This window comes from Cetorhinus maximus, chromosome 20, assembly GCF_964194155.1.
Source record: "Cetorhinus maximus chromosome 20, sCetMax3.hap1.1, whole genome shotgun sequence".
NCBI lineage: Eukaryota > Metazoa > Chordata > Chondrichthyes > Lamniformes > Cetorhinidae > Cetorhinus > Cetorhinus maximus.
Genome location: NC_135898.1, coordinates 24,055,300 through 24,199,478, shown reverse-complemented (window position 1 = coordinate 24,199,478; position 144,179 = coordinate 24,055,300). Strand labels below are relative to the sequence as shown.

General features: G+C 46.4%; 1 protein-coding gene across 1 annotated transcript; it reads left to right on the top strand.

Moving 5' to 3' along the window:
• The first annotated feature begins 38,326 nt into the window (after nucleotides 1-38,326).
• Nucleotides 38,327-120,139, top strand: LOC144694966 (PH and SEC7 domain-containing protein 4-like). The gene is made up of 16 exons (XM_078565786.1): nucleotides 38,327-38,751; nucleotides 42,143-43,248; nucleotides 74,384-74,495; nucleotides 74,600-75,008; nucleotides 84,303-84,476; nucleotides 88,154-88,234; nucleotides 88,368-88,480; nucleotides 89,315-89,373; nucleotides 91,514-91,603; nucleotides 93,463-93,506; nucleotides 99,196-99,371; nucleotides 101,185-101,255; nucleotides 106,548-106,693; nucleotides 113,205-113,349; nucleotides 116,485-116,628; nucleotides 118,618-120,139. Exons 2-16 carry the CDS (start codon nucleotides 42,244-42,246, stop codon nucleotides 118,861-118,863), a joined length of 3,015 nt encoding a protein of 1,004 aa, XP_078421912.1. The 5' UTR covers nucleotides 38,327-38,751; nucleotides 42,143-42,243; the 3' UTR covers nucleotides 118,864-120,139.
• Nucleotides 120,140-144,179: the final 24,040 nt, after the last annotated feature.

The following is a 144,179-nucleotide window of genomic DNA, read 5'->3' as shown; positions in this document are numbered from 1 at the left end:
TGTGGAGGTGGTGATTTTCCGATTGTGCTGGGGGTGAATTCCAGATTGTGGAGGGGGTAAATTTTAGATTGCGGAGGGGGTGAATTTTAGATTGTGGAGGGGGTGAATATCAGATTGTGGAGGGGGAGAATTTCAGATTGTGGACGATGTGAAATCGAGATTGAGAAGAGGGTGCATTTCAGCTTGGGGAGGTAGTGAGTTTCATATTTTGGATGGAGTGAATTTCACATTGTGGAGGGTGTAAAGTTCAGATTGTGGAGGGAGTGAATTTCAGATTGTGGCCGGAGTGAAGTTCAGATCGTGGAGGGAGTGAAGTTCGGATAGTGGAGGGAGTGAAGTTCAGATTGTGGAGGGAGTGAAGTTCAGATTGTGGAGGGAGTGAAGTTCAGATTGTGGAGGGAGTGAAGTTCAGATTGTGGAGGGAGTGAAGTTCAGATTGTGGAGGGAGCGAAGTTCAGATTGTGGAGGGAGCGAAGTTCAAATTGTGGAGGGAGTGAAGTTCAGATTGAGGAGAGGGTGAAGTTCAGATTGAGGAGAGGGTGATGTTCTGATTGAGGAGAGGGTGATTTTAAAATTGTGGAGGGAGTGAAGTTCAGATTGTGGAGAGAATGAAGTTCAGATTGTGGAGGGAGCGAAGTTCAGATTGTGGAGGGAGCGAAGTTCAGATTGTGGAGGGAGCGAAGTTCAGATTGTGGAGGGAGCAAAGTTCAGATTGTGGAGGGAGTGAAGTTCAGATTGTGGAGGGAGTGAAGTTCAGATTGTAGAGGGAGTGAAGTTCAGATTGTGGAGGAAGTGAAGTTCAGATTGTGGAGGGAGTGAAGTTCAGATTGAGGAGAGGGTGAAGTTCAGATTGAGGAGAGGGTGAAGTTCTGATTGAGGAGAGGGTGATTTTAAAATTGTGGAGGGAGTGAAGTTCAGATTGTGGAGAGAATGAAGTTCAGATTGTGGAGGGAATGAAGTTCAGATTGTGGAGGGAATGAAGTTCGGATTGTGGAGGGAGTGAAGTTCAGGTTGTGGAGGGAGTGAAGTTCAGGTAGTGGAGGGAGTGAAGTTCAGATTGTGGAGAGGGAGAAGTTCTGATTGAGGAGAGGGTGAAGTTCAGATTGTGGAGGGAGTGAAGTTCAGATTGTGGATGGAGTGAAGTTCAGATTGTGGAGGGTGTGACGTTCAATTTGTGGAGGGAGTGAAGTTCAGATTGTGGAGGGAGTGAAGTTCAGATTGTGGAGGGAGTGAAGTTCAGATTGTGGAGGGTGTGAAGTTCAGATTGTGGAGGGAGTGAAGTTCAGGTTGTGGATAGGGTGAAGTTCTGATTGAGGAGAGGTAGAAGTTCAGATTGTGGAGGGAGTGAAGTTCAGATTGTGGAGGGTGTGAAGTTATGATTGTGGAGTGTTTTAAGTTCAAATTGTGGAGGGAGTGAAGTTCAGGTTGTGGAGAGGGAGAAGTTCTGATTGAGGAGAGGGTGAAGTTCAGATTGAGGAGAGGGTGAAGTTCAGACTGTGCAGGGAGTGAAGTTCAGGTTTTGGAGCGAGTGATGTTCAAATTGTGGAGGGAGTGAAGTTCAGATTGTGGAGGGAGTGAAGTTCAGGTTCTGGAGGGAGTGAAATTCAAATTGTGGAGCGAGTGAAGTTCAGATTGTGGAGGGAGTGAAGTTATGATTGTGGAGGGTGTAAAGTTCAAATTGTGAAGAGGGTGAATTTCAGATTGTGGAGGGATTGAAATTTAGATTAAGGTGAGGGTGAAGTTCAGATTGTGGAGGGAGTGAAGTTCAAATTGTGGAGGGTGTGTATTTAAGATTATGGAGGGAGTGAAGTTCAAATTGTGGAGGGAGTGAAGTTCAAATTGTGGAGGGAGAGAAGTTCAGATTGTGGAGGGAGCGAAATTCAGATTGTGGAGGGAGCGAAGTTCAGATTGTGGAGGGAGCGAAGTTCAGATTGTGGAGGGAGCGAAGTTCAGATTGTGGAGGGAGCGAAGTTCAGATTGTGGAGGGAGCGAAGTTCAGATTGTGGAGGGAGTGAAGTTCAGATTGTGGAGGGAGTGAAGTTCAGATTGTGGAGGGAGTGAAGTTCAGATTGTGGAGGAAGTGAAGTTCAGATTGTGGAGGGAGTGAAGTTCAGATTGAGGAGAGGGTGAAGTTCAGATTGAGGAGAGGGTGAAGTTCTGATTGAGGAGAGGGTTATTTTAAAATTGTGGAGGGAGTGAAGTTCAGATTGTAGAGAGAATGAAGTTCAGATTGTGGAGGGAATGAAGTTCGGATTGTGGAGGGAGTGAAGTTCAGGTTGTGGAGGGAGTGAAGTTCAGGTAGTGGAGGGAGTGAAGTTCAGATTGTGGAGAGGGAGAAATTCTGATTGAGGAGAGGGTGAAGTTCAGATTGAGGAGGGAGTGAAGTTCAGATTGTGGAGGGAGTGAAGTTCAGATTGTGGAGGGTGTGACGTTCAATTTGTGGAGGGAGTAAAGTTCAGATTGTGGAGGGAGTGAAGTTCAGATTGTGGAGGGAGTGAAGTTCAGATTGTGGAGGGTGTGAAGTTCAGATTGTGGAGGGAGTGAAGTTCAGGTTGTGGATAGGGTGAAGTTCTGATTGAGGAGAGGGAGAAGTTCAGATTGTGGAGGGAGTGAAGTTCAGATTGTGGAGGGTGTGAAGTTATGATTGTGGAGGGTGTAAAGTTCAAATTGTGGAGGGAGTGAAGTTCAAATTGTGGAGGGAGTGAAGTTCAGGTTGTGGAGAGGGTGAAGTTCTGATTGAGGAGAGGGTGAAGTTCAGATTGAGGAGAGGGTGAAGTTCAGACTGTGGAGGGAGTGAAGTTCAGGTTTTGGAGCGAGTGATGTTCAAATTGTGGAGGGAGTGAAGTTCAGATTGTGGAGGGAGTGAAGTTCAGGGTCTGGAGGGAGTGAAATTCAAATTGTGGAGCGAGTGAAGTTCAGATTGTGGAGGGAGTGAAGGTCAGATTGTGGAGGGAGTGAGGTTCAGATTGTGGAGGGAGTGAAGTTCAGATTGTGGAGGGTGTGAAGTCATGATTGTGGAGGGTGTAAAGTTCAAATTGTGAAGAGGGTGAATTTCAGATTGTGGAGGGATTGAAATTTAGATTAAGGTGAGGGTGAAGTTCAGATTGTGGAGGGAGTGTAGTTCAAATTGTGGAGGGAGTGAAGATCAGATTGTGGAGGGATTGACGTTCCGATTGTGCAGGGAGTGAAGTTCAGATTGTGGCGGAGCGAAGTTCAGATTGTGGAGGGAGTGAAGTTCAGATTGTGGAGGGTGTGGAGTTATGATTGTGGAGGGTGTGAAGTTATGATTGTGGAGGGTGTAAAGTTCACATTGTGGAGGGTGCAAAGTTCAGAATGAGAAGAGGGTGAATTTCAGATTGTGGAGGGATTGAAATTTAGATTGAGGTGAGGGTGAAGTTCAGATTGTGCAGGGAGTGAAGTTCAAATTGTGGAGGGATTGAAGTTCAAATTGTGGAGGGTATGTATTTAAGATTATGGAGGGAGTGAAGTTCAGATTGTGGAGGGAGTGAAGTTCAGATTGTGGAGAAGGTGAAGTTCAGATTATGGTGGGGGAGGAATTTCAGATTGTGGAGGAGTTGATGTTCAGATTGTGGATGGGGTGAAGTTCAGATTGTGGAGGGAGTGAATTTCAGATTGTGGAGCGAGTGAAGTTCAGATTGTGGAGGGAGTGAAGTTCAGATTGTGGAGGGAGTGATGTTCAGATTGTGGAGGGAGTGAAGTTCAGATTGTGGAGGGAGTGAAGTTCAGATTGTGGAGGGTGTGAATTTCAGATTGTGGAGGGAGTGAAGTTCAGATTGTGGAGGGAGTGAAGTTCAGATTGTGGAGGGTGTGAATTTCAGATTGTGGAGGGAGTGAAGTTCAGATTGTGGAGGGAGTGAAGTTCAGAGTTTGGAGGGCGTGAATTGCAGATTGTGGAGGGGGTCAATTTCAGATTGTGGAGGGGGTCAATTTCAGATTGTGGAGCGGGTAAATTTTAGAATGTGGAGGTGGTGATTTTCCGATTGTGCTGGGGGTGAATTCCAGATTGTGGAGGGGGTAAATTTTAGATTGCGGAGGGGGTGAATTTTAGATTGTGGAGGGGGTGAATATCAGATTGTGGAGGGGGAGAATTTCAGATTGTGGACGATGTGAAATCGAGATTGAGAAGAGGGTGAATTTCAGCTTGTGGAGGTAGTGAGTTTCATATTTTGGATGGAGTGAAGTTCAGATCGTGGAGGGAGTGAAGTTCGGATAGTGGAGGGAGTGAAGTTCAGATTGTGGAGGGAGTGAAGTTCAGATTGTGGAGGGAGTGAAGTTCAGATTGTGGAGGGAGCGAAGTTCAGATTGTGGAGGGAGCGAAGTTCAAATTGTGGAGGGAGTGAAGTTCAGATTGTGGAGGAAGTGAAGTTCAGATTGTGGAGGGAGTGAAGTTCAGATTGAGGAGAGGGTGAAGTTCAGATTGAGGAGAGGGTGAAGTTCTGATTGAGGAGAGGGTGATTTTAAAATTGTGGAGGGAGTGAAGTTCAGATTGTGGAGGGAGCGAAGTTCAGATTGTGGAGGGAGCGAAGTTCAGATTGTGGAGGGAGCAAAGTTCAGATTGTGGAGGGAGTGAAGTTCAGATTGTGGAGGTTGTGAAGTTATGATTGCGGAGGGTGTAAAGTTCAAATTGTGGAGGGAGTGAAGTTCAGGTTGTGGAGAGGGAGAAGTTCTGATTGAGGAGAGGGTGAAGTTCAGATTGAGGAGAGGGTGAAGTTCAGACTGTGGAGGGAGTGAAGTTCAGGTTTTGGAGCGAGTGATGTTCAAATTGTGGAGGGAGTGAAGTTCAGATTGTGGAGGGAGTGAAGTTCAGGTTCTGGAGGGAGTGAAATTCAAATTGTGGAGCGAGTGAAGTTCAGATTGTGGAGGGAGTGAAGTTCTGATTGTGGAGGGAGTGAGGTTCAGATTGTGGAGGGAGTGAAGTTCAGATTGTGGAGGGTGTGAAGTTATGATTGTGGAGGGTGTAAAGTTCAAATTGTGAAGAGGGTGAATTTCAGATTGTGGAGGGATTGAAATTTAGATTAAGGTGAGGGTGAAGTTCAGATTGTGGAGGGAGTGTAGTTCAAATTGTGGAGGGAGTGAAGTTCAGATTGTGGAGAGTGTGTATTTAAGATTATGGAGGGAGTGATGTTCAGATTGTGGAGGGTGCGAAATTGAGATTGTGGAGAGAGTGGAGTTCAGATTGTGGAGGGAGTGAAGTTCAAATTGTGGAGGGTGTGTATTTAAGATTATGGAGGGAGTGAAGTTCAAATTGTGGAGGGAGTGAAGTTCAAATTGTGGAGGGAGTGAAGTTCAAATTGTGGAGGGAGCCAAGTTCAGATTGAGGAGAGGGTGAAGTTCAGATTGTGGAGGGTGTGAAGTTCAGATTGTGGAGGGAGAGTAGTTCAAATTGTGGAGGGAGTGAAGTTCAGATTGTGGAGGGTGTGTATTTAAGATTACGGAGGGAGTGAAGTTCAGATTGTGGAGGGTGCGAAGTTGAGATTGTGGAGAGAGTGGAGTTCAGATTGTGGAGGGAGTGAAGTTCAAATTGTGGAGTGTGTGTATTTAAGATTATGGAGGGAGTGAAGTTCAAATTGTGGAGGGAGTGAAGTTCAAATTGTGGAGAAGGTGAAGTTCAGATTATGGTGGGGGAGGAATTTCAAATTGTGGAGGGGTTGATGTTCAGATTGTGGATGGGGTTAAATTCAGATTGTGCAGGGAGTCAAGTTCAGGTTGTCGAGTGCGTTATGCTCAGTTTCAGGAGGGAGTGATCTTCAGATTTTGGAGGGAGTGAAGTTCAGATTGTGGAGGGAGTGAATTTCAGGTTGTGGAGGGAGTGAAGTTCTGATTGTGGAGAGGGTGAAGTTCTGATTGAGGAGAGGGTGAAGTTCTGATTGTGGAGGGTGTGAAGTTCAGATTGTGGAGGGAGTGACGTTCAGGTTGTGGAGGGATTGAAGTTCAGTTTGTGGAGGGAGTGAAGTTCAAATTGTGGAGGGAGTCAAGTTCAGATTGAGGAGAGGGTGAAGTTCAGATTGTGGAGGGTGTGAAGTTCAGATTGTGGAGGGAGTGACGTTCAGGTTGTGGAGGGAGTGACGTTCAGGTTGTGGAGGGTGTGAAGTTCAGGTTGTGAAGGGATTGAAGTTCAAATTGTGGAGGGAGAGAAGTTCAGATTGTGGAGGGAGCGAAGTTCAGATTGTGGAGGGAGCGAAATTCAGATTGTGGAGGGAGCGAAGTTCAGATTGTGGAGGGAGCGAAGTTCAGATTGTGGAGGGAGCGAAGTTCAGATTGTGGAGGGAGCGAAGTTCAGATTGTGGAGGGAGTGAAGTTCAGATTGTGGAGGGAGTGAAGTTCAGATTGTGGAGGGAGTGAAGTTCAGATTGTGGAGGAAGTGAAGTTCAGATTGTGGAGGGAGTGAAGTTCAGATTGAGGAGAGGGTGAAGTTCAGATTGAGGAGAGGGTGAAGTTCTGATTGAGGAGAGGGTGATTTTAAAATTGTGGAGGGAGTGAAGTTCAGATTGTGGAGAGAATGAAGTTCAGATTGTGGAGGGAATGAAGTTCAGATTGTGGAGGGAATGAAGTTCGGATTGTGGAGGGAGTGAAGTTCAGGTTGTGGAGGGAGTGAAGTTCAGGTAGTGGAGGGAGTGAAGTTCAGATTGTGGAGAGGGAGAAATTCTGATTGAGGAGAGGGTGAAGTTCAGATTGAGGAGGGAGTGAAGTTCAGATTGTGGAGGGAGTGAAGTTCAGATTGTGGAGGGTGTGACGTTCAATTTGTGGAGGGAGTAAAGTTCAGATTGTGGAGGGAGTGAAGTTCAGGTTTTGGAGCGAGTGATGTTCAAATTGTGGAGGGAGTGAAGTTCAGATTGTGGAGGGAGTGAAGTTCAGGTTCTGGAGGGAGTGAAATTCAAATTGTGGAGCGAGTGAAGTTCAGATTGTGGAGGGAGTGAAGTTATGATTGTGGAGGGTGTAAAGTTCAAATTGTGAAGAGGGTGAATTTCAGATTGTGGAGGGATTGAAATTTAGATTAAGGTGAGGGTGAAGTTCAGATTGTGGAGGGAGTGAAGTTCAAATTGTGGAGGGTGTGTATTTAAGATTATGGAGGGAGTGAAGTTCAAATTGTGGAGGGAGTGAAGTTCAAATTGTGGAGGGAGAGAAGTTCAGATTGTGGAGGGAGCGAAATTCAGATTGTGGAGGGAGCGAAGTTCAGATTGTGGAGGGAGCGAAGTTCAGATTGTGGAGGGAGCGAAGTTCAGATTGTGGAGGGAGCGAAGTTCAGATTGTGGAGGGAGCGAAGTTCAGATTGTGGAGGGAGTGAAGTTCAGATTGTGGAGGGAGTGAAGTTCAGATTGTGGAGGGAGTGAAGTTCAGATTGTGGAGGAAGTGAAGTTCAGATTGTGGAGGGAGTGAAGTTCAGATTGAGGAGAGGGTGAAGTTCAGATTGAGGAGAGGGTGAAGTTCTGATTGAGGAGAGGGTTATTTTAAAATTGTGGAGGGAGTGAAGTTCAGATTGTAGAGAGAATGAAGTTCAGATTGTGGAGGGAATGAAGTTCGGATTGTGGAGGGAGTGAAGTTCAGGTTGTGGAGGGAGTGAAGTTCAGGTAGTGGAGGGAGTGAAGTTCAGATTGTGGAGAGGGAGAAATTCTGATTGAGGAGAGGGTGAAGTTCAGATTGAGGAGGGAGTGAAGTTCAGATTGTGGAGGGAGTGAAGTTCAGATTGTGGAGGGTGTGACGTTCAATTTGTGGAGGGAGTAAAGTTCAGATTGTGGAGGGAGTGAAGTTCAGATTGTGGAGGGAGTGAAGTTCAGATTGTGAAGGGTGTGAAGTTCAGATTGTGGAGGGAGTGAAGTTCAGGTTGTGGATAGGGTGAAGTTCTGATTGAGGAGAGGGAGAAGTTCAGATTGTGGAGGGAGTGAAGTTCAGATTGTGGAGGGTGTGAAGTTATGATTGTGGAGGGTGTAAAGTTCAAATTGTGGAGGGAGTGAAGTTCAAATTGTGGAGGGAGTGAAGTTCAGGTTGTGGAGAGGGTGAAGTTCTGATTGAGGAGAGGGTGAAGTTCAGATTGAGGAGAGGGTGAAGTTCAGACTGTGGAGGGAGTGAAGTTCAGGTTTTGGAGCGAGTGATGTTCAAATTGTGGAGGGAGTGAAGTTCAGATTGTGGAGGGAGTGAAGTTCAGGGTCTGGAGGGAGTGAAATTCAAATTGTGGAGCGAGTGAAGTTCAGATTGTGGAGGGAGTGAAGGTCAGATTGTGGAGGGAGTGAGGTTCAGATTGTGGAGGGAGTGAAGTTCAGATTGTGGAGGGTGTGAAGTCATGATTGTGGAGGGTGTAAAGTTCAAATTGTGAAGAGGGTGAATTTCAGATTGTGGAGGGATTGAAATTTAGATTAAGGTGAGGGTGAAGTTCAGATTGTGGAGGGAGTGTAGTTCAAATTGTGGAGGGAGTGAAGATCAGATTGTGGAGGGATTGACGTTCCGATTGTGCAGGGAGTGAAGTTCAGATTGTGGCGGAGCGAAGTTCAGATTGTGGAGGGAGTGAAGTTCAGATTGTGGAGGGTGTGGAGTTATGATTGTGGAGGGTGTGAAGTTATGATTGTGGAGGGTGTAAAGTTCACATTGTGGAGGGTGCAAAGTTCAGAATGAGAAGAGGGTGAATTTCAGATTGTGGAGGGATTGAAATTTAGATTGAGGTGAGGGTGAAGTTCAGATTGTGCAGGGAGTGAAGTTCAAATTGTGGAGGGATTGAAGTTCAAATTGTGGAGGGTATGTATTTAAGATTATGGAGGGAGTGAAGTTCAGATTGTGGAGGGAGTGAAGTTCAGATTGTGGAGAAGGTGAAGTTCAGATTATGGTGGGGGAGGAATTTCAGATTGTGGAGGAGTTGATGTTCAGATTGTGGATGGGGTGAAGTTCAGATTGTGGAGGGAGTGAATTTCAGATTGTGGAGCGAGTGAAGTTCAGATTGTGGAGGGAGTGAAGTTCAGATTGTGGAGGGAGTGATGTTCAGATTGTGGAGGGAGTGAAGTTCAGATTGTGGAGGGAGTGAAGTTCAGATTGTGGAGGGTGTGAATTTCAGATTGTGGAGGGAGTGAAGTTCAGATTGTGGAGGGAGTGAAGTTCAGATTGTGGAGGGTGTGAATTTCAGATTGTGGAGGGAGTGAAGTTCAGATTGTGGAGGGAGTGAAGTTAAGAGTTTGGAGGGCGTGAATTGCAGATTGTGGAGGGGGTCAATTTCAGATTGTGGAGGGGGTCAATTTCAGATTGTGGAGCGGGTAAATTTTAGAATGTGGAGGTGGTGATTTTCCGATTGTGCTGGGGGTGAATTCCAGATTGTGGAGGGGGTAAATTTTAGATTGCGGAGGGGGTGAATTTTAGATTGTGGAGGGGGTGAATATCAGATTGTGGAGGGGGAGAATTTCAGATTGTGGACGATGTGAAATCGAGATTGAGAAGAGGGTGAATTTCAGCTTGTGGAGGTAGTGAGTTTCATATTTTGGATGGAGTGAAGTTCAGATCGTGGAGGGAGTGAAGTTCGGATAGTGGAGGGAGTGAAGTTCAGATTGTGGAGGGAGTGAAGTTCAGATTGTGGAGGGAGTGAAGTTCAGATTGTGGAGGGAGCGAAGTTCAGATTGTGGAGGGAGCGAAGTTCAAATTGTGGATGGAGTGAAGTTCAGATTGTGGAGGAAGTGAAGTTCAGATTGTGGAGGGAGTGAAGTTCAGATTGAGGAGAGGGTGAAGTTCAGATTGAGGAGAGGGTGAAGTTCTGATTGAGGAGAGGGTGATTTTAAAATTGTGGAGGGAGTGAAGTTCAGATTGTGGAGGGAGCGAAGTTCAGATTGTGGAGGGAGCGAAGTTCAGATTGTGGAGGGAGCAAAGTTCAGATTGTGGAGGGAGTGAAGTTCAGATTGCGGAGGTTGTGAAGTTATGATTGTGGAGGGTGTAAAGTTCAAATTGTGGAGGGAGTGAAGTTCAGGTTGTGGAGAGGGAGAAGTTCTGATTGAGGAGAGGGTGAAGTTCAGATTGAGGAGAGGGTGAAGTTCAGACTGTGGAGGGAGTGAAGTTCAGGTTTTGGAGCGAGTGATGTTCAAATTGTGGAGGGAGTGAAGTTCAGATTGTGGAGGGAGTGAAGTTCAGGTTCTGGAGGGAGTGAAATTCAAATTGTGGAGCGATTGAAGTTCAGATTGTGGAGGGAGTGAAGTTCTGATTGTGGAGGGAGTGAGGTTCAGATTGTGGAGGGAGTGAAGTTCAGATTGTGGAGGGTGTGAAGTTATGATTGTGGAGGGTGTAAAGTTCAAATTGTGAAGAGGGTGAATTTCAGATTGTGGAGGGATTGAAATTTAGATTAAGGTGAGGGTGAAGTTCAGATTGTGGAGGGAGTGTAGTTCAAATTGTGGAGGGAGTGAAGTTCAGATTGTGGAGAGTGTGTATTTAAGATTATAGAGGGAGTGATGTTCAGAATGTGGTGGGTGCGAAATTGAGATTGTGGAGAGAGTGGAGTTCAGATTGTGGAGGGAGTGAAGTTCAAATTGTGGAGGGTGTGTATTTAAGATTATGGAGGGAGTGAAGTTCAAATTGTGGATGGAGTGAAGTTCAAATTGTGGAGGGAGTGAAGTTCAAATTGTGGAGGGAGCCAAGTTCAGATTGAGGAGAGGGTGAAGTTCAGATTGTGGAGGGTGTGAAGTTCAGATTGTGGAGGGAGTGTAGTTCAAATTGTGGAGGGAGTGAAGTTCAGATTGTGGAGGGTGTGTATTTAAGATTATGGAGGGAGTGAAGTTCAGATTGTGGAGGGTGCGAAGTTGAGATTGTGGAGAGAGTGGAGTTCAGATTGTGGAGGGAGTGAAGTTCAAATTGTGGAGTGTGTGTATTTAAGATTATGGAGGGAGTGAAGTTCAAATTGTGGAGGGAGTGAAGTTCAAATTGTGGAGAAGGTGAAGTTCAGATTATGGTGGGGGAGGAATTTCAGATTGTGGAGGGGTTGATGTTCAGATTGTGGATGGGGTTAAATTCAGATTGTGCAGGGAGTCAAGTTCAGGTTGTCGAGTGCGTTATGCTCAGTTTCAGGAGGGAGTGATCTTCAGATTTTGGAGGGAGTGAAGTTCAGATTGTGGAATGAGTGAATTTCAGGTTGTGGAGGGAGTGACGTTCTGATTGTGGAGAGGGTGAAGTTCTGATTGAGGAGAGGGTGAAGTTCTGATTGTGGAGGGTGTGAAGTTCAGATTGAGGAGGGAGTGACGTTCAGGTTGTGGAGGGAGTGAAGTTCAGTTTGTGGAGGGAGTGAAGTTCAGGTTGTGAAGGGATTGAAGTTCAAATTGTGGAGGGAGAGAAGTTCAGAATGTGGAGGGAGCGAAGTTCAGATTGTGGAGGGAGCGAAGTTCAGATTGTGGAGGGAGCGAAGTTCAGATTGTGGAGGGAGCGAAGTTCAGATTGTGGAGGGAGCGAAGTTCAGATTGTGGAGGGAGCGAAGTTCAGATTGTGGAGGGAGTGAAGTTCAGATTGTGGAGGGAGTGAAGTTCAGATTGTGGAGGGAGTGAAGTTCAGATTGTGGAGGAAGTGAAGTTCAGATTGTGGAGGGAGTGAAGTTCAGATTGAGGAGAGGGTGAAGTTCAGATTGAGGAGAGGGTGAAGTTCTGATTGAGGAGAGGGTGATTTTAAAATTGTGGAGGGAGTGAAGTTCAGATTGTGGAGAGAATGAAGTTCAGATTGTGGAGGGAATGAAGTTCAGATTGTGGAGGGAATGAAGTTCGGATTGTGGAGGGAGTGAAGTTCAGGTTGTGGAGGGAGTGAAGTTCAGGTAGTGGAGGGAGTGAAGTTCAGATTGTGGAGAGGGAGAAATTCTGATTGAGGAGAGGGTGAAGTTCAGATTGAGGAGGGAGTGAAGTTCAGATTGTGGAGGGAGTTAAGTTCAGATTGTGGAGGGTGTGACGTTCAATTTGTGGAGGGAGTAAAGTTCAGATTGTGGAGGGAGTGAAGTTCAGATTGTGGAGGGAGTGAAGTTCAGATTGTGGAGGGTGTGAAGTTCAGATTGTGGAGGGAGTGAAGTTCAGGTTGTGGATAGGGTGAAGTTCTGATTGAGGAGAGGGAGAAGTTCAGATTGTGGAGGGAGTGAAGTTCAGATTGTGGAGGGTGTGAAGTTATGATTGTGGAGGGTGTAAAGTTCAAATTGTGGAGGGAGTGAAGTTCAGGTTGTGGAGAGGGTGAAGTTCTGATTGAGGAGAGGGTGAAGTTCAGATTGAGGAGAGGGTGAAGTTCAGACTGTGGAGGGAGTGAAGTTCAGGTTTTGGAGCGAGTGATGTTCAAATTGTGGAGGGAGTGAAGTTCAGATTGTGGAGGGAGTGAATTTCAGGTTCTGGAGGGAGTGAAATTCAAATTGTGAAGAGGGTGAATTTCAGATTGTGGAGGGATTGAAATTTAGATTAAGGTGAGGGTGAAGTTCAGATTGTGGAGGGAGTGTAGTTCAAATTGTGGAGGGAGTGAAGATCAGATTGTGGAGGGATTGACGTTCCGATTGTGCAGGGAGTGAAGTTCAGATTGTGGCGGAGCGAAGTTCAGATTGTGGAAGGAGTGAAGTTCAGATTGTGGAGGGTGTGGAGTTATGATTGTGGAGGGTGTGAAGTTATGATTGTGGAGGGTGTAAAGTTCACATTGTGGAGGGTGCAAAGTTCAGATTGTGAAGAGGGTGAATTTCAGATTGTGGAGGGATTGAAATTTAGATTGAGGTGAGGGTGAAGTTCAGATTGTGCAGGGAGTGAAGTTCAAATTGTGGAGGGATTGAAGTTCAAATTGTGGAGGGTATGTATTTAAGATTATGGAGGGAGTGAAGTTCAGATTGTGGAGGGAGTGAAGTTCAGATTGTGGAGAAGGTGAAGTTCAGATTATGGTGGGGGAGGAATTTCAGATTGTGGAGGAGTTGATGTTCAGATTGTGGATGGGGTGAAGTTCAGATTGTGGAGGGAGTGAATTTCAGATTGTGGCCGGAGTGAAGTTCAGATCGTGGAGGGAGTGAAGTTCGGATAGTGGAGGGAGTGAAGTTCAGATTGTGGAGCGAGTGAAGTTCAGATTGTGGAGGGAGTGAAGTTCAGATTGTGGAGGGAGTGATGTTCAGATTGTGGAGGGAGTGAAGTTCAGATTGTGGAGGGAGTGAAGTTCAGATTGTGGAGGGTGTGAATTTCAGATTGTGGAGGGAGTGAAGTTCAGATTGTGGAGGGAGTGAAGTTCAGATTGTGGAGGGCGTGAATTGCAGATTGTGGAGGGGGTCAATTTCAGATTGTGGAGGGGGTCAATTTCAGATTGTGGAGCGGGTAAATTTTAGAATGTGGAGGTGGTGATTTTCCGATTGTGCTGGGGGTGAATTCCAGATTGTGGAGGGGGTAAATTTTAGATTGCGGAGGGGGTGAATTTTACATTGTGGAGGGGGTGAATATCAGATTGTGGAGGGGGAGAATATCAGATTGTGGAGGGGGAGAATTTCAGATTGTGGACGATGTGAAATCGAGATTGAGAAGAGGGTGAATTTCAGCTTGTGGAGGTAGTGAGTTTCATATTTTGGATGGAGTGAAGTTCAGATCGTGGAGGGAGTGAAGTTCGGATAGTGGAGGGAGTGAAGTTCAGATTGTGGAGGGAGTGAAGTTCAGATTGTGGAGGGAGTGAAGTTCAGATTGTGGAGGGAGCGAAGTTCAGATTGTGGAGGGAGCGAAGTTCAGATTGTGGAGGGAGCGAAGTTCAAATTGTGGAGGGAGTGAAGTTCAGATTGTGGAGGAAGTGAAGTTCAGATTGTGGAGGGAGTGAAGTTCAGATTGAGGAGAGGGTGAAGTTCAGATTGAGGAGAGGGTGAAGTTCTGATTGAGGAGAGGGTGATTTTAAAATTGTGGAGGGAGTGAAGTTCAGATTGTGGAGGGAGCGAAGTTCAGATTGTGGAGGGAGCGAAGTTCAGATTGTGGAGGGAGCAAAGTTCAAATTGTGGAGGGAGTGAAGTTCAGGTTGTGGAGAGGGAGAAGTTCTGATTGAGGAGAGGGTGAAGTTCAGATTGAGGAGAGGGTGAAGTTCAGACTGTGGAGGGAGTGAAGTTCAGGTTTTGGAGCGAGTGATGTTCAAATTGTGGAGGGAGTGAAGTTCAGATTGTGGAGGGAGTGAATTTCAGGTTCTGGAGGGAGTGAAATTCAAATTGTGGAGCGAGTGAAGTTCAGATTGTGGAGGGAGTGAAGTTCTGATTGTGGAGGGAGTGAGGTTCAGATTGTGGAGGGAGTGAAGTTCAGATTGTGGAGGGTGTGAAGTTATGATTGTGGAGGGTGTAAAGTTCAAATTGTGAAGAGGGTGAATTTCAGATTGTGGAGGGATTGAAATTTAGATTAAGGTGAGGGTGAAGTTCAGATTGTGGAGGGAGTGTAGTTCAAATTGTGGAGGGAGTGAAGTTCAGATTGTGGAGAGTGTGTATTTAAGATTATGGAGGGAGTGATGTTCAGATTGTGGAGGGTGCGAAATTGAGATTGTGGAGAGAGTGGAGTTCAGGTTGTGGAGGGAGTGAAGTTCAAATTGTGGAGGGTGTGTATTTAAGATTATGGAGGGAGTGAAGTTCAAATTGTGGAGGGAGTGAAGTTCAAATTGTGGAGGGAGTGAAGTTCAAATTGTGGAGGGAGCCAAGTTCAGATTGAGGAGAGGGTGAAGTTCAGATTGTGGAGGGTGTGAAGTTCAGATTGTGGAGGGAGTGTAGTTCAAATTGTGGAGGGAGTGAAGTTCAGATTGTGGAGGGTGTGTATTTAAGATTATGGAGGGAGTGAAGTTCAGATTGTGGAGGGTGCGAAGTTGAGATTGTGGAGAGAGTGGAGTTCAGATTGTGGAGGGAGTGAAGTTCAAATTGTGGAGTGTGTGTATTTAAGATTATGGAGGGAGTGAAGTTCAAATTGTGGAGGGAGTGAAGTTCACATTGTGGAGAAGGTGAAGTTCAGATTATGGTGGGGGAGGAATTTCAGATTGTGGAGGGGTTGATGTTCAGATTGTGGATGGGGTTAAATTCAGATTGTGCAGGGAGTCAAGTTCAGGTTGTCGAGTGCGTTATGCTCAGTTTCAGGAGGGAGTGATCTTCAGATTTTGGAGGGAGTGAAGTTCAGATTGTGGAGGGAGTGAAGTTCAGGTTGTGGAGGGAGTGAAGTTCTGATTGTGGAGAGGGTGAAGTTCTGATTGAGGAGAGGGTGAAGTTCTGATTGTGGAGGGTGTGAAGTTCAGATTGTGGAGGGAGTGACGTTCAGGTTGTGGAGGGATTGAAGTTCAGTTTGTGGAGGGAGTGAAGTTCAAATTGTGGAGGGAGTCAAGTTCAGATTGAGGAGAGGGTGAAGTTCAGATTGTGGAGGGTGTGAAGTTCAGATTGTGGAGGGAGTGACGTTCAGGTTGTGGAGGGAGTGACGTTCAGGTTGTGGAGGGAGTGAAGTTCAGGTTGTGAAGGGATTGAAGTTCAAATTGTGGAGGGAGAGAAGTTCAGATTGTGGAGGGAGCGAAATTCAGATTGTGGAGGGAGCGAAGTTCAGATTGTGGAGGGAGCGAAGTTCAGATTGTGGAGGGAGCGAAGTTCAGATTGTGGAGGGAGCGAAGTTCAGATTGTGGAGGGAGTGAAGTTCAGATTGTGGAGGGAGTGAAGTTCAGATTGTGGAGGGAGTGAAGTTCAGATTGTGGAGGAAGTGAAGTTCAGATTGTGGAGGGAGTGAAGTTCAGATTGAGGAGAGGGTGAAGTTCAGATTGAGGAGAGGGTGAAGTTCTGATTGAGGAGAGGGTGATTTTAAAATTGTGGAGGGAGTGAAGTTCAGATTGTGGAGGGAGTGAAGTTCAGATTGTGGAGGGTGTGACGTTCAATGTGTGGAGGGAGTAAAGTTCAGATTGTGGAGGGAGTGAAGTTCAGATTGTGGAGGGAGTGAAGTTCAGATTGTGGAGGGTGTGAAGTTCAGATTGTGGAGGTTGTGAAGTTATGATTGTGGAGGGTGTAAAGTTCAAATTGTGAAGAGGGTGAATTTCAGTTTGTGGAGGGATTGAAATTTAGATTAAGGTGAGGGTGAAGTTCAGATTGTGGAGGGAGTGTAGTTCAAATTGTGGAGGGAGTGAAGTTCAGATTGTGGAGGGATTGACGTTCCGATTGTGCAGGGAGTGAAGTTCAGATTGTGGAGGGAGCGAAATTCAGATTGTGGAGGGAGCGAAGTTCAGATTGTGGAGGGAGCGAAGTTCAGATTGTGGAGGGAGCGAAGTTCAGATTGTGGAGGGAGCGAAGTTCAGATTGTGGAGGGAGTGAAGTTCAGATTGTGGAGGGAGTGAAGTTCAGATTGTGGAGGGAGTGAAGTTCAGATTGTGGAGGAAGTGAAGTTCAGATTGTGGAGGGAGTGAAGTTCAGATTGAGGAGAGGGTGAAGTTCAGATTGAGGAGAGGGTGAAGTTCTGATTGAGGAGAGGGTGATTTTAAAATTGTGGAGGGAGTGAAGTTCAGATTGTGGAGGGAGTGAAGTTCAGATTGTGGAGGGTGTGACGTTCAATTTGTGGAGGGAGTAAAGTTCAGATTGTGGAGGGAGTGAAGTTCAGATTGTGGAGGGAGTGAAGTTCAGATTGTGGAGGGTGTGAAGTTCAGATTGTGGAGGGAGTGAAGTTCAGGTTGTGGATAGGGTGAAGTTCTGATTGAGGAGAGGGAGAAGTTCAGATTGTGGAGGGAGTGAAGTTCAGATTGTGGAGGGTGTGAAGTTATGATTGTGGAGGGTGTAAAGTTCAAATTGTGGAGGGAGTGAAGTTCAGGTTGTGGAGAGGGTGAAGTTCTGATTGAGGAGAGGGTGAAGTTCAGATTGAGGAGAGGGTGAAGTTCAGATTGAGGAGAGGGTGAAGTTCAGACTGTGGAGGGAGTGAAGTTCAGGTTTTGGAGCGAGTGATGTTCAAATTGTGGAGGGAGCGAAGTTCAGATTGTGGAGGGAGTGAAGTTCAGGTTCTGGAGGGAGTGAAATTCAAATTGTGGAGCGAGTGAAGTTCAGATTGTGGAGGGAGTGAAGTTCTGATTGTGGAGGGAGTGAGGTTCAGATTGTGGAGGGAGTGAAGTTCAGATTGTGGAGGGTGTGAAGTTATGATTGTGGAGGGTGTAAAGTTCAAATTGTGAAGAGGGTGAATTTCAGATTGTGGAGGGATTGAAATTTAGATTAAGGTGAGGGTGAAGTTCAGATTGTGGAGGGAGTGTAGTTCAAATTGTGGAGGGAGTGAAGTTCAGATTGTGGAGAGTGTGTATTTAAGATTATGGAGGGAGTGATGTTCAGATTGTGGAGGGTGCGAAATTGAGATTGTGGAGAGAGTGGAGTTCAGATTGTGGAGGGAGTGAAGTTCAAATTGTGGAGGGTGTGTATTTAAGATTATGGAGGGAGTGAAGTTCAAATTGTGGAGGGAGTGAAGTTCAAATTGTGGAGGGAGCCAAGTTCAGATTGAGGAGAGGGTGAAGTTCAGATTGTGGAGGGTGTGAAGTTCAGATTGTGGAGGGAGAGTAGTTCAAATTGTGGAGGGAGTGAAGTTCAGATTGTGGAGGGTGTGTATTTAAGATTATGGAGGGAGTGAAGTTCAGATTGTGGAGGGTGCGAAGTTGAGATTGTGGAGAGAGTGGAGTTCAGATTGTGGAGGGAGTGAAGTTCAAATTGTGGAGTGTGTGTATTTAAGATTATGGAGGGAGTGAAGTTCAAATTGTGGAGGGAGTGAAGTTCAAATTGTGGAGAAGGTGAAGTTCAGATTATGGTGGGGGAGGAATTTCAGATTGTGGAGGGGTTGATGTTCAGATTGTGGATGGGGTTAAATTCAGATTGTGCAGGGAGTCAAGTTCAGGTTGTCGAGTGCGTTATGCTCAGTTTCAGGAGGGAGTGATCTTCAGATTTTGGAGGGAGTGAAGTTCAGATTGTGGAGGGAGTGAAGTTCAGGTTGTGGAGGGAGTGAAGTTCTGATTGTGGAGAGGGTGAAGTTCTGATTGAGGAGAGGGTGAAGTTCTGATTGTGGAGGGTGTGAAGTTCAGATTGTGGAGGGAGTGACGTTCAGGTTGTGGAGGGAGTGAAGTTCACTTTGTGGAGGGAGTGAAGTTCAAATTGTGGAGGGAGTCAAGTTCAGATTGAGGAGAGGGTGAAGTTCAGATTGTGGAGGGTGTGAAGTTCAGATTGTGGAGGGAGTGACGTTCAGGTTGTGGAGGGAGTGACGTTCAGGTTGTGGAGGGATTGAAGTTCAGGTTGTGAAGGGATTGAAGTTCAAATTGTGGAGGGAGAGAAGTTCAGATTGTGGAGGGAGCGAAATTCAGATTGTGGAGGGAGCGAAGTTCAGATTGTGGAGGGAGCGAAGTTCAGATTGTGGAGGGAGCGAAGTTCAGATTGTGGAGGGAGCGAAGTTCAGATTGTGGAGGGAGTGAAGTTCAGATTGTGGAGGGAGTGAAGTTCAGATTGTGGAGGGAGTGAAGTTCAGATTGTGGAGGAAGTGAAGTTCAGATTGTGGAGGGAGTGAAGTTCAGATTGAGGAGAGGGTGAAGTTCAGATTGAGGAGAGGGTGAAGTTCTGATTGAGGAGAGGGTGATTTTAAAATTGTGGAGGGAGTGAAGTTCAGATTGTAGAGAGAATGAAGTTCAGATTGTGGAGGGAATGAAGTTCAGATTGTGGAGGGAATGAAGTTCAGATTGTGGAGGGAGTGAAGTTCAGGTTGTGGAGGGAGTGAAGTTCAGGTAGTGGAGGGAGTGAAGTTCAGATTGTGGAGAGGGAGAAATTCTGATTGAGGAGAGGGTGAAGTTCAGATTGAGGAGGGAGTGAAGTTCAGATTGTGGAGGGAGTGCAGTTCAGATTGTGGAGGGTGTGACGTTCAATTTGTGGAGGGAGTAAAGTTCAGATTGTGGAGGGAGTGAAGTTCAGATTGTGGAGGGAGTGAAGTTCAGATTGTGGAGGGTGTGAAGTTCAGATTGTGGAGGGAGTGAAGTTCAGGTTGTGGATAGGGTGAAGTTCTGATTGAGGAGAGGGAGAAGTTCAGATTGTGGAGGGAGTGAAGTTCAGATTGTGGAGGGTGTGAAGTTATGATTGTGGAGGGTGTAAAGTTCAAATTGTGGAGGGAGTGAAGTTCAGGTTGTGGAGAGGGTGAAGTTCTGATTGAGGAGAGGGTGAAGTTCAGATTGAGGAGAGGGTGAAGTTCAGACTGTGGAGGGAGTGAAGTTCAGGTTTTGGAGCGAGTGATGTTCAAATTGTGGAGGGAGTGAAGTTCAGATTGTGGAGGGAGTGAAGTTCACGTTCTGGAGGGAGTGAAATTCAAATTGCGGAGCGAGTGAAGTTCAGATTGTGGAGGGAGTGAAGTTCAGATTGTGGAGGGAGTGAGGTTCAGATTGTGGAGGGAGTGAAGTTCAGATTGTGGAGGGTGTGAAGTCATGATTGTGGAGGGTGTAAAGTTCAAATTGTGAAGAGGGTGAATTTCAGATTGTGGAGGGATTGAAATTTAGATTAAGGTGAGGGTGAAGTTCAGATTGTGGAGGGAGTGTAGTTCAAATTGTGGAGGGAGTGAAGATCAGATTGTGGAGGGATTGACGTTCCGATTGTGCAGGGAGTGAAGTTCAGATTGTGGCGGAGCGAAGTTCAGATTGTGGAGGGAGTGAAGTTCAGATTGTGGAGGGTGTGGAGTTATGATTGTGGAGGGTGTGAAGTTATGATTGTGGAGGGTGTAAAGTTCACATTGTGGAGGGTGCAAAGTTCAGATTGTGAAGAGGGTGAATTTCAGATTGTGGAGGGATTGAAATTTAGATTGAGGTGAGGGTGAAGTTCAGATTGTGCAGGGAGTGAAGTTCAAATTGTGGAGGGATTGAAGTTCAAATTGTGGAGGGTATGTATTTAAGATTATGGAGGGAGTGTAGTTCAGATTGTGGAGGGGGTCAATTTCAGATTGTGGAGGGGGTCAATTTCAGATTGTGGAGCGGGTAAATTTTAGAATGTGGAGGTGGTGATTTTCCGACTGTGCTGGGGGTGAATTCCAGATGGTGGAGGGGGTAAATTTTAGATTGCGGAGGGGGTGAATTTTAGATTGTGGAGGGGGTGAATATCAGATTGTGGAGGGGGAGAATTTCAGATTGTGGACGATGTGAAATCGAGATTGAGAAGAGGGTGAATTTCAGCTTGTGGAGGTAGTGAGTTTCATATTTTGGATGGAGTGAAGTTCAGATCGTGGAGGGAGTGAAGTTCGGATAGTGGAGGGAGTGAAGTTCAGATTGTGGAGGGAGTGAAGTTCAGATTGTGGAGGGAGTGAAGTTCAGATTGTGGAGGGAGCGAAGTTCAGATTGTGGAGGGAGCGAAGTTCAAATTGTGGAGGGAGTGAAGTTCAGATTGTGGAGGAAGTGAAGTTCAGATTGTGGAGGGAGTGAAGTTCAGATTGAGGAGAGGGTGAAGTTCAGATTGAGGAGAGGGTGAAGTTCTGATTGAGGAGAGGGTGATTTTAAAATTGTGGAGGGAGTGAAGTTCAGATTGTGGAGGGAGCGAAGTTCAGATTGTGGAGGGAGCGAAGTTCAGATTGTGGAGGGAGCAAAGTTCAGATTGTGGAGGGAGTGAAGTTCAGATTGTGGAGGTTGTGAAGTTATGATTGTGGAGGGTGTAAAGTTCAAATTGTGGAGGGAGTGAAGTTCAGGTTGTGGAGAGGGAGAATTTCTGATTGAGGAGAGGGTGAAGTTCAAATTGAGGAGAGGGTGAAGTTCAGACTGTGGAGGGAGTGAAGTTCAGGTTTTGGAGCGAGTGATGTTCAAATTGTGGAGGGAGTGAAGTTCAGATTGTGGAGGGTGTGAAGTTCAGGTTCTGGAGGGAGTGAAATTCAAATTGTGGAGCGAGTGAAGTTCAGATTGTGGAGGGAGTGAAGTTCTGATTGTGGAGGGAGTGAGGTTCAGATTGTGGAGGGAGTGAAGTTCAGATTGTGGAGGGTGTGAAGTTATGATTGTGGAGGGTGTAAATTTCAAATTGTGAAGAGGGTGAATTTCAGATTGTGGAGGGATTGAAATTTAGATTAAGGTGAGGGTGAAGTTCAGATTGTGGAGGGAGTGTAGTTCAAATTGTGGAGGGAGTGAAGTTCAGATTGTGGAGAGTGTGTATTTAAGATTATGGAGGGAGTGATGTTCAGATTGTGGAGGGTGCGAAATTGAGATTGTGGAGAGAGTGGAGTTCAGATTGTGGAGGGAGTGAAGTTCAAATTGTGGAGGGTGTGTATTTAAGATTATGGAGGGAGTGAAGTTCAAATTGTGGAGGGAGTGAAGTTCAAATTGTGGAGGGAGTCAAGTTCAAATTGTGGAGGGAGTGAAGTTCAAATTGTGGAGAGGGTGAAGTTCAGATTGTGGAGGGTGTGAAGTTCAGATTGTGGAGGGAGTGTAGTTCAAATTGTGGAGGGAGTGAAGTTCAGATTGTGGAGGGTGTGTATTTAAGATTATGGAGGGAGTGAAGTTCAGATTGTGGAGGGTGCGAAGTTGAGATTGTGGAGAGAGTGGAGTTCAGATTGTGGAGGGAGTGAAGTTCAAATTGTGGAGTGTGTGTATTTAAGATTATGGAGGGAGTGAAGTTCAAATTGTGGAGGGAGTGAAGTTCAAATTGTGGAGAAGGTGAAGTTCAGATTATGGTGGGGGAGGAATTTCAGATTGTGGAGGGGTTGATGTTCAGATTGTGGATGGGGTTAAATTCAGATTGTGCAGGGAGTCAAGTTCAGGTTGTCGAGTGCGTTATGCTCAGTTTCAGGAGGGAGTGATCTTCAGATTTTGGAGGGAGTGAAGTTCAGATTGTGGAGGGAGTGAAGTTCAGGTTGTGGAGGGAGTGAAGTTCTGATTGTGGAGAGGGTGAAGTTCTGATTGAGGAGAGGGTGAAGTTCTGATTGTGGAGGGTGTGAAGTTCAGATTGAGGAGGGAGTGACGTTCAGGTTGTGGAGGGAGTGAAGTTCAGTTTGTGGAGGGAGTGAAGTTCAAATTGTGGAGGGAGTCAAGTTCAGATTGAGGAGAGGGTGAAGTTCAGATTGTGGAGGGTGTGAAGTTCAGATTGTGGAGGGAGTGATGTTCAGGTTGTGGAGGGAGTGACGTTCAGGTTGTGGAGGGAGTGACGTTCAGGTTGTGGAGGGAGTAAAGTTCAGGTTGTGAAGGGATTGAAGTTCAAATTGTGGAGGGAGAGAAGTTCAGATTGTGGAGGGAGTGACGTTCAGATTGTGGAGGGAGTGACGTTCAGATTGTGGAGGGAGTGAAGATCAGATTGTGGAGGGATTGAAGTTCCGATTGTGGAGGGAGTGAAGTTCAGATTGTGGCGGAGCGAAGTTCAGATTGTGGAGGGAGTGAAGTTCAGATTGTGGAGGGTGTGGAGTTATGATTGTGGAGGGTGTGAAGTTATGATTGTGGAGGGTGTGAAGTTCAAATTGTGGAGGGTGTAAAGTTCAGATTGTGAAGAGGGTGAATTTCAGATTGTGGAGGGATTGAAATTTAGATTGAGGTGAGGGTGAAGTTCAGATTGTGCAGGGAGTGAAGTTCAAATTGTGGAGGGATTGACGTTTAAATTGTGGAGGGTATGTATTTAAAATTATGGAGGGAGTGAAGTTCAGATTGTGGAGGGAGTGAAGTTCAGATTGTGGAGAAGGTGAAGTTCAGATTATGGTGGGGGAGGAATTTCAGATTGTGGAGGAGTTGATGTTCATATTGTGGATGGGGTGTAGTTCAGATTGTGGAGGGAGTGAATTTCAGATTGTGGCCGGAGTGAAGTTCAGATCGTGGAGGGAGTGAAGTTCAGATTGTGGAGGGAGTGAAGTTCAGATTGTGGAGGGAGTGAAGTTCAGATTGTGGAGGGAGTGAAGTTCAGATTGTGGAGGGAGTGAAGTTCAAATTGTGGAGGGTGTCAAGTTCAGATTGAGGAGAGGGTGAAGTTCAGATTGTGGACGGTTTGAAGTTCAGATTGTGGAGGGAGTGTAGTTCAAATTGTGGAGGGAGTGAAGTTCAGATTGTGGAGGGTGTGTATTTAAGATTATGGAGGGAGTGAAGTTCAGATTGTGGACGGTGCGAAGTTGAGATTGTGGAGAGAGTGAAGTTCAGATTGTGGAGGGTGTGAAGTTATGATTGTGGAGGGTGTAAATTTCAAATTGTGAAGGGTGAATTTCAGATTGTGGACGGATTGAAATTTAGATTGAGGTGAGGGTGAAGTTCAGATTGTGGAGGGAGTGAAGTTCAAATTGTGGAGGGAGTGAAGTTCAGATTGTGGAGGGAGTGTATTTAAGATTATGGAGGGAGTGAAGTTCAGATTGTGGAGGGTGCGAAGTTGAGATTGTGGAGAGAGTGGAGTTCAGATTGTGGAGGCACTGAAGTTCAAATTGTGGAGGGTGTGTATTTAAGATTATGGAGGGAGTGAAGTTCAAATTGTGGAGGGAGTGAAGTTCAAATTGTGGAGAAGTTGAAGTTCAGATTATGGTGGGGGAGGAATTTCAGATTGTGGAGGGGTTGATGTTCAGATTGTGGATGGGGTGAAGTTCAGGTTGTGCAGGGAGTCAAGTTCAGGTTGTCGAGTGCGTGATGCTCAGGTTCAGGGGGGAGTGATCTTCAGATTTTGGAGGGAGTGATCTTCATATTGTGGAGAGGGTGAAGTTCCGATTGTGGAAGGTGTGAATATCAGATTTTGGAGGGGGAGAAGTTCAGATTGTGGAGAATGTGAAATCCAGATTGAGAAGAGGGTGAATTTCAGGTTGTGGAGGGAGTGAGTTTCATATTTTGGATGGAGTGAATTTCACATTTTGGAGGGTTTGAAGTTCTGATTGTGGAGGGTTAGAAGTTCTGATTGTGGAGGGTTTGAAGTTCTGATTGTGGCGATTTTGAAGTTCTGATTGTGGAGGGTTTGAAGTTCTGATTGTGGAGGGGATGAAGTTCATATTGTGGAGTGAGTGAATTTCAGATTGTGGAGGGAGTTACATTCCGATTGTTCAGGCATCACAGGGATGGACTTTGGATGGTGGAGGGGGTGGAGTCCGGATGGTGGAGGGAGTGGAGTCCGGATGGTGGAGGGGGTGGAGTCCGGATGGTGGAGGGGGTGGAGTCCGGATGGTGGAGTGGGTGGAGTCCGGATGGTGGAGGGGGTGGAGTCCGGATGGTGGAGGGGGTGGAGTCCGGATGGTGGAGGGGGTGGAGTCCGGATGGTGGAGGGGGTGGAGTTTGGACGGTGGAGGGGGTGGAGTTTGGACGGTGGAGGGGGTGGAGTTTGGACGGTGGAGGGGGTGGAGTTTGGACGGTGGAGGGGGTGGAGTTTGGACGGTGGAGGGGGTGGAGTTTGGACGGTGGAGGGGGTGGAGTTTGGACGGTGGAGGGGGTGGAGTTTGGACGGTGGAGGGGGTGGAGTTTGGACGGTGGAGGGGGTGGAGTTTGGACGGTGGAGGGGGTGGAGTTTGGACGGTGGAGGGGGTGGAGTTTGGACGGTGGAGGGGGTGGAGTTTGGACGGTGGAGGGGGTGGAGTTTGGACGGTGGAGGGTGTGGAGTCCGGACGGTGGAGGGGGTGGAGTCTGGATGGTGGAGGGGGTGGAGTCTGGATGGTGGAGGGGGTGGAGTCTGGATGGTGGAGGGGGTGGAGTCTGGATGGTGGAGGGGGTGGAGTCTGGATGGTGGAGGGGGTGGAGTCTGGGTGGTGGAGGGGGTGGAGTCTGGTTGGTGGATGGGGTTGGAGTTTGAATGATGGAGTGGTTGTGTTTGGGTGGTGGAGGGAGTGGAGTCCGGACGGTGGAGGGGTGAATTCTGGATGGTGTTGGGGGTCGAATCTGAATGGTGGATGGGGTGGAGTTTGGATATTGGAGGGGGTGGAGTTTCGATGATGGAGGGGTCGAGTTTGAGTGGCGATGGGGTGGATTTTGGATGATGGAGTGGTTGAGTTTGGGTGATGGAGTGGGTGGTGTCTGGATGGTGGAGGGGGTGGAGTTTGGATGGTGGAGGGGTGGAGTCTGGATGGTGGAGGGGGTGGAGTCTGGATGGTGGAGGGGGTGGAGTCTGGGTGGTGGAGGGGGTGTAGTCTGGTTGGCGGATGGGGTTGGAGTTTGAATGATGGAGTGGTTGTGTTTGGGTGGTGGAGGGAGTGGAGTCTGGACGGTGGAGGGGTGAATTCTGGATGGTGTTGGGGGTTGAATCTGAATGGTGGATGGGGTGGAGTTTGGACATTGGAGGGGGTGGAGTTTCGATGATGGAGGGGTCGAGTTTGAGTGGCGATGGGGTGGATTTTGGATGATGGAGTGGTTGAGTTTGGGTGATGGAGTGCGTAGTGTCTGGATGGTGGAGGGGGTGGAGTTTGGATGGTGGAGGGGTGGAGTTTGGATGGTGGAGGGGTGGAGTTTGGATGGTGGAGGGAGTGGAGTTTGGATGGTGGAGGGGTGGAGTTTGGATGGTGGAGGGGGTGGAGTTTGGATGGTGGAGGGGGTGGAGTTTAGATGGTGGAGGGGGTGGAGTCTGGATGGTGGAGGGGTGGAGTCTGGATGGTGGAAGGGGTGGAGTCTGAATTGTGGAGTTTGGATGGTGGAGGGGGTGGAGTTTGGACGGTGGAGGGGGTGGAGTCTGGATGGTGGAGGGCTGGCGTTTGGATGGTGGAGGGGGTGGAGTCTGGATGTTGTAGGGCGTGGAATTTCGACAATGGAGGGGTGGATTTTGGATGATGGAGTGGTTGAGTTTGGGTGATGGAGTGGGTGGTGTCTGGATGGTGGAGGGGGTGGAGTTTGGATGGTGGAGGGGATGGAGTTTGGATGGTGGAGGGGGTGGAGTTTGGATGGTGGAGGGGGTGGAGTTTGGATGGTGGAGGGGGTGGAGATTGGATGGTGGAGGGGGTGGAGTTTGGATGGTGGAGGGGGTGGAGTTTGGATGGTGGAGGGGGTGGAGTTTGGATGGTGCAGGGGTGGAGTCTGGATGGTGGAGGGGGTGGAGTTTGGATGGTGGAGGGGGTGGAGTTTGGATGGTGGAGGGGGTGGAGTTTGGATGGTGGAGGGGGTGGAGTTTGGATGGTGGAGGGGGTGGAGTTTGGATGGTGGAGGGGGTGGAGTTTGGATGGTGGAGGGGGTGGAGTTTGGATGGTGGAGGGGGTGGAGTTTGGATGGTGGAGGGGGTGGAGTTTGGATGGTGGAGGGGGTGGAGTCTGGATGGTGGAGGGGGTGGAGTCTGGATGGTGGAGGGGGTGGAGTCTGGATGGTGGAGGGGGTGGAGTCTGGATGGTGGAGGGGGTGGAGTCTGGATGGTGGAGGGGGTGGAGTCTGGATGGTGGAGGGGGTGGAGTCTGGATGGTGGAGGGGTGGAGTCTGGATGGTGGAAGGGGTGGAGTCTGGATGGTGGAAGGGGTGAAGTCTGAATTGTGGAGTTTGGATGGTGGAGGGGGTGGAGTTTGGATGGTGGAGGGGTGGAGTCTGGATGGTGGAAGGGGTGAAGTCTGAATTGCGGAGTTTGGATGGTGGAGGGGGTGGAGTTTGGATGGTGGAGGGGTGGAGTCTGGATGGTGGAAGGGTTGAAGTCTGAATTGTGGAGTTTGGATGGTGGAGGGGGTGGAGTTTGGATGGTGGAGGGGGTGGAGTTTGGATGGTGGAGGGGGTGGAGTTTGGATGGTGGAGGGGTGGAGTCTGGATGGTGGAAGGGGTGGAGTCTGGATGGTGGAAGGGGTGAAGTCTGAATTGTGGAGTTTGGATGGTAGAGGGGGTGGAGTCTGGATGGTGGAGGGGTGGAGTCTGGATGGTGGAAGGGGTGAAGTCTGAATTGTGGAGTTTGGATGGTGGAGGGGGTGGAGTTTGGATGGTGGAGGGGTGGAGTCTGGATGGTGGAAGGGGTGAAGTCTGAATTGTGGAGTTTGGATGGTGGAGGGGGTTGAGTTTGGATGGTGGAGGGGGTGGAGTTTGGATGGTGGAGGGGGTGGAGTCTGGATGGTGGAGGGGTGGAGTCTGGATGGTGGAAGGGGTGGAGTCTGGATGGTGGAAGGGGTGGAGTCTGGATGGTGGAAGGGGTGAAGTCTGAATTGTGGAGTTTGGATGGTGGAGGGGGTGGAGTTTGGATGGTGGAGGGGAGGAGTCTGGATGGTGGAAGGGGTGAAGTCTGAATTGTGGAGTTTGGATGGTGGAGGGGGTGGAGTTTGGATGGTGGAGGGGGTGGAGTTTGGATGGTGGAGGGGGTGGAGTTTGGATGGTGGAGGGGGTGGAGTTTGGATGGTGGAGGGGGTGGAGTTTGGATGGTGGAGGGGGTGGAGTCTGGATGGTGGAGGGGTGGAGTCTGGATGGTGGAAGGGGTGGAGTCTGGATGGTGGAAGGGGTGGAGTCTGGATGGTGGAAGGGGTGAAGTCTGAATTGTGGAGTTTGGATGGGAGAGGGGGTGGAGTCTGGATGGTGGAGGGGTGGAGTCTGGATGGTGGAAGGGGTGAAGTCTGAATTGTGGAGTTTGGATGGTGGAGGGGGTGGAGTTTGGATGGTGGAGGGGTGGAGTCTGGATGGTGGAAGGGGTGAAGTCTGAATTGTGGAGTTTGGATGGTGGAGGGGGTGGAGTTTGGATGGTGGAGGGGGTGGAGTTTGGATGGTGGAGGGGGTGGAGTTTGGATGGTGGAGGGGTGGAGTCTGGATGGTGGAAGGGGTGAAGTCTGAATTGTGGAGTTTGGATGGTGGAGGGGGTGGATTTTGGATGGTGGAGGGGGTGGAGTTTGGATGGTGGAGGGGGTGGAGTTTGGATGGTGGAGGGGGTGGAGTTTGGATGGTGGAGGGGGTGGAGTCTGGATGGTGGAAGGGGTGGAGTCTGGATGGTGGAAGGGGTGGAGTCTGGATGGTGGAAGGGGTGGAGTCTGGATGGTGGAAGGGGTGAAGTCTGAATTGTGGAGTTTGGACGGTGGAGGGGGTGGAGTTTGGACGGTGGAGGGGGTGGAGTTTGGACGGTGGAGGGGGTGGAGTTTGGACGGTGGAGGGGGTGGAGCTTGGACGGTGGAGGGGGTGGAGTTTGGACGGTGGAGGGGGTGCAGTTTGGACGGTGGAGGGGGTGCAGTTTGGACGGCGGAGGGGGTGCAGTTTGGACGGTGGAGGGGGTGGAGTTTGGACGGCGGAGGGGGTGGAGTTTGGACGGCGGAGGGGGTGGAGTTTGGACGGCGGAGGGGGTGGAGTTTGGACGGCGGAGGGGGTGGAGTTTGGATGGCGGAGGGGGTGGAGTTTGGATGGCGGAGGGGGTGGAGTTTGGACGGCGGAGGGGGTGGAGTTTGGACGGCGGAGGGGGTGGAGTTTGGACGGCGGAGGGGGTGGAGTTTGGACGGTGGAGGGGGTGGAGTCTGGACGGTGGAGGGGGTGGAGTTTGGACGATGGAGGGGGTGGAGTTTGGACGGTGGAGGGGGTGGAGTCTGGACGGTGGAGGGGGTGGAGTCTGGACGGTGGAGGGGGTGGAGTTTGGACGGTGGAGGGGGTGGTGTTTGGACGGTGGAGGGAGTGGAGTTTGGACGGTGGAGGGGGTGGAGTTTGGACGGTGGAGGGGGTGGAGTTTGGACGGTGGGGGGGGTGGAGTTTGGACGGTGGAGGGGGTGGAGTTTGGACGGTGGAGGGGGTGGAGTTTGGACGGTGGAGGGGGTGGAGTTTGGACAGTGGAGGGGGTGGAGTTTGGACGGTGGAGGGGGTGGAGTTTGGACGGTGGAGGGGGTGGAGTTTGGACGGTGGAGGGGGTGGAGTTTGGACGGTGGAGGGGGTGGAGTTTGGACGGTGGAGGGGTTGGAGTTTGGACGGTGGAGGGGGTGGAGTTTGGATGGTGGAGGGGGTGGAGTTTGGATGGTGGAGGGGGTGGAGTTTGGGTGGTGGAGGGGGTGGAGTTTGGATGGTGGAGGGGTTGGAGTTTGGATGGTGGAGGGGGTGAAGTCTGAATTGTGGAGTTTGGATGGTGGAGGGGGTGGAGTTTGGATGGTGGAGGGGGTGAAGTCTTAATTGTGGAGTTTGGATGGTGGAGGGGGTGGAGTTTGGATGGTGGAGGGGGTGAAGTCTGAATTGTGGAGTTTGGATGGTGGAGGGGGTGGAGTTTGGATGGTGGAGGGGGTTGAGTCTGAATTGTGGAGTTTGGATGGTGGAGGGGGTGGTGTATGGATGGTGGAGGGGGTGGAGTCTGAATTGTGGAGTTTGGATAGTGGAGGGGGTGGAGTTTGGATGATGGAGGGGGTGGAGTTTGGATGATGGAGGGGGTGGAGTTTGGATGGTGGAGGGGGTGGAGTTTGGATGGTGGAGGGGGTGTAGTCTGAATTGTGGAGTTTGGATGGTGGAGGGCGTGGAGTTTGGATGATGGAGGGGGTGGAGTTTTGATGGTGGAGGAGGTGGAGTTTTGATGGTGGAGGGGGTGGAATTTTGATGGTGGAGGGGGTGAAGTTTGGATGGTGGAGGGGATGGAGTTTGGTTGGTGGAGAGGGTGGTGTCTGGATGGTGGAGGGGGTTGAGTTTGGATGGTGGAGGGGTTGAAGTTTGGATGGTGGAGGGGGTGGAATATGGGTGGTGGAAGGGGTGGAGTATGGATGGTGGAAGGGGTGGAGTTTGGGTGGTGGAGGGGGTGGAGTCTGCATGGTGGAGGGGGTAATATATCCCCAAGCCTGGGAAACCAGGATCACAGCCATTATTTGAACCCACCCAGTTTCTAAAATTGAAGGCAGTCAACTTTACTGAAATATATTTCCTGACCTGCATCTCGAGAGCTGGCTACTCACTCAACTCCAAATTTACCCTGGTTAAACTGGTGGGTTGGGATGGGGTTTTTTATTCAAACCCCAATCTGTTCCCTCCTGTCCTTGATTCGTTTATGTGGTACACAACATTGAATACTTCACCCATTACCTCTCCCATAATCTGTTAATTTCTGTCTATCTCTCAGCCATGTTTAATACAGGAACCCTGCTGCCTTAATCTTGTGCATCAGCTTTTAATCGCTAACTTTTATCAATAGTATTCATAAGGTTTCCTAAGGACCATTTGGGATGTCATGTCTTCGAGAATATGGAGGCCAAATCTGAAATTGTATTAATCCCTTTCTCTGTTAAACAATCCTCAGTTGTGCCTAATTTTCTGACTGAATCTTATACCATGCTTCCATTGCTGTCTGAGTAGCACCCCTCCAACATCGGACGTTCAATATAGAGAGTGCAATGCCGAATTCAATTCTTCCCAATGGTGGGTCCATCCCGGTTTCAGCATCAACCCAAGGTTTCTTCCAGCTGGTGAACAGGCATCGTTTTAAGCGTCTGCTGGAGGCAGCAGTGAAGAGATTCGAATATACTGCTCATTGCATCACCTTCTTCAGTCATGTGATCCTAGCAGCCCAGCACTTCCTCTTACAGTCCAATTTGATTGGCTCTGTCACAAAATATGACCGTAATGCATCAACCTACAGTACAAATGCAGATTGCCAGATGCCCATGTTGTTAGGGTTTGTTCAGTTGGGCTCACAAACAGGTTTAGAGGATTGTAAGGTTGAACAGTAGTCTTTACTGGTAATACATAACTACACAACTGTACAAAGTATAGCCTAAACTAGGAGCTAACTTCATGTTGATTTCTCCTTGACTCTCCATACATCTGTCTCTAGCCTGCTGTCATGTGTCTCTCTACATCATACTGTGGGCGGTACTGCTCTCCAGTCCCACATTAACCCTTGCTATGCCAAACACTCTTGTACTGCAGCCCACAAAGCGGGTGTAAACAGACATCACTGTGGTGAGCTCCAGTTAGTACTCTGAAAGCTATATCAAATGGAAATGAAATTCATGACAAAGGAACTACGATAACAGCATCCAATGCATTTGCCGCTATAGCCAGGTGTGGTGAATTGGGAATCCAGATGTAGCTACTTATAATTCTGATTAGTAAATAAAAAGTGAATCATAGGCACTGACACCAACGCTGGTATTTCCACAATGTGAACTTTGAACATTTTGTGCATTTGGCGGTAGTAAGAGGCAAAGAATATGCAAGTGTTTTTGGATCATTGTGAGGACTTTATGTGCTTGATTACTGAATGGCAGTAGCTGTATGTTAAACAAATAAAAAACTGGAGTCAGTGGGAATCAGGGGGAAAACTGTCCCCTGGTTGGAGTCATATCCAGCACAAAGGAAGATGGTTGTGGTTGTTGGAGGTCAGTCATCTCAGCTCCAGGACATCACTGCAGGAGTTCCTCAGGGTAGTGTCCTCGGCCCAACCATCTTCAACTGCTTCATCAATGATCTTCCTTCCATCATAAAGTCAGAAGTGGAGATGTTCGCTGATGATTGCACAATGTTCAGCACCATTCGTGGCTCCTCAGATACTGAAGCAGTCCATGTCCAAATGCAACAAGACCTGGACAATATCCAGGCTTGGGCTGACAAGTGGCAAGTAACATTCGCACCATAGAAGTGTCAGGCAATGACCATCTCCAACAGGAGAGAATGCAATCATTGCCCCTAATGTTCAATGGCATTACCATCACTGATTAAACCACTATCAACATCCTGGGAGTTACCCATGGACCAGAAACTGAACTGGACTAGCCATATAACTACTGTGGCTACAAGAGCAGGTCAGAGGCTAGGAATCGTGCAATGAGTAAATCACCTCCTGACTCCCCAAAGCCTGTCCACCATCTACAAGGCACAAGTCAGGAGTGTGATGGAATACTCCCCATTTGCCTGGATGAGTGCAGCTCCCACAACACCCAAGGAGCTTGACACCGTCCAGGACAAAGCAGTCTGCTTGATTGGCACCACATCCACAAACATTCACTCCCTCCACCACAGTAGCAGCAGTGTGTACCATCCACAAGAAACTCACCAAGGCTCCTTCAACAGCATCTTTCAAACCCACGACCACTACCATTTAGAAGGACAAGGGCAGCAGATAGATGGGAACACCACCACCTGCAAGTTCCCTTCCAAGCCACTCACCAGGCCGACTTGGAAATATATCACCGTTCCTTCACTGTCACTGGGTTAAAACCCTGGAACTCCGGCCCTAACAGCACTGTGAGTGTACCTACACCACATGGATTGCAGTGGTTCAAGAAGGCAGCTCACCACCACCTTCTCAAGGGGCAATTAGGGATGGGCAATAAATGCTGGCCCAGCCAGCGAGAAGCCCACATCCCGTGAATGAATAAAAAAGAAACAGATTTACCTGGATTGTATATGTAAGGTGTTTTCTACTAAAATCAGTGCACATGACAAAAATGGTGTTCCCAAAGCACAATATGTGCTGCCCAATGATTTATGTTAGACAGCATTGTGCTGAGGCAATAAATTAAACCTCAATGACACAACATCAAGCTGACCATGTATTTCTGGCATTTTCTATTTATATTTTACTAACAGGAGGAACGTGATAACCCCAAAAATCTGTGTGTGGATTGACACCTCATGGCTGCAGTGTCAAGACAGCTCCACTAATAATGTCAGCCGCTGACCCAAAGAGCTTTGGACCAGTCTTTACTGTTTTTCACAGTAATGTTTTGCATTTGTTACACACCCACGGCGCTAGATCCTTGGGTCCAGCAGGGGCAGGAATGGAGGTGCTCGGGAGTCAAAAATAGCAGGGCCGGCCGGTCTCTCTGTTTTCCAATGCCATTCCCATTGCTGCCCGTTTTTATCAGGGCAATGAGGGGATGGGCCATCCACCCTGATGCATAATGAAGGTAAATTAGGATGGTTAAAAGCTCATGAAAGGCTCATCAGGGGAGTTGTTGAGATTTCCATGGGGCACACAGTGTCAAACCTAGTTTAACAAGAGGGCGCATCGGACCTGGGCACGTTTGAAATGTTCAGGGAGCACGGAGTCTCCCCTTTGCACTCTAAAAATGTTAACATTTTTAACCGTATGGAGAGAGTTCCATGCTTGCAGAAGATGCGCGATCTGGGGAAGACAAGCTGAATGGAGGCAGGCACACAGTGGGGAGCCAATCATTACCAGAGCCCCAAAAATGAGTGAACAGCTCCAAGGGGCGGGGCCTCCACTACCGGGAGACAGCTAGGTGCCATCGGCGAGTGTAGGTGGCAGGGAGAGTAGGCAGTAAGCAGTCGGGCAGTGCTGGGGTCCCCACACCGCTGGCATCATAGGGCCATTAGAGGAGGGGGCAAGGCTGCCAAGCAGTGATTGGGGAGGGGTTGCATGTGAGCACCAGGAAGGCAGCCAGTCCTCTCCTCTCCTGAGACATCTTTCCGACAGCAGGCAGTGTGATGAGACGGCAGGCCACAGTAATTAAGAGGGTGCACCCTGCCCCCACCATGAAACCCGGGGCTGGTGACTGCTCGCCCTGGTTGTGAGGCTGTAGGTTTGTGGCTAGGATATGGTCCCGACTTCCGCCTCCCATCCCCACAGCAAAAATGCGGTCCGTCGTCACATTGCATCAGCGACCCATGTTAATCCGGGCACTGATTCCTTCAACCCATGGGCACACTCACACAGCAAAGTTAACATTACTGCTCAGTGCTTTCTGCTCAGCATGAGCACTAGACTTGCAGTCTAAATCCAAAGTCATCACTTCATCTAACTCTGCTGTGCAAAGTGGAGTAAGGGTCCCTGGCCGTGAGTCTCACACCCGTTCAGTTAATGCCCCATGAAGGGCAGTGTCAAACCTGGTTTAACAAGAGGCCGCATCGGACCTGGGCATGTTTGAAATGTTCAGAGAGCACAGAGTCTCCCCTCTGCACTCTGAAAATGTTAACATTTTTAACCGTATGGAGAGAGTTCCGTGCTTGCAGGTCTCCAGGGGGCACTGAGCAACATCCTCAAGAGGATAATTCCACCAGGAGAAAGCAAAGTGCCTTTAAGCTGTCTGGAACCTGAACTGCATAGCAGGACCACACACTGTGAAATAGTCGGAGGATTCCATTCCTGAAATTTGCCAAACACAGAACAAAAGTCACTCTATAAAATGGGAAGGGAATGATAATCCCAATCATGAGATTGAGGTTAAGAGGATCAGTCTTACTGTTGCATTGTACTCAACTCTGCCTTTTGGTGCTGGTATCACTCAGCGACACAGCCATTTACAACTGTTAGTGCAGACTTAATCTGATTCTTTCTGGGCTTTCTGATGTACCTTGATACCTGCAACAGTGGGCTAATAAGTCAGTCTGTACAAGGGTTTAATTTTTTGGGCTTCAGCATCAACAGATCTCCCATCACTCCTGTGCTCGTGATCCAACATTGGCTCCTGGTTGGCGTTGACTTGATTTTAAAACCCTCCTCTTTGTTTTCAAATCCTGCCAGAGCTTTTCCCCTCCCTATTTCTGTAACAGCTTCCAGCCCTCCAACCGTCCGAGATATCTGCGCTCCTCGAATTCTGGCCTCTTTCACATGGCGTACTTAGTCGCAACAGACAGTAAAGCGTGCAGGGGAGGGGTCATTACAGCTGCAGCAGACGCTGGGCGGAATCGCCCCAGATTTGCACTGAGCGCAGTTGTTGGTGAGGAAAATTGGCCGTTTTTCTCGCCGGCCACAATGGCAGCTCTTCACACCGTATTGTCCCAAACCTGCCGCATTAATTATGCATTCCCGGGAAACCGTTTCCATGGCGAGCGAGCTCCGATTCACCTGCCACGCCGTCACCTCGCCGCTTCATCACGCCAGGCACCACATTTAAAGTACAGTCGTGCTCAGTGCTTCCAGCCCAGGACGGCAGCAAAGAAGACATGGCCCCGAAAGGCAAGAAGACTGCAGCCCTCGAGCATCTTTTGGATGCCATGGAGGCCGCTGTGGCCTCCTCTACCCCCGCTCTGGCCACAGGAGGGGCAGCTACATTACCACACCGGCTTGTCGGTGGTGGCAGTGGTGGTCAGTGCCAATGCTGCGCAGAAGAGGCTGACCATCCAATGCAGATAGAGGACGAATGATCTCAACCAGAGTATGGCAACCTTCTCACCACTCTAAACTCACACACTCAAGCCCATCACACATTCACTGGCATCTTACTCACTGCCAGCTCAAGGGACATCACCAGGGTACATCACTCTTTCACACACGTACCTTCACATCCCCTCCTGGCCTCATCTCCTCTGGAGGCTGCCTCCTCAGCCCTCACCATCTTGAGGCCACTTGCACAGATCAACGTGTGCCCCCACACACACCCTGGGATACCCTCCTTCCCCAGTACAGCCCTCGCCCTGCAGCCTCTTCCCTTGCCTGAAGCCACTTCTCCCCCTTCCTCAAGCAAGACCTTGTCCTGCAGCCATTGAAAAGCCACCCACATATGGCTGATCTGGTAGGTAGAGACCAGACCGTGAGGCCCCCTAAAAGTGATGTGGTGCTGCCTGTGAAGCCTGGTGCTGACGACTGCGAGTGCTGACTGAAGCAAGGTAGGGAAACAAACCTTGAAGTCCTGAGTGAAGTGCAGCTCACCAGGTGCATGCCTTATTTCTGTTGTGAAACACGTCAGCATGTTTCCAGCTGACATGGGTGGACAATCCAGTGAGGGAGGATGAGTCCAGCGTGCTGGCCTGATGGTGATACGCAGATATATTACAATGAGGTTCCCAACGTCTGATAGCAGGAAACGCAGCCCTCCATGATCGCAAACTGGTTTCACACCGTCGTGGAACCATATCGTCTGCTCATGTCACTGAACACGCCCGACGCCAGCGGGCATGGAAAACCCTGGCCGCTATCTACACTCAAGCTCCAAATGCCTGGATCAGTGGCTGGCAAGGAAGAGTGAAAGCCCTGGCTGATATTTGTTCCTGAGGTCAATTGTTGCAGCTGTACCACTGAGCTGGCTGAGATCAACTGATGCATGCAAACATATGAATTAGGAGCAGGAGTAGGCCACTCAGCCCCTTGAGCCTGCACCCCCATTCAATAAGATCATGGCTGATCTGATTGTAACCTCAACCCCACATTCCCGCTGACTCCCGATAACCTTTCATCCCATTGCTTATCAAGAATCTATCTAGCTCTGCCTCAAAAATACTCAAAAGCACCACTTCCACTGACTTTTGGGGAAGAGAGTTCCAAAGACTCACAACCATCTGAGAGAAAAAATTTCTCCTCAGCGTTGTCTTAAATGGCAACCCCTTATTTTAAAACAGTGACCCCTAGTTCTAGGTTCACCCACAAGAGGAGAATCCACCCTGCTAAGACTCCTCAGGATCTTATATGTTTCAATCAAACTCTTCTAAACTCTAGCGGATACAAGCCTAGCTTATCCAACCTTTCCTCATAAGACGGCCCACCCATTCCAGGCATTGGTCCGATAAACCTTCTCTGAACTGCTTCCAACTCCTTAAATAAGGCGACCAGTACCGTACGCAGTATTTCAGATGTGGTCTCACCAATGCCCTGTATAACTGAAACATAACCTCCTTACTTTTGTATTCAATTGCCTTCACAATAAACGGTAACATTCTATTAGCTTTCCTAATTATCTGCTGTACCTGCATACTAACATTTTGCAATTCATGCACTAGGACACCCAGATCCCTCTGCATCTCAGAGCTCTGTAATCCCTCACCATTTAGATAATATGCTTCTTGTTTATTCTTCCTGCCAAAATGGACAATTTCACAATTTCCCACATTATACTCCATTTGCCAGATCTTTGCCCATTCAGTTAACCTATCTAAATCTCTCTGTAGCCTCCTTATGTCCTCTTCACAACTTACTTTCCTACCCGCTGGCGTGAACCTCAACGCAAACTGGAGGAACAGCACCTCATCTTCCGACTAGGCACTTTACAGCTTTCCGGACTGAATATTGAGTTCAACAATTTTAGATCATGAACTCTCTCCTCCATCCCCACCCCCTTTCCGATCTCCCTTTTTCCAATAATTTATATATATTTTTCTTTTCCCACCTATTTCCATTATTCTTAAATGTATTTCCATCCATTGTTTTATCTCTATCTTTTAGCCTATTTCGATCCCTTCCTCCCACCCCCACTAGGGCTATGTGTACCTTGCTCGTCCTGCTTTCTACCCTTAATGTCACCATTAGCACATTTCTTAGCTAATATCACCACCATCAACACCTCTTTGTTCTTTTGTCTATGACATCTTTTGGCTATCTCCACCTATCACTGGCCCTCTATCCAGCTTTACCTGTCTCCCCCCACCCCCCCCCACCCCCCCGCCGCCACCCTAAACCAGCTTATATTTCACTTCTTTTCTATTTTTCCTTAGTTCTGGTGAAGAGTCATACGGACTCGAAACATTAACTGTGTTCCTCTCCGCAGAAGCTGTCAGACCTGCTGAGTTTTTCCAGGTATTTTTGTTTTTGTTTCGGATTTCCAGCATCCGCAGTTTTTTGCTTTTACTTTCCTATCAACCTTTGTGTCATCAGCAAATTTAGCAACCATACCTTTCAACCAAGTCATTTAATATAAATTGTAAATTGCTCCAAACTGGAGCAAACATTCTTATTAGTAAAGCTTATTAGTTGGCTTAATGAAAATACTCATAGCTTCTAAGAACAAGGTGGTAATGTGTTTCACAATGCTAAGTTTGATGTGTGATGCCAAGTATTACACATCTGTTCCTGGCAAGTGCACAACAACCTGTTAACGGCCATACTCTTCCAGTTAGTGACGGACCTAAATGCTCTAACTGGTAGCACATGTGAAGAAAGCATGACAGGAGCATTACTCAGCAACACACCAATTGTAAGTGAGACTGAAGCGATTTGCAGCCCAGGTAAGAGCAGGGGAGTCAGTGGCAAAGGTCAGAATGTTCAACATTCGAGACATCCTTAAATAACAGGGGAAATGCCAGAAACAAACAATTTGCATTTGTATAACACCTTGAATGTAGTAACGTATCCAAAGACCCTGACACAGGAAGATAATCAGGAGCCAAGGAAGGGGGCATTTGGACAGTGACCAAATCCTTGGTAGGGTTTAAGGAATGAGAAGTGAAGAGCGGTGAGAGATTTATAGAGTCTACATCGCTGAAGGCAAGACTATTAATAGACTTTAAAAAGTATGGGGCAGCTTAATGCTTTAGGCAGAAACCAACAAAGAATCCATTCCTGGGATATGAGCTGTTCTTCTCTCTTCAAATTCCAGGAGACATGTCATTGCATTCCGAGCATTCTCACTTGTAACAATCACTTGACCAGAATTGGTGCCTGGGCTGCATGGTGAAATAACTGCTTCTTCCAGGTTTAAAGGGTTTTGAAAGCGTTGGCCTGATTTTGAACTGCTTGTACTCTGTTTGACAATAGTTTTGAAAGAGTTAAAAAGCTTCCTAAACATTCCAGCTCTGCCCAATGACATGGATTTGGATTTATTTAAGTAAATTCCTACTCATATTAGGTTGGAAGTATTGTGGTTCTCTACTGGTGTGAGGTGATCAGGAGTCCTTTATCTTTCTGTGTCTTGCACGGAGGATTTGATCATATCAAACCAAACGGAAGCTCCTTGGGTTGTCACTCATGGAAACAACCACTTTAAAACAGGGGTGTAGCAGGGTTCTTCTGGAGACTGTACATGTCCCAGGGCACAGACGAACGCGCAGCACAAAACACTGTTTAACAGCGGTGCATGGCTCCCCTCTGAATCTCCCCTCTGCTAACGCCCGCAAAAAGAAGCTGGCGGAGCAGCCCAGCATCTCTTGCTGCTTGCTGTGGATCCTCCCACTTCAGTCATTTTTCTGTCAAACGTTGGACTTGCGGAAGGAAGTGAGCATGTGTCAACTCGAACGGAGACTTTTGAAAAATTTAGAGAGCTGCTTGTCAGAAAATAGCAGAGATTAGAAAGCTGGTGAGCTTCACTGCTTGGGCCCCCCGTGGACAGCAGCAGCACCAAGCCAACTCCTCAAGGAGCTGGCTTCGCTCAGGGATGCAGTGATACACAGGCAGCCTGACGGGTAAGTCCACCAACTTTCCATCAAACACTAAACTAACCAGCGGGTTTGAGCGAAAAAAAAACAAGGCCTGTTTCCATCAGGTAGCTGTTTAAACGTTTGAGCAAGCTGTCTATACACTGTGCTGTCTTTATAAAAATAAATCTAAACAAATTTCATCCAATTACCCCTGGATTGAACACAGATGATGTTTGCTGTTAAAAAAAATAGGCATTTCATTCAGTTAAAATTGCCAGTTACAGTCACACAGGAGTTCCCCTGCCTCTCACCACATGTAACACTTATTCCCAGTCCTTCTTAGCTGTGGGTTTGATCTTTGAGACAGGTGATCTCTATGTACAGGTGCCATGTCAATAGGCTTCCTGTATCCAGCAGGCTGCATTAACTCCCTGTGTAACACAATCCCGATTGAAGCAGGAAGGCAAGACCTTGTAACTGAAATACCTCTTAAGCAACATAATACAATCACCAAGAGTTTTACTTACTGACAACAATCTTAGTTCTGCACAGGTGCCTCAGCTCACTGGCTTCATTGGAGGCTTCTTAGAGATAAATGCTTTCTGTGTTGCATAAAATTCCTGAAGACTACTGTTAGGCTGAAAGCAACATGTCACACAGACCTGAAATAGACTGGTATTTCAATAGGACATGCAGCTGAGTCAGAAAGGACCCTTCCCAGATAGCTTTACACTTGAGCCACTCTTGTGATGAATAAATAGCTATAAAAATCAACCTTACAAATTGTGGCTGGACTGAAATAAGCTAAAAGTAGCGGGTCTCAAAATCCCCACTCCCACTGCCAACTTGTGCTGCAGTAACTAACAACATAAGAACTGAGCAGAAATGGAGGTCAATTTCGGCAGGAAGAGATTATTAATACCACAGACTGCGTGCACAAATGCAGATCACTCTACAGACCCCTAAGTTGTTCTGAACCTGCAAGTTGCACAACAATATTCTTTAGAACATGTCCTGCTTTGTTTTGAATCTCAGGGGTGTAATCTCAGGAATACTGTTGTTTTTAGTATCTGGGAAAATAATTTTATTGATCACATTGCGGTTACTTTATGCGAGTACGTTGTTTCTCAAGTGGAAGGCACACTACCTGGACAACATAAACTGTTATTAGCCCGTGCTGTTAAAATAAACAAACTCACAAAACCAATCACATGAAGTGAATAAGCCTCATTATGTTAAAGCCTTTACAAGAACTGAAGAAAGTCTATGACCACACCATTTTACTGAAATTTCACAAAGTATGTCCAATACTAAAATTTTACATGTTGCAAGTTAGAACTTGTTTTCTCAAATTTACAATTACCGGTATGTTAAAGTCCAGTGAGATCAGTTAAGTTTAAACTGGTAGCTTTCATCCCAATGAATTGCAGCATTAGGAGTACAAGTATTGCTGTCAATATAAAAGTGAGACGGAAAGCATAAAATCTTGGGAGTTCTTACACTCAAGTGGAGAAGATTAAAGGGGGATTTAATAGAGGTCTTAAAAATTACGACAACTTATATAGTGCCTTTAATGTAATGAAACAACCCAAGGCACTTCACAGGGGCATTATAAAAAAAAAGACAATGAACCACATAGGGAGATATTTGGTCAGATGACCAAAATCTTTGTTGAGAAGGTAGGTTTTAAGGAGTGTCTTAAAGGAGGAAAGCGAGATGGAGAGGTGGGCAGGTGTAGGGAGGGAATTCCAGAGCTTGGGGCCCAGGCAACTGAAGGCGCGACCACCAATGGTGGAGTGATTATGATTGGGAATGCACTAGAGGCCAGAATTAGAGGAGGGCAGATATCTTGGGAGGCTGTGCAGTTGGAGAAGAATACAGAGGTAGGGAGGGGGTGGTGCCATGGATGGATTTGAAAACAAGGATGAGAATTTTAAAATCAAGACGTTGCTTGGCTGGCAGCCAATGTAGGTCATCGAGCACAGGGGTGACAGGGAGATGGGATTTGTTTGTGAGTTAAGACATGGGCAGCAGAGTTTTGGATAAGTTCACATTTACAGACAATGATGAAAAACCAGGAGGATCCACAGCAAAAAAGGCTGTTTCCGTAGGTTAATGAATGAGGATTCTGAGCTATCACTGGATTAACAAAAGGGGGAAAGTTTACAGAACATCTTCAGGAAAAACACATAGCATTTCACTGCAAGGCAGAAACTATAACACCATGTAAACAAAAACAGAATAAATACTCAAAAAGGAAGAATACAGGAGGACAATGAGAAAGGCCTGGGAAATGGGATAAGGTCAGGGAATTCTAGATGAAGATCAGGCATTCCTACATTTTTTTTATACTGTAATTTCCATTATTTTATCAGTTCAATCATGATATTCTTTTAAATAGTTGTAGAAATTTGAAGACATTCTGTCCTTGTTTTCAGCACTTCACGCTGTAATGGGGATTAAGTTCTGCTTCTGTAGTTGTTATAGTTACAAATATTCTGGAGTTTTGCATGGCCAAGCACTGAGAAGCCTCCTTTTATACTCACTAGAGTGTTGCAGTTTCATAATGGAAAATCAACCAACTTAACTAGGTCATAAAACAGCGCCACAATCTCAGAGGTTTAAATTAAATAATTAGATCCTGCCTTCTCCTGTCTGTGGTCTGTGCTGGAATTTCTTAGCTCAGCATTTAAAGATACCATTAATCTCTGTTCAGCAAAACCAATCATTGTTCAGTTAATAAATATAAAAGCTTAATTCTGCATTCTATAAATACCAGATTCTGACACTATAACAGTGAATAGACTTCAAAAGTACTCCATTGGCTGTATAACACTTTGGGAGAGCCTGAGGTGGTGCCAGGGGTTATATAAATGCAAGTCTCCTTTTATCCTGGAACTCGTTCTATTATCTGTAGTTGTTAGTCATTTACTATAAACTAAAAGACTTTTATTTCATCATCCTACATCTTTTGATTAAACAATATTTGAAACGAGGCCAATGTGTTCTGGCTGACGTGAAACGCTAAGCTCTGCGTAGGCCTACTTAACACTAGAATGCCAGTCACCTATGATGCTCGATGTTGAGTAAAAAGCAAAGGGAAATGAAATAGGTCACTGGCTTCCTGGAGGCATTTTCTTCAGATTAAATAGAGATATAAAAAGAGTTTACTGTCTTAAGTGGGGAATCAAATTACTACCAGTTAGGTCAGGAAGAACTTGAAGCTTGATCTATACTGAATAGGATGATCTATGCTCAAGTTGCACACATTTAGCTCTCACTTAGTGATCCTTGCAGGTCCGGCACTTGCCTCCTACCATTATTCTTCTGACAGACTTAATTCTGAAAGTCCTACAAAACCACAAAAAAAATGTGAATTTGCTGATATGTTTGCACAGGCAAAGGTTTCACAGTCACTCTAATTATTACTTGACAGGTCGCCATGGCTAAAAGCCCACCAACGCCTTCCAGAATCCACTGAAATCCTCCTGCATCTGGCCTTTTCAGCCTCGCTGGTGTTCCCTTTGAGGTTTGAAGATGGATTATTTTGATTTACTGAGTAGCATGGATCAGGCAGCCTCCTCAAAAGACTCGGACAGTACAGAAGGAGATGGCAACACCGAAGGAGGCAATGGCAGCAGACAACAAGGGGTGACCCCTTTCAGTGTTGATATCTCTGGGTTATTAGGATTTGCTGGGGCAGACACACAGGATGGCAATCCCCTCTTTGAACCAAGCCCTTTACAGGTCTCAGCCAATCCCTGTATTAACCAGATGGAGGTAGGTGGCTTTGCGCACACGGAGGATCCCAGTGGAGAACAGAGTGATTTCAATGTTACTGTCGAGAATCCAGTCTTGACTTTTCATTTAGGAAACACAAGTGCATTCCATCAGAGTGAGAGCTGTGATCCAGGCCCAACTGAAATGTGCACCAGCGAACTCACAAACAGCCAGTTTCTGGAGGACACTGAAAACAAATTAGAGCCTTCTACTCAATCGGGAAGCACAAGCTCACTGGAAAGCGATGGGTCCACTCCCTGGGTACAAGCAGTGTTACTGACGAAGAGGACCAACGAAACGAAAACCTGTGATGAGCAAAGTGTTGACAAGCCACTTAGTAATTCAGATGGAATGTTAACTGAGAGCTCAAGTGCCTCAGAGCCCTTAACACCCTCTTTCAGTGAAGAAACTGATGAAGAGCTCTTGAAGGAAAAGCCTGTATCCCAGCTTCCTGATGAAGTTATTATGGACCCCTCAGATGCTGCTTTCTTGCAAAATGATGTGTGGCACCAGAACTGGGCATTTGTCCCGATTCCCACCGCAGAAATTCCCGAAGTGCAGCGTGAGGACCAAGGAGATGAGGAGAACCTGGAACCCCTAGCAGTTCCCATGGACTGCGACCCATCAAACAGTGAAAGGGAAAACCATGGGATTGGAGAAGATGGACCAAGCAAATGTGATGCAGTATCTATACTGCCTTCATACATTGCTTCAGTGCACAAAGAGCTGGTGGTATGGAACAATGAACCAACAGAGACAGAGGTAATAGGATACTTTATAATCTAGAAAGAGAGGTTTGTGACCTTTGAGCTTCACTCATTCATCCCTTTTGGTGTGAAGCTTCGATTCCGCCTTTTATCTCTGGTGATGTCGACACTGCCGGTTCTGTACGTATAGCTAGCATTTGCAATTTTCCAGGTGCTTGCAAGTCGAGCTCCAGGTCAGAGAAGGAAAGCACAATGCTTTTGCTTACTTTTGGCACTTTGCAGTGCGAGGTCAGGAGTACGAGATACATTCTTAAAAGTTTAGCCAGAATTACGGTGATGGGGATGGGGATGGGGTTTGGCAGCATTACGGTGATGGGGATGGGGTTTGGCAGAATTACAGTCATGGGGGTGGGGATGGGGTTTGGCAGAATTACAATGATGGGGATGGGGCTTGGTAGAATTACAGTGATAGGGATGGGGTTTGGCAGAATTACAGTGATGGGGATGGGGTTTGGCAGAATTACAGTCATGGGGGTGGGGATGGGGTTTGGCAGAATTACAATGATGGGGATGGGGCTTGGTAGAATTACAGTGATAGGGATGGGGTTTGGCAGCATTATGGTGATGGGGATGGGGTTTGGCAGCATTACATTGATGGGGATGGGGTTTGGCAGGATTACGGTGATGGGGATGGGGTTTGGCAGGATTACAATGATGGGGATGGGGCTTGGTAGAATTACAGTGATAGGGATGGGGTTTGGCAGCATTACGGTGATGGGGATGGGGTTTGGCAGCATTACGGTGACGGGGATGGGGTTTGGCAGGATTACAATGATGGGGATGGGGCTTGGTAGAATTACAGTGATGGGGATGGGGTTTGGCAGCATTACGGTGATGGGGATAGGGTTTGGCAGCATTACGGTGATGGGGATGGGGATGGGGTTTGGTAGAATAACAGTGATGGGGTGGGGTTTGGCAGAAGTACGGTGATGGGGATGGGGTTTAGCAGAATTACGGTCATGGGGGTGGAGATGGGGTTTGGCAGAATTACAGTGATGGGAATGGAGTTAGGTAGAATTACAGTGATGGGGATGGGGTTTGGCAGGATTACAATGATGGGGATGGGGCTTGGTAGAATTACAGTGATGGGGATGGGGTTTGGCAGCATTGCGGTGATGGGAATGGGGTTTGGTAGAATTACGGTGATGGGGATGGGGTTTGGCAGCATTACGATGATGGGGATGGGGTTTGGTAGAATTACGGTGTTGGGGATGGGGATGGGGTTTGGTAGAATTACAGTGATGGGGTGGGGTTTGGCAGAAGTACGGTGATGGGGATGGGGTTTGGCAGAATTATGGTGATGGGGGTGGGGATGGCGTTTGGCAGAATGACAGTGATGTGAATGGAGTTTGGTAGAATTACAGTGATGGGAATGGGGTTTGGCAGGATTACAGTGATGGGGATGGGGCTTTGTAGAATTACAGTGATGGGGATGGGGTTTGGCAGCATTATGATGATGGGGATGGGGTTTGGCAGGATTACATTTATGGGGATGGGGTTTGGCAGGATTACGGTGATGGGGATGGGGTTTGACAGCATTACAATGATGGGGATGGGCTTTGGTAGAATTACGGTGATGGGGAAGGAGATGGGGTTTGGTAGAATTATGGTGATGGGGATGGGGTTTGGTAGAATTACGGTGATGGGGATGGGGTTTGATAGAATTACGGTGATGGGGATGGGGTTTGGTAGAATTACGGTGATGGGGAAGGAGATGGGGTTTGGTAGAATTACGGTGATGGGGATGGGGTTTGGTAGAATTACGGTGATGGGGAAGGAGATGGGGTTTGGTAGAATTACGGGGATGGGGAAGGAGATGGGGTTTGGTAGAATTACGGGGATGGGGATGGGGTTTGGTAGAATTACGGTGATGGGGATGGGGTTTGGCAGAATTACGGTCATGGGGGTGGAGATGGGGTTTGGCAGAATTACAGTGATGGGGATGGGGTTTGGCAGAATTACAGTCATGGGGGTGGGGATGGGGTTTGGCAGAATTACAATGATGGGGATGGGGCTTGGTAGAATTACAGTGATAGGGATGGGGTTTGGCAGCATTATGGTGATGGGGATGGGGTTTGGCAGCATTACATTGATGGGGATGGGGTTTGGCAGGATTACGGTGATGGGGATGGGGTTTGGCAGGATTACAATGATGGGGATGGGGCTTGGTAGAATTACAGTGATAGGGATGGGGTTTGGCAGCATTACGGTGATGGGGATGGGGTTTGGCAGCATTACGGTGACGGGGATGGGGTTTGGCAGGATTACAATGATGGGGATGGGGCTTGGTAGAATTACAGTGATGGGGATGGGGTTTGGCAGCATTACGGTGATGGGGATAGGGTTTGGCAGCATTACGGTGATGGGGATGGGGATGGGGTTTGGTAGAATAACAGTGATGGGGTGGGGTTTGGCAGAAGTACGGTGATGGGGATGGGGTTTAGCAGAATTACGGTCATGGGGGTGGAGATGGGGTTTGGCAGAATTACAGTGATGGGAATGGAGTTAGGTAGAATTACAGTGATGGGGATGGGGTTTGGCAGGATTACAATGATGGGGATGGGGCTTGGTAGAATTACAGTGATGGGGATGGGGTTTGGCAGCATTGCGGTGATGGGAATGGGGTTTGGTAGAATTACGGTGATGGGGATGGGGTTTGGCAGCATTACGATGATGGGGATGGGGTTTGGTAGAATTACGGTGATGGGGATGGGGGTGGGGTTTGGTAGAATTACAGTGATGGGGTGGGGTTTGGCAGAAGTACGGTGATGGGGATGGGGTTTGGCAGAATTATGGTGATGGGGGTGGGGATGGCGTTTGGCAGAATGACAGTGATGTGAATGGAGTTTGGTAGAATTACAGTGATGGGAATGGGGTTTGGCAGGATTACAGTGATGGGGATGGGGCTTTGTAGAATTACAGTGATGGGGATGGGGTTTGGCAGCATTATGATGATGGGGATGGGGTTTGGCAGGATTACATTTATGGGGATGGGGTTTGGCAGGATTACGGTGATGGGGTTGGGGTTTGACAGCATTACAATGATGGGGATGGGCTTTGGTAGAATTATGGTGATGGGGAAGGAGATGGGGTTTGGTAGAATTATGGTGATGGGGATGGGGTTTGGTAGAATTACGGTGATGGGGATGGGGTTTGATAGAATTACGGTGATGGGGATGGGGTTTGGTAGAATTACGGTGATGGGGAAGGAGATGGGGTTTGGTAGAATTACGGTGATGGGGATGGGGTTTGGTAGAATTACGGTGATGGGGAAGGAGATGGGGTTTGGTAGAATTACGGTGATGGGGAAGGAGATGGGGTTTGGTAGAATTACGGGGATGGGGATGGGGTTTGGTAGAATTACGGTGATGGGGATGGGGTTTGGCAGAATTACGGTCATGGGGGTGGAGATGGGGTTTGGCAGAATTACAGTGATGGGGATGGGGTTTGGCAGGATTACAATGATGGGGATGGGGCTTGGTAGAATTACAGTGATAGGGATGGGGTTTGCAGAATTATGGTGATGGGGATGGGGTTTGGTAGAATTATGGTGATGGGGATGGGGTTTGGCAGAATTACGGTGATAGGGATGGGGTTTGGCAGAATTACGGTCATAGGGATGGGGTTTGGCAGAATTATGGTGATGGGGATGGGGTTTGGCAGCATTACAGTGATGGGGATGGGGTTTGGCAGCATTACAGTGATGGGGATGGGGTTTAGCAGAATTGTGATGATGGGGATGGGGTTTGGCAGCATTATGGTGATGGGGGTGGGGTTTGGCAGAATTACAGTGATGGGGATTGAGTTTGGTAGAATTACGGTGATGGGGATGGGGTTTGACAGAATTACGGTGATGGGGATAGGGTTTGGTAGAATTATGGTAATGGGGATGTGGATGGGGTTTGGCAGTATTACGGAGATGGGGATGGGATTTGGCAGAATTATGGTGATGGGGATGGGGTTTGGCAGCATTACAGTGATGGGGATGGGGTTTGGCAGAATTGCGGTGATGGTGATGGGGTTTGGCAGCATTATGGTGATGGGGATGGGGTTTGGCAAAATTACAGTGATGGGGATGGAGTTTGGTAGAATTATGGTGATGGGGTTGGGGATGGGGTTTGGCAGGATTACAGTGATGGGGATGGGGTTTGGCAGCATTATGGTGATGGGGATGGGGTCTGGCAGCATTACAGTGATGGGATGGGGTTTGGCAGAATTACGGTGATGGGGATGGGGTTTGGCAGCTTTACAATGATAGGGATGAGGTTTAGCTGCGTTATGGTGATGGGGATGTGGTTTGGTAGAATTACAGTGATGGGGATGGAGTTTGGTAGAATTACGGTGATGGGGATGGGGTTTGGCAGAATTATGGTGATGGGGATGGGGTTTGGCAGAATTGCGGTGATGGGGATGGGGTTTGGCAGCATTATGGTGATGGGGGTGGGGTTTGGCAGAATTACGGTGATGGGGTGGGGTTTGGTAGAATTACAAGGTTGGGGGTGGGAATGGGGTTTGGCAGAATTACAGTGATGGGGATGGCGTTTGGTAGAATTACAGTGATGGGGATGGCGTTTGGTAGAATTACAGTGATGGGGATGGGGTTTGGCAGGATTACAGTGATGGGGATGGGGCTTGGTAGAATTACAGTGATAGGGATGGGGTTTGGCAGAATTGCAGTGATGGGGATGGGGGTTGGCAGAATTGCAGTGATGGGGATGGGGTTTGGCAGCATTACGGTGATGGGGATCTGGTTTGGCAGCATTACAGTGATGGGGATGGGGTTTGGCAGAATTATGGTGATGGGGATGGGGTTTGGCAGCTTTACAATGATGGGAATGAGGTTTGGCAGCATTACGGTGATGTTGCTGGGGTTTGGCAGCATGATGGTGTTTTTGGTAAACAGAATATTAGTTAATTTGAAGTAGCTATCAGTGTCTTTGACAAATATTTATTGTATTTAGTGAATGCATTTGTCTGTGAAATTATAAATTGCAAAAATAAGCACTATGCTCAAATCCATAATGCCTGTTGAACACTCCTGCTGACCTAATTACAACCAGTTTGCAGGAACGTTTCAAGTTTTTGGGCAGAATCGTCCCAGGTTTGCACTAAGTGCGGCAGCGGGCGTGTGAAATGACATTTTACCTGCCGTCCGCGATGGTAGGTTTTCGCACTGTATAATCCCAAACCTGCTGCGTTACCTATGCATTCCTGGGATACACGCCGTTTCCATGGCGGGCGGGCAGTCATTCACCTGCCACGCCATCACCTCGCCGCTTCATCACGCCAGGGACCACATTTAAAGTATGGCCGCGCTCAGCGCCGTTTGAACGGCGTGGATGCCCGCCGTGATGTCCTCTACCCCCACCCTGGCAGCAGGAGGGGCAGCTACATTACCACTCCGGCTTGGTAGGCAACGGCAGCGGTGGGCAGTGCCAATGCTGCCCAGAAGAGGTTGGCCATCCAGTGCAGATATAGGATACGTACATATGCACAAAGGACAAGGAGCAGCAGTAGGCCACTGAGCCCTCGAACCTGCTACACCATTTAATAAGATCATGGATGACCTGATAGTAACCTGAAATCTGCATCGCACCTACCCCCAGATAACCTTTCACCCTCTTGCTTAGCAAGAAACTATCCACCTTTGCCTTAAAAATATTCAAAGACTCTGCCTCCACTGCCTTTTCAGGAAGAGAGTTCCAAAGACTCATGATCCTCAACTCTTTTTAAAATGGGTGACCCCTTATTTTTAAACAGTGACCCCTAGTTCTAGATTCTCCCACAAGGGGAAACATCCACTCCACATCCACCCTGTCAAGACTCCTCAGGATCTTATCTGTTTCAATCCAGTTGCCTCTTACTCTTCTAAACTCCAGTGGATATAAGCCTAACCTGTCTAACCTTTCTTCATAAGACAACCTGCCCATTCCAGGTATTAGTTTAGTAAACCTTCTCTGAACTGCTTTCAACTCATTTACATCCTTCCTTGAATAAGGAGCAAGTGAAGCATAACCTCCCTACTTCTGTATTTTTGTATTCAATTCTCATCCGTGTGGCCATAGGCCATTCGGCCCATCGAGTCTGCTCCGCCATTCAATGAGATCATGGCTGGCCCGATAATCCTCAACTTCACTTTCCTGCCTTTTCCCTATAACCCTTGATTTTCTTGCTGATTAAAAACCTGTCTATCTCAGCCTTGAATATACTTAACAACCCAGCCTCTACACCCCTCTGTGGTAAGAATTCCACAGATTGACTACCCTCTGAGAGAAGAAATTTCTCCTCATCTCTGTCTTAAATGGGCGACCCCTTACTCTGAGATTATACCCTCTGGTCCTAGACTCTCCCACAAGGGGAAACAACCTCTCAGCATCTACCCTGTCAAGCCCCCTAAGAATCTTATAGGCGGGACCCACTTGCTGGCGTGTAAAATGACGCGGGATGACTTTGGGTGGAACTCCCGACGTCACCCCTCGTCATTTCAATTTTCAGGTTGGCGGGGGTGCAGCCGAATCAGCAGTGCACACGCCGACCTGTCAACGGCCAATTGAGGCCATTTAAAAACTAATTGAAGTAGTTAAAGGACCTGCCCCATCCAACCTTAAGGTTGGCAGACAGGCTAGGAGCCCTGGCGGGCTTCAGAAAAAGCATGAAACCTCATGCAGGGGTGGGATGAGGTTTCATGTAGGTTTATAAAAATTTAATAAAAGTTTAATGAAAAGTGATGGACATGTCCCAACTCATGTGACAGTGTCACATGAGGGGACATGTCAGGGAAATTTTATTTCTCTATATTTCACATTTTTGAATTTGGCGTCAATCTCCCTGAAGCAGCACTTAGCCTCAGGGAGGTGAGTGCACTCTTTCGCGCGAATGCGTGAAAGAGCGCACTCCCGGCTTAGGGAATACCCCCTGCCCGCACAGGGAGCGCATAGCGCTTCCTGGCGGACATCACATTGGGCGGGCCTTAATTGGCCAGCCCTCGTAAAATGGCGGCATGCCCATGATCGGGGGCACCAACCGAAGGCGTGCCCGCTCCTGAACTTCCCCTCAACGGGAGGAAAATTCTTCCCTATATGCTTCAATAAGGTCGCCTCTCATTCTTCCAAACTCCAATGAGTACAGGCCCAACCTACTCAACCTCATAAGAAAATCCCTCCATACTCGGGATCAACCTAGTGAACTTTCTCTGGACTGCCTGGATAAGGGGACCAAAACTGTTCACAATATTCTAGGTGTGGTCTAATTAGTGCCTTATATAGTTTTAGCAAGACTTCCCTATTTTTATACTCCATTCCCTTTGAAATAAAGGCCAACATTCCATTTGCCTTTCCTATTACCTGCTGAACCTGTATGCTAGACTTTTGGGCTTCATGTACGAGGACCCCCAAATCCCTCTGTGCTGCAGCTTTCTTCAGTCTTTCTCCATTTAAATAACATTCAGCTCCTCTATTCTTCCTGTCAAAGTGCATAACCTTACATTTTCCCACATTATATTCCATCTGGCAAGTTTTTTCCCACTCATTTAACCTGTCTATATCCCTCTGTAGACTCTCTGTGTCATCCTCACCACTTGCCTTCCCACCTATTTTTGTGTCATCTGCAAACTTGGCGATAGTACATTCATTTCCCTCATCCAAATCATTAATATATACTGTAAATAATTGCGGCCTCAGCACTGACCGCTGTGGCTCTCTACTAGTTACAGGCTGCCATCCTGAAAATACCCACCTTATCCCAACTCTCTGTCTTCTATTAGTTAGACAATCCTCTGTATATGTTAATATGCTACCCCTAACACCATGGGCTCTTACCTTATTAAGTAGCCTTATGTGAGGTACCTTATCAAACGCCTTTTGGAAATCCAAATATATTACATCTACTGGTTCCCCTTTATCTATCCTGCTTGTTACCTCCTCAAAGAATTCTAATATATTTGTTAGGCATGACTTCCCCTTCATGAAGCCGTTCTGACTCTGCTTGATTAGATTACATTTCTAAATGCTCTGCTATTACCAGGATATGGAAACCATCTCATCACTCTAAATTCATACACTCAAGGCCATCACACATTCACTGGCATCTCACTCACTGCCAGCTCAAGGGACATCACCACCCATTCTCACACAAATACCTTCACATGTCCATCTGGCCTCATCTCCTCTGGAGACTGCCTCCTCAGCCCTCACCATCTTGAGGCCACTTGCGCAGATCAACATGTGCCCCCATAGAGACTGGGATACCCTCCTTCCCCAGTACAGCCCTCGCCCTGCAGCCTCTTCCCTTGCCTGAAGCCACTTCTCCCCCTTCCCCAAGCAAGGCCTAGTACTGCAGCCATTGAAAAGCCACCCATATATGGCTGATCTGGTAGGTAGAGATCAGCCCATGAGACCCCCTAAAAGTGATGTGGTGCTGCCTGCGAAGCCTGGTGCTGACGACTGCGAGTGCTGACTGAAGCAAGGTAGGGAAACAAACCTTGAAGTCCTGAGTGAAGTGCAGCCGCCAAGTGCACGTTGCTTATGTGCTGTTGCGAAACACATTGGCAGGAAGTGGGCGATCCAGCGGCAGGGGGTAGTGGGCAGGTTGAGTCCGGCAGGCTGGCCTTATAACGATATGCTATTGTATTACAATGAGGTTCCCAAACGTCCGTTGGCAGGAAACACGACCCACCATCGGCGGGCTGAGCAGACCATCACAAACTGGTTTCACGTTGTCATGAAACCGATTGCGCCGTATTGTCTGCTCACACCACCGAGCACGCTCCAACGCTGGCGGGCACAGAGAATCCCGGCCTTTGTTTTATTCATTTACGGATGTGGGCAACGCTGGCCAGGCCAGCTTTTTTGCCCATCAACTAGTTGCCCTTGAGAAGGTGGTGGTGAGCCACTTTCTTGAACCGCTGCAGTCCATGTGGTGTGGGTACACCCACAGTGCTGTTAGGGAGGGAGTTCACAGTGATGATGAAGGAATGGTGATATATTTCCAAGTCAGGATGGTGAGTGGCTTAGAGGGGAACTTGCAGGTGGTGGTGTTCCCATTTATCTGCTGCCCTTGTCCTTCTAGGTGGCAGTGGTCGTGGGTTTGGAAGGTGCTGTCCTAGGAGCCTTGGTGAGTTCCTGCAGTGCGTCTTATAGATGGTACACACTGCTGCTACTGTGCGTCGGTGGTGGAGGGAGTGAATGTTTAAGAAGGTTGATGGAGTGCCAATCTAGTGAGCTGCTTTATCCTGGATTGTGTCGGGTTTCTTGAGTGTTGTTGGAACTACACCTGTTTAGGCAAGTGGAGAGCAATCTGTCACACTCCTGACTTATGTCTTGCAGGTGGCGGACAGGATTTGGTGGGTCAGGAGGTGAGTTATTCACTGGAGAATTCCCAGCCTCTGACCTGCTCTTGTAACCACAGTATTTATATGGCTGGTCCGGTTAAGTTTCTGATCAATGGTGACCTCCAGCACATTGATGGTGGTGTGCTGTGGCAACATTAATGCCATTGAATGTTATGGGGAGATGATCATTGCCTGGCACTTGTGGGATATGATTGTTAGCTGCCACTTACCTGTCTATGCTTTGCATACCAACGAATGCTGTTTTGACGACTGAGCCTATTTAGCATCAGGTTTCGTTAGTGGATGTTCCAACATTTTTTTTATTCATTCATGGGATGTGGGCTACACTGGCTGGGCCAGCATTTATTGCCCATCCTAATTGCCCTTGAGAGGGTGGTGGTGAGCTGCCTTTTTGAACTGCTGCAGTCCATGTGGTGTAGGTACACCCACAGTGCTGTTAGGAAGGGAGTTCCAGGATTTTGACCCAGCGATAGTGAAGGAACGGCGATATATTTCCAAGCCAGGATGGTGAAAGACTTGGAGAGGAACTTCCAGGTGGTGGTGTTCCCATCTATCTGCTGCCCTTGTCCTTCTAGATAGTAGTGGCCGTGGGTTTGGAAGGTGCTGTCTAAGGAGCCTTGGTGAGTTCCTGCAGTGCATCTTCCAGATGGTACACACTGCTGCCACTGTGCGTTGGTGGTGCAGGGAGTGAATGTTTGTGGATGGGGTGCCAATCAAGTGGCTGCTTTCTCCTGGATGGTGTCGAGCTTCTTGAGCGTTGTGCATTCATCCAGGCAAGTGGGAAGTATTCCATCACACTCCTGACTTGTACCTTGTAGATGGCGGACAGGTTTTGGGGAGTCAGGAGGTGAGTTATTCACTGCAGGATTCCCAGCCTCTGACCTGCTCTTGTAGCCACAGTATTTATATGGCTGGTCCAGTTCAGTTTCTGGTCAATGGTAACCCCCAGGATGTTGATAGTGGGGGATTCAGTGATGGTAACGCCATTGAATGTCAAGAGGCGATGGTTGGATTCTCTCTTGCTGGAGATGGACATTGCCTGGCACTTGTGTGGCGCGAATGTTACTTGCCACTTGTCAGCCCAAGCCTGGATATTGTTCAATTTGTTGAACTGTCTGAAGACTGACATTTGTGATGCTGGGGACCTCTGGAGGAGGCCGAGATGGATCATCCACTCGGCACTTCTGGCTGAAGGTTGTTGCGAATGCTTCAACTTTAACTTTTGCACTGATGTTCTGGGATCATCCATCACTGTTGATGGGGATATTTGGGGATAACCTCCTTGAGTTGTTCAATTATCCACCACCATTTATGACTGGATGTGGCAGGACTGCAGAGCTTAGATCTGATCTGTTGGTTGTGGGATCGCTTAGCTCTGTCTATCACTTGCTGCTTATGCTGTTTGGCACGCAAGTAGTTCTGTGTTGTAGCTTCACCAGGTTGACACCTCAGTTTTAGGTTTGCCTGGTGCTGCTCCTGGCATGCCCTCCTGCACTCATTATTGAACCAGGGTTGATCCCCTAGCTTGATGGTAATGGTAGAGTGGGGGATATGTTGGGCGATAAGGTTACAGATTATGTTCGAGTACAATTCTGCTCCTTCTGATGGCCCACAGCGCCTCATGAATGCCCAGTCTTGAGTTGCTAGATCTGTTCAAAATCTATCGCACAACACAATGGAGGGCTTCATCAATATGAAGATGGAACTTTGTCTCCACAAGGAGAGTGAGGTGGTCATTCCTACTGACACTGCCATGGACAGATGCATCTGCAGCAGGCAGGCTAATGGGTACGAGGTTGAGTATGTTTTTCCCTCTTGTTGGATCCCTCAACACCTGCCACAGACCCAGCCTAGCAGCTATGTCATTTAGGACTCAGCCAGCTTGGTCAGTAATGGTGCTACTGAGCCACTCTTGGTGATGGACATTGAAGTCCCCCATCCAGTATATATTCTGCACCCTTGCTACCCTCATTGCTTCCTCCAAGTAATGTTCAACACAGAGGAGCACTGATTCATCAGCTGAGGTAGGGCGGTACGTGGTAATCAGCAGGAGGTTTCCTTGCCCATGTTTGACCTGATGCAGTGAGACTTCATGGGGTCCTGAGTCGATGTTGAGGACTCCCAGGGCAACTCCCTCCTGACTGTATACCACTGTGCCTCCACCTCTGCTGGGTCTGTCCTACCCTGGGATGGTGATGGTGGTGTCTGGGACATTATCTGTAAGATATGATTCCGTGAGGTTGACTATTTTAGGCTGTTGCTTGACTAGTCTGTAAGATAGCTCTCCCCATTTTGGCACAAGCCTCAAATTCACCGTTTGATTATAGCTCAAAAAAAGGAACACATTTTTTTATGAAGCATTTTAAGTGATTTGATTGGCTCATTTTTAAAAATATGTATATATATAATATATATATTTTAATAGGATTGCCTGACTCCTGCTAGTTGTTTTCATAAATTTTCATAAATCCCTAGTAGTTTCTGTTTTGCAATATTCTAACCACTTTCCTGATTTTTCAATTCTTTACTTCCTTACACCTTCAGCTCTTAGTTGCTGCTGTTTAACTGTGAGTCAGTCAGAAGTATAATGGGGAAAGAGGTACAGGAAATAGTGTGTGATTGAAATTCGAGATATAATGGTGAATCTGCATCAAAGTAAAACCACAGAATTGTGTGCAGTTCTGGTCTCCATATTATAGGAAGGATGTTGAGGTGATACTAAGAACATACAGTGCAGATGCACTGCTGCATGGTATGTGGTAAGATAAGTACAAAGAAAGACCTGAAAAATCCAGGCTGTCTTCAGTTGAACAGAACAATTCGAAATAAGTGCTTAAAATTATGAAGGGATATGACAGGGTAGACAGAAACAGACTGTTTTCAGAATCTGGATGGTATAACGTTTGGAAACATAGATAAAAGAAAGAGATTTACGACAGAGAGCATTAGAAAGGTCAGTGGCAGGCTGGAAGATTGGGAAACTTTTAAAGATCAACAAAGAGTTACTAAAAAAATAATAAAAAGAGCAAAGGTAAATTATGAAAGAGAATTAGTGCAAAATGTAAAAACTGATAGCAAAAGCTTCTACAAGTATATAAAAGGAAAGAGAGTAGCTAAAGTGAATGTTGGTCCCTTGGAGGACGAGACTGGGGAGTTAATAGTGGGGAACGCAGAAATGGCAGAAACGCTTAATCAATATTTTACCTCAGTTTTCACAGTTGTGGACACTAGTACCATCCCAATAGTAACAGGTAGTGCAGAGGATATAGAGAAGGAGGAACTTAGAACAATCATCATCACTAGAGAAACAGTACTGAGCAAACTATTGGATTAAAGGGTGACAAGTCCCCAGGGCCTGATGGCCAGCATCCCAGGGCCTTAAAGGAAGTGGCAGTGGAGATAGTGGATGCATTGGCTATAATATTCCAAAATTCCCTGGATTCTGGAAAGGTTCCAGTGGATTGGAAAAATGCTAATATAATGCCCTATTCAAAAAGGGGGGCAGGTAGAAGGTAGGAAACTATAGACCAGTTAGTTTAACGTCTATCGTTAGGAAATTGTTGGAATCCATTATTAAGGAAATAGTAATGGGACATTTGGAAAGTCAAAATGCAATCCATCAGAGTCAGCATGGTTTTATGAAGAGTAAATCACGTTTGACTAATTTGCTAGAGTTCTTTGAAGATGTGGCAAACAAAGTGGATAATGGGGATCCTGTAGATGTAGTATATCTGGACTTCCAGAAGGCCTTTGATAAGATGTCGCACAAAAGATTAATGCACGAGATAAGATCACACAGAGTTAGGGGTAATATATTGGCTTGGTAGAGGATTGGCTAACCAACAGAAAGCAGAGGGTCTTTTACTGGATGGCAAGCTGTAACTAGTGGGGTGCCACAGGGTCCGGTCCTTGGGCTCCAACTATTTACAATCTATATTAATGACTTGGATTCAGGGGTAGAAGGTACTGTAGCTAAATTTGCAGATGACACCAAAATAGGTGGGAAAGTAAGTTGCAAGGTAGAAATAAGAAATTTACAAATGGATATGGACCGGTTAGGTGAATGGGCCAAAATTTGGCAGATGGAGTTTAACGTGGATAAGTGTGAGGATATCCATTTTGGTCGGACGAATAAAAAGGCGACTTATTATTTAAATGGAGAGAAACTCAGAATGCTTCAGCGCATAGGGATCTGGGTGTCCTCGTGCATGTATCGCTGAAAGCTAGTAAGCAGGTACAGCAGGTAATAAGGAAGGCAAATGGAATTTTGGCATTTATTGCTAAAGGAATAGAGTATAAAAATAGGGAAGTGTTGTTGCAACTGTACAAGGCATTGGTAAGACCGCACCTGGAGTACTGTGCACAGTTTTGGTCCCCTTACTTGAGGAAGGATGTAGTTGTATTGGAGGCAGTTCAGAGGCGGTTCACTAGATTGATTCCAGAGATGCGGGGCTTGTCTTCTGAGGAGAGATTGAGCAGTTTAGGCCTATACTCGCTAGAGTTTAGAAGGATTAGAGGAGATCTAATTGAGGCATATAAGATGATAAAGGGGATAGACAAAGTAGACGTGGAGCAGATGTTTCCCCTTGTGGGGCATTTTAGAATGAGAGGCCATAGTTTTAGGCTAAGAGGTGGTAGATTTAAATCAGAGATGAGGAGGAATTACTTTTCTCAAAGGGTTGTGAATCTGTGGAATTCACTACCTCAGAGTGCAGTGGATGCCAGGACGCTGAATAAATTTAAGGAGAAGATAGACAGATTTTTAATTAGTAATGGGTTGAAAGGTTATGGGAGAGGGCGGGAAATTGGTTGAGGCCAAAATGAGATCAGCCATGATCGTATTGAATGGCGGGGCAGGCTAGAGGGGCTGAATTGCCTACTCCTGCTCCTAGTTCTTATGTTCTTATGAAATCTTTAATAGAGGATTGTGAGGCTATAAAATGTACTAGAGTTAGTGTTTGAAGCAAAGACAAAGTGCGGCAACTTCCCAGATCTGCAAAGGCAGATTGGAGGCTGGACAGGGAGTAAAATTGGAAGAGAGCATGTCAGATCGGCTCCCCAGTGCGTTCCTGCTCCGAGCTATTTTTCCCTACAGGTGGGGTCAACATGGCAGTGGTTGCCCACCTGGCAACGCTGGATGCCCAATTAGGCCACGCTAGGGACCAATTTGGTGGAAAATCCTGCCGTTAGGATTTTCCCAACTTTGGATGGGCCTCTCACTGAGGTCTAAGCCTGGCAGGTACCTGGAGATGATCTCCTGGTGGTGGGCCAAGTGGGGGAAGGGCACTGATACCTCTTCTAAATCTCCCTAAGCCTTTAGCAATCCTCCACAACGAAGGCCTGCCAGCGGCTGTGGCCATTCTTCATTTTTACAGTTCCACAAGCTTTCGGAGACTGCCTCCATCTTAAGGCTCTCTCATTGTCCCCTAGATGCTTCAGCGGGACCCAGCAGTCCTGGTAAAGCTATTGGACATCCACAGCTTCAAGCCCTCCAATTGGGCCTCTAACCTTGGAAGATCCCAACCCCCCCCCATCCTTAATTGGATGGTGAACGCAGAGGCCAACCAATGGCATCGAGGCGGGAACCCGACAGCAAAAGATTTCAGAGGTGATAAAATTCTGCCCTCCATGGAATTCTATGTAATACAAGAATCACAGGTTATACACTAGACCTTTCACATAAAATTATATATATACAAAAAAATCCACTTCTGAGGAATAGAATAGCAGAATGCTGTGGTACAAAGGGATCTGAGTGTCGTTGTTCATGAATCACAAAAAAGTCAGTGTGCAGGTACCTTGAGTATTTCGGAAGGCAAATGGAATGTTGGCCTTTATTGCAAGAGGGATGGAGTTTAAAAGTAGGGAAGTCTTTTTTCAACTGTACAGGGTGAGACTACACCCAGAGTATTCCATACAGTTTTGGTCTCCTTACTTGAGGAGGGATATACTTTCATTGGAAAGAGTTCAGAGGAGGCTCAAAAGGCTGATTCCTGGGATGAAAGGGTTGTCTTACAAAGAAAGGTTGAGCAGGTTGGGCCTATACTCACTGGAGTTTAGAAGAATGAGAGGTGATCTTATTGAAACATAGAAGATTCTGAGGGAGGCTGAGGAGGTAGATGTTGAAAGGATGTTTCCCCTTGTGGGAGAATCTAGACCGAGGGGGCACAGTTTAAACATAAGAGGATGAGGAGGAATTTCCTTTCTCAGAGGGTGATTAGTCTTCAGAATTCTCTCCTCCAGAGAGCAGTGGAGGCAGGGTCATTGAATATATTCAAGGCTGAGTAATACAGATTTTTGATCTACAAAGGAGTTAAGGGTGGGGCGGTCAGCAGGAAAATGGACTTAAGGCTACAATCAGATCAGCCATCATCATATTGAATGGCAGAACAGGCTTGTGGGGCCGAATGGCCTAAGCCTGCTCTTGCCCCTATTTCTTATGATCTTATGAGGATTGTTTATAACAGCCGCTTCAAGGGTGACTTTGGTTATCGAATGTCCTATTTAGACAGGCTGATGGCTAATACAAATCTAAATCATTTTACTCTTGGTAGAGCTGGACAGTAGTTGGACCCCCAAATTCTTCTTTCTTCTTCTTCAGATCTCTGCCTTAAGACAGGACCTCCCTCAGCCACCATGGGTAGGGCAATGTGAGTTCAGATGGAGAAACCATACAGATTTCACTGGAGACTCCTGCCTCCATAATAGGCTGTGAAATTTGTATGGTTTCACCATCTGAACTCACCTTGCCCTCTCTTCCCTGACTTTACTTCCCTCCTGTCATCGCCCTCTCCCTCCATATAAACTCTCATGACCATTCTCTTACCCTTGCCATTTCATGTAATCTCTCTTTTCCTATCAACCCAATCACAGGTAAAAGCCACCTCTAATTTCTTCATATCCCTCATCACTCAAACCTATCTCCCCTTCCTCTTCCAGCTCCCATTTCCTTCTCCATTGTACCTTGGAAAAACCTCTCCCTGAGCCCCTTCAGCCTCACTGTGGTATTGACTTCCATTTGCCGCAATACCTCTGCATTACAATCTGCTCAGTCACACCCTTACCCCTACCTAAGATGCCTTTGTGCCCAGTGAAAAGCTCACACTTGTTCTTTGTAAATCAACTGGTGTAAATTAGGGACTTGCCCATACTTTTACAGGCTGAAAGGGGGGGTTTTGGTTGGAGGCGGATGTTAATGCAATGTGTGTCTCTGTAAATACAAGTTTGTAGGTGAATAAAGACTAGGCTCCCATATTCATTCTTTCACCATCTGGTTCCCCTAGTTTTGACAATGTTCACCCACACACTGGATATTCTAATTGATATGGAACCTACCTCTGGTGTCCCTCACGGCCCCTATTATTTCTCGTTCACAAGCTGCCCCTTGGCAACATCATCTGAAAACATGTCTAGTTCCACGTGCATGCTGTTAACACCTAGTTCGACCTCACCTTCTCGATGCTTCTGCTGTCTTTATGTTGCCAGGTTGCTTGCCTGATATCTTGATGAGCTGCCATTTTCTCCATCCAAGCATTGGGAAGTCTGAAATTGTTTAGACTCCACGGCAAACCCGATTCCCTCGCCGCCGATTCCATGTCCACTGGCTCAGGCTGAACCAGTTTGTCCACATGCTCGGAGTCTTATCTGAACCTGAGTTGACTTTCTGATCTCATGTTCTCCCCATCACAAAGAATACCTACTTCCACCTCCATTATATGTTCATCTCTGCTCCAACCACCCCGCCTTGGCAGCACAGCCCATCTGCTGCTAAAACTCACTCCCATGCTTCTGTTGCCTTCAGAATCAATTAATCTAATACTTTCCTGATTGGCTTTTCATTGGCTCCACCCTAAACTGACAATCAATCCCAGAGTCTGCTGCCTGTGTCTGAATTTGTGCAAGTTCCACTCACTCCTTGTGCGCGCTGACCTTCACTGGCTCTCAGTTTACAATGCCACAATTTTATCATTTTCATCCTCGTGTTCAAACCCCTCCATGGCTTCCCCCCTACCTAATTCTGTCACCTCCTTCAGCCCGAGAACTCTGCAATTAAGTCTTGCCATTTTGTGCATTCCTGATATTCTTGGCTCCCCCTTCAGCAGCCCGGGCCCTAAACTCTGGAATTCCCTCCCTCTCCCTCTCCATCTCTCTCCCCTCTTCAGGTGCTCCTTTTAAACCTAACCTATCTCTTTTAACAATATGCTTTTAGTCACCTGTCTTGTTTTTCACTTAGTGTCAATGTTTGTCTATGCTCCTGTGAAGCTTCTTGGAATGGTTATCTTTGTTAAGGGTGCTGTATTGATGCAAGGTGTACCTGTACTGCATGGTTTAGTGGAAATATAAACAGGGATAAATATGAATGATCTCTTTTTCTGAATAGGGCATTTGTGACTATAAAGCAGTTTGGACCCACGGGTTTATGTAAAGTGGCAGTTGATAAAAACAAAGCATTCTTTGTGCAGAGTACTGTAGCTGGTCAGCACATAAGAATAGTCACAGTGTTTAAGTGCAAGATTATCGAAAGGTTTATGTACCAAATGTTACCACAGTGAGAGGCACAAGCAAATGGGAGCCGAGTTTGTGGCCCAAAAAGCAGTGAACACCATTGTCAACAACTTAGAGGAGCTTTACACGAGATCTCTGTTAATCTGGTTTTGTGAGGCTCGAAATACATGGATTCATGAACAGGTTAGATTGGATTTTCAACTTTGATGGTGATTTGATGTTTGACTCTAACTTTCAGCCATCCGAAAAATCAAAAGCCTTGTTCTTTAATTAAATCATTAGTGTATAGAAAGTGAGAAAATCTAATGCTTAAAACCAAAGTATGTTTGCAGTCCATGTCTTAACTCTTGCCAAATCTTGTTTCCCTACCACCTTGTGCTTGTTGATCTCTCTTGGCTCTTGATTGTCTTGATTTAAAAATTCTTATTGTTGCTTTTAAATCCCTCCATGGCCTCACACCACCACCCCGCCCCACGTCCTCCTCCATGGCCTCACAACCATCCAGGATATCTGCATTCCTCTAATTCTGGCCTCATATTCCCAATCATAATTGCCCCAACACTGGTGGCCGTGCCTTCAGTTGTCTCTGGAATTCCAGCCCTAAACCTCTTCGTCTCTCCACCTCACACTTTTTCCTCCTTTAAGACACTTTGTAAAGATCTACCTCTTTGACTAAGCTTTTGGTCATCTGACCTAATATTATGGCTTGGTGACATACCTTGTTTTATAATGCTCCTGTGAAGTGTCTTGCAATATTTCTTTACATTAAAGGCACTATATAAATGTATGTTGTTTCACATCTAGCTTAAACATCATGCTGTTAAAATACAACATACATCATTGGCTGGTTAAGAGCTATGACTAATAAGGACTGTACTCAGCACAGAACAAGCCTATAACATGTCATTGGCTGGTTAAGAGCTATGAGTAATAAGGACTGTACTCAGCACAGAACAAGCCTATAACATGTAATTGGCTGGTTAAGAGCTATGACTAATAAGGACTGTACTCACCACAGAACAAGCCTATAACATGTCATTGGCTGGTTAAGAGCTATGAGTAATAAGGACTGTACTCAGCACAGAACAAGCCTATAACATGTCATTGGCTGGTTAAGAGCTATGACTAATAAGGACTGTACTCAGCACAGAACAAGCCTATAACATGTCATTGGCTGGTTAAGAGCTATGAGTAATAAGGACTGTACTCAGCACAGAACAAGCCTATAACATGTAATTGGCTGGTTAAGAGCTATGACTAATAAGGACTGTACTCAGCACAGAACAAGCCTATAACATGTCATTGGCTGGTTAAGAGCTATGAGTAATAAGGACTGTACTCAGCACAGAACAAGCCTATAGCATGTAATTGGCTGGTTAAGAGCTATGACTAATAAGGACTGTACTCAGCACAGAACAAGCCTATAACATGTCATTGGCTGGTTAAGAGCTATGAGTAATAAGGACTGTACTCAGTACAGAACAAGCCTATAACATGTAATTCGGGTTTGTGACAAACATCAGTTCGAATTGCTGTTTTCTCATGTTAAAAGTCCATACGTATTGAAAGACCATAAGACCATAAGACATAGGAGCAGAAATTACGCCATTCGGCCTATCGAGTCTGCTCCGCCATTCAATCATGGCTGATAAGTTTCTCAAACCCATTCTCCCGCCTTCTCCCCGTAACCTTTGATCCCCTTACCAATCAAGAACCTATCTATCTCGGTCTTAAATACACTCAATGACCTGGCCTCCACAGCCTTCTGTGGCAATGAATTCCATAGATTCACCACTCTCTGGCTAAAGAAGTTTCTCCTCATCTCTGTTCTAAAAGGTCTTCCCTTTACTCTGAGGCTGTGCCCTCGGGTCCTAGTCTCTCCTACTAATGGAAACATCTTCCCCATGTCCACTCTATCCAGGCCTTTCAGTATTCTGTAAGTTTCAATCAGATCCCCCCCTCATCCTTCTAAACTCCATCGAGTATGGACCCAGAGTCCTCAAATGTTCCTCATATGTTAAGCCTTTCATTCCTGGGATCATTCTCGTGAACCCTCTCCAGGGCCAGCACATCCTTCGTGAGATATGGGGTGCAAAATTGCTCACAATATTCTGAATGTGGTCTGACCAGAGCCTTATAAAGCCTCAGCAGCACATCCCTGCTTTTATATTCTAGTCCTCTCGAAATAAATGCCAACATTGCATTTGCCTTCCTAACTACCGACTCAACCTGCAAGTTAACCTTAAGAGAACCCTGGACTAGGACTCCCAAGTCACTTTGCACTCTAGATTTCTGAATTCTCTCCCCATTTAGAAAATAGTCCATGCCTCTATTCTTCCTACCAAAGTGCATGACCTCACACTTCCCCACATTGTATTCCATCTGCCACTGCTCTGCCCATTCTCCTAACCTGTCTAAATCCTTCTGCAGCATCCCCGCCTCCTCAATACTACCTGTCCCTCCACCTATCTTTGTATCATCTGCAAACTTAGCCAGGATGCCCTCAGTTCCTTCATCTAGATCATTAATGTATAAAGTGAAAAGATGTGGTCCCATCACTGACCCCTGCGGAACTCCACTAGTCACCGGCCGCCATCCTGAGAATGACCCCCTTATCCCCACTCTCTGCCTCCTGCCAGACAGCCAATCTTCTATCCATGCTAGTACCTTGGCTCTAACACTATGGGCTCTTATCTTACTGAGCAGCCTCCTGTGCGGCACTTTGTCAAAGGCCTTCTGGAAGTCCAAATAGATAACATCCATTGGCTCTCCTTTGTCTAACCTGCTCGTTGCCTCCTCAAAGAGTTGATGAAACCATGCTGACTTTGCCCGATTTTACCATGCACTTCCAAGTATTCTGAAATCTCATCCTTAATAATGGACTCTAAAATCTTACCAACAACCAAGGTCAGGCTAATCGGCCTGTAATTTCCCATCTTTTGCCTCACTCCCTTCTTAAACAGGGGGGTTACTTTGTGATTTTCCAGTGTGTTGGGACCTTCCCTGACTCGTGTGATTCCTGAAAGAACACCACTAATGCCTCCACTATCTCTTCAGCTATCTCCTTCAGAACTCTGGGGTGTAATCCATCTGGTCCAGGTGATTCATCCACCTTCAGACCTTTCAGTTTTCCTAGTACCTTCTCCTTGGTAATGGCCACCATACTCACCTCTGCCCCCCGACTCTCTTGAACTTTGGGGATGTAACTCGTGTCTTCCACCATGAAGACTGACACAAAGTACCTATTCAGTTCCTCCGTCATTTCTTTGTTCCCCATTATTACTTCTCCAGCTTCATTTTCCAGCGGCCCAATGTCCACTTTTGCCTCTCTCCTACCCTTTATATATCTAAAAAACACACTTGCAATCTTTTTTTATATTACTGGCTAGTTTACCCTCATATTTAATCTTCTCCCTCCTTATTTCTTTTTTAGTTGTCCTCTGTTGGTCTTTGTAGGCTTCCCAATCCCCTGGCTTCCCACTGCTCTTCGCCGCATTGTATGCTTTCTCTTTAGCTTTTATGCTGTCCCTGACTTCCCTTGTCAGCCATGGTTGCCTCGTCCTCCCTTTAGTATGCTTCTTCTTCCTAGGGATGAATTTTTGCTGTGTCTCCCAAATTACTCCCAGAAACTCCTGCCATTGCTGTTCCACTGTCTTTCGTGCTAGGCTCATCTCCCAGTCAATTCTGGCCAGCTCCTCCCTTATGCCTCTGTAGTTACCTTGGATAGATAGACAAGTTTGGATAGTTTCCATCCAGTTCCTATTGAGGAGTCAACACACAATATTTCAACTAGAGCTGTTACCAACCTCAGAGAGGCCTTAGGATAGCTGTGGTGTGGGAATTGGAGCAGGGGGAGTAAGTCACTTTAGTCCATGAAGGATATGCTGATGCTGCGGCACATTGTTGAAGTAGTGTAGATGGAGCTGTATTCTTGGGTAGAATTTACAACACAGAAACAGGCCATTTGGCCCACTGGTCGATGCCAGTGTTTATGCTCCACATGAGCCTCCTCCCACCCCACTCATCTAATTCTTTCAGTATAATTCTTTCAGTATATTTTTCTCCCTCATGTACTTTCTTTTAATTCATTCATGGGATATGAGCATCACTGGGAAGGCCAGCATTTATTAACCATCCCTAATTGCCCTTGAGAAAGTGGTGGTGAGCTGCCTTCTTGAACTGCTGCAGTCCATGTGGTGTAGGTACACCCACAATGCTGTTAGGGAGGGAGTTCCAGGATTTTGACCCAGCGACAGTGAAGGAACAGCGATATATTTCCAAGTCAGGATGGTGAGTGGCTTGGAGAGGGACTTGCAGGTGCTGGTGTTCCCATGCATCTGCTGCCCTTGTCTTTTTAGGGTGTAGGTTTGGAACGTGCTATCTGAGGAGCCTTGGTGAGTTGCTGCAGTGCACACTGCTGCCACTGTACATCGCTGGTGGAGGAAGTGAATGTTTAAGCTGTTGGATGGGTTGCTGATCAAACTTTGTCCTCGATGGTGTGTTCTGGCCCTCGCCTTCTGACACCCTGGGCTCACAGCTGGGGGAGCAGGTTTGGCTCACACTGTGGTGCTGGGAAAAGCCCCTCCCCACCATCCACCCACTTCCAGTAGAGCTCTGGGCTGCGACTCTGACTTGGCCCCATCTGCCAGCTGGCACTGCAGCCTGCTTCTTATCTTGAGCATTGTTGGAGCCGCATTATTTCAGGCAAATGGAGAATATTCTAGCACGCTCAACTTATGCCTTGTAGATGGTGGACAGCTTTGGGGAGTCAGGAGGTGAGTTACTCGCTGCAGAATTCCCAGCCTCTGACCTGCCCTTGTAGCCACAGTATTTATATGGCTGGCCCAGTTCAGTTTCCAGTCAATGTTCCAGGATGTTGATAGCGGGGTGATGGTAATGCTGTTAAGAATGTCAAGAGAATGCAATTATGTTCAGCTTTGTTACTTAGTCATGTATTTGTCTGATTTCTGAGTTATTTTTCAGTTTATCTGTGCATATCTCTGGCTGGATCTTGAGTGTGGTTGTTCATTTCTCTCTGTTGTTTCAAATCCCTGCCTGCTCCTGCCGACTGCGATGGAACAACAACTCGTACACTTAACAACGCCAGTCACCAGAAGCCGTGTTCAGGAGTATGGATTTCAATGCTGGCTGCCAGCAAACATCAGTGTCAGGAATGGCAGGGGTTGGGGGGCTGAGTTAGAGTCTCAGCCCAGCTCCCTACTGGGGGTGGGTGAATGGCGGAGGGGGTGTGGAGGGGTGTGTGCAGGGCAGTGGTGTATCCCAGCATCACAGTGCCAGCCAAACCTCCTCCCTCATGTGTGAGCCCGAGGTGCCAGCCTGGAAAGAGATTGGGGACCTAGCACAGCGTGGGCCTGAGGCTGAGGCAGCAAGGTGGCTCTCAGGAGGCTAGGCACATGTGCAGGCACGACTAACCTAGTGGTGCACGCCCAGCCCCAACCTGTGTGCTGATGTGCCTGCCAAGTCCCAGAACAAGTGCCAAGTACTGGGATGGCATATGCAGGGAAGCCTGACATGACTTGGGAGCAATCCCTGCCAGAGATCAGATTTCAGAGCCCTCTCACGGGAGTGCACGCAAGGCTCAATTTTACTTTGAAATCGTGTCCCTCGTCTTAAATTCACAAGAGTTGGCATAAGAACATAAGAAATAGGAGCAGAGTAGACCATTCGGCCCCTCGAGTCTGCTCCACCATTCAATATGATCCTGGCTGATCTTCTGCCTCAGCTCCACTTTCCCACCAGCTCCCCATATCCTTTGATTCTCTGGGAGACCAAATATCTGTTTATCTCAGCCTTAAATATATTTAACGATGGAGCCTCCACAACCCTCTGTGATAGGGAATTCCAAAGGCTCACATCTTTGAGTGAAGAAATTTTTCCCCGTCTCAGTCCTGAATGATTGGCCCCTTATCCCTGAGCCTGTGCCCCCGTGTTTTAGATTCCCCGACCAGTGGAAACAATCTCTCAGTGTCTACCCTGTCAAACCCCTTCAGAATCTTGTAGGGTTTCAATGAGATCGCCTCTCATTCTTCTAAACTCCAGAAAAACCTCTCATCCCATGGGCCAATTTAAATCTTTACTGTACTGCTTCCATTGTGAGCATATCTTAGCTTAAATATGGAGACCAAAACTGCACACAATACCCCAGGTGTGGTCTCAGCAAAGCCCTGTACAGTCGTTGCAAGACTTCTTTATTCTTGTGCTCCAATCTCCTTGCAGCGCCAACATGCATGTCAGCAGCACATCAAGCGCCAAGCCTAATATCAGACAATTCAGCACAGAGTCAGGATAAACTGAGACCTCGGGTCCATGTAGCCCCTTTATTTACTGTCTAAATCAGGCCTCAAAATAACGCAGAGGATGATTCTTTACATCAATCCCTGAAAGTCAGTCAGAAACAAGCACACGTTCATAACTGCAGGGGCACTGGATCTGGTAGGCAGTTAGACTAAGGGTGACCTTTGTGGTAAATGAGCAAAACAAGGGTGCGTGGCAACATGCATCTGAAATGCTACCTCTTACCTAAATGCTAACACTACTGAAAACACCCACTGACTACATGGGACATTTTTTCCTATTTCTTTTTCAATGCACCAATTTGAACTTCCACATCGATGTATCAGCCAAGTCTTTAACTGCTGTCCGTCCCTCTGTATTTTGGCTCCCCCCCACCCCACTTTTTTAAAGTCTCTCCAAACACACATGGCTGATATGCAACTGACTGACACACAGATTCTGCAGGGTTTTGACTCAGCGTGTAGTGTCACAGGAGGAAGTGAGGCCTCTATTGAGGCTGAAAAAGGGCTGAAATTAACCAACGGTGATTTGGGTATTCGAAACCTGTAAATTGCAGGCAGAAGCAAAGCGTGAGGGATGTGCAGAGTGCTGCAACAGCTCCAGCAGACAGACACATTGGCAGCATCAAGCACTGTCTAGTCAGGTCCAGCAGAAGCAGCTGCAGAGTAAAACTCCCTTTTCAAGTGTCCCTAAAATTTTACCGATCCCCCACTATAAAAGCAAAGTCCTGTTGCACCAGATTGAATTGAATTGTTCAAATTGTGAAGGTGTCATTTTTTTAATAAGGAGACCCTCCTTTCATTGGCAGCAGGGTCGGTAGTCAGAGGACCTAGATTTATGGTGATTTGCAGAAGTATCAGAGACAGCAATGAGGAAACATTTTCTTAGGCAGCAAATTGTCATGACCCGAAAGGGTAAAAAAAGCCGATTCATTAGTAATTTTCAAAAGGGAACTAGATAAATATGCGAAGGGGGAATTTTTGCAGAGCTATGGGGAAAGAACAGGGGAGTGGAACAAATTGGAATATGACACCAAATCCCAGAGGTGATAAGCCCCACTGGCCAAATTGACTGCATCACCCAAGCCCCTGATAAGAAAATAGGTTAATAAAGGCAACTGCGCCAAGTCCAACAATAACAGAAATCATGTGAAATCATCATTCTTTCGGTGATGGCGGGAAGATAACTTGGAGTTCAGCCTTTGTTTTGTGCTGATAATTTCCACATAAGTGGCATTACAACAGCTCAGAACACACCCTGCCTTTGGTTTCAAACAGAAAACAACTGTGCCAAACTGAGTCACTACCTTCCTGATTTCACCTCAGATCTTTGAATATTCAAATTGTGCTGGTGTCTAGTATTGTGACTTGGCTGCTTCCTGTATTTCTGAAAATAAAACTGAACGGCCAGTTCAAAAGTGACATGTGCAGGATTAAGAGGGTAAGGGAGGGTGTGGAGGTGGAGTAGCAGGGGAGAATATGAAAATAAATAAAACGGGTGAACTTTCCCACCTCCTAACTAATCAGTTGGCACTGCTGTTCTCTGTCTTCTCTTGGGCCAGAGTTTTTTATTTGGCCTGCGCCTGACACACTCGAGTGTAAAATTACGTGCGGTGAGGTCAGGCGGGCGTCCCGACATCATCGCACACTCGTGTGATATTTTGGTCAGCGGGTGCGCGCGGGAGTCAGCAGAGCGCCCGCCAACAATTAAGCGGCCTATTTAAGGCCCCTAATCAACTAATTGAGTTTAATTTTTCGCTGCCCATCCAACCGTTAGGTTGGCGGGCGGGCGAAAAGGCCAAGCGGCCTTTGGATTTTTGGCAAAACCTCATCCACAGGCGGGATGAGGTTTTGACCAGTGATTTTAAAAAAAATAAAAACATTTTGCACCCCTATTTAACATGCCCCTGACAGGGTCACATGAGGGGACATGTTTTCATTATTTTTCATTTCTTTATTTTGAGCTCTGTGCCTCAGGGAACTTTTACTGCGCACATGCGCAAGCTTCAGCGCTCGCACTCCTCCCGCACCCACCCCGGCAGCGCTGCAGCGCACGTTTCACGCTGGCTGCCCGTTAATTGGCCAGCCAGCCAGTGTGCAATAGCGATCGGGGGCAGTGATTGGCCACCCGACTGCTCCTGGGCCCCGCCCTCCACACCCGCCCGGCGAGGACAAAATTCTGCCCTTGATGATATGGATGAAATTATTGGGTACCAACTATTTTTCCTACTATAATGTGTTTAACTCTCATTGTCCTTTTTAGTATATTCCTTGCACTGTGCTTTTTAGTATATAATGTGTCTAATTCCCACTGTACTTTATAGTGAATAATAATAGATGCCTTGATTTTAAAATTTCCATCCTTGTTTTCAAATCCCTCCATTACCTCGCTCCTCCCTATCTCTAATCTCCTCCAGCCCCCACAACCCTCTGAGATATCTGCGCTCCTCTAATTCTGGCCTCTTGTGCATTCCCAATCATAATCGCTCCACCGTTGGCGGCTATGCCTTCAGTTACCTGGGTCCTAAGTTCTGGAATTCCTTCCCTACTCCTCTCCAGCTTTCTACCTCACTTTCTGCCTTTAAGGCACTCCTTAAAACCCACCTCTTTAACCAAGGCTTTGGCCATCTGACCTAATAGGCAGAATTTTCCGCTCCCGCCAGCAGTGGGAATCGTGGCAGGCAGGGGAGCAAGATTTGGTGGGGGGCCAAAAATCCACTTCCCAACATTCAATTCCAGATTTTTATTGGATTCAAATTTCACCATCTGCTGTGGTGGGATTCAAACACGGATCCCCACAGCATTACCCTGGGTCTTTGGAATACCAGCCTAGTGACAATACCACTATGCCACAGCCTCCCCATGTGCTGCATATCTTATGTGAAGGATGAGCTGTCAACTTGCATAAAAACTTAGAGAAGGTTCCTTCCACCTGATGATTTAACTAATTTAGACGGTGATTAACTGAGCCAGAAAGACAGCCTGGGTGCAGAGGAGGAGAGCCGTGGTGATCTCTCCATTAGTTTGGAAATCAGTTTGGAATCTTGTTCTCCCAGCTTTCGTGGTGGCTTAAAGGCAGGTTGAATGTCCAGTGGAACTATGTTGACAACTCCATTTGCATCTCATGAATGCTCATTAAAAGGCCAACACACCAGAATCTAGTTCCCCTTCCAAATTAAGTGCCCCGCCAGTGGGAATTTAGAATGTCCACTTTCGCGACCGTACCTAAGTGGCGTGTGCCTGGGTGAGGTAGACTTCCTCCTGGACGTTGAGATGCAGCTTTCACCTTCCTTTCACACCGTCACTGAAAGATATTGGCTGCCTCTAGCACAAGCTGCACCAAGGCTGGGCACTGGGGAGGGGTGAGACCGAGGCAGGGCTTGGGGAGGGTGAGGCGGGGTGTGGGTGGGTGGGTGTCAAGGAGCAGAGTGGAAGAGTGAATGGCTCACTGTTCAATTATGGTGCCTGGGCGTTGGAGCTGAAGAGGTAAAGGCAGTGCGGGCTGCTTCCTACCTGCCCTACCACGAGATTCAAGGTGCTTCTCGTGGATGTATAACTAATGAGCTGAACAGCACAAGATCTCGTGTGTTCAGCTGCCCTGCTCTCCGGCGAAAGTCACTTCGACTTCCGCTCCTGCCACCAGACTCAGTCTCCAGAAGGAAGATTCCACTCAATATCTCCTTATGTAGCCTGGTCTCTTACTTTGTTTTATAATGCTGCTGTGAAGCACCTCGGGACGTTTCATTAAGATAGAGGTGCCATACAAATATAAGTTGTTGTTATTGCCTATGTAAAACCTCATGGCCTTTCATACAGTCTTGATATGAACACTTGAACTCAATGAAACAGGGTGGTGAAAAGTCAAAAACGAGCTGATTACTTAGCCAGTCACGTCCCAAACGTATCTGTGTTTCTCAGATGGATGTGGTGTCAATCTAAAGCAAGTGGGAGGCTCATGTTTACTCAAATCGTCAAGGAATTTTAACTGGGGCCTCAATGGAGAGGTCACCACGGCTCTCCTCCTCAGTACCCAGGCCGTCTTTCTGGCTCAGTTAATCACCGTCTAAGCTAGTTAAACCATCAGGTGGAAGGAACCTTCTCTAAGTTTTTATGCAAGTTGACAGCTCATCCTTCAGATAAGATATGCAGCACATGGGGATGCTGTGGCATAGTGGTATTGTCACTAGACTAGTATCCTAAAGTAAAGTTGTGGGGATTTGGGTTCAAATCCCACCACAGCAGATGGTGAAATTAAATGTCTAACAATGACCATGAAATGATTGTTGTGGTTCATATAGGGAAGGGAATCTGCTGTCCTTATATGGTCTGGCCTACCTGTGACTCCTGACCTGCAGCAATGTGGTTGATGCTTAAAATGCCATCTGACCAAGGGTAATTAGGGATGAGCTGGCCCAGCCAGTGATGCACATCCCATGACCAAATGTAAAAAAGAAACAGGCCATTTGGCCCAACCAACCAGTCCATGTCAGCATTTATTCTCCACTTGAGTCCTCATCCCATCATTGCTCATCTAAGTCTACCATTGTAACTGTCTTTTCTCTCTGATAGAGGCAGTGCGGGAGCAGGGGGCACAGTGATTGTAACTCCTGCCTCATTTGAATGCCACCCTTTCACTTCATGTAGGGCATGAAGAAGGTTCAGAGTAGTTTCCCTTGGTTTCCAGGTAAGTGGAGATGGGTGTTGCATGTTGAAGGAAATGAAGGAAGTTGGAACATTCCCAGTGAGGTATGGAGGAGCCCTGTCCCTCCATAAAGGAAAGTCTGCGAGTGTGTCTTAATTGGATTAAAGCCAGCTAGTCTGGGTGCTTTGATGTGTACTAGTTTTGAGATGTAAGAGAGGCAGAGTGCATTTGCATTTTTTGAATAGAGCATTCAAGAAGTGGGATGATATCTGGCACCTAGCTAGCAGAGGCCAAGCAATATGCATATATTACTAATAAAATTGGTACTATGAAAGGGGTTTTATTGTTAGAAGAGGTGGAGTTCAAAGAGGCTGGTGATACAATGAGAATTTACATTCAATGAGTTGTGCTGGATATAACCGATAGCAATTTTCGTGTGCAGGGCAATGTAAGATCAAAGCAGCTGTAAGCCTACAACTGTCTCCACAGGAACCAAAGTGAATAGAACCTCATTTTGAATTCCTAAGGCGAAAATGCTTTGCCTGGTGCTTGGTTAAGTCTATGAGTGTTGTTACCTTCATGGAGACTAGTTTGGGAATTTGTTAAAAGTTATGATAGTAGTACTGTGTAGCCATGTGTATATATTTAACTTGTGTAAATTAATAAAATGTTTCATTTAGTGTAATATAAAACCTCTCGAGAACTGATGGTCTGATTCCTGAATTTAGAGCTACATCTCAAATATATCACTTAAAATATAGGTTATGACAGTTTAAAGTTTCCCTCTGGGATTTTTAAATAACTCAGCTTTAACAACTGCTGGGTCATAACAATACACTAACACTGCACAGTGTGATTTCATCCCTATAATGATTTGGGGACTGGATCGCACAGTGGGTTGTTAATTGTATATCAATTGTGTTTAATTATATGCAGGTGGAGGACATGAATGGGGTTTCACTTGGGCACATATAAAGAGACACTTACTGAAACTGCATGGTGGTGGTGGAGTTAGGAGGTGTATGCTTGTAATTCTTCATTCTGTAAATAAATGTCAGACTGAGTAAAGACTGACTCCAATGCTATCCTTCACCACCTAGCTTTCATAGAATTGAAAGGCCAGAGTCTAACCTAAGTTCAAATTCCACTAAGACTTGGATAAGACCTCTTCTCTTGGTTAGCTGTATGATTCAATCTGAAATGGCTTTGGACAGCATCAAACTGGAATAAAACAGTTTCTGATTGGGTATAAACGTGGCTCTCAACATCCATTCCTGAAGTTGTTGACTCTAACAACTTGCCCAAGTGTCAATCTAGATGTTGGGTGACCACTCCCCCGTGAGGGTATCTCTGCCTAGCCTAACCACATCCTTACCCCGCCGAGGGCAGACACAAGCACACGTTACCAGGGGTCCAGGGAAAGTGATCAAAAGTGCTTTTCCTCAGCCAAGGGTGCTCCAGAAAGTTATGGCGCAGAAACAGGCCATTTGGCCAAAACAGTCCATGTCGGCATTTATTCTTCACTCCAGCCTCTTCCCATCTTTCCTCATCTAAATCTACCATCCTACACCTCTATTCCTTTCTCCCTCATATGTTTATCTAGTTTCCCCTTAAATACATCGATACTATTCACTTCAACCACTCCCTGTGGTAGCGAGTTTCACGTTCTCACCACTTTGTGGGTGAAGAAGTTTCTCCTGAATTCCCGATTGGATTTCTTGGTGACGATCTTATATTGACGGCCTCTAGTTCTGCTCTTCCCCTCAAGAGGAAACATTCTCTCTGTATCCACTCGATCAAAACCTTTCAGAATTTTAAAGACCTCGATTAGGTCACCCTCTCAGCTGCCGTTTTTCAAGAGAAAAGAGACCCAGCCTGTCAATCCTTTCCTGATATGTAACCCCACACACATTTCTGGGATCATCCTTGTAAATCTTCCCTGCACCCTCTCCAGTGCCTCTAAGTCCTTTTTATAATATGGTGACCAGAACTGCACACAGTGCTCTCAATGTAGGCTAACTAAAGCTCGATATGGGTTCAGTATAACTGTGTTACTTTTCATTTCTATGTAATTTAATGAGAGCCAGATCTTTGAGGAGTGAAATTAGGAAACACTTCTACACACAAAGGGTGGTAGCAGTTTGGAAACTCTGGGATTATCCTTGTAAATCTTCCCTGCAGAAAGATACAGAAATAATAGTTTCAATAGAAAATGTGCCCCAAGGTGTCGCTACACTGAGCTGGAGGATTTCAGAGCTCCTGTAAAGTTGCAAAGAAAAGCTGTTCACATGTGACTGATGACCCACTTCTCTTCCCACAGGATAACTCCTGTTTCTCCTTTGGAAATCAGCCGTCTTCCGGTGAGCTGAGCGTGTTGAGCAGCGAGGAATTCTCAACCAGTATTTGTGGCCCGAGTAGTGAATTAGCAGCAGGTAAGTGTCTGCCCTTCCTACTTTGCAATCCAATCACTTTTCCACAGTCCCTGTTTTCCCCCTCTGCCTCTAATCATTTTCTCTGTGCTCTCCACATACAAAAGCCTCTGCCCAGAGTACGCCCAACGCGACAACATCTGAAGAAAATCTGGCCTCTGGCAGTCAGGATCCTTTGGTGAGAGAAATTCTCAGGGATCGTGCTGGCGGCAGCTCTGTTAAGTCACAAGAAAGCAGCCAGACATGGAACACAGAAAACATGGCACCTTTACACTGCAGCGCCCAAGAAATGAACCCAGCCTCTATAGCGGCCAATAGAGAGACATGGAGCAGGGACATGGCTTCGCACTTGGTTGAGGAACAAGGCTCAATGGAATGCATGATTACAGCAAACAAAATTCCAGTCGACTATACCTCTGACAATGACGTCAAAATCATAGAACAGGAATTGAGTGAATCATCTGAGGAACAGGAAGAGGAGGAAGATGAAGAGATCACAGAAATGCTAGATGAAAAGTAAGGAAACTTAGAACACAGTTGACTTGTTTGCTGGTATTGATTTAAACTTTGATAAAAACAGAAAATGCTGGAAAAACTCAGCAGGTCTGGCAGCATCTGTGGAGCGAGAAACAGAGTTAACGTTTCGAGTCTGTATGACTCTTCTTCAGAGCTAAGAGAAGTAGGAATGTGAAGGATTTTATACTGTTTAAGAGGGGGTGGAGCAGGTTGAGCTGGATAGAAGGTCAGGGATAGACAAAGATGTCATAGACACAGGACAAAGGGAGTGTTAATGGTAGTGTTAAAGACTAAAGAAGGTGCTGATGGCGGCATAAAGGTAAAATAGCAGAATGTGTTAATAGCAGAACAAGGGTCAGCGCTCTGTGAAAGCACAATATAGAAACCAGTGACAGATGGCCCTGTGGGGGGAGTTGGGGAATAACGATTAAAAAGAATGAATAAATAAAAATAGATAAAAATCAAAGTAAAACATTTGGATTAAAAAAGGGGTAAAGATAGAGGGGAGAGTTCATGGTCTCAAGTTGTGAAACTTAATGTTAAGTCCGGAAGGCTGTAAAGTGCCTAGTTGGAAGGTGAGGTGCTGTTCCTCCAGTTTGCGTTGGGCTTCACTGGAACATTGCAGCAGGCCAAGGACGGACGTGTGGGCATGAGAGCAAGATGGTGTGTTGAAATGGCAAGTGACAGGAAGGTCTGGGTCATGCTTGCGGACTGACTGAAGGTGTTCTGCAAAGCAGTCACCCAGTCTGCCCAATCTAAAGGAGACCACATTGGGAGCAGTGAATACAGTAGACCAAATTGAGGGGCATGCAACTGAGGCACTACTTCACCTGAAAGGAGTTTTTGGGGCCTTAGATAGTGAGGAGGGAGGAGATAAAGGGGCAGGTTTTATACCTTCTGCGGTTGCGTGGGAAGGTGCTGTGGGAAGGGGATGAGGAGTTGGGGTGATGGAGGAGTGGACCAGGGTGTCCCGGAGGGAATGGTCCCTACTGAATGCTGACAGCAGTGGGTGAGGGGAAAATGAGTTTGGTGGTGGCATCATGCTGGAGTTGGCAGAAATGGTGGAGGATGATCCTTTGAATGCGGAGGCTGGTGGGGTGAAAAATGGGGACAAAGGGTCCCTATCATGGTTCTGGGAGGGAGAAGAAGTGGCAAGGGCAGAGATGCGGGAAATGGTTCAGACATGACAGGCATAACTGGGGCACATGTGGGTAACCATAACCACGCCATGTATTTGGAGAAAGTGAAACAAGTTAATGGAGAAATTGTTCAGTGAGAGAACAAGTTCAGTCAGGCAGAGGAGAGTGGCGGTGGATGGAGACTGTTCAGGCCTCTGTTCAAGGAAGAAGCAGAGAAGTGCCTTTTTGTGGGGTGTTTCAGATTTCCTCCATCTGCAGTATTCTGCTTTAATCTTGATTTAAACTTTATCTGCCATTCTGCCCATGAAGCGCTCAGCAATACTGGATAATCACTTCACAGCATAGAAGTAAATTGTTACCCATTTACCACATGTAAGCCTTATTTATTAGGTTAACAGAGTTTGTACTTCAAACACTAGAAATTCCGAGATGACTGGAGTTCACTGCAATGATAAACCCCACTGCAAATGTGCTCCTTTGTGACCATGTGTGTAGATTTTCTGTTCCTTTTAATTTATTGCTTACAATTCAAATAATCCATCTCTGAACCCTTGAAAGGATGTTAAACCTTTGACAAGATAACAATGCCTGTAGCCTTCAGTAGCTAGTCATCCTGATCATTTCTCTTTTAAAAGCTAATTTATTTTAACAACTTCCTCTCACAGCTGAGCTGGTTAAGGTAACGAGTGGTTGAGAGAGAGAACAGGAAGGTCCCAGACTCTGCAGAATACGGTGCTCTTTGCTGTGGTGGTAGTAGGAGTGCTATAAGTGGTCTGACTGAATGTCTCCTCACCTACTTCACAACCTCTACCTCTGACAGTGGAGCTGCTAATCTATTCGTGCTGGACGGCCTCCTATTGGTCCTCAGCACCCCGCCTGCTAACTTTAATTGGACAGGGCTCAATTTAATTTCTGCCCCTTCAAATTCAATGGGATTGAGACTAAATGGTGAAAATTCAGCCCTGTCAGTAAGTGTGTGTGTGTCAACTTGTGCAGTGTGTGTGAGTGTGAGCTTTTAAATTCTTTTTCACGGGATGTGGGCGTTCCTGGCTAGGCCAACGTTTATTGCCCATCCCTAGTTTCCCTTGAGAAGGTGGTGGTGAGCTGCCTTCTTGAACCGCTGCAGGCCATGTGGTGTAGGTACATCCACAGTGCTGTTAGGAAGGGAGTTCCAGGACTCTGACCCAGCGACAGTGAAGGAACGGCGATATATTTCCAAGTCAGGATGGTGAGTGGCTTGGAGGGGGACTTACAGGTGGTGGTGTTCCCAGCCCTTGTCCTTCTAAACGGCAGTTGTTGTGGGTTTGGAAGATGCTGTCCAAGGAGCCTCGGAGAGCTCCTGCAGTGCATCTTCTGGATGGTACACATTACTGCCACTGTGCATCAGTGGTGGAGGGAGTGAATGTTTGTGGATGTGGTGCCAATCACACAGGTTGCTTTGTCTTGGGCGGTGTCAAGTTTCTTGAGTGTTGTGGGAGCTGCACTCATCCAGACAAGTGGAGGGTATTCCATCACACTCCTGACTTGTGCCTTGTAGATGGTGGACAGGCTTTGGGGAGTCAGGAGGTGAGTTACTCGCCACATGATTCCTAGCCTTTGATCTGCTCTTGTAGCCACGGTATTTATATGGCTAGTCCAGTGTTCAATGACACCCCCCAGCCCAATATGATGTTGATAGTGGGGGATTCAGTGATGGTAATGCCATTGAATGTCAAGGGGCGATGGTTAGATTCTCTCTTGTTGGAGATGGTCATTGCCTGGCACTTGTGTGGCGCAAATGTCACTTGTCACTTGTCAGCCCAAGCCTGGATATTGTCCAGGACCTGCTGCATTTGGACATAGACTGCTTCAGTATCTGAGGAGTCGTGAACGGTGATGAACATTGTGCAATCAGCAGCAAACATCCTCACCTCTGACCTTATGATGGAAGGAAGGTCATTAATGAAGCAGCTGAAGATGGTTGGGCCGAGGACATTGCCCTGAGGAACTCCTGCAGTGATGTCCTGGAACTGAGATGATTGACCTCCAACAACCACAATCATCTTCCTTTATGCTCAGTATGACTCCAACCAGTGGAGAGTTTTCCCCCTGATTCTCATTGACTCCAGTTTTGCTAGGGCTCCTTGCTGCCACACTCGGACTCGGTCAAAAGCTGCCTTGATGTCAAGGGCAGTCACTCTCACCTCACCTTGAGAGTTCAGCTCATGTGTGCGCATGCACGCATGTGTGTCAAAGTGTCTCTAGTGTGTGTGTAAACTTGTTAATGTGTCTCTGAATCAATGTGTGTGTTTGTGTGCGTGTGTGTCACTGTCAGTGTGTGTGTGTCAAAGTGACTGTCAGTGCCTGTGTCAGTCAGCACATCGGTGTGTGTGGATAGATATTTGGAGAAGGCAACAGCTTAGGTGTAATGCTCCCCTGGTTGAGCAGCCTATCCATTCTCACTTTTAGCTCGCTATTGATGGATGGAAATTTGGTGATGTTGCAGAGTGCACCAGGTGCCCATAAAGCCTATCCTAACCAATGGCAGCACCTATAAGAGAGGCTGAAGGGTGAAGCAGAAAGGTAAAAGAGGTCAATTAATTTTCAAATGTGTCCTACTGGTTAGCCAGTCTCCTTAAAGCTTAGTATACCTGTAGATTTGGAAATGGAACAGTTTAGCAGAAGTAAGCAGGTGGATAATTAATAAGAGTTTGATGTTTATTACTCTGTTTCCTTTAAGCCTTATCGTGTATAATTTACCTTTGAGATCCTGAATCTCCTGAAAATTTTGTCAAAACTATCTTAGATGGTGAAAGTCTGCTCACTGGTTAATATCAGAACTCATTTTATATATACTTGATTTATCTCTATCAACTTTAGCTCAAGTAGTGGACTGAGGAGGTCTTGTGCTGGCAGTGATAGTGTGCCCAGCTCTGGGCTAGAAGATTTGGGTTCAAGGGAAGGTGTGATCATAATGTGGCTCAACAGGTTGATTATCAGCCTGTAAATCCTTCCAGTATGCCTGATGATAAGTGGTAAAAGTGGGAGAGTTCCCTGGTCAGCCGTACCCTGCAGAAGGCAACGGCAAACCACTTTATGACTTTGCCCAGCATAATCACGGACCAATCCAATGAAAGTCCATGGCTGCTAACGCCCACTTGGTGCATGGTACCTGAAGGAAGAAGAGGAGGCAGGGGTAGGGCACTGAATGAATCAAGTTCTGGCCTGGATCCCAGTATTATCCAATCCTTGGCATGGTAATTCACTGAGGTATTAATGCAATTGTTCTGATTCCCATTTCAATTGGGACCAATTAAAGACAGACTGAGACTTTCCTAAATGTGATCCAGCAGCAGAAACTGAAGGGACGATGAGTGGAAGAGACAACCGCTAGATTCTTGCTACATGGCACTATTTCGAAGGAGAGCAGTGGAGTTATCCCTGGGGCCCTAGTCTATATTTATCCTTCAACAAGTTAATCTGGTCATCATAACATTGCTGTTTGTGGGAGCTTGCTGTGCACAAATTGGCTGCCGCGTTTCCTACAGTACAACAGTGACTACACTTCAAAAGTGCTTCATCAGTTGTTAAGCACTTTGAGATGCCCATGAAGTCCTGGCTGTTTCTTTCACACTTATGTGATTGTGAAGCTGTCCCAGAGGAGAATCCAGCCCGCCATTTCTTCCTGGTGAAGGAGTAATGTTTTTTCTTCTCCCTAATGTCGCGAGATAATGAGAAAGCAGGAAATATAAGTTAATGAGAACCTGTTAAGAGAACAGAAGCTAATGGCTCAGGTGTAAATCTTTTATCAGATGACAGGTTCTCATATAGAGAACTAATAGCATTCTGACATAAGTCTGTGCCCAGGACATTAACCTGTCTTTCCTGTTTATGGATCTGTTGGAACTGCAGTGCATTTCTAGCACTTTTTGTTTTGTTTTATCACCCTGAAGCGCTTCCCGAGACTTACTTACAAGTCAAACTTTATGGAAATTACATGCTGTCTTGGTTTTTAAACAATTCTTTCAAGGGATATGAACATCACTGGTCGGGCCATCATTTTGTTCCCTAATTGCCCTCGAAAGTGGTGGTGAGCTGCCTTCTTGAACCATTGCTAGATGACAATTTGAGGGAGAAAGGAATAAAGGGTTACAATGGTAGATTGAGATGAGAAGGGATGGGAGGAGGCTAAAGTGGTGTATAAACAGTGGCGTGAGCCGGCTGGGCTGAATGGCCTGTTTCTGTGCTGTATATCCTACGTCATACCCACACGCACTCTATCTGGAGTGTCATATCTTTTTGTTTTTACCTAACTTCCATTTTTCTTGCTGTCAGTGGCTTGGACGCTGAACCCATGAGTATGGGCCAGCAATGAGGTTCCCTGGACATTTGGCATGAAAGCATCCTCTGTCATCAACAGGCCACCAGAAATGAAATCATGACACTCAGGCAGGTCTAGCCGTGCAAGCTTGCGCAAGTGCAGTTGTTCATTTAGTGCTGTGAATAAACAGGGTGCATGACTCTGTATTAGCGGCCTCTGCTAATACAGAACCACTTCCTCTTGAAACACTGAGTAGAAACACTGAGTAGAAACACTGAGTATAAACTATACTAGTAAATGCTGCTGAAGTGAAACAGTGGTACACAAACAGAACACATGTCCTCCATAACGATCAGCGCAGCGCCAGTGCTTCAACCTATAGCCCTACAATCTAAGCAGCAGTATTTGTATGTGACAGTGCAGTGCAGGGAATGACTGTACCTAGTGTTATAGCGTCATAGAGGTCAACAGCATAGAAAAAGGCCCTTCGGCCCATTGAGTCTGCACCGGTCAAACAAGTACCTAACTATTCTAATTCCATTTTCCAGCACTAGGCCCATAGCCTTGTAAGCCATGGCATCGCAAGTGCACATCCAAATACTTCCTAAATGTTATAAGGGTTTCTGCCTCTTCCACCCTTTCAGGCAATGAGTTCCAGATTCCTACCACCCTCTGGGTGAAAAAATTCTTCTTCACATCCCCTCTAAACCTCCTGCCCCTTACCTTAAATCTATGCCCCCTGGTTATTGATCCCTCCACAAAGGGGAAAAGTTCCTTCCTGGCTACCCTATCCATGCCCATCATAATTTTATGCACCTCAATCATGTCCCCCCTCAATCTCCTCTGCTCCAAGGAAAATAACCCCAGTCTATCCAATCTCTCCTTACAACTAAAACTCTCCAGCCCAGGCAACATACTGATAAATCTCCTCTGCGCACTCTCCAGTGCAATCACATCCTTCCTATAATGCGGATTCTAGAACTGCACGCAATACTCTAGCTGTGGCTTAACCAGCATTTTATACAGTTCCAGCGTAACCTCCCTGCTCTTATATTCTATGCCTCGGCTAATAAAGGGAAGTATCCCATATGCCTTCTTAACCACCTTATCTACCTGTCCAGCTACCTTAAGGGACTGGTGGACATGCACACCATGGTCCCTCTGATCCTCAGTACTTCCCAGGGTCCTACCATTCATTGTCTATTCCCATGCCTTGTTTGTCCTGCCCAAGTGCATCACCTCACATTTATTTGGATTAAATTCCATTTGTCACTGATCAGTCCATCTGACCAGCCCATCTCTATCCTCCTGTAATCTAAGGCTATCCTCCTCACTATTTCCCACCCCACCAATTTTCGTATCATCTGCAAACTTACTGATCAACCCACCTACATTCAAATCTAAATCATTTATATATACTACAAACAGCAAGGGACCCAACACCGATCCCTGTGGAACCCCACTGGACGCAGACATCCAGTCACAAAAACACACCTCGACCATTACCCTCTGCTTCCTGCCACTCAGCCAATTCTGGATCCAATTTGCCAAATTGCCTTGGATCCCATGGGCTCCTACCTTCATTATCAGTCTCCCACGCGGGATCTTATCAAAAGCCTTGCTGAAGTCCAAGTAGACTACGTCAAATGCATTGCCCTCATCTACACACCTGGTAACCTCTTTGAAAAATTCAATCAAATTGGTCAGACATGACCTCCCCTTAACAAAACCATGCTAACTGTCCTTGATTATTCCCTGCCTCTCCAAGTGTAGATTAATTCTGTCCCTCAGAATTGCTTCCAATAGTTTCCCCACCACTGAGGTTAGATTGACTGGCCTGTGGTTCCCTGGTTTATCCCTTCCTCCCTTCTTGAATAGTGGTACCACATTGGCAGTCCTCCAGTCCTCTGGCACCTCTCCTGTGGCCAGAGAGGTATTGAAAATTATTGCCAGCGCCCCTGCTATCTCCTCCCTTGCCTCACTCAACAGCCTGGGATACATTTCATCCAGGCCTGGAGATTTATCTACTTTTAAGCCTGCCAGACCACTTAGAACCTCCTCCTTTTCTATGCTAATTTCTTTAATTATATCACAGTCCTTCTGCCTGATTTCCATACCCACGCCGTCCCTCTCACTTGTGAACACCGACACAAAGTATTCACTTAGAACCCTGCCTACGTCTTCCGGCTCCACATACAAATTATCACTATGGTCCTTCATGGGCCCTACTCTTTCTCTAGTTATCCTCTTATTCTTAATGTGCTTGTAAAATAACTTTGGATTTTCCTTTATTTTACCTGCCAATGTTTTTTCATGCCCCATTTTTGCTCTCCTAATTTCCTTTTTAAGATTCCCCCTACACATTCTATACTCCTCTAGGGCTTCCACTGTTTTGAGCCCTCGGCATCTGCCTTAAGCCTCCTTTTTTCTCTTTATCCAATCCTGTATATCCCTCGACATCCAGGGTTCCCTGGATTTGTTGGTCCCACCCTTTGCCTTACTGAAATATGTTGGCCCTGTACTCTCCCTATTTCCTTCTTGAATGAGTCCCACTGCTCTGATGCAGATTTACCTAAAAGTAGCTGCTCCCAGTCCACTCTGGCCAAATCATATCTGATCTTATTAAAATCGGCCTTCCCCCAATTTAGAACTCTGATTTCTGGCCCATCCTTGTCCTTTTCTATAACAACTTTGAATCTAACGGAGTTATGATCACTATCTGCAAAATGCTCCCCCACTGATACCTCTAGCACTTGCCTGGCTTCATTCCCTAAAATTAAGTCCAGGACTGCCCTCTCTCTTGTAGGACCTCCTACGTACTGGCTTAAAAAGCTCTCCTGGATGCATTTTAAGAATTCCGCTCCCTCTAAACCTATCACACTATGACTAAGTTAATAATTTCCCCAGTTAATGTTGGGGAGGTTGAAATCCTTCACTATTACTACCCTATTATTTTTACGCTTAACTGAAATTTGCCTACATATCTGATCTTCTATTTCTGACTGTTTGGGGGCCTGGTAAGTCAGTGCTCTGAGTGGTTTGCCTGTTGAAGGGTACGCTGCCCTTAAAATGTTTAAGACTTGAATTACAATGATAGTATGCGATGGGCTTTCTGTGCATAAGTTAAATGGACTGAGTAATTTTCGTCAATCAAATGTTTCACAAGTAAGTGGAGACCCTCGAGGCTTGCGAGTGGATTAGTTAAGGTCACTTTGCTGCACTGTGGTCACTGCACTGCAATGTTAATTCCTGACATTTTAGCTCTTTGCCAAATGGAGTTTCACTTTCAGGAGAGATGAAAGGAGGTCGAGCCAATGTGCTGCAGAGGTCTGAAACCAGAGAAGCGAGAATCGCATTGAAGGATCAGTCATAATTAGGAAATGACAGCATCTTCCTCTGCCATGTTTTACATACCGATGAACTATCTCTACTTGAGCCAATGCTGAGCCACCTCCACTCAGTTACACTGCATGGCTGGTGCAAAGGATGGTGAAAGATGCAAAGCTGGGCCCACATACCTAAGCTGCAGAAGGATAAATAAAGAGACTTATGCAGTATCCCAAAGAGAGTGAACAAATATGCAAATAAGAGCACATGTGGAGCACCCAGTATAAATAGATCCAAGTGATAATTGGATGTGTTACTGGGGAGAAAAGGGATTAAGGTGTATGGAGAAATGATGAGCAGCTGGGGCTGATCTATCAAAAAGGATTGTGGCTAGCTGGGCCTATTCCTAAAGCTCTGAAATTCCTATAAGATCCTCCCAGTCTCTGCTAGAGTTATGGTTTATGATGGAAAGAGCACTCGCAGAACTATGTCCTTAATAAAGCTGCTGTTTTGTTTCTCTTAATGCAGTAACATCGTTCAGATTGAAGCCCAGCCAGGCATCGCTGAGGAAATGGTGGACCTTAAAGCCCTACTGGCTAATGGCAACAAACCTGATCGAGAAGTTGCCAAGAGCTTAGCTTCTAAGCTTTACAATCTGGATGGGTTTAAGAGGACAGATGTTGCACCCTGTCTGGAGAAGAAGTATGTCTATTGGATAGTAATATTCCTATCTGTATTTTGTTTCATACAAAATGAGAAAAAAAAGACAAGTAAGCTTGAGAAACAGTTTATCTCTATGTAATCCAATCCCATTAAAAAAACCTATTGCCGGTATAAAGGAACAATTAAATGATGAGATCTCAGTCAGGGATGGGGTCCATTCAGTCAGAGATTGATTCTACATTCTATTATTCTGATCCATTGACCTCTGCATCTCACATCCCGAAACATTCTCCTATCATTTAAAGGTGTGTGGCCAGGAGTGCTGAAGTGTAAAATGTAATTTTGAGTTGTACGTAGTCAATATCTGAAAGCATCCAGCTTCCACCCCTCATTGATGTTGACTTGGCTGGTCTCACCCAGAGTGCCACCAGAAATGCCACAATTATACTCAAAAGTCATTAGCTTGAGCCTGGTTGGCATTTTTATTTTTACCTAACAGTCCATACTTTTGGGGGTGGGGCTTTGGTTAGCACACTTACTATGGCCGACTGTGTTACACTGTGTGGTTGAATAGTCTGTTGACACTGTGGGAGGTGTCTTACTGACTCAGGATCAGATGAGACACAAATTCACTCTGCATTTGATTTATGTCCTTTAAACTTTGAGAAGACTGAAGCCATTGTTTTCAGTCTTCATTCCAAACTCTGATCCCCAGCTACGGACTCCATCCCTCTCCTTGGTATCATTCTGAGATTAATCCAGTCTGTTCGCAACCTTGGTGTCACATTTAACCCCGAAAGGTGCATCAGTCCGCACATTTGCACCATCACTGAGACCGCCTCGTTTTACCTCTGTAACATCGCTGGCTTTACCCATCTCAGCTCGTTGGCTGAGACTCTCATTCGTGCCTTTCTCACCTGCTAAACTTGACGATTCCAACATGCTCCTGACTGGCCTTCAAGGTTCCACTGTAACCTTGAGGTCATCCAAAACTCTGCTGCCCGTCTTTTAACTCGCACCAAGTCCCGTTCTCCTATTGGCTCCTGTGCGCACTGACCTACACTGACTCCCGGTCAAGCAAAGTCCTGACATTAAAAGTTTCATCCATGTTTTCAAATCCCCCCATGGCCTCACCCCTCCCCATCTCCGTATTCTCCTCCAGCCCCACAGACTTTACCTGGGAACTTCCGAAGGGGATTCTCCGGCACATCTTTGAGGTACACCCCCAATCCGATACTGCGGGGCTCGGAAGTTAAGGCTCATTGTTTCCAATTACTAACCAAATATCCGCCACAAGTAATTGCTACTGCATTAATAACCTCATAATCTTCTCCAGATGACAGGAGCCCCATCTATAATGGAATTAATCCAAAATTATTTAAAATGTATAGCAATTTCCAACACCAGTTAAAAGCCTAGCCATTGAAACACTTCAGGGCCCATTGTGAACTTAGGGTAAAAATTCTTAACGTGCACGTTTTACTCCTCTCTCTGCTAGCTTCATGAATTTGTTAAACTGCAAAATATGTGTTTATTTTATTCGTTCATGGGATGTGCTTGTCACTAGCAGGCCAGCACTTACTACTGAGCCTTAATTGCCCTTGAGAAGGTGGTGCTGAGCCACCTTCTTGAACCGCTGCAGTCCCTGTGGTGTAGGTACACCCACAGTGCTGTTAGGGAGGGAGTTCCAGGATTTGGACCCAGCGACAGTGAAGGAACGGCGATATATTTCCAGGTCGGGGTGGTGAATGGTTTGGAGGGGACCTTCCAGGTGGTGGTGTTCCCATGTGTCTGCTGCCCTTGTTTTTCTAGATCGCAGATGTTGCGAGTTTGAGTGTACTATCGAAGCGGCCTTGGCAAGTTGCTGCAGTGCAACAACAGCCATCGTATGTTGCTAGTGGAGGGAGTGAATGTTTAAGGTGGTGGATGGGGTGCCAATCAAGTGGGCTGCTTTGTCCTGGATGGTGCCGAGGTTCTTGAGTGTTGTGGGAGCTGCACTCATCCAGTCAAGTGGGGAGTATTCCATCTGATTCCTGACTTGTGCCTTGTAGATGGTGGACAGGCTTTGGGGAGTCAGGAGGTGAGTTACTCACTGCAGAATTCTCAGTCCCTGACCTGCTCTTGTAGCCACAGTATTTATATGGCTGGTCCAGTTCAGTTTCTGGTGAATGGTAACCCCCCAGGATGTTGAAATTGGGGGATTTGGCGATGGCAATGACATGGAATGTCAATGGGAGATGGTTAGAATCTTTCTTGCTGGAGATGGTCATCGCCTGGCACTTGTGTGGCGCTAATTTTACCACATATCAGCCCAAGCCTGAATGTTGTCCATGTCTTGCTGCACATGGACACAGACTGTAACAATATCTGAGGAATTTCAACTGGTACTGAACACTCTGCAATCATCAGTGATCATTCCCGCTCCTGAAATAATGGGCCGAATTTTCCCTTGGTAAAAATAGACCGAATTGCGTGATTTTCCACCTCCAGAGGGAAGATTTGGGATAAAGTCAGGCCCAACAACGCCTGAAGCAGAGCATAGGCAGCCACGACGGGGCAGGTAATTACTGGAAAGGCTGGTTAGGAGGTCCACCTTGATTCTCTGGGATTTTGTCCCAGTTGTTTTAGAAATTACTAAGCTCTCTAGCCCTCACCCCCATAGCCCCTAATACCCTCCATGCCAATTCAATGTCCGCAGAGTCTTCCCAACTCTATGCAATCATATGCCCCCCCACCCACCACTTGATGGCCCCTCATGCCCTCTCACCCAGCATCCACCACGGGCAAGCCTCATGAGCCATGTGGAGATGAAGAAAAATAAACTTCTAACAATCTAATACAGCGCTCCTACACGCTAGATAGTGGGGGGGAAAAGCTCCTATTCATAAAGTCTATTTAAATCTCAAGTGGTTAATTTCTTATAAAAACAACTAAACTTCTATTCAGACCCTACATCAAAGACAGCTATTGTTTAATAGCCACTTTAAGCTGCCCATCAAACTGTAAACCCCTGCTGAGATAACTGTAGTTTGTTGAAACTCAGCTAAGCATTCATAATGATAGACTCTTGGGAAATGTCAGCAAAGAGCTCTGTTGAAACTGCATAACCAGGTGTACATTTTCCCTAATCTGTACCTGTCAATAAAAGCAGTCAGAAGAGGGTTTTTTTTTAAACTCTTACAAGCTGTTGCAGCCTTTTTTTAGGTTGAAGGAATTGGGCATTTATAAAAACTTTCAGGTCATGTCAGTTATGCAGACCTGATCCGCTTGTTAAGAGTGCTTACATTTAGCCCATCAATTTGTGACTCCCACACCATGGGTTAAGGCCTTTGTGACAGCCAAAATGGGCTGTTTGAACTCAGCCTTCAAATGATCTTCCTGAGTTTGGGGTTTCCTCCTGTGTGATTCACATGCTGTCCTCTTTCCACTACCAACAAAAATTGGACCTGTTGGAAACAGGGATGGGGCTTCCCGGCATTTTTATAGGCCCACAGGGCCTTCCTGACTCCACAAAAATCTGGCCTTCATTAGCATATCAGATGGAGGAATGTTACACAAGTATGTTCATCATTCAATGCTAATATTGCAAACTGTTCTTTCTATGGCTGCTGTGCAAAATTGTCCATTGGCCAAATTATTTTTTAATATTACCAGTCTACCATGAAGAAGCTGAATAAGTCTTTTCGCATTTATTTTTTTCTCCTTTTCCACTTTAGTAATGAATTCAGTCAGATGGTAGCTGAGGAGTACCTACAATTATTTGACTTCAGCGAGATGGCACTTGACGAAGCTCTAAGGTAGGGAGGGTCTGATTCTGAGCTCCTTACTGTTGAAATACCACTTTGTAGAAAAAAAATTTTTCAACAGATGATGAATTGTTGATGCTGGGATTCATGTGAATCTTTCTGACCCTGTCTCTAATGATTGTAGGAAGTTCCTAATGGCATTTGTACTTACTGGAGAGACGCAGGAGCGGGAGCGAGTATTGAATCACTTCTCCAATCGGTTCCAAGAGTGTAACCCCGGTATCCTTCACAGCGGAGGTATGCAAGGATAAGTGGATGACCCTCACTTTTAAAGCAATAAGTCCCTTCAGTGAAGTTGCTCTGTTGTTTTCCTCTTGGTGTCTGCCACAAACAGAAATTACAAATCTGTCCGATAAATGCCCCTTCTACTAATCTTTTCATTAGACAGGCTGCCAGCCAGCTAAAGGAATGCATGCTTAGCCAACTTATGAACAGTAGACTCTGGGCTGCCATTTTGTACTCTGCAAAAACAGAAGCCCCCTTTTTAAACCTTGGTGACCTGAATTGCACAAAATTGAGGGCACACTAGGGGGTTGGGGGGGGTGGGGGGGGGCGCAGTGCGGGGAGGGGTGGATGAGGTGCACAATTTGCAACTTCTGTCTACATAGGAAGGCTGTGGGCCTCTGCTGGCCCCCTCCGGATGTACTTTTTGCTTTTGGCTCTTCAGCCTGACATTCACCCTCAGCTAGCCAAGCGTGCTGTCCAAGGGCACAGATCACCTGAGTTACCCATGTAAGGCTTGAGATCCCATATCAATCGGGCCTCAGGCTGACCTGTTCCAGTGGAGGGGTTGTCCCACACTCCTAGCTGTCATTGATCCTGATGTTGTAAGCCAACTTTCACCCACAATGGGTCCCAGCAGGGAAAAGGCAGTGTTCAAACCCACTGCCCCATCCCACTCCCCATCAGAAGAAGCTTTATTTCACCCTATGTACATGTTCCAAAGGCGGGGCAAGCAGATTTAAAAATTGATTGACCAATTGGCTGGGCTTCCACTTACTAAAGAGAATAATGATATTAAAAAAAAAACATCGATCTGACCTCATCTCTTCTGTCCCTTATCCTTTGTAGATGCAGTTCACACCATGACCTGTGCACTCATGCTTTTAAATACAGACCTTCATGGACAGGTAAGCTTTCTGGAGATCAGGTTAAGGTTGAACACACGAGTGAATTGTGCAAGGCATGTTGCTGCCTATTCTGTTAACAGTACACACAAAATACCACAGGAGAGCCCAAACCCTGAATGGCACTGTATAACCAAGTCCACACACGCAGTGCAAAAATTCAAGAACTTTGCAGAGCCATTTTTCCCATTGAAAGAATACGAACCGCAGCCTCGCCGAGTTCCCTGTGGGAAGTGCTGAGGGTCTGAGGATGCGGTTGGTCTTATTTTACTGCTTTGTGGGTAATGGCCCCCAAAGCTGGGTCAGCAAAACATTTTAAAAGTTGGGTGCTGGTACTCATCCACTCTCTTGTAATGTAAAATCTTGCCGTGGCATTTAGTGACAAAACTCCACGAAACAATCAGCCCTCTTAAGCAAAGCTTTGTATGCACAGTTAACTTCTTTCTGGTAATAATGAAATATAATCCATTCATGGATGAGGCAGCTCCTTGTTAATGCAAACGAAATCACTGGTATTAAAACAGTCTATTATAATACACTGGACAGAGGGTTGGACAGCGTAGATAGGGAGAAGCTGTTCCCCCTCGTAAAAGGATCAAGAACGAGAGGGCACAGATTTAAAGTGATTTGTGAAAGAAGCAAATGTGTGAGAAAAAACTTTTTCACACAGCGAGTGGTTCAGGTCTGGAATGCACTGACTGGAAGTGTGGTGGAGGCAGGTTCAATCGAGGCATTCAAGAGGGCATCAGGTGATTATTTGAATAGAAACAATGTGCAGGGGCAGGGCAATGGCAGTAGGTCATAATGCTCATTGGAGAGCCTGTGCAGACACGATGGGCCGAATGGCCTCCTTCTGTGCCGTTAAGATTCTGTGATTTTACACAGTGTAAGTGCTGACAACTCACCACCTATGCATAAAATATCCCTCCCACAGTTTTTCCAAGTACGTGTATGCATTTTACAGCAGAAGACACTGGAATGTAATCAGGAACTGGTAGCCTGCTCTACTTTGCTCCTCTCTGTTCCAATTCCTACTCCTATCTCAGTCAGCAGTCTCAGGACAGAATGGGACAGAATGGCATAGTGCTTTAATAGTTAATTAGATCACATTTTTGTGCTTGGTAATCATAAAAACCAGGAGTGTAACTCATCAATGAAATGTAGCCATAATCCACTCACCTATGCTTCAGGATAGCTTCCCTTGAAGTGGCTGCCCCCATTGCATCAGGCTTTAATATCAACTCATAACTTCATTCTCACCCCTGCTGTGTTGTTAATTCCGACGTCAGACCTAGGAGTGTGTCATGAAGCTATTAATGTATATAATATTATTGGAAAATAGTTTTCTTTTAAAATAGAGGTTTAGTCTGTGGGTGTATCTCAATTGGATTAAAGACAGCTAGTCTGGGTGCTTTGATATGCACTAGTTTTGAGATGTAAGTAAGGCAGAGTGCATTTGCATTATTTAAACAGAGCATTCAAGAAGTGTGGTGAAATTTGGCACCTAGCTAGCAGAGACCAAGCAATGTTTATATTACTAATAAAATTGGTACTATGAAAGGGGTTTTATTGTGAGAAGAAGTGGAGTTCAAAGAGGCTGGTGATATAATGCGAATTTGCATTCAATGAGATGTGTTGGATATAACCGATAGCAGTGTGTGCAGGGCAGAGGCAATGTAAGATCAAAGCAGCTGTAAGCCGACTGTGGAGACAAAGTGAAAGGAACCTCATTTTGAATTCGTACGGTGAAAATGCTTTGCCTGGTGCCTGGTTAAGTCTATGGGTTGCTATTGCCTTAATGGAGATTAGTTTGGGAATTTATTAAAAGTTATGATAGTAGTAATTTATAGCCATGTATATATATTTAACTTGTGTAAATTGATAAAATGTTTCATATTAGTTTCATACAAAACCTCTTGAACTGGTGGTCTGATTCCTGAATTTAGAGCTGCATCTCAAATATACCACTTAAAAATATAGGTTATGACAGTTGTTTAAATTTTCCCTCTGGGATTTTTAAATAACTCAGCTTTACCAACTGCTGGGTCGTAACAGAGAGAGAGAGAGAAAAAATAAACGTCACTTGGATGTTTTTGCTTATTCTTCCTGACTGTTTTCTATCGCTGTCTTCCTGCTGTTTTAGAATCTTGGAAAAAGCATGTCAAGCCAGGACTTCATCACTAACCTGGAAGGGATGAATGATGGGAAGGATTTTCCGAAAGACATGCTGAAGGTAACAACTTAGATTCTTTCTTTCTTTTTCTCTCAAATAATTACCTCCCATCTCACTTGGTGATCCTGACTCTTACTGGGATAGAGGGTGGGATTTTACGGCCCTGTCACAGCGGGGGTGGGGTGTAAAATGCAACAAGCTGTTCAGAAGTCCATTGACTGCGGTGGGACCAGAAAACCCCGCCAGCGGGAGGGGGCTGTAAAATTCACCCAAAGTTTCAGGAATGCCAGTTACCTTCTGGTGCCAAGTGGCCCTTCTTCATGAGTGAAAACAGCAGACATTTGATTGTATGGGATTACATAGGATATATGATACAAATCAGGCCTTTCGGCCCAGCCAGTCCATGCTGGTGTTTATGCTCCATTCGAACCTCCTCCCGCCTTTCCTCATCTAAATCTACCATCGTAGCCCTCTATTCCCTTCTCCCTCATATGTTTGTCTAGTTTCCCCTTAAATACATCGATACTATTCACTTCAACCACTCCCTGTGGTAGTGAGTTCCACATTCTCACCACGCTCTGGGTGAAGAAGTTTCTCCTTAATTCCCTATTGAATTTCTTGGTGACGATCTTATATTGGTGGCCTCTAGTTCTGCTCTTCCCCGCAAGAGGAAACATTTTGTCTGTATCCACTCGATCAAAACCTTTCAGAATTTTAAAGACCTCGATTAGGTCACCCCCTCAGTCGCCTTTTTTCAAGAGAAAAGAGACCCAGCCTGTCAATCCTTTCCTGATTTGTAACCCCCACACATTTCTCGGATCATCCTTGTAAATCTTCTCTAAACCCGCTCCATATCCTTTCTATGGTAACCAAAACTGCACACGGTAATCTAAGTGTGGTCTAACCAAGGTTCGGCACACGTTTAGCATAATTTTTCTACTTTTCAGTTCTGTCCCTCTAGACATAAAGACCAGTGTTCGGTTTGCTTTTTTGTTATAGCCGTGCTAACCTGTGGCACGGAGTTTAGTGATTGATATATTTGTACCTCCAGCCCACCTGGACTTGCACTTCCCAAGCAATAGGTGACCTTCCTAACCTTCCAACCAAAATCTGATTTTGAGGGGTATTCAACTCTGTGTGCATCACAGGTTAAGCCTGATCCCTTCCTCATCCAATACCTTCCCAGTAGGGGTAATTGGATAGGAATCAGCAGTTTAGGCTGATTTTTATCTTTTCCCTACCCAGGGGCACTAACGTGAACTGTAGGACACTTATCAATGTCCCAGCTGAGATCAATTTAAGTGACAGTTTTTGTGACAGTAATTACCAGGTTAATCTAGGCCATGGGCTCATCTCTCTTTTGAAACAGCGAACAAATCAGTGCTTAAGAATTTGTGCAATATTAGTTATTTCTGAGCTTATATGAAGTAAAATGAAAAAAGGGGTATCCTTTGCATTGTCTTCTCAATGTATGTGCAGAACAAATTAAGAAAAGACTGAATAAGCTTGCTGATTCTGCTGTAATACGCTGTGTAGAACAATAATGTACAGTAACTTAAACTTCAAAAACATCTGTAACAATTCTAACTCTGCTAATACTGTACAAAGCTGTTACACACCACCCAGACTAATAACTTACAAAAATGTATATTCAATATCGTTAAAATATAAATATACCCACTCCTCAAAAATACGCTGATCCTTTACTGAGTAAAACTACTGGTACATTACACAGGATAATACCTCATATTCACAATATTAAGTATCATTCTGTTCATTTGCTGAAAGTGGGGAATACAACAATTATATTAATATGTAAACAATTCTGACAATTGGTTAATATTCTGACAATGATGCATTTGTTCTGAACTAGCTTTCCTCAGCACCTTTCAAAGATTTTCACTGTTTCTGGTTTCTAGGCTCTGTACCACTCAATAAAAACCAAGAAGATGGAATGGGCCATGTAAGTAGCTTAAAAGAATCCCTGGATACTGAGTTTACCTCTCCTATCATAATAAAAATTACTCTGCCTAATTGTATTCATGCAGAAAGCCTCTAGTGGAATTTCAGATATATCAAAAATATACCAAGTGCAGTGAGGGACATCGGGAATATACGGAGGCCAGTGAGGGACATCGGGGATATACGGAGGCCAGTGAGGGACATCACGGATATACGGAGGCCAGTGAGGGGCATCGGGGATATACGGAGGCCAGTGAGGGGCATCGGGGATATACGGAGGCCAGTGAGGGACGCCAGGGATATATGGAGGCCAGTGAGGGACATCGGGGGTATACGGAGGCCAGTGAGGGGCATCGGGGATATACAGAGGCCAGTGAGGGGCATCGGGAATGTACGGAGGCCAGTGAGGGACATCGGAGATATACAGAGGCCAGTGAGGGGCATCGGGGAATACGGAGGCCAGTGAGGGACATCGGAGATATACAGAGGCCAGTGAGGGGCATCGGGAATGTACGGAGGCCAGTGAGGGACATCGGGAATGTGCGGAGGCCAGTGAGGGACATCGGGGATATACAGAGGCCAGTGAGGGACATCGGAGATATACAGAGGCCAGTGAAGGGCATCGGGAATGTACGGAGGCCAGTGAGGGACATCGGGGATATACAGAGGCCAGTGAGGGACATCGGAGAGATACAGAGGCCAGTGAGGGGCATCGGGGAATACGGAGGCCAGTGAGGGGCATCGGGGAATACGGAGGCCAGTGAGGGACATCGGGAATATACGGAGGCCAGTGAGGGGCATCGGGGAATACGGAGGACAGTGAGGGACATCGGGAATATACGGAGGCCAGTGAGGGGCATCGGGGAATACGGAGGCCAGTGAGGGACATCGGGAATATACGGAGGCCAGTGAGGGGCATCGGGAATGTACGGATGCCAGTGAGGGACATCGGGGATATACGGAGGCCAGTGAGGGGCATCGGGAATGTACGGAGGCCAGTGAGGGACGTCAGGGATATACAGAGGCCAGTGAGGGGCATCGGGGAATACGGAGGCCAGTGAGGGACATCGGAGATATACAGAGGCCAGTGAGGGACATCGGGGATATACAGAGGCCAGTGAGGGGCATCGGGGAATACGGAGGCCAGTGAGGGGCATCAGGGATATACGGAGGCCAGTGAGGGACATCGGAGATATACAGAGGCCAGTGAGGGGCATCGGGAATGTACGGAGGCCAGTGAGGGACATCGGAGATATACAGAGGCCAGTGAGGGGCATCGGGAATGTGTAGAGGCCAGTGAGGGACATCGGAGATATACAGAGGCCATTGAGGGACAGCGGGAATGTACGGAGGCCAGTGAGGGGCATCGGGAATGTACGGAGGCCAGTGAGGGGCATCGGGAATGTACGGAGGCCAGTGAGGGACATCGGAGATATACAGAGGCCAGTGAGGGGCATCGGGAATGTACGGAGGCCAGTGAGGGACATCGGGAATGTACGGAGGCCAGTGAGGGACATCGGAGATATACAGAGGCCAGTGAGGGGCATCGGGAATGTACGGAGGCCAGTGAGGGACATCGGGGATATACAGAGGCCAGTGAGGGGCATCGGGGATATACGGAGGCCAGTGAGGGACATCGGGGATATACAGAGGCCAGTGAGGGGCATCGGGGATATACGGAGGCCAGTGAGGGACATCGGGAATGTACGGAGGCCAGTGAGGGACATCGGGGATATGCAGAGGCCAGTGAGGGGCATCGGGCATGTACGGAGGCCAGTGAGGGACATCGGAGATATACAGAGGCCAGTGAGGGGCATCGGGAATGTGCGGAGGCCAGTGAGGGACATCGGATATATACAGAGGCCAGTGAGGGGCATCGGGAATGTACGGAGGCCAGTGAGGGACATCGGGAATGTACGGAGGCCAGTGAGGGACATCGGGAATGTACGGAGGCCAGTGAGGGTCATCGGGAATATACGGAGGCCAGTGAGGGACATCGGGGATATACGGAGGCCAGTGAGGGACATCGGAGATATACAGAGGCCAGTGAGGGGCATCGGGCATGTACGGAGGCCAGTGAGGGACATCGGAGATATACAGAGGCCAGTGAGGGGCATCGGGAATGTGCGGAGGCCAGTGAGGGACATCGGAGATATACAGAGGCCAGTGAGGGGCATCGGGAATGTACGGAGGCCAGTGAGGGACATCGGGGATATACAGAGGCCAGTGAGGGGCATCGGGGAATACGGAGGCCAGTGAGGGACATCGGGGATATACAGAGGCCAGTGAGGGGCATCGGGGAATACGGAGGCCAGTGAGGGGCATCGGGGATATACAGAGGACAGTGAGGGGCATCGGGAATGTACGGAGGCCAGTGAGGGACATCGGGGATATACAGAGGCCAGTGAGGGACATCGGGGATATACAGAGGCCAGTGAGGGGCATCGGGGAATACGGAGGCCAGTGAGGGACATCGGAGATATACAGAGGCCAGTGAGGGGCATCGGGAATGTACGGAGGCCAGTGAGGGACATCGGAGATATACAGAGGCATGTGAGGGGCATCGGGAATGTACGGAGGCCAGTGAGGGACATCGGGGATATACAGAGGCCAGTGAGGGGCATCAGGGAATACGGAGGCCAGTGAGGGACATCGGGGATATACAGAGGCCAGTGAGGGGCATCGGGGAATACGGAGGCCAGTGAGGGGCATCGGGGATATACAGAGGACAGTGAGGGGCATCGGGAATGTACGGAGGCCAGTGAGGGACATCGGGGATATACAGAGGCCAGTGAGGGACATCGGGGATATACAGAGGCCAGTGAGGGGCATCGGGGAATACGGAGGCCAGTGAGGGACATCGGAGATATACAGAGGCCAGTGAGGGGCATCGGGGAATACGGAGGCCAGTGAGGGACATCGGGGATATACAGAGGCCAGTGAGGGGCATCGGGGAATACGGAGGCCAGTGAGGGGCATCGGGGATATACAGAGGACAGTGAGGGGCATCGGGAATGTACGGAGGCCAGTGAGGGACATCGGGGATATACAGAGGCCAGTGAGGGACATCGGGGATATACAGAGGCCAGTGAGGGGCATCGGGGAATACGGAGGCCAGTGAGGGACATCGGAGATATACAGAGGCCAGTGAGGGACATCGGGGATATACAGAGGCCAGTGAGGGACGTCGGGGATATACAGAGGCCAGTGAGGGGCATCGGGGAATACGGAGGCCAGTGAGGGACATCGGAGATATACAGAGGCCAGTGAGGGGCATCGGGGAATACGGAGGCCAGTGAGGGACATCGGAGATATACAGAGGCCAGTGAGGGACGTCGGGGATATACAGAGGCCAGTGAGGGGCATCGGGGAATATGGAGGCCAGTGAGGGACATCGGAGATATACAGAGGCCAGTGAGGGACATTGGGGATATACAGAGGCCAGTGAGGGGCATCGGGGAATACGGAGGCCTGTGAGGGACATCGGAGATATACAGAGGCCAGTGAGGGACATCGGGGATATACAGAGGCCAGTGAGGGACATCGGAGATATACAGAGGCCAGTGAGGGACGTCGAGGATATACAGAGGCCAGTGAGGGGCATCGGGGAATACGGAGGCCAGTGAGGGACATCGGAGATATACAGAGGCCAGTGAGGGACATCGGGGAATACGGAGGCCAGTGAGGGACATCGGAGATATACAGAGGCCCGTGAGGGACATCGGGAATGTACGGATGCCAGTGAGGGGCATCGGGGAATACGGAGGCCAGTGAGGGACATCGGGGATATACAGAGGCCAGTGAGGGACATCGGGGATATACAGAGGCCAGTGAGGGACATTGGAGATATACAGAGGCCAGTGAGGGACGTCGGGGATATACAGAGGCCAGTGAGGGGCATCGGGGAATACGGAGGCCAGTGAGGGACATCGGAGATATACAGAGGCCAGTGAGGGACATCGGGGATATACAGAGGCCAGTGAGGGGCATCGGGGAATACGGAGGCCAGTGAGGGACATCGGAGATATACAGAGGCCAGTGAGGGACATCGGGAATGTACGGATGCCAGTGAGGGGCATCGGGGAATACGGAGGCCAGTGAGGGATGTCGGGGATATACGGAGGCCAGTGAGGGACGTCGGGGATATACGGAGGACAGTGAGGGATGTCGGGAATGTACGGAGGCCAGTGAGGGATGTCGGGGATATACAGAGGCCAGTGAGGGACATCGGGAATGTACGGATGCCAGTGAGGGACATCGGGGATATACGGAGGCCAGTGAGGGACATCGGAGATATACAGAGGCCAGTGAGGGACATCGGGGATATACGGAGGCCAGTGAGGGACATCGGGGATATGCAGAGGCCAGTGAGGAGGTGGAATACGACTAGGGTTAAAGGGTGGGAAAAATATGAGACAAAGGGCAAGATAAATGTCATAGGAACAAAACATCAGGGCAAGAGGGAGGGTAGGAACAGGAGAGGGTTGACATGGGAGTAGAGCAGAGATGGTATAGGGGAGAGGTAAGGAGTTGGGCCATGATTCAGGTTCTAAGATTTATTCTGATGATGATGAAAATCAAGTAGGCACCTCAATAATTAAGAACTCTACATAACTATGGGCAGGATTTTAGCTCGGCGGGCAGGCCCAACCTGACCCAGCATGAAATGAGGGCGCTGATGTCGCCTGAGCGTGCCGATGTCAACACGCAGTGGCGTGATAGTTCGGTTGGCGGGTGTGCGCCGGAGCTGGCAGTGGCAATTAAAAGGCCTGTTAAGGCCACTAAGTTATCAATTGACGTTAATTTTTCGCTGCCCGTTCAGACTAACGGTTGGCGGGCAGGCGAAAAGGCCAAGCGGCCTTTGCATTTTTTTGGAAACCTCATCCACGGGCGGAATGAGGTTTCCGAAAACAAATACAAATAAAATAAGACTTTTATATTTTTTAATTGAAAATATGTCCCTGCTCATGTGACATGAGGGGGAACGTGTTTTATTACATTTTTCTGATCTTTATTATTTTTTTTTAAAAATATCTCTTCATCTCCCTGAGGCAGCTCTGTGCCCCGGGGAGATTATTCAGCCCTCTCTCACGCACATGTGTGGAGTTCGCGCTAGGCCTGCTCGCCCTCCTTCCCTCCCCCCCCCCGCCCGCACAGGCAGCACTGCCGCTCGCGTATCACACTGGGCAGGCCGTAATTGGCGCGCCCCGTGTGAAATCGCGGTGCGCTGTCAATGGTGGGCAGCGGCCAGCTTCCCAACCACCCCTGCCGATCCCTCACGCCACGGGCAAAATCCTGCCCGATGAGGCTACATTGTAAGTAGAGAAAAGTTAACTTTTATTTAAAACAAAATCGGGCTTTGATGTGCAGTTTCCAATTCAGAAACTTGCAGACGCAACTTTTAAATGGTCCTGAACCAGTTAAGTGCCAGGTATGGGATACAAATGATTTCTGGCTGTGCCTGTTAAGCTGCCATCCCAACACTCACAAACAAATTTGAAACCTGGAAACATGAACTAAATATTAAAGAGGCAAAGTAAATAGTCAACATGACAAGTTGGCAAGTTACTACACTTTGTGTGTGCTAAAATTATGCATTACAAATCCCTGAATTAATAAAAACATTAGGGGACAATTCACGCAGAAGCAGATGGGTTCAGATTCACCCCTATTTTCTTTTGTTGTTCCAGAGATGAAGAAGAGCTGCAGAAATCTATCATGCCAAAGGGTGAAGATCCTGTCAATGTGACACACGTTACCGACAAAGGCAGCCCCTTCCTGGAAGTCCCAAACGATAACAAAGCTGCAACCTACAAGCAAGGGTTTCTGACTCGCAAGGTCCATGCAGACATTGACGGCAAAAAAAGTTAGTGAATTTCCCCCTTTTGTTTCCAGTCGATGGGATCCTAGCCAAGGCACAGTACTTCTATCCTCTCCCTCAAGAGAGTGAGAACGAAGGGAAGAAAGGGAGAAAGATTCATATAGCACCAATCACAACCTCAGGATGTCCCAAAGCATTTTATAGCCAATGAAGTCTTTTTGAAATGTTGTCACTTTTTAAATGTAGGAAACAAGGCAACCAATTTGCTCACAGCTATGTTCCACAAATAGCCATAAGATAATGTTATTTTTAGTGCCATTCATTGAGAAATAAATATTTAGGGTACCAGGGAGAACTCCCCTGCTCATCTTCAAATAGCGCCATGGTATCTTTCTACATTCAGCCAAGAGGGCAAGGGGGGGTGCTTTGATTTAAAACTTCACCTGAAAGATAACATCTAAACTACAGCCACTACACTGAAGTGTCAGGCTGAATATCTCTCTGGAGTGGCACTTGAAACCGCGGCCTTCTGACTCATGGTGCCACAGCTGACACCTGGCAGGGGTGGGAAGCAAGAGAGACCTCAGAGACCAGACAGGAGAAGTGGAAGTGTCTATACAGACAAGACACTTGTGAGCATTTGTGAAGGGGTTCATCGAGAAGCATGTGCGCGTGCGCATGTGTGTGTGTGTGTGTGTGTATGTATGTGTGTGTGCGCGTGCGCGGGGGGGTGTGTGTGTGTGTGTGTGCGCGCGCGCGCGCACGCGGGTGTGTGTTCTGCAGACAACCGAACTAACTTACCTCAGAATTCTCATAGCTGAAGGCCATGACAACTAGCACGTATCAATGAGCTATACCTTGCATTGGAAGGATGTGGGTTCACATGGGTGGTTGCACACACTGAGTGCTTGTTTCATTTCGGTTGGGTCTCGTTAGAAAGCAATCAAAAACAATTCCCCTTGTACAAAGTTAGTCAGAGACTATGTGCGACACAGCTTCGGGGGAGGCGGTGGCCTAATGGTATTGTCACTGGACTGGTCATCTAGAGACCCAGGGTAATGCTGTGGGGACCTGTGTTCGAATCCCACCATCACAGATGGTGTAACTTGAGATATATATAAAAGAAAATCTGGAATTAAAAGTCTGATGATGACCACGAAACCATTGTGGATTGTCGTAAAAACCCACCTGGTTCACTAATGTCCTTTAGGGAAGGAAATCTGCCGTCCTTACCCGGTCTGGCCTACATGTGACTCCAGACCCACAGCAATGTGGTTGACTCTGAAAACTCCCTCTGAACAAGGGCATTAGGGGTGGGCAATAAATGCCGGCCTTGCCATCCCATGAGCGAATAGAAAAAAAAAGGCCTACAAGAAAGAGGTCAAGAGAATAACGTGTAGTGAGGGAAGGCAATAAAAATGACTTTATGTATGTATATAATCTTTAGAATTCTTTACAGTTCTCAAAAGAAGGAGGGAGGAAGCTTCAAATACAATCAGATCTTGTCACTATAAAGTTGTTTGGTATTCAGAAGGTCTTTGGAGTGGAGATTTCAGGCAGGAGTACAGTTGCCAACCCTGGTTGGGCAGATGTTATCACTTGGCCTCCAAACGCTCCCTGCCCAATCACCATTTTTTATGAACAGAAGTAGTCAAAGATAATGAAAATAAAATGTACACTTTTCTTAATGGATCTCAAATTTATCTGCTGTGCTGCCCAGAGCAGCTCCCAGGAGATTAATCTTTAATTCTTGAAGACTCCAGGACAATCACAGAGAGTTCGCAACCTTAGGAAAGAAAGTGGCAAAAAAAGGGCCTAAAAAAATAGTCAAATTCCTCATTCTTACTTTGTTTTGCAGCACCATGGGGAAAGAGAAGCTGGAAGACCTTCTATGCCGTGTTAAAGGGGACAGTCATCTATCTGTCGAAGGTAATGTCTCTCCAGCACAGCCCTTCCTCTCCAATATTGTGAACTGTGAGGAGGAGAGTGATAAACGTCAAGTGGACCTAGACAGGCTTGTGGGATGGCTGGACAAATGGTGGATATAATTTAATGCAGCGAGGTGTGAAATTATTAACTTTAGTAGGAAGAACGAGGAGAGGCAGTATAAAATAAAAGGTACAATTCTACAAAGGGGCAGGAACAGAAAGACCTAGGGTATATGTGTGCAAATCACTGAAGGTGGTAGGGCAGGTTGAGAAAGTTGATAAAACATATGGGATATAGGGCATTAGAAGTAGGGACATAAGAGCACAAAAGCAAGGAAGTTTTGATAATCCTTTATAAAACACTGGTTCAGCCTCAACTGGAGCACTGCGTACAGTTCTGGGCACCACACATTAGGAAGGATGTGAAGGCATTAGAATCACAGAATCACGCAGTGCAGAAGAGGCCCTTCAGCCCATCGAGTCTGCACCGACATGTGAGAAACACCTGACCTACCTACCTAATCCCATTTACCAGCACTTGGCCCATAGTCTTGAATGTTATGACGTGCCAAGTGCTCAACCAGGTTCTTTTTAAAGGATGTGAGGCAACCCGCCTCCACCACCCTCCCAGGCAGCACATTCCAGACTGTCATCTTGGTAAAAAAGTTTTTCCTCACATCCCCCCTAAACCTCCTGCCCCTCACCTTGAACTTCTGTCCCCTCGTGACTGACCCTTCGACTAAGGGGAACAGCTGCTCCCTATCCACCCTGTCCATGCCCCTCATAATCTTGTACCCCTCAATCAGGTCATCCCTCAGTCTTCTCTGCTCCAACGAAAACAACCCAAGTCTATCCAACCTCTCTTCATAACTTAAATGTTTCATCCCAGGCAACATCCTGGTGAATCTCCTCTGCACCCCCTCCAGTGCAATCACATCATTCCTATAATGTGGCGACCAGAACTGCACACAGTACTCCAGCTGTGGCCTCACCAAGGTTCTATACAACTCCAACATGACCTCCCTACTTTTGTAACCTGTGCCTCGATTGATAAAGGCAAGTGTCCCATATGCATTTTTCACCACCCCATAAACATGCCCCTCTGCCTTCAGAGATCTATGGACACACACGCCAAGGTCCCTTTGTGCCTCAGAACTTCCTAGTGCCATGCTGTTCATTGAATACTTCCTTGTCAAATTACTCCTTCCAAAGTGTATCACCTCACACTTCTCAGGGTTAACAACTTGTGTTTGGGGGCAGTTGATTCATGTAAAAGCCTTGTAAATTGACCAAAAAAAGGGTGTTGGCACCTGCCACAGCACTCCCTGTAGACTTGTGCAAACTTGAAAAGCCTACCGGAGGCACTAAAAATGTGTCCAAGTGCAGCAAAAACCAAAAGAAATCAACCAGCAACTGGTAAGTGGCTAATATTTTATTTAGTCCAGGTAAGGTGCTGCTTACTGTATGTTAAGCTGTATGGGGTTAAGAGTGGGCGTTGCCTGGCCCATTGCATACTGATTGATGCTGTGATCTGGCAGTCTGCATACTTCCAGCAGCCATTAAGCCATTAAACCCCTTTACCAAGATGGCGTCAGACGTTTAAACTGCAATTGCCATGTTGGGAAGTGAAGGACACCTGGAGCATCCAGAAAGTAGGCCCAATTTCGTCCCTCCTGATTAAGCTTCGGCTCCAGTCCTCACTGGTTGCCTCGTACTGAGAGCTGGACCGCTCCTGTGACGATCTGCCCTTGTCTCGGCTCCAGAGCTCGTGTGAGGGAAAGGACTGTGAGAGCAGGAAAGAGAAATAAAGATCAAGATAACACAAAATTAGGGAGGAAAGTATGTTGTGAAGAGGACATGAGGAGGTTGCAGACGGATAGAGACAGGTTGAGTGAGTGGGCAAAGATCTGGCAAATGGAGTTTAATGTGGGGAAAATGTAAAGTTGTTCACTTTGGCAGGAAGAACAAAAAAGCGGAGTATTATTTAAATGGAGAACAGCTGCATAATTCTGAGGTGCAGAGGGATCTAGGTGTTCTAGTACATGAGTCACAAAAAGTTAGCATGCAGGTACAGCAAGTAATTAAGGCAGCTAATGGAATGCTATCCTTTATTACAAGAGGAATTGAACATAAAAGTAAGGATGTTATGCTTCAGTTATACAGGGCATTGGTGAGACCGCACCTGGAATATTGTGTGCAGTTTTGGTCTCCTTATTTAAGGAAGGATGTAAATGCATTGGAGGCAGTCCAGAGGAGGTTTACTGGATTGATACCTGGAATGAGTGGGTTGTCTTATGAGAAAAGGTTGGACAGACTGGGCTTGTTTCCACTGGAGTTTGGAAGAGTGAGGGGTGATTTGATTGAAATATACAAGGTCCTGAACAACCTTGACAAGGTGAATGTCGAAAGGATGTTTCCTCTTGTGGGTGAGTCCAGAACTAGGGGGCACTGTTTTAAAATTAGGGGTCGCCCTTTTAGGACAGAGATGAGGAGAATTTTTTTCTCTCTGAGGGTTGTGCGACTTTGGAACTCTCTGCCTCAGAAGGCAGTGGAGGCGGGGTCATTGAATATTTTTAAGGCGGAGGTAGATAGATTCTTGTTAGGCAAGGGAATCGAAGGTTATTGGGGGGTAGTTGGAAGTGTAGAATTCAAAACACAGCAGATCAGCCATGATCTTATTGAATGGCAGAGCAGGCCTGAGGGGCCGAATGGTCTACTCCTGTTCCTATTTCTAATGCTCTTAAAATGAGACATGAGTTCTGTCCCTCAAATGTACAAAACTTTGTCAGGACTTCATTGTGTGTACGTTTAAGTACTGTAAATTTGTAATCAATCATTCCATAATGTATCTTGATTTGAGAAAACAAATCTTTTTTCCTGTTCATTCAATGAAAATAGGATATGCTGATAGGGTGAGATCAAGAAGGGTGGGGCAGAGGCTCCTGTGCAACATAAACACTGGCATAGATCACTTGGCCTGAACCGCCTCTTTCTGTGCTGTAAACTCTTAAGTAATTCCATGTAATTAAAAACAAAATAAATGCAGGTTGATATACAACAGCATAACAGTGCCGTACAATCACTTAACTCAAAGGGTTAACTTTAGCCTTGCCCAACCAGGGAGGTGGGCAATTAACGGTGAGCCAGAAGGTCAGAGTCAGTGTTTGTCCATTTCTAATATTAGCCTGCAGGGTTTGAGGCCGGATGAGGCACCCGCTTAAAGGAAGCAGACGGTCCATAGATATACACAGTTTGGGACCCTATTATGTCAATCGGACTAGTTGCAATTTTAACCTCGGGCCTGGGTGCAGAGAGGCCGCCACTGCTCTCCCCACTTAGCAGACGCATGTCATAGCATCATTTACCACACAGGAGGCCATTCAGTCCATCATGTCCAGGCCAGCTTTCTATGGAGCAACCCAGTCAGCCCCACTCCCCCACTCTACCTCCATAACCCTGCAAGCTTATTTGCTTTTTAAGCGCCCACCTCCGATTTCCTTTTGAAATTATTGTTTGTGCTTCCACCACCCTCATAGTCAGCAAGTTTAAAACTTTCTTTTAAGGGGCCAGGAGCAGAGCAATGGGGAATCGCAGTCATCCACCTACCCACCCGCCCACCTTGTTTATTTCCCCTGTGCGAGATTCTCCAAACACCCCAGCCCTGGGCAGAAAGCAGAGATCACTTGATCTTCAGCAACAGTGGCTCTCCGTCTGTTTTTTCTGACTGTTCTTAGCTGAAAGTAGTCCAGTGACATTTAAATAGCCTGCACCGGAAACTCAGGCCAGCCAGGGTATTTTGCTCACTAGCCTGAAACCTGCTCCAGGTTAAAAACAAAAACTCACCTCCCAAACCTCTGATCAGGAGTTCAACACTTTAAACATAAAAACAAAGAAACATAGAAACTAGGAGCAGGAGTAGGCCATTCGGCCCTTCGAGCCTGCTCCACCATTCATTTGATCATGGCTGATCATCCAACTCAATAGCCTGTTCCTGCTTTCTCCCCATACCCGTTGATCCCTTTCGCCCCAAGAACTATATCTAACTCTTTCTTGAAAACATACAATGTTTTGGCCTCAACTACTTTCTGTGGTAACGAATTCCACAGACTCACTACTCTCTGGGTGAAGAAATTTCTCCTCATCTCAGTCCTAAATGGTCTAACCCATATCCTCAGACCCCTGGTTCTGGACTCCCCCCACCATCGGGAATATCCTTCCTGCATCTACCCTGTCTAGTCCTGTTAGAATTTTATTGGTTTCTATGAGATCCCCCCTCATTCTTCTGAACTCCAGTGAATATAATCCTAATCGACTCAATCTCTCCTCGTATGTCAGTCCTGCCATCCCAGGAATCAGCCTGGTAAACATTGCAAGTCTCCGTGGTGTGTACTGATCCAAGCTGAATATTTGCAACAGGATTGAAGTAGAGCATGCTTAGCACTGTAGCATTCTGTTAGCACCATCTAGTGCCTATTATGGGGCCCGGATCAAATGGGGCACTGAATAAAGTCACAAAGAATGAGATCTCATCCTGTATTATACAAAACATTGAACAAAAAAATGACATTCTAATCCTGAAGCTTTTTAACGGGTCTGATTCCACAAAGCTCCTCATGTAGTGTTGGACCATGGGAATGAGATACAGATCTGTCCTGGTTTTCAGTATTTTTACTCCGCAACATGATGTGGTTAGGCTGCTTCACGTGCCCTTTCACATGGTCGAAGCTTCATTCGTTGGAACCCTTTGAATGCCTGTGCTAAATTATGAGCGGATCTCCTTGCACTGTTGATCATGGTGCCCCTGGAAAGTTTTAAGTGGGCCTGTCATGGTGGGATTGTCAAAAATAGAGACACCAAACATCACTCTATAAAATGCATTTAACTGCAGTGCACTGTTCCAGAGATGTTAACTGGTTTAACCTCCATGATTGAGTTGGGCCACCAAGGGAGGTAAGGACTTGGCGGTCTCTTTTAAAATGTTTACCCAGGGATGACAACTGGCTCAAGGAAGGCTATAGAGCGAATCGAGGGAGAGTCAGGGTCTCCTTCTAAAGGCTCAGCTGAAAAACAGCATCTTCCCCATGCTACTACACTTGCATATGTGCCCTTGGGATGAGTCGATCAAACCTGAAGATGCAATCTAGTTGTGGTCCTGTGGTAAGAGCGCTCCTGACTTGCCTTCCAGCAGTGCCCCCTCTCACTGGAAGGACTGTCATATCATCAGATACGGCAAACTGCCAGACACTGTCAGCTCAGAAACAATGAAGTGCGTTTTTCTCTTTGGTATCTGCAGGATGAATATAAGCTGACCAAGCAGTCAGCTGAGGAGGCGATCAGCATCCACCACTCCCTGGCTACTAAAGCCGCTGAATATAACAAACGGCCTCACGTTTTCCGCCTGAAGACTGCTGATTGGCGCATCTTCCTATTCCAGGCTCAGTAAGTATAATGGGAACTCGGATGTGGGATTAAAAGAGCAGTGCAGGTTAAATTAGCCGGAACCGCACTACTGCCTTGGTTACTGTAGAAATGAACTCCAATATGGCTACCTGGCTGTTGTCACAGTATGTGAGTGCCAAACTGCACTGCAGACAACTGCTCCATTATTTCAGTCAAATGGAAGACCGCAAAACAGACCTGGGTGTTGGAGCTTCTCACCAACTAAACTACCTTCCACTGCTGTGATGGTAATTGACTCCTTACTGCAATGCTTCCATTGCTGCTCTTTTGTATAGAAAGCCCACTGTGGGCTATAATTCCTCGATAGCTCCAGTAGGGAAGTCAGTATTCTGTGCTGGCTAGCGGATCCATCAGTTCTCCGTACTTCATCCTGTCATTCCTCCAGAACATCAGCACCTACCTACAAGTTGTATTTATATAACGCACTTACCATAATAAAACATCCCAAGGCACATCACAGGAGATTGTTGAGATATAATTAGGTACTGAGCTAAGTATGGCAATATTAGGGAAGGTGGCCAAAAGCTTGCTCAAAGTGTAGGTTTTAAGGAGTTTCTTAGAGGAGGAAAGCAAGGTAGAGGTGGAGAGGTGCAGGGAGGGAAGCCTAGAGCTTGGGGCCTAAGCAGCTGAAGGCACACCACCAATGGTGAAGTGATTAAAATCAGATTTGTTCAAGAGGCCAGAATTAGGTGAGCACAGAGATCTCGAGGATTATGGGATAGAGGAGATTACACGGATAGGGAGCGGTGAGGTCATGGTGGGATTTGAAAACAAGGACGAGAATATTGCTTGACTGGGAGCCAATGTAGCGCAGGAGTACAAGAGTGGCAGAGGAATGGGACTTGGTGTGAGTTAAGGCACGGGCTCCAGAGCTTGGATTGAGCTAAGGTTTATAGAGGGTAGAATGTGAACGACAGGCCAGGAGTACATTAGAATAGTCAAGTCTAAAGGTAACAAAGGCACAGATGAGGATTTCAGCAGCAGATGAGCTGAGATCAGGGGTGAATATAAATACAGTGGCCACAAGAGCAGATCAGAGGCTGGGAATCCTGCGACAAATAACTCACCTCCTGACTCCCCAAAGCCTGTCCACCAGCTGCATGGCACAAGTCAGGAGTGTGATGGAATACTCCCCTAGGTGAATGCAGCTCCCACAACACTCAAGAAGCTTGATAAAGCAGCCCACTTGATTGGCACCCCATCCACAAACATTTGCTCCCTCCACCACTGACACACAGTAGCAGCAGTGTGTACCATCTACAAGATGCACTGCAGGAATTCACCAGGTCTCCTTAGACAGCACCTTCCAAACCCACGACCACTACCGCTTAGAAGGACAAGGGCAGCAGATAGATGGGAACACCATCACCTGGAAGTTCCCCTCCAAGTCACTCACCATCCTGACTTGGAAATATATCCCTGTTCCTTCACTGTCACTGGGTCAAAATCCTGGAACTCTCTCCCTAACATCACTGTGGGTGTACCTACACCACAGGGACTGCAGCGGTTCAAGAAGGCAGCTCACCACCACCTTCTCAAGGGTAACTAGGGATGGGCAATAAATGCTGGCCCAGCCAGTGAAGCCCACACCCCATGAATGAATGTTAAAAGAAGTTGGTCGATGTTACGGAGTGGAAGCAGGTGGTCTTAGCGGTGGCGTGATATGAGGCCACCAGCTTATTTCGCGATCAAATGTGACACCCAAGGTTGCAAACAATCTGGTTTGGCCTTAAACCGTTGCCGGGAAGAGGGACGGAGTTGGTAGCTAGAGAATGAAGTTTGTGGTGGAGACTGAAGACAGTGGCTTCAATCTTCCCAAGGTTTTATTGGAGGAAATTTCTGTTCCTCCAATACTAGATGTCAGGTAAGCAGTCTGATAATTTAGCAACAGTGGAGGAGTCGAGAGAGGTGGTGGTCAGGTTGAGCGGGGCATCGTCAATGTAAATTTGAAAGCTAACACTGCTTTTGGATGACCTCACTGAGCAGCAGCATGTAGATAATAAATAGGAGGGGCAAGGATAAATCCTTGGGGGATACTAGACGTAACAGCAAGGGAGCAGGAAGAGAAGCAAGTGGATTTTCTAGCTTCCATTAGATAGTTAAGAATGGAACTAGACGAGTGCAATTCTACCCAGCTGGCTGACAGTAGAAAGTCTTTGGTAGAGGATTGTGTGGCTACCGACAGGTTGAGAAGAACGAGGAGGGAAAGCTTACCTTTGTCACAGACACATAGGGTGTCAATTGTGGCTTTGGTAATAATCATTTTGGCACTATGGCAGGGGCAGAAACCTGATTGGAGGGATTCAGCCGTGGAGTTCCAGGAAAGATCGGCATATATTTGGGAGGTGACAAGGTGTTCAAGAAATTTGGAGAAATAAGGGAGGTTGGAGATGGGGCCGTTGTTTGCAAGGGCAGAGGGGTCAAGGGTTGGTTTCTTAAGAGGGGTACGACCGCAGATTTGAAGAGGAGAGGGACAACACCTGAAGAGAGAGAACCATTAGCATGAGGGGCAGGAGGGGAATCTAGGTGGTCGGCAGGTTAGTGGGAATAGGGTGGAGTGAGCAGTCTTGTGAATAAGATGAGCTCGGAGAGGGTATGAGCGGAGATAGGAGAGAAACAAGGCTAAGATGTGATTTTATGGCTAGTACATGCAGTATTTATATTTGTGCTGATTCAGGTGGGGGTAATGACATTGCTTTGGTGAGTAGGGCTCTTTGGTTTGAACTGGAAGGTGACTTAGTTCTCCTTGAACTGCAAAAGGACCAAATGGAATATTTATGAGGACTTAAACCCAACTTATTTATTTGGGCACTGCAGTGTTAACAAGTGGGTAATTCTATGATCTAGAGTACCCAGCATTGGTTGGTACTCAAGAGTATACTTGAGGCAATCTGTGGCTCAGTGGGTAGCACACTTGCCCCTGAGTCAGAGGGTTGTGGGTTCAAGTCCCACTCCAGGTCTTAAGCAAAAAACGTCAAGCCTGACACTCTGGTGCAGCACTGAGGGAATGCTCCACTATTGGAGGTGCTGTATTTTGGATGAGCCATTAAACCAAGCCGCCTTTTCCCCTCTCACATGGATGTAAAAGATCCTATGCCACTATTGGAAAAAAGAGCAGGAGAGACCTTCCTGATGTCCAGGCTCATATTTGTCCCTCAACCAACATCACAAACACCTGGTCATTATCACATTGCTGTTTGTGGGAGCTTGCTGTGCACCACGTTTCCTACATTCCAACAGTGACTACATGTCAAAAGTACTTTATTGGTAGTAAAGCACTTTGAGATGTTGGTGGTTGTGAAGGGTTTCTGTGAGTCGTGGAGAGTGACCCCAGAAACGATGCAGTGGCTGGGCGGAAGGCCTGCCTTGGTGGACCTGCATTTGTTCAAGATATTCAAAAAAGAATAAAACACCAAGGGGGCCCTCCAGCCCTCACCCACCACACCTCACAGCCCCACCCCCCCCCCCAACACCCCCAGCCCCCCAAACACACACACACATTCTCTATGCCAACCCATGACACCTATGCTCATTTACCCACCTCTGGCCCCTCATGCCCTGCATGCCACCTCATGCCCCTCTACCCATCCCTATGGTTCTTTATAGCTCCTATGTCAACTTATTGCCAACTTATGCCCCCAGCCACCAACCTTTGCCCTTACATCCTCTTTGCCAACTCACCCAGTATCCACCATGGGCGAACCTTAGAGCCCATGTTGAGTTTAAATGAAATAAAGTTCTAAGTGGCTATTGCAGATTTAATCTTTTTTTAAATTCCCTCATTCATAAAAAAAACCCATATACTACATTTACATTCCTTCAACAACATAATTCCTTATAAAAACTAACAGTTTGTTCAAGTGCTTAATCTCTTATAAATACAAACATTGGAATTCATAGTTCTACTTTAAGGAGTCCATAATCACTTATAGCTATCAATCAAACTTGAAATGGCAGACACTACACTGTGATCATGGAAGGTTGTGAAATCAGTCATGCAGTACTAATCCAGTAATAATACCCCTCAGGCTTAGGTCAACAGACAGAGTGAAATAGAAAAGCAATGTTTTTCTTTTAACACTCCACATAGTTTATTTCAAATATTTAAAGGGCAGGAGTTTTAAATGCCTTGACAGCTTCACAGTTGCTTTTGACAGCTCTCTTGACAGTTCCAATGAGCTTGACAGTTCCAATGAGTTTATGCACATTTTACTACAGATTGGAGGGTAGCTAATGTAACCCCACTATTTAAAAAGGGAGGCAGAGAGAAAACAGGGAATTATAGACCAGTCAGCCTGACATCGGTAGTGGGAAAATTCTAGAGTCCATTATAAAAGATTTAATAGCTGAACACGTGGAAAACAGTGGCAGAATCGGACAGAGTCAGCATGGATTTACGAAAGGGAAATCGTGCTTGACAAATCTACTGGAATTTTTCGAGGATATAACTAGTAGAGTTGATGAGGGGGAGCCAGTGGATGTGGTTTATTTGGACTTTCAGAAGGCTTTCGGCAAAGCCCCACATAAGAGATTGGCGTGTAAAATTAAAGCGCATGGGATTGGGGGTAGTGTATTGAGATGGATAGATAACTGGTTGGCAGACAGGAAACAAAGACTAGGAATAAACGGGTCTTTTTCCGAATGGCAGACAGTGACTACTGGGGTACCACAGGGATCAGTGCTGGGACCCCAGCTATCACAATATATATTAATGATTTAGATGAGGGAATTAAATGTAATATCTCCAAATTTGCAGAAAACACAAAGCTGGGTGGGAGGGTGAGCTGTGAGGAGGATGCAGAGATGCTTCAGTGTGATTTGGACAAGCTGAGTGAGTGGGCAAATGCATGGCAGATGCAGTATAATGTGGATAAATGTGAGGTTATCCATTTTGGTAGCAAAAACAGGAAGGCAGATTATTATCTGAATGGCTATAAATTGAGAGAGGGGAATGTGCAACGAGACCTGGGTGTCTTTGTACACCAGTCGCTGAAGGTAAGAATGCAGGTGCAGCAGGCAGTAAAGAAGGCAAATGGTATGTTGGCCTTCATAGCCAGAGGATTCGAGTACAGGAGCAGGGATGTCTTGCTGCAATTATACAGGGCCTTGGTGAGACCACACCTGGAATATTGTGTGCAGTTTTGGTCTCCTTATCTGAGGAAGAATGTACTTGCTATAGAGGGAGTGCAGTGAAAGTTTACCAGACTGATTCCTGGGATGGCGGAATTGACATATGAGGAGAGATTGAGTTGATTAGGAATATATTCGCTGGAGTTCAGAAGAATGAGGGGAGATCTCATAGAAACCTATAAAATTCTAACAGGACTAGACGGGGTAGATGCAGGAAGGATGTTCCCGATGGTGGGGGAGTCCAGAACCAGGGGTCACAGTCTGAGGATATGGGGTAGACCATTTAGGACTGAGATGAAGAGAAATTTCTTCACCCAGAGAGTGGTGAGCCTGTGGAATTCATTACCAGAGAAAGTAGTTGAGACCAAAACATTGTATGTTTTCAAGAAGGAGTTAGATATAGCTCTTGGGCAAAAGGGATCAAAGGGTATGGGGAGAAAGCGGGAGCAGGCTATTGCGTTGGATGAACAGACATGATCATAATGAATGGCGGAGCAGGCTCGAAATGCCGAATGGCCTACTCCTGCTCCTAGTTTCTATGTTTACGCACATTCATGCCTGTGTTCAACAATCCCAAAGGGCACCTGGCCTCCCTCAAAGGTGTCCTGGGACCACATTGAAAAGGGTACCCGACCTCTCCAAAGGACTCCACAAAGTTTAGACCTGCTCTTATCAGGTCTAATCTGCACACGTGTTTCCCGCTCCTGGGTCACAAAAATCAGACATGCCTGGAGCCAGCTGCTGTTTTATATGGGTAGCTGCCTCCGTGAACCATGAATGTGCGATTTGGAACCTGCCCCCATTTCCCTGCAAACCCCCGCCCCCACCCCTGTGGAAATGGTTGGGGCCATGTTCAGGGACGGGATTTCTGGATTTTGGCCTCCGGAGGCATTTTCACAAGGATGGAGAGGCTCTCCATCTTTACAAAATTTCAGGCCTTAGTCTCAGTAATGGTGACCCTGACAACCATCACCGACTGTTGTAAAAAAAATCCCATCTGGTTCACTAATGTCTTTTAGGGAAGGAAATCCTTACCCGGTCTGGCCTACACGCGCCTCCAGACTCACAGCAATGTGGTTGATTCTTAACTGCCCTCTGAAAAGGCTTAGCAAGACACACAGCTCGAGGGCAATTAGGGATGGGGAACAAATTTTGGCCCTGCCAGCAATGCCCGTATCCCATGAAAGAATAAAAAAAGCACAATCATACACGAATTTCGCATTTTCACCATGCTTCACAGGACCCACCCTTAGAAGCTGTCCCTCCCAAACTAATCAACACGGTAAGAATAATGTTCAAAACGTTCAGCCTTCAACTATACAAAGTTGTTCAATAATTCTTCTTTCCTGATATTCATTAGAAGTGCTGATCAGATGAACTCCTGGATCACACGGATCAACCTAGTGGCTGCTATGTTTTCTTCACCACCCTTTCCAGCAGCTGTTGGATCAAAGAGGAAGTTTAGCCGTCCCATCCTTCCGTCTGCCACCTCAAAACAGTCACAGGTACAGCACTGCGTCCACTGAACCGTTTGATAGAATTTTGTATTACCGAATTGCCACTGTCTCTCCTTCCAGAACAGGAACTCCACATCAACAGCTTGACATATCCAAAATGGTAGCAGTCAGGCAACACCCAAGCCCCCACAGAGATTCTGTGACAAGCGGTTCATCAGTAACATTGCACAAAAACACAAAAAAGTGACTCTCTTTGACTACAACTGTCTCCCACTCTATAAAATTTCTCATTTCCTTCAATATCTTTATCTTCCACTTTCTCCATCACTCTCATTCTACCTTTCTGTGAGGCTCACATACTAGAGATATACAGCACAGAAACAGGCCTTTCGGCCCATCGTGGCTGTGCCAGCTATCAAGCACCTATCTACTCTAATCCCATTTTTCAGCGCTAGTTTTGTTATCTTCTCTGGATCTGTAGTGCATCAATCTTTGTTTCCAACTTTCTTTAATCGTAATAATAAAAATGATACTGTTTTGTTCAAGAAACACATTCACAGACTGAAGGCGGAACTAGTCTCTCAGGGAAAATGGAGTTGCAGCCAATGATCAGTCATGATCATATCGAATGGCACAGCAAGCTCGATGGGCCACATGGTCCACTCCTGCTCCTATTATTTGTGTCCTTGTGGATTGCAGTGTGACTTTCATCAAAAAGTTGATATATAAATGTGCAAACATGTAACAATCAGAGAGTAACAAAATCGGATAAATAGATTCAGCAGGTAACACGGGTGTAGCAGAATCACAGAATCACAGTGCAGAATAGGCCCTTCGGCCCATCAAGTCTGCAGGTGAGAAACACCTGACCTACCCACCTAATCCCATTTACCAGCACTTGGCCCATAGCCTTGAATGTTATGACTTGCCAAGTGCTCATCCAGGTACTTTTTAAAGGATGTGAGGCAACCCGCCTCCACCACCCTCCCAGGCAGTGCATTCCAGACCGTCACCACCCTTTGGGTAAAAAAAGTTTTTCCTCACATCTCCCCTAAACCTCCTGCCCCTCACCTTGAACTTATGCCCCCTTGTGACTGACCCTTCAACTAAGGGGAACAGCTGCTCCCTATCCACCCTGTCCATGCCCCTCATAATCTTGTACACCGCGATCAGGTCACCCCTCAGTCTTCTCTGCTCCAACGAAAACAACCCTAGTCTATCCAACCTCTCTTCATAACTTAAATGTTTCACCCCAGGCAACATCCTGGTGAATCTCCTCTGCACCCCCTCCAGTGCAATCACATCCTTCCTATAATGTGGCGACCAGAACTGCACACAGTACTCCAGCTGTGGCCTCACCAAGGTTCTATACAACTCCAATATGACCTCCCTACTTTTGTAATCTATGCCTCGATTGATAAAGGCAAGTATCCCATATGCCTTTTTCACCACCCCACTAACATGCCCCTCCGCCTTCAGAGATCTACAGACACACATGCCAAGGTCCCTTTGTTCCTCAGAACTTCCTAGTGTCATGCTGTTCAATGAATACTTCCTTGTCAAATTACTCCTTCCAAAGTGTATCACCTCACAGGCGCAATATTAAAAGGAAGAGTAATGTTGAATTAAGATTATATTAAAATTACAAATCAATACACCACCAGCACTGAATTACATATAAATTTCATCATTTAAGTACTTCATTGAGGACCCGAACCACATATGGAATAGAAGCAAAATACTGCGGATGCTGGAAATCTGAAACAAAAGCAGAAAATGCTGGAAAAACTCAACAGTTCTAACAGCATCTGTGGAGAGAGAAACAGAGTTAACGTTTCGAGTCCGTATGGCTCTTCTTCAGTCTCCAGTCAGGTTTCTTGGAAACGGGAGCATATCAGGGAGCTGCCCCAACTTAAGATTCTCTAAACTCGCTCCCCAGTCCTGCCTCCAAACCCGTCTCCAGGAAGATTCTGCCTTTTGAGCGGTGGCAATATAATCACTATTTTGCAGAAGGATAGAGCAGTTATAAACTGGAAGCAGATTCTTCTGCTGCTTTTATTTTGCTGAAGTTCCATCAACGTTAAGATGGCAGAGCACGAGGATCCCTGAGGAAATTTACCTCCCCGCCCCATTCCCCACACCCCCCCCCATCTCTCCACCGCGCGCCCCCCCTAGTTTCTAAGGAATAGACAGTTTCCCCTTATGGAATAACACAGGATTGGACATTTCTGGAGCTCGATCCTTAGTTTGCCAAATCCATCATTAACAAGGCGACAGACTTAGCACATTTATCAGGGTCACACAAGAGGACAGAAATCTTTCCAAGTGTTCTCTGAAACATATAGTGTTCTAATTGTCATAAGGGTGAAGCTTTACAAATGAGCACAAGGACTCCAAAAGTGTAATTTTCAGTAATATGAATTAATTATACACATGAGTTAACACAAAGCCAATGTGAACAAGCCAGAGGAACCACAGCCACTACCATCTTGAATGACAAGGGCAGCAGATACATAGGAACACCACCACCTGGAAGTTCCCCTCCAAGCCACTCACCATCCTGACTTGGAAATATATCGCCGTTCCTTCATTTTTGCTGGTCAAAATCCTGGAACTCCCTCCCTAACAGCACTCTGGGTGTACCTACACCACATGGACTGCAGCGGTTCAAGAAGGCAGCTCACCACCACCTTCTCAAGGGGCAACTAGTGATGGGCAATAAATGCTGGCCCAGCCAGCGAAGCCCGCATCCCATGAATTAATTTAACAGAATCAAGGGTTATGGGTAAAAGACAGGAAAATGGAGTTGCGGATGATCAGATCAGCCATGACTTCATTGAATGGCGGAGCAGACTCGATGGGCTGAATGGCCTACTTCTGCTCCTACATCTTATGATCAGGGCAAGTTCGAGCATAACATTGTTCTTGATTTTCACTGAGCTTGAAGCAGAAAGTGAAGTTTTATTTTGGGATTGCCTTAGATTCTAGCACAACTGAATGGCCTCCTTCTCAATCGTTCGAAATAAGATTGCTTCAGATGGGCTTGAATAAACCCAAGACACCAATCACGGGCTGCCCATTGGGATGGGCAGTAAATGCTGGCCTTGCCAACGATACCTATATTCCAGGAACAAATAAAATAAAAAGACCCACCTTTATAATAAACCTTTTGTTTTGTTTCAGGAGGACCAGCTTGAATCCCATGATTCAATGTTGCAAACAATACTGGATGACCTTGATGACCTTCAAATGAACTTTCCGGAAAAGAAAGGGAAAGCAAAGGAGTTTGAGGAATACAAAGTGAAGCAGGAATACTTTGAATATGAGGTAAGACTTTAAAATCTGAGTTTTGGGTTTTTATTTACTGAATTTTGTGCTCCTCAAGGTGACAGTGTTAAAGCTGGGGCACAGTGTCCACTTTTGGCACCATTGTCCAGATCTTCTGTACAGGTAACATATGTAGGAATAAAACTCCCTTTTATATTACCTGACTTCAGAAAAGCACCACTGTCATTCTTGTGGTCTCATTGAGAAAGACTGTAAATGTTGTGTCTCTTTTGCTGATTTTTTTTATTCATTCATGGGACATGGGCACCCCTGGCAAGGCCAGCATTTATTGCCCATCCCTAATCACCTTTATCACAATTTTGATACAACTGAGTGGCTTGCTAGGCTATTTCAAAGGGCAGTTAAGGGTCAACCACATTTCTGTGGGCGTGGAGTCGAGTGTAGACTGGATTGGGTGGTCTGGAAAATATTTGGCAAAATATCAGGGAACAATACGGGAGGGCAGGTCCATTATTTTTATATTTTCAATGTGAACTTTAAATTTGTTTTTATAACTTACATCCTTTGCTGAAGTCAACAAGGTGGGTTTTTACAACAATTCAGTAATTCCTAATATTAGCTTTTTATTCTAGATTTATTTAATTAACTAAACTTAAATTCCCTAGCTCCTGTGGTGGGACTTAAGCTCATGTCTTGACATCTTTGCATTAGTAGTCCAGTGACATAGCCACTATACTACCTCATCCCATTCCACATATCACTGCACAGTTGCAGACTATAAAGCCCAGGAGAAACTACGACCTTGAGTTGTACCTTGTGGTAGCAGTGTAGAAAATCTAAGTGCTTTTATTTGAAATTTCTCTCTCGATTAATACAGTGGAGGCATAATCCATTCTTTTGAACAGGTTGCATTTGTATGTTAGCACCTGAAAGATCCAGGTTGTCAAACTCATTTCATGTGGCTTTCTTAACAGCCAATAGAAAGAGGGGTGCCAGACGGACTCAGGAATGGAGGACGATTGTGGTACCAACCAGTTCATGTAATTTAATTATCTTTTTTAAAGCAGTTTACTACTAATTGGCTAGAAATGCAGAAACACGAGTCCACTTTCTGAAGGAACTGCATAAATAAATTTGGTACTCAAATAGGAATAATGGTTACTGAATAATGAACAAGACCGCATGAGTTGCATTCATTCTGAAAGTTTATGCAGGCCTGTGGGGAAAGTCAACTTTTGAATATTACTCTCTTCAGTCACCTCCTGAACCTTTGGGCTGTTGCGCCATTGTAATACCGATTCTGTTTTAGTAAACTCTGACTTGTATGTAATTGTATGCACATCAGACATTTACGTTGACTTGTGTTGGCACTCACTGCATGTAGGACAGCCATGCTGGTAAAGTGTTACTATTCCTTTGCTTCCAAGGAATAACAGGAACTTGCGTTCATAGTGAACGCCACATGTTCAGGGAAACGTACGAGTGTGTTTCACACTGAGCATGGGGAAAGGCCAGAGGGTTAGAGATGGGGAACTGAAGGGACCACGGAAGAGGGAGGTTTTGAGGTGTGTTTTGAAAGCAGGGATGTGGCTTAGTTAGGGGAAACTGGCTAAGGGTTCCAGCAGCGGCATAGTACCTGAACAAACAGCCAGCAGTGGTGAAACAGAGGGAAATAACATTGAGGAAGAACCTGGTGTTACATGAAGAGGGCTGGAGCAATTGGAAAATGTAAGAGTGAAGAGATGCCTGAGTGGAAAATGTAAGGGGCTGGTGGAAGTCTTTGTTAGTGAAGTGGGAGATGTACAGGGTAAGGGAACGTCTGGTGTTGGAGAAATGGGAGGCGTAATGGGTGAGAGAAAGCATGTCCTTTTTCCTTCATAATCAAGAGGGGTTTAAATTGATCGGCTGTCTTGATTCATCTCATCTCCTGTCCTACTTTTTTAGCAACGTGGGTGGTATGTTGCACCATGAGCCTGGAGCCTTTCTGCCAGGGCTTCTCATTTTTACTTTATCTTTTACTGTTCACAGAAATGTCGAATTGAAACTTATGTGAACCTGTTAAAAGTTAAGCTGAATGAAGCTACCGATGACCTAGATAAACTGGAGGTTCACCTGTATGGCGCCATGGAAGGGAAAGAAAGCACTTTAAAGAAATCTCATTCCAGCCCTTCCCTCAACCTGGAACAGGCACCAGTGGTGAAGGTGAAGAGAAACGTCTCAGAGCGGAGAACTTACAGGAAGATCATTCCAAGCAGGCATAAAAAATTAATATGAAAAGAATTGAAAACAAGTATTTATAGGTCAAATTTTTGATTTAAAAAAAAAACTTGAGTGGGGCTGTGAAAATCTGCCCCGGTCACTGTGTATGAAGGAAATCATAAAAAAAAAATAGCCTGGAAAAAAAAAATGGCAAAATATCAGGGAACAATTTGGGAGGGCAAGTCCTTTATTTTTATATTTTCAATGTGAACTTTACATTTGTTTTTGTAACTTATAATGTTTGTTGAAGCACTTCCCGCTTTTTAAGTATGAGGCCTCCTGGCTCAGTTGCCAGTGTAAGACGTTCTTTACTACTGGTGAACTGCAGAGGTTCCCTCGCGCACTGTCCCGCAATGGATTGCTGGACCTAAACATTGCCCGGGTGTAGGGCTGAAGCCACTGATCTGTGCTGAGCGAGTTGTGGCGTTTTGACTGCAGCCGAGTTCCCAGCTCCTGATCGCTAGCTGCTGACTTCCGGTCGAAAATGTATGCTTACCAGCGCCCCTCAGATGAGACATTAAACTCCAAGGCTCTGTTTCTCCTTGTAGTTTCCTCAGCAAATGCCCTTCCTTCAAACAACGGCGGCAAAAACAGATCTGTTGTACGTGAAGAGCTTTGGGCCATTTCTGATAAGACATGGGTGAGATAAAGTCGGGTGTGAGGAGGCTGCCAGGGAGCCAAAACACTGGCTGAATGACCCGTTTCTGTGCTGTAAATTCTGTGTAATTTGACTTGGGGACATTGGCTAAGGTTTTCATGGGATTTGACTGTGACGTCTCAAAGTTAGATGGTCCAGGCTCACACATAAGGAAAGGTAACTGCTGGTACCTGTTGTATTGTACTCCAGTAACAAACCAATGCCTTCAGGCATAAAGGACAGAAAAGGGAAGAAAAACTGGATGAAAAAATAGGACTGCCTAGAAAAGCGAAGCAGAAGTTGGCATCTTACAGTTTTTGCCTCCACCATGATTAAATAAATCATTGCTCCCACCATTAGTAGAATGGGAAAGGAACCCTGAGCTGTGTGCGTGTTATTAAGCAACACACAGAGGTTGTGCACTTGGGAGTTAGATGCAGCTTTCAGTAATTCGATGGTTCCGCTTTGAGGTGCTTGTATTTTGCTAGCAGCTGGCCAGCATATATACCACAGCTCAGGCCATTCTGATATTGCACAGCAGTGAGTCTGCAGCCTGTTTCCCATTTTGTTGACTTTGATTGAAATAAGAATGGGGATAGGTGGAAAATGAGTTTCCCCCCTTGCACAAAGTCAAAATGACCCCCAGTATAAGGTGTGTGTGCATATTGTGTCCTCCCTTTTCTCCTCTCTTGAAGGCATTGGCTTCCTGCTGGAAACAGGGACCATTGTGGTCCATATGACTCCATTACTCAGTGGATAGGTTCACTGAACCATCAGGAAAGTTGTGTGTTTTCTCTTTAAAGGTGAAGCACACACATCAACAAGCTATGTAGAGAATTAACCGTTAAAGGTCGCAGTGCTAGGAGCTCTGGGCAACAAAGAGGATTGATAGGGTTTCACTATGGACGGGAGTGTAACAGTTTCTCCTCCTGTGATGGTATTAGGATCAATCTTTTAGAGGCCTGCAACAGCTCTGCAGCCGACTCAGGGATCTATCAGTTGCTAGCTTCAATTCTGCTGTGCTGACAGGCTATAGTGTAGCTGTCTAGTTTTCTCAATAGGATGCTACGCATTTTACATTGAGGCCAAAATGGGATGAGACGCATCTCAGATACACTGCAGTCCGATACAGGCTGCTGGTATCACCCCTACAGCGAGTGCACTAAGAAGGGTTCCTACCCTGAAATGTTGCCAATGGAGGAAAGCTTGCTGAATTCGAGCTGCTATGAGTGAGATGATTCACGCTGCTTCTTTTATATAAAGCCCAGATTTGCTGACAGATGGACGACATATGCTTTCCTTCCGTTTTGTTTTTCTCTGTTTGCACTTTTTCCAGATGTTTTTCGCTTTTTTATTGATGCAACGGTTTGGATAAAAAATCCGATGGGATTGAATCTCAGGTATGGATCCATTTTCACACAATGAACCTGGACCACATTCTAAATCAACATCAGACACAGTTCTGGGGGAGCCTAGAAATGGGATTGACATTTCTATTAGAGATGAAGAAAGATCCTGGGAGCAGGTTCTTAGCAAATGAAGACAGAAAGCAGATCAAAGTTCCAGGTGGAGACTCGCCAACATCAGCTCAATTCTGATGAAGGGTCTCACCCAAAATGATGGTGTGCCTTTTTCCTCTCAGGTGTTCATTGATCTGCTGTTCCCCAACCCTCCTCCAGTATTTCCTGCTTCTATTTCATCTGGTGCCATCACTAAGACTACCTAGTTCCGCCTCCGTAACATTGCTCTTTCTCGCCCCTCTCTCCGCTCATGCACTGCTGAAACCCTCATTCCTGCCTTCGTTACCTCGAGACTCGATTATTCCGACACCCTCCTGGCTGGTCTCCCACATCCTACCCTCTGTAAACTTGAGGTCATCCAAAACTCTGCTGCCCGAGTCTTAACTCACACCAATTCCCGGTCTCCTATCATCCCCTGTGCTCACTGACCTACACTGGCTCCCGGCCAAGCAACGTCTCAATTTTAAAATTCTCATCCCTGTTTTCAAATCCCTCCATGGCCTCGCCTCTCCCTATCTCTGTAATCTCCTCCAGCCCCCACAACCCTCCAAGATATCTGCACTCCTCTAATTCTGGCCTCTTGAGCATCCCTGATTTTAAGTACTCCACCATTGGTGGCCATGCCTTCAGCTGCCTGGGTCCCAAGCTTTGGAATTCCCTCCCTGCCCCCTCTCCGCCTTCTCTATCTCACTTTCCTCCTTTAAGACACTCCTTAAAACTGACCTCCTGGACCAAGCTTATGCTCACCTGACCTAATATCTCCTTATGTGGCTTGGTGTCATATTTTGTTTTATAATATTCCTGTGAAGCACCTTGGAATGTTTCATTACATTAAAAGCGCTGTAGAAATACTAATTGTTGTTCATGACTGAATCACCAAATGCTCAAAACGTAACCTTAAGAGAGACAACAGAGGTGAATATTAGAGAAGAATACAGTCAGTAAATAATAACTGTAAAGGACCATAAGGTGTACATGATCAGGGGCACTTGTCAAATTTTCAGAACAGGATAATAATGAAGTCATACTGTATTAGTGTTGTTGCTTATTCAGTGCCTTGGTATCAACATAATTTTGAAGAAGAAAATGTTACATTTAAACTAATATGCTTCTTGTGTGATGCTCTTCATATTGCTCCCTAGACCCAGTGACAGGCCTGTGTCCACCAGCACAACACCCCGGTCTTAAACTGCTGCTACTGATTTCATAGCTCACTCAATTAGAATGTTATAGTGCGCATGCAACTTTTTCAGTCTTCTTCGTCTTTCTTGAGTCTAGTGCCATGCAGTGTGGGAGCCTACACTGAGCCTGTTTAGGTCCTGCACAACAGCATTCGTCTAAGTGGTTCTTGGTTGGCTTCAGGAAACATGTGGAAACGTTGATTGGGATTGCCTGTGGATTCATGTTAAAGTTCTTATCTGACCACGTGATAGCCCCAAATCATTGGGAGGTGAGGATTAATGGTTTTGGAGACAGTGGGTGCACTTTCAGATTGCTCCATTGCTAACTGGCTCCATCTGTCAGAGGCACCATTCCTCAAGGCTGTTCACTCTTAATAGGTCATCAGGCCTCAGATTGGCCCTGTGGGTCAAGAACGTTGTTTAATTTGAGTTTTGTTGCTGGCTGGATGTTTGAATTTTACATGCTCTTGTTAAAAGATTACCAGCATCAAACAGCTCAAAATACTCTTCCCAGATACGATACAATGTCTAATTGGACCACTGAGTGTTTTTCAAAAGCCAAGCATGAAAATTTCACACATCCAGCCATACACTATTTTGAAAATCCATCAGCCATTTTGAGCACAGCTCTGTAACTTTCTCTTAAGCGCAATTAAGCTGGATTCCTGGGTAGCTGGATGGATACAGCTTTACAAATCATTATTATTATTGGATAATTGTCCTTTTTCAGAGTAAAGAAAGCAGCAATTTTCGCAGTGCCGGGTTTCTCACTAGGGGTACCAGTAGGAGCTGTGTGTGTGAGAAAAGTAGAGGATATCACCATTTTGTGGCAAAGCCATCAGTGAGCAGTGACCTGTATGATTCTCCGGTTGCCTGCTCAGGGTAATGAAAGCTGAGTTCTGAAAGCATTGTGTCCATTCTGGTAGAGGGATACAACAAGTGAGAATAAAGCATGAAAGAGTAATAATTGAATGACTGCAGAAATGTGGGGCCATAATCATCTCTTCCAGCCTTGCATATTCCAGAAATGTAGCAAAATGCTCCCAGTTCAAGTCCGAAAACCCTGAGTCTTGGCCCTAGCTTTTGTCACTGGCTGAATCAAAGTTTTCCAAATAATTGTGACAGTTGTGTTTTCTACGCAAAGGTGGTTGTAATTCTTACTTTCGCTCTTTAGGATATTAAATGTACAGACACAGGGGGCAGAATATTGTGATCATTGGGCGGGCGCGCGCCTGACAGGAATGAGCGTAAAATGACGCGTGATAGCGTCGGGTGAGCGTCCCACCATTAATTAAACGGCCCTTAAGAACCCTATTGACTCGCATTTTTTGCACCCCGTCGGTTGGCAGACTGGCGAAAAGGCCAAGCGGCCTTTGCATTTTTGGCGAAACCTCATCCACTGGCGGGATGACATTTCGACTAGCGATTTAAAGTAAAAAAGTAAAGCTTTTAACACTCGTATTTGACATGCCCCTGCCCATGATGAGGGGACATGTTTTCATTATTTTTGAAACCTTTGTTTTTATTGTTAAAAATCTTCAGCTCCCTGAGGCAACTCTGTGCCGCGGGGGAGCTTTTACCACGTGCACACGCACACTTCAGCGCTCACACACCCCCCGCCCGCACACCGGCAGCGCCAAGCGCGCATTTCACTCTGACTGGCCATTAATTGGCCAGCCAACGCAAAATCCATGTCACCCCCATCCCCCCACACGACTACACACGTACCTAAAGGAGACAGGAGAGAAGCTTGTATTTTACTCCCCATCATTCAACTCATCTATCAGGGAGTGAAACAATCAAAACTTTTCCTTAAATATGATCATGACGAATCCTTTCTGACCCCTGATTTCTCCGCTTTCTAATCCAAACCAGTGTCCAAATTCAACTCCTGACAATTGAACGTGGGTAGCCTCAAGCTTAGGCAAGTTGATTTTAACCCATGGTTAACACCAGCCCTGTCTTCCCGTACATCAAAACAAGAACCCAGAAGTTACTGCTCGTAATAGTGGACAGATGCTTAACACATATTTTGTCTGCTATTTTAATGCAGGCTGTCACCTGACTATTTTCACAGTTTTATTGCCATTAATACATTTTTTTTAGGGTTAGAGAAAGGCCATCATTTTGGCTCACCCCCATCTGATGGAAAGAAAGTGACGTTATAAAGCTTCCCTCAAGACCATTTAGCTCTGAACATTTAATTGAGGGGGAGAAAAAGGGGCAAATTTCTAAAACTTGTGCAGATGTTACCACAGACTGAGGAATCTTCAAAAAAAAAAGGTTCTTACTGAATGGAGCCACTGGAGGGCAGCTTCTGCCTTTATGTCTGATTAAGAAGACAGCAGTCTTTAACTGCTTAAGTAAAAAGAGGAAAACTGAATATCTGAAATAGGAGCAGGGAATGCTGGAAATACACCTGAAAAGGTTAGGTTAAAACACTTCATGAGCAGACCCTTCATAAGAATTGGAAGTCTGAGGAAAAGTCCAACATGAAATATCAACTTGTCAATTCTCTCAATACCTGCTGCGTATTTCCAACATGTTCTTTTATTGAATATATATATGCAACTCAGGTCTTGGGGTGATGGATATATAATGTTGAGTATGCAATATACAGACAAGAATATAGCTGAAATGTTGAATAAGCCTAAAAAGGTCTATTTTGCCGTTAAATGAATTCTGTGCGCTATTTTAGTCAAAATTAATTTGTTTGTAAAATTTGTGCCATATAGTATTAAGATATGAGAACAGGAGTTCTGTAAGGTGACAATGTAAGAATTTTTTTTCGGAATCCTTTTTGTAGATTACAGCTGCTGAATAAATTGAAATGTTTTCTACATTTGTCCTGTGCACTTTCATAAAAAGACTGGCATACTTTTTTGTGCTCAGCTGACAACCACTCATCTTTTGATCAGCACATCTGTCCTCCACCTTGAATAAAGCTGCGATCAAAATACACTGGTGGGGCCCAGTTTCACAGGCAGCCAGTGCCAGACAGCAGCTGTGTAAACATGACACACTGTCCTAGAGGGTACACATCACACCCTGCATTGTGCGGTAAGGGTGGAATTTCTCTCTGTGTTTGGGATGGGGCACAGCTTTCTGTAGGACTGGCGAATCACAGTGCAGAAGAGGCCCTTTGGCCCATCAAGTCTGCACTGACACATCAGAAACACCTGACCTACCTACCTAATCCCATTTACCAGCACTTGGCCCATAGCCTTGAATGTTATGACGTGCCAAGTGCTCATCCAAGTACTTTTTAAAGGACCTACCTACCTAATCCCATTTACCAGCACTTGGCCCATAGCCTTGAATGTTATGACGTGCCAAGTGCTCATCCAAGTACTTTTTAAAGGATGTGAGGCAACCCGTATCCACCACCCTCCCAGGCAGCGCATTCCAGACCGTCACCACCCTCTGGGTAAAAAAGTTTTTCCTCATCCCCCCTAAACCTCCTGCCCCTCACTTTGAAATTATGCCCCCTTGTGACTGACCCTTCAACTAAGGGGAACAGCTGCTCCCTATCCACCCTGTCCATGCCCCTCATAATCTTGTACACCTCGATCAGGTCGCCCCTCAGTCATCTCTGCTCCAACAAAAACAACCCAAGTCTATCCAACCTTTCTTCATAACTTAAATGTTTCATCCCAGGCAATATCCTGGTGAATCTCCTCTGCACCCCCTCCAGTGCAATCACATCCTTCCTATAATGTGGCGACCAGAACTGCACACAGTACTCCAGCTGTGGCCTCACCAAGGTTCTATACAACTCCAACATGACCTCCCTACGAAGCCACAGTTTTGATTGGTTTAGGAGTTCTCAGTTGGTAGGTACCTTTGCCTCTGTGCTAAAAGATTCCTGGTTCAAATCCCACTCCAGGACTTCAGCACAAAAACCAAGGCTGACACTCCAGTGCAGCGCTGAAGGAGAGTTACACTGTCGGAGTTGCTGCCTTTCAGATGAGACTTTAAACCAAGGCCCTATCTGCCGACTCAGATGGGGACTATTTTGAAGGGGAGCTGGGAGCTATCCCTGGTGCCCTGACCAATACTTATCCCTCTATCAACATCACAAAAACACATGATCTGGTCATGGTTATCACACTGCAGTCGGTGAAAGTTTGCTGAGTGCTGTTTGGCTGCTGTATTTCCTACATTACAACACTGAAACCTGACAGCTGGTAGGTTGGAAACCTGTTTGTGTCGATGTCCAGACCCTGTCTTTCAATTTACAGAAGCCTGACTTTCTGCCCTAGCTCTCTGCTGTTTGAGACAGAGTTACTTATTAATATTTTATTGAAGATCTCAATATGTCTCTTTCTGCGTTGATGGGATATAAACATGCAGCAAGGAGTGATGGATCACAAGGTAGGGGAGAGGTGGCATTATCAATGCCACTAATTTCAGGACTAAAATTGCCTGGGAATATTTCTGCTTCAAATGATGTTTACTGTAGCCTCACCTGATATGATTAATTTAATTTCAAAAATAAAACACTGTTCCATTTTCAAGGAACATACAGAACAGGAGTCCCACATCTTGAGGATAACATATATGCTGCATTTTCACTCAAATCATTACATTAATCAGCTGAAGTGCTGCTACACATGATTTGAAATTGTCCTTAACTCCGTATCTCTTTCTGGATCCTAGGAATAATTTATAGTCACCGACAAATCATTGTTAGGTGACATTTAACACGTTTATATGACATTGCTGTGTCCCTATTTTAGAAAAAGCATTAACCTGCCTAAAAAGTGTGAATAACTTGCTAAAATAGTAGCCAGTGAACCAAGTCAGTGCTACATAATTGTACAATTATATTTATATTCATCCCCTTATATCGGCAACAGAAATTTCTCCGTTAACCCCACCCTTGATTGTAACATGGCAATGGTCAAATTAACCACCTGACACCCTCGCATTGTATATAGTTTCAGGCAGACCAATGGGCACATTTGGGGCCCAACATTCCTTTTGCATCAGAAAATGAGTGAGGTAAACTGAGATAATATTGTTGGACATGTTTTAATATGTTGTCAGCCACTTTATTTCTTCTGTGCTAACATCCCTTTCTAATAGTTAGAAGTTCTGAGAATGCAATTTCATTAGCAGGTTGTTAAATGCCTAGACGAATAGACATACTCCTTTTCCATTAGTAGAGGAATTTCCCTCTTCCCAGGCAGGCCTAAGGCTGCTACTGAACCCCAGGCAGGTAGGGAGGGTCTCTAAGCTTGCCCAAAGTGCTGGACCCCTCAGTCCTTCACCAACTGCTAGAATATCCAAGTCAGCCTCCTTCAATAGGCCTTCAATGACTTCAGTTGGCTACTTGCTGCTTGCGGCAGGGTAGCCCTGTCCACCCCCATCCCATCTCCGGGAAAATGTTCCGGGATGGGATGGAACTCGGGAACAGGCACACAGAGACAGTGGTGCAAAACTCCATGACCGCTCACCTCAGCTTCTGGCCTTGGGCTAAAAGCCTGAGCCATGGTGTCAGGGAATAAATCACAGAATGGATAACAGGTTAGCTACAAAGCAGAAATCAGGGATTTTCCTGTGGACTCCTGCGAGAAAACACTACCTGTGCATTTTTGTGCCTTTCAAAATGCACACCCGACACATGTGCGACTTTGCCCAGGACTTTTGACTTTTCACGCAGGGGTCGAATTCACATTGTGAGCTGCAATGGACTGTGTAAGGAATGTGAATTCGGCCAGGGATCAGTTAGAAGAAACTCCCTAGTTCTCCAACATAGCAGCTTAGTTCCCCAACTCGTATTAAGGCCCCCTAAACCTCACCCTTCACCTCCTTTAGCCCCTACCCAACCCCATGCCACTCCATGCCCTCTTAGATCATCCATGTTACCCCATGCCCCCTCACTCCCCACCCAGATCCCATGCCCCCTCAGATTGCCCATGCCATCCCATGCTCCGCATGTAGCCTCCATAGTCACCTGCCCAGTATGCACTATACACAGTTCTCAGGAGCCATGGAATAGCAATGGGAATTATTTTAAAATAATTGGGGAAAAATTAAAGCTCTAACAACCTAATAAAGCCCTGAATTCAAACCTACCATTATTGATACTGGAAAGAAAAAAACAACCCTAGTGTAAAAAAATTGTAATGCTTTAAGTGCCTATTAGGTTTATAAATAAACAAGAAACCAAATAAAAATATATTCTATTATTACATCTTCTTAAAATTGTCAATCATTCTTAGGTCAACAGACCAAATGCTGAACTGAAGCCACTTGTGGCTTCTGAAACCCAGCCAAGCATTCATAATGGCTACAGCTTATAATAACAAAAGCTTACAGCTCAGTTGCCTGAAACTGATAGACTAGAATGGTGTTCCATTTCCATTCCAAAGCAGAGTGCCCGTCAATCAATGGAGAGGAGTGTGTGCAGATTCAACTTTCTAAAGCAGAGTTTTTTAATAGAACCAGGACATTTTCTTTTACATTTTAATGCATTACGGCACTTCCATCAAACGAAAAAGTAGTATAATGCATGATAACACTTACAATGGTGGTCAATGTAAGAGTCAATTTACCTTTGCAGGACAGGTCCCTATAACGAATCACTGCATTAACTAGACACCTACATTATAATACAGCATTTAAAAGTTAAATGTTAAAATATTTAACACTTATCTTTCTGAATGTTCAAGGCTCCTCAGCAGGCTTTCCCCAGTGGTCATAAACTCTTCAAGGAGGTATGTTTTTTGGAGGGGCGTCCAAAACCCACACCAGCACACAAAAATTATCTGCGGGAGGAAGGGGAATTTTCCTGCGGTCCTTACAATGGGGACCCCCAACCTTGGAAAAGGTGTGTGTGCATTTTGCAGCCAAGGCCTTCCTGGTCTGCATACAGCCCATGAAAACGGTTTGGGGCTTGGAAGATGAGAAAATTTGTTTCTTCAGCAAAAAAAAAACCCCAAGTTCAGTGTTCCGCAAGCTGAGTCACACCTCCATTGGGAGACCTCCTCCCCAGGGGTTAAAGATAATTAATCAGATTGGCAAATAGTGAGAAGTGGGTTCCGGAAGGATCGGTGCTGGGACCACAGTTGTTCACCATTTACACAAATGATTTGGAACTTGAGGATCATAAGTACAATTTCAAAATGTGCATATTACACCAAACTCGAGGTGTGGTGGTATAGTTAATACAGAGGAGGGATATGACAAAATACACAAGGCATTAATAAACTTGCAGAATGGACATATAATTGGCAAATGGGTCTTCAATATTAATAAGTGCAACGTACTTATGAATATTGCAAGGGGTGGCCAAACTGTAGCTCGCAAGCAGCATGTGGCTCTTTTACAGATAAGATGCATCTTTACAGATAAAGTGGGGTTATCATTAAAGCAGGGAGATTAATCTGCATCATTCTGACTGGGGTAAGAGCAGGGCTGGAGGAGGATTGAAAGAGGGGAGGTGTGGGAAAGGCCAAGAGTGCAGCTGAGGGTAGGGAGGGATGATGCTGAGAGCAAGGCCACAGAGTGGAGGGATGGGTGGTGAGGGGGTGGTTTGAGGCTGAGAATCGGGACATGGGGTTTGGGCCCTGACAGCTGCTTCTGCCAACTCCAGCTCTCCTACATCCGACCAAGATGGAGAAACCCAGGGGGCGTGGAGTAGGAAGAGGAGGGGATGACTGAGTGTAGTAGAGCGGAGAGGGAGGGCACGAGTGAGTGAGTGGGGACTGATTGGGAAGAGAGGGCACATAAGCCTGTACAATAATAATAAACATGTGTCGGTAAAGATTGTCAGTGCCTTGCGTCTCTCAAATACCTGGAGATTACTGTTCGTGGCTGTAAGTTTCAGAAAGTTTGGCCACCCCTGTAATACAATAATGGTCGGAAGTAAAAGGAGGCTGCAATACAACTTTAGAGGAGCAAATCATTAAAAGTGGGTAATAAGACCACAAATAAAAAGCAGTCAAGGCATTTCTGGAGGAATAGAATTGAAAAGTGCAGAAGTTATGGTGAGCGTATAGAACCTTGGTTACATCACACTTCCGGGACATGAAGAATTCTGGACTCCATTTCGTAAAGAAGTCCCAGAGAAGATGCAAAAAAAACCCCCAGATTTATTAGAATGACATCGGAACTGAGAGGTCGTGACTATTAAGAAGGTTGAGAATCTTCCATAGAAAAGAAAAGACCGAGGGGTGACCTGATAGAAACCTCTAGAATTAAGGAAGGGCTTGATAGGGTAAAGACAGAGTAGACGTTCCCACCTGCGGGCGAGGCCAGGATTAAGGGCCATAAATGTAAGGTAATAAATCCAGTCAGGGAAACTTCTCCACCCAGAGAGTGGTGAGAATGTGGAACTCGGGACCACAGGGAGTGGTTGAGGCGAATAGTATAGGTTTGTTTAAGAAGAAGCCGGATAGCAGGTGACGGAGAAAGGAATAGAGGACATGTTGATGTGGTGAGATGAACAAGGGTGGGAGAAGACTTGTGTAGACTGGCGTAGGCCCAGCCGGGCCTTACTGTAAATGATTTAATATGAAATCTTTGGAATGTTTTTAAGAGCTGCATAAGAATGCAGTTATTCTTTCGAAACACGGCATTATTGCACAATTCTTTAACCCAGTGTATCAGGGTAATTTTACCCCCAGACCAGGCACAGACAACAACATTTTATACGTATATAGCACCTTTAAGGGAATGAAACGTACCAAGGTACTTCTCAAGTGCGTTATAAGACAATGTATGACACTGAGCCACGTAAGGAGATCTTAGGTCAGATGAATAGTAGCTTGGTCAAAGATGTAGGTTTTTTGCAAGTGTTTTACAGGATAGAGAGGGCAGAGAGGTGTAGGGGTGGAATTGAAGAAATTGTAGCCAGGATGGAGCAATGATGATCGGGAATGCACGAGAGGCCAGAATTAGAGGAGGGCAGATAGCTCAGAGGGTTGTGGAGCTGGGGCAGATTACAGAGATAGGGAGGGGCGAGGCAATGGAGGGATTTGAAAAGAAGGATGGAAATTTCAAAATCAAGCTGCTGCTTAACAGGAAGACAATGTAGTGAGCGAGTGCGGAGGTGAGAGGAGAAAGGGGCCTGATGCAAGTTAAAACACGGCGGGCAGCAGAGTTCTGGATGACCTCAAGTTTACAAAGAATGGAATGTGTGAGGCCAGCCAGGAGTGCATTGGAATAGTCCAGTCCAGTGGTAAGGAAGGCAGGGATGAGGGTTTCAGCAGCTGATGATCTGAAACAGGGGCAAAGGTGAGCAGGATGAGCAACTATCCGGGATTTTACGGGAAAGTCTCAGACCCTGACAGGATCATCATCACTCCCACCACCACCCGCCCCACTCTGGCAGGACTATCATCATTCCCACCCCCACCCCCCCACAACCCCACCCCACTCTCACAGGATAATCATCACTCCGCACCCCCCCCACTCTCACAGGATCATCATCACTCCCCCACCCCCTCCACCCCTCCACCACTCTCACAGGATCATCATCACTCCCACCCGCCCCCACTCTCACAAGATCATCATCACTCCCACCCCCCCTCCACTCTCACAGGATCATCATCACTCCCACCCCCTCCACTCTCACAGGATCATCATCACTCCCCCACCCCCTCCACCCCTCCACCACTCTCACAGGATCATCATCACTCCCACCCGCCCCCACTCTCACAAGATCATCATCACTCCCACCCCCCCTCCACTCTCACAGGATCATCATCACTCCCACCCCCTCCACTCTCACAGGATCATCATCACTCCCACCCCCCCAACTCTCACAGGTTAATCATCACTCCCACCCCCCCAACTCTCACAGGATCATCATCACTCCCACCCCCCCCCCACTCTCACAGGATCATCATCACTCCCACCCCCCCAACTCTCACAGGATCATCATCACTCCCACCATCCCCCGCAACAATCACAGGATATTCATCATTCCCATCCCCCCCCACTCTCACAGGATCATCATCACTCCCACCCCCCCCCCAAACTCTCACAGGATCATCATCACTCCCACCCCCCCCCCCAAACTCTCACAGGATCATCATCACTCCCACCCCCCCCCAAACTCTCACAGGTCATATGATTCCTCACGTCAAATTGCCCCTTCACTTTCTCCCGGAGCGTTAGTTACCCACAAGCTGAGCAATGTTACAGAGGTGGAAAATGTTGATCTGTTTGAAGTCTTTGTGGTATGAAATTTCTTGCTGAAAACTGAACACCACCAAGGTCCAAAAGCGTGTTGGGGGGGGCGGTGGCGGGTGGTGGTGGGGGCGGGGGGGCGGGTGTGAAAGTTGAAGATGCACCAGGGATTAATGAGTTGGAGATGTCAAACTTGTTTTAAAAGCCTGTAGATTCTTTGCTCGAGCAAAGCATCATTAAAGCCTCTTGTAGACAACACATTTTAATAGGAAGTGAACAAATATTTTAAAGATCATTTCACTGAAGATGTGAAAGCAAAACATCTTTTATAGTTAGTGATGCAAAACCATCAAGCAAATCAATGCAAAATGCTTCCACTACAGGGGGCCATCACTCCAGAACGGCATTCGAGAAGATGCACCATTGTAACTTTTGTTTCTCTGTTAGACTCATTAAGAAAACAAACAGTGGAGACCAAACTTCATTAGTGCCCCTATTAACCCGGCAGGAGAGCCACTCCAAGCTCCACTTCACTCTCTCTTGTTCAAAGATTAGCTTTAAAGACACTTAGGAGGAGACTGCAGGAAATCCTTAAAAAAAGGGATTAAAAACTTTCGTCAGCGCGTCCTTACCCACTGCACAAAGTAATGATTAGGCGAACATGCTGAACACTCAGTTAAAAGGCATTGAGAATGCATTGCAGCATTTTCTGTGGGATTTCATGTCCTACTGTCTAGTCGCACTGTGAAAACTATCAATGCAGTGAAACTACAAAGTACCATTTATTTAAGTACAGGACTGACTCCAGCTCAGGCAGGGTATTGGCCCAAAGCTGGAAGATCTATCACAGGTACGCAAGAGCAGAAGAATTAGGAGCAGGAGTAGGCCATTCGGCCCCTTAAGCCTGCTCTGCTATTCAACAAGATCATGGCTGATCTGATTATGGCCAAAACTCCACTTTCCTGCCTGCCCCCATAACCCTTGACGCCCTTGCCAATCAAATATCTATCTAACTCAGCCTTGAATATCTGTCTAACTATCTAACTCCACCTCCAGTGCTCTCTGGGGAAGAGAATTCAGACCAATGAACCTCCAAGAGAAAAAAATTCTTCTCATCTCCACCTTAAACCCTATTATTAAACCGTGTCTATTTCTAGACTCCTCCACTAGGGGAAACATCCTCTCAGCATCCACCTTGTCAAGGCCCTTTGGGATCTCGCATGTTTCAATAAGATCACCTTTCATTCTTCTAAATCCTAACCTGCTCAACTTTTCCTCAGAAGATAACCCCTTCACCCCAGGAATCAGTTGAGTGACCTTCTCTGAACTGCTTCTAGCACAATTATACCCTTTCTTAAGTAAGGAGACTAAAACTGTACACAGTTGTAGAGGCAACACTTCCCTACTTCCATATGCCAATCCCTTTGCAATAAACGCCAACACTCTGCTTGCCTCGCTATTGCTGTACATGCATGCTAAATTTTTGTGATTCATGCAGATCCCTCTGTACCGTAAGGTTCTGCAATCTCTCTCTATTTGAATGATATACTACATTCTTATTCTTCCTGCCAAAGTGGACAACTTCACATTTTCCCACATTATACTCCATCTGCCAAATTTTTGTCCTATCACTGAACCTATCTAAATCCCTCTGTGGGCTCTTTATATCCTCTTGACAGCTGACTTTCCTGCCTGTCTTTGTGTCATCAGCAAATTTCCCCACCATACTGGGAGGGATGCCAGTTTAGGCATGTTGCCTCATCTGAAGTGTTGCGTAGAAGTTACGCAAAAGGTGGAAACAGTCCATTTGGCTCAACCAGACCATGTTGGTGTTTCCTGCCCATTTGAGAAAATTGTCTCAAAACATCAAAGAGCAGCAGCTGAATTCTCCCAAGTGCCTGGACAACAATTATCCCTCAACCAATATGACGAGAAAACATTTTAATTGGACATTTCCCTCATTACTATTTGTGAAAGGTTGTGAATTGTAACTTGGTTGATGCCTTTTCCTACATCACTACAGTGACTATACTTCAAAGTGAATAAATTGACTATGATGCCTGAGGTTGTGAAAGTCACTGTTTATATGCAAGGCTTTCTTTCTTCATTTATTCACATTTCCCAATCTAATTCCCATATCCCTTCCCCACCTTACCCCTCCCCACCTAATCTTGAATATTGACATAGGCTTTGCCTCAATCACTAACCCTGAAAGTGACTTTCACAGCCTTGCAAACCATTGCAAATAGTTTACTTCTATGTAAAATAAAAGCAAAATACTGCGGATGCTGGAAATCTGAAACAAAAACAGAAAATGCTGGAAAAACTCAGCAGGTCTGGCGGCATCTGTGGAGAGAGAAAAACAAAGTTAACGTTTTGAGTCTGTATGACCCTTCTTCAGAGCTATCTTGTCAAACACCAGGAGGGAAATCGAAAGCAATGAAGGTGAACAGGGCAAAAGAGACAAACGGAAATCCTGTCGGAGAGAAGAGCAATACTTCTTTAAGGTAGGCATTCCTTGAAGAGAAGTGGCAGTCAATTAAACACTAAGATAAAAGCAAAATACTGTGGATACTGGAAATCTGAAACAAAAACAGAAAATACTGCAAAAACTCAGCAGGTCTGACAGCATCTGTGGAGAGAAAAAAATAAAGTTAACATTTCGAGTCTGTATGACCCTTCTTCAGAGTACTTCTATGTACCCTGCCCCTCCCTCCTTTTTTTTGGCAATAAAGCCCTAACTGATAGCAGGACTAAGCCCAGATTAGATTGGCTGCCGAGCATAAACTGTGCTGCTTAAACTATGGTCAATTTTAAGGCTTTATTTTCTACCTGCACAGGCGCTGAAAACAGAGAGAAATGCAGCTACACCATTACAATGTGGTTCTTCAAAGCTTGTAGTTAGACAACATAGATCATAGATAGATTCCTTCTTTACTGTGAGCGGTGAAGTATGGCAGTCGTTGACCAAGTTTCCATGAACATATTATATGAAGGTAGGATTTAGTCATTCATGTAAACATTAGTGTCATTACTGGACATGATACACACTTAAGTAATAATGTCAAAACACACTAGGGCTCCGACCTGTGTAGAAATTGCATACAGTACTTGCAAACAGCTAAAAGCTGACTGATACAAGGCTAAGAGTTACACTTATATTTTATAACATCATGATTCTCTAAAATGTCTTAAACCATTTTTTAAAATGATACTTTGATCATTATTATATTGACAAATGCAGGAACCATTCGATCCTACTCATTAAGTGAGTGACCAGTTATTGTTTTTTTAAGGTAGTTTTGGTTAATGAGAGAAATGTTGGCTAAGACAGGTATTAAATTCGCCGTAAAGGTGCAGGAATGAGGAAAATGTTTGAGTATTTGACAAGTGGCCAAGGTGAAAAGGAACAAGGGGCAATGTGAAAGTGAAGAAAGGGCCATAACCTGAGTTCTGAGATTTGAAAATTCATCAGAAGCCTTTACAACTGAGAACTTCCTCATGGTCATAAAACCTGGAACTAAACAAGTTGCTTGCTTTTAAAGCAGACTTCTGGTGCTGTGCTAACTGTGTAATTTTTTTTTTTTGCACATTGTACTTAAAAACTAGGCTGCCAAGTCTAAAATAGGGCAGGTGTAAATCTAAACCTGCCAATTTAATTGAATATTCCTTCATGCTTGTGACAGCCAGCTAAGTGCTCAGGAGTTACACCTGTAGAGGTGTGAACTCTGTAGCACCATGTGATCAGTACAAAGGGTGTACATCACACTTGATTTCCAAAGGTATATCTATATTAATATTCAGCAGCATTCTGAGTTTACACATCGTACAGTCCAGAGCCAAACTGCAGTGCTGCACTAACAGCAACACAGTCCGCAGACTATTGCCAAGTAGTTTGAATATTCGAGACTATTAAGAAGGAAAAAAGGCTTAAACCTATATAGCGCCTTTCATGACTACAGGATGCCATAAAGCACTTTACAATCAATGAAGTACTTTTGAACTGTAGTCAGTTTTGTATCATAGGAAATGGGGCAATTTGCATACAGCAAGATCCCACAAGCAGAAATGCGACAATGTTCAGATAATCTGTTTTAGCGATGTTTATTGAGGGATGAATATTGGCCAGGACACCAGGGATAACCCCACTCCAAAACAGTGCCATGCTTTTACGTCCACCTGAGAGGACAGGCGAAACCTTGATTTAATGACAGCATATCTGACAGTGCAGTATCCCCTCAGTACTGCACTGGGCTGTCAGCCTAGATTTCTGTGTTCAATTCCGAGGCCCTGGATATCATTTCATTTATGACAAACTTAGGTGAATGGCCACGGCCCATAGTACAGGGTAAGGTGTCGAATAAATCAACAATTATAAACTAGGGGATGGCAAGAGAAATAAGGAGTTCTACAGCACTGAGAACTAGCTGGGTAGGAGACAACCCTCTAAGACTTTGATCTCAACACAATGAGGGTGCAGCATGCAGGGGGAAAAAAACCTCAGGTGGTGTATTTACACAACTCCCATGCACATGCACTTTCCAGTGGGAGCCTTTAGATAGAACAGCTAACACATCACAGAATTAAAGCAGGGGTTACTGGACCGAGCATTGAGCAGTGCAATTCATGTCACCATGAAACCATTATGGAAGTGTGACTTGATCTTCAATGCCAACCTTGCTAATTCAGCAGCATTTTCCGACAGGAATGCGGCACCTTTGACTTGCATTTTAACATGAAAATGTGAGGATTATTAGTCAATTACATTCGAGGCACATTTAGCTTCCACTTACAGGGAGATCCAGAAAATGAGTGTGCATGGCATGTCTGAAGGAGGATGCCCCTTTAATAAAAAAAGTGTGCTTGCTCGTAGCACAAAACAAATATTCCATCCCTACAATTCGTTGCAGCCAGACGCTGAGCTTGGTTTGGAAAGGTAACACTTATTAGAAGACTTTCCATAACCCGATTTCTGTTCTTTTCTGGTAAATGAATATATGCTGAGGTTAATGTTCTGTGAAGCTGATCTTTCACCCTGAATTGGCTGCACTGTCAGTTCAGTGCCTGCAGGTGGAGAAAAGAGGCAAATAGGAAAGTACCCAAATGAAACGTAAGAAGCACTGTTCAGTGTCTTTAAACACATGTCCCGAAACCAACCACTAAAACTGAAGGGCTCTAGAGTCAACGCTTCTTAAGGGGCTGTTCAAATTTTAAATATCATGACCATGAGTCGCACCCTGCATGAGAATTATATCCACTGAAATAACATGTTGCATGTGTCTCTGTCCTCTGTTCAGACAGAGGGTGCAGCCTGCCCTACAAATATGGTTCACTGGCTGGAAAGATAGGTAGTTAGATAGAAGTTAAAAAAAAGTTCTCATTACAAAAACCTTATGTTTGCATTTCACATTAGACAACAGGTTGAATGTGTGATAAAATGAATGCAGTATATGGTGCAGACTTTCCTCTGCAGTATATGGTGCAGACTTCAAAAGAGTTGCTGAATTAAACATTTATTCTGGAGTTAATGAATACATCCCAGTTACCGTGCACATTGTTCCTTTATTCTGGAGTTGAACAATATAACAACTTGTATTTATATAGTGCCTTTAATGTGGTAAAACATCCTACGGCTTATCAGAAGCATTATTAAACACAGTTTGACACTGAGCCATATAAGGAGATATAAAGAGATGGTCAAAAGCTGGTCAAAGGGTTAGATTTTAAAAAGCATCTTAAAGGAGGAAAGGGAGGTAGAGAGGCAGAGCGGTTTGTGTGGTGGAGGGTGGGGGGGAAATTCCAGCGCGTAGGGACGATAGGCAGCTATTCGTATGGTCACCTATGGTGGAGCGGTTAAAACCGGGAATGATCAAGAGGGCAGATTTGGAGGAGATTACAGAGATAGGGAGGGGTGAGGCCATGGGGGGGATTTGAAAACAAGGATGGAAATTTTAAAACTGAGGCATTGTTTAACCTGGAGCTAATGTAGGTCAGTAAACTTAGGGGGTGATGGGTGAATGGGACGTGGGGTGAGTTAAGACACGGGCAGCAGAGTTTTGGATGAGCTCAAGTTTAAGGAGGGCAGAATGTGGAGGCCGGACAAGAGAGCATTGAAATAGTCATTGAAGTAGTGGTGACAAATGCATGGATGAAGACTTCAACAGCAGATGAGCTGAGGCTGAGGTGGAGCCAGGCGATATTACAAAGGTGGAAATAGGCAGTCTTGATGATATGTAGTTGAAGCTCATCTCAGGGTCAAACATGACAGGGAGTCTGATTCAGCATCAGTCGGTTGCCAGGGAGAGGTATGGAGCCGATGGCTAGAGAAAAGAGTTTCGGGTTGGGTCCAAAGACAGTGGCTTTGATCTTCTCATTGTTTAGTTGGAAGAAATTTAGGTTCATCCAGTACTGTCTAGCAGTCCTGACTCCATCCCTTTCTCTAACTGTCTAAGGCTGAACCAGTCTGTTTGCAACCTTGGTGTCATATTTAACCCTGAGATGGATTTCAATCGTCTCAATGTGACACCAAGAAGACTACACAATTCCACCTCTGTAATATCGCCTGACTCCACCCCACATCACTGATCCACTACCGAAACCCTCATCCATGCCTTTTGTCACCTCTAGACTCGATTATTCCGACACACTCCTGGCTGGTCTCCCACAGTCTACCTTCCATAAGTTTGAGGTCATCTAAAACTCTTCCATCTGTGTCCTAACTCACAGCAAATCTCATCACCTCTGTACTCGCTGATCAACACTGATTTCCGGTCAAGCAATGCCTTGATTTTAAAATTCTAATCCTTTCAAACCCCTCCACGTCTTCATCCCTCCCTAACCCTGTAATCTCCTCCAGTCACCTCCGAGATCCCTGCTTTCCTCTAATCCTGACCTCTTGAGTCTCCCTGATGTTAATCTCTCCACCATTAGTGGCCGTGCCTTCAGCTGCCTGGGCCCCAAGCTCTGGAATTCCCTCTCTACACCTCTCCCCATCTCTACATCTCTATCTGGCTTTAAGACACACCTTAAAACCTACCGCTTTGACCAAGCTTTTGATTATCTGCCCTAATATCTCCCTACGTGGTTCATTGTTGCATTTTGTTTAAAAGTGTCCCTTTGAAGAACCTGGGATGTTTTATGACATTAAATATGCTATATAAATACCAAAACAAAAATAGCTGGAAAAACTCAGCTCATGTTCTAGTTCATGATATAGGGTCATGAACTAGTTCTGATGAAGAGCCATACGGACTTGAAATGTTAACTGTCTTCCTCTCCGCAGATGCTGTCAGACCTACTGAGTTTTTCCAGCTATTTTTGTTTTTGCTTCAGATTTCCAGCATCTGGAGTATTTTGCTTTTATCTATATAAATACCAGTTGTCCTTGTTATATTATTACAGCTGCAGGACATACAATTGATCACGGTGTGAATTCTGAGCACTGTTTTGAGGCTGGCAAAAATTCTTGAAACATTTTAATACCTAGTGACTCCATTGCACAAGACATAAAAATACAGCGAGCAAAAAACCTCCTGAGGCTGGATTTTCCTGCTGGTGTCGAGAACCTGACATCAGGAGAGCTTGCTAACCCGACCCACACCATGTCGGGGTGGGCCCAGATTTTTCAGTGCCAGGTCAATTAATGTGCAACGATGCGCTTGGCATCTAATTAACTACAATAGGCAAGTTCCCATGGCTGGAGGGCAAATAGGAGGCACTCCAACATTAATACACTGGTGGACCCACCAACCAAGGGGGAAGCTGCTGCTGTATGTAGGAGAGAGGGAGGGAGAGAGAGAGAGAGAGAAAGAGGGAGGGAGAGAGAGAGAGAGGGAGAGGGAGAGACAGGGCACCTCCACCTTGAGGTGACCCATGAATAATTTTTAAAGTGTAAAGATTAAAAGAGCTGGCAGGCCATCCTCATGAAGGGGGAGCCTTTCCACAGGGTGGCCTGCGCTGCAGCTGTGGCCTTCAGAGTAAGGCTGGGCCCCTGATCTGTTGCCTGGAGGCCACCTCCTCTCATTGGCTGTGTTTCGGCCACCTCAGGGGACCCACCTTCTGAGTGGAAAATCCCAGTCGGCTCCTTCACAGGCTCCTTAATTAGTTACTGTTACTGGCTACCTGCCGCTTGCCGTGGGGAGGGCGGGGGAGCGGGAGAGTGGGGGGTTGGTGAGTGGTGGTGGTTGTGCTCAGGTCCCCTCCTGGCCCTCCTGATAGTAGTTTGGGAGCAGAACCGTGCCTGAATTCTGGGTCCAGCCGCTCCCAACCGGGCTCTGAACATCTGGCCCTTGGCACCTGCTTTATATTTTAGAAGTCTTCAAACGTATGACTCAAAATCTGTCCAAAATTGGATGGGCGATGGTGGGAGCCTCTCACTTTGAAGAGATGTACAGTGTACGCTGTTAACCCAAACGGCAGTGTCTCTAAATAATCTCATTGTGTAAATCCGCATTGCTTGGCTAAGGGGTGCTGCCCCTCTGGTACACCCCCTCACCACCCCCCCATCGCCACGCCACCCTCGCCACCCCCTCCTCGTCATCCCCCCTCACCACCCCCCCTTCGCCACCCCACCCTCGCCACCCCCCTCACCACCTCCCCTCACCAGCCCCCTCCTCGCCACCCCACCCTCACCACCCCCCCTCACCACCCCCCCGACCACCCCCCTTCACCACCTCCCCTCACCAACACCCCCTCACCACCCCACCCTCGCCACCCCCTCGCCACTCCCCCTCACCACCCTCCCTCACCACCCCCCCTCGCCACCCCCTCACCACCCCCTCACCGCCCCCCTCACCACCCCCACTCGCCACCCCCCTCACCACCCCCCCTCACCAACCCCCCCTCGCCACCCCCACTCGCCACCCCTCCTCACCACCCCACCCTCGCCACCCCCCTCACCATCCCCCCTTGCCACCCCCCTCGCCACCCCCCTCACCACCCCCCTCACCACCCCCACTCACCACCCTCCTCACCACACCCCCTCACCACCCCCCCTCGCCACCCCACCCTCGCCACCCCTACTCGCCACCCCCCTTGCCATCCCCCCTCTCCACCGCCCCTCACCACACCCCCTCGCCACCCCCCCTCGCCACCCCCCTCGCCACCCCCCCCTCACCACCCCCCCCGCACGTTCACTCAGAAGCACATAACAGAAAGCTAGTGTGTGCACACTGCATGATTTCCCGGCTCAAATTTGAGACACATCTACTACCTAGCAATGATAAAAACAAAAAACTGCTGGAAATCCAAAACAAAAACAGAATTACCTGGAAAAACTCAGCAGGTCTGGCAGCATCGGCTGAGAAGAACAAAGTTGACGTTTCGAGTCCTCATGACCCTTCAACAGAACTAAGCAGAAATAGGAAAGGGACTACCTAGCAGTGCAGGCTTGCAATATTACTCCCAACTTCTTAATGTTTAAGTGAGGGTCCCTGGCTATTTTTTTTAACTAGTTCATTTCAAAAGTTTACCTATGTTCTGTCTTACACAGGAATCCTGTTTAAAGTACTGCGTTTTCTCACTGCAAGGGGCTTGCTGTTTATAAACTGCAACCCACCCTTCATTCTCTGTGTCAAAGAGAAAGTTGCTAGACTTGCCCTTTCATGGATCAATAGACAGAGTAAAGCTTTCAAAGAAGGGGGTTTTTATATAAGACCCGATATCAGGGCTGCCCTGAACACTAACATCCACCCCTTTCATCTCAGACCCTAACCTGAGTTTATACGTAGGCACTTCTGGCATGGCTGAAATGTCTCTTATAGTCATTTTAAGGAGCTGAAAGGGAAGAAAATGAACCATCCAGTGCACTTGAGCTACCCACTAAAATGCTGTGTAGCCCTAGCAGGCAATCAGCCCTTTAATAAGCCTCTGGGTGGCTGTTCCTCGCACGCGCTTCTACTCCTTTACCAAGATGGAGTCTTGTGCTAAATGTGGGCTAAATTGATGTTTCAGGACCCCTCTTGGCCACCTCAGATCATTCAAATACCACAGCAGAGTTTCAGATTTAAATTCAAGGTTTTACCCCCAAATTGAGGATGAAACCTTTCCTGATTTCAACACCTTTCTTGATTCATTCTCTCCCCTTCTAAAGGCACTGATTCCTTCACAGTAACCTATAGGTACCACACCCAACTTCGCATTCTAGAAGACAGCGTGTGCTGGACAGTGGAGAGCAATCATAACTTACCTTGATCATGTCCTGAGGCATGAGAATAATTGGATAACAATCATATCACATACAGCACAGAAACAGGCCATTCGGCCCAACTGGCCTATGCTCTATATGGGTCCCCCTTCACCTTGCATCATTTCACCCCATCACCATATCCTATGACTCCTTTCTTCTTCCTGCACTAATCGAGCTTCCCCTTAAATGCGTCTATGCTATTAACCTCAACCACTCCATGTAGTAGCAAGTTCCACATTCTCGCCACATGCTGGGTAAAGATCATGGGCAAGAAACCTGGTTGATTTTTAAGTCAATCATGCCGCAGCTAATTTGAGCCTCCTAACTGCGATCGCAGGTGAGATCGGCTAACTCAGCATGGAACAGGAATCAAACTGGGATCTCCGGGTTTGTGTATGGACCAACACGTTACCATCATCCACATCTCCCATTAAAAATTGAAAGAAAGGTCAGTGAAATGTTGCACTTATACAGCAAAAACAGGAACAGGACAAAAACACTATGAGCATCAAAAAACTTAACCCAAAGTTAACTTGTGTTTTTGTTTTAAAATACAAATATTTCTGTTGATTAATGCTCCAACCTTCATTACATAGATTTACTGTAAAATATGGTCACACACAAGTGTTTGTTTTTGGAAACATGGTCACTGTACTCCTGGTATAACACTGAGAAGCAAAGAGGACTAATGACCCAATTTGAGGCAGCACTTAACCAAAATATTTCGAAAAAACTGATGGACCCTGACAAAGCTCAGGAAATTTAGCGGTTACACACGTGAATATCAGTGGGAGGCTGAGGGGCAGGGGGTGGGTGGAGAACATTTGAAACACCCTTTCAAACAGGCAGGACAGCTGGTGTGTCAGAACCTGCGGTAACACAGAGCTGTGTGTTTCTGGAATCAGCTGACAGCCCAAGGAAATTGTGTCAAAATAACATTGTCATTTCATCTTCCACAATGCCCCGAGGACACCTCACCTCTTGGCGTGTGTGGGTCAGGGCCCATTTGTTTCCTGTCACTTTTGATTGGATGCCTACAAAGACAGAGTGCTGTGTGTAGGACTCCAAGGAGACTGGCCGTCACAGAGTGTTTTTTTTTTGTAACTCGAGATTTGTGCAGGAATCTTCTTAAATACAAGCAAAAACAATCTTGTTTGCCCAAACCAAACAGCACCACAACAATACTGAAAAAGGCATAAACATGTGGAACTTACAGTGAAAAATCACTGGTTACATTACATTTTACTGTTCTACTTTATTGGTATGAGGTGATTTGATACAGGCCAAATCTACTCAATGCATCCTCAGTACTTGCCAGCTGTTTTCCACTGTTAAAGACATAGGAGTGGTGTCAAGTGATACAGTGACTAAATTAAGCTAACCCATATTTCCTTGCTTTGCAGTTGCCGCATTGCCTGCTGAATGTTTCCAATAGTTTCTGTTCCTGTTTAAGCGCATCAACATTCACTTCCTCTTACGGCAACTTCCACATCTTTGGCCTGGATGTTGGGACAAGGGAAGGGGGGGACCAATTGAAGAATATGTTACATTTTTTGCATTGGCTTCCAAATGTCTCTGTGCAAAAGGCTCTGACAAATATTGGCAGACTACAGTGTTGTAACTTTGAAAAAAAGCCTCAGTTACCCAATGGAAAATGCTACTGTCGT

Excerpts from the sequence above, each read along its gene's own strand:
- LOC144694966 (XM_078565786.1), top strand. The coding sequence starts at position 42,244 with ATGGATTATTTTGATTTACTGAGTAGCATGGATCAGGCAGCCTCCTCA. Across the intron at positions 88,235-88,367 it reads GCACTTGACGAAGCTCTAAG|GAAGTTCCTAATGGCATTTG; the intron begins GTAGGGAGGGTC and ends TAATGATTGTAG. Across the intron at positions 106,694-113,204 it reads ATCTTCCTATTCCAGGCTCA|AAGTGCTGATCAGATGAACT; the intron begins GTAAGTATAATG and ends GATATTCATTAG.